The sequence below is a fragment of the Oenanthe melanoleuca genome, chromosome 1 (assembly GCF_029582105.1).
Source record: "Oenanthe melanoleuca isolate GR-GAL-2019-014 chromosome 1, OMel1.0, whole genome shotgun sequence".
Lineage (NCBI taxonomy): Eukaryota > Metazoa > Chordata > Aves > Passeriformes > Muscicapidae > Oenanthe > Oenanthe melanoleuca.
In genome coordinates, this window is record NC_079333.1 from 107,455,175 (window position 1) to 107,576,534 (window position 121,360).

Genomic DNA, 121,360 nt, shown 5'->3' on the forward strand with positions numbered 1-121,360 from the left:
TCGCCCGCCCCGCCTGCGCCCGGGCCCCGAGGGGGAGGCGCGGGGGAAGCGCGCAGGGCGCATGAGCGCGGCCGGCAGCGGTGGAAGGAAGGAAGGAAGGATGGATGGATGGAAGGAAGGAAGTGGGGGAGCGAGAAGCGGCGCGCCGACCTCCGGCTTCGCTGGGCTGCGGCGCCTCAGGAGCCCGTTACCCGCTGCAACGGGCGTGAGGGCCGCGAGGGCCCTGCCGCCTCAGGGCGTGAGGGACCGGTGCTGTGAGGGGCGCTGGGGACCGGTGCTGTGAGGGACGCCGGGCACCGGCGGTGAGAAGGACCGGCCGCCCGGGGGGTGTGAGGGACCGGCGGTCCGGCGCTTCCCCCTCCGCCGGCCGCTCCGGGCTCTTCCCCGGCTCCGATCCGAGCTGTAAAACGCGAGAGAGGCGCCGGGAGGGCCGTGACTCGGTGACACGGCTCCTCCCCGCTGTGTCTGGAAGGGAGAGCGCGTTTCGTCTCCCCCCAGCGAGGTCCCCGCGTTTAAGTGCAGGCAGGTACCAAACCTCATCAATGTCTGTCAGTACAGAAAGGGGAGGTGTCAGAGCATGGACCGGGCTCTGCTCCGCGCTGCCCGGCAATGGGCAGAACCTAACGCACAGAAATTCCACTTGAGCATAAGAACTTTCCTGTGCAGTGACCGAGCAGTGGACAGATTGTGCAGAGAGGCTGTGGAGTCTCCCTCGCTGGAGATATTCCAGAGCCATCTGGACACAATCCTGTGCCGTGTGCTCTGGGGTGACCCTGCTTCAGCAGGGAGGTGGGAGCAGATGAGCCACTGTGGTCCCTTCCAGCCTGACCCATTCTGTGGTTCTGGAAACAAAGTGTGGCTTTGCTGGTCCAAGCATTCCTGGGCTGGATCATTCATCAGCAGGATAGAGCACATTTCACAGCCAGGTGGGGAAATCTCAGTGCTGGGCTGTGCCTGTGCAGAAATTTGTGGAGGATATTTTACCTGGTCACAGCTGTCAGAGAGAACTTCACTATAATCCTCTGTAAAGTCCAAGTTGATGTTGTGCTCAGATTGGATGATGCTTGTGTAAATAAACAGGAGAAAAAGTTAAAGGAGTTACTATTAGACAGGAAATAATTGTGGAATGTGTGTGTGCCGAGTAAGCTAATCTTAATAATTAAATAGTAATTGCTTTAGTAGCTCTTCCTTTGTTTTGTAGTTGGACTCCCAGTGGAAGTAAGAGGCAGGTAGGGTGTACATGCAAGAAGAGATTGTGATAATGAATTACACAATCACAAAGCTTTTTGTGAATACACTGAATATCTTGTACTTAAATTAAAATTAATATTTTAGATAAATTAATGTAAAGCTAGATTTTTTTAAAATGTGTTTTTGTACAATAAGTCTTTTGATATTAAATCAGGAGTAGTAAGTGCACACACTGCAGGTATATCTAGTACTGTTTTATGTGTAGGTTTAGTGTTCTGTTCTGACTTTGCTCAAACTGACAAAAGTGTTCTGACTAAAATTTTCCACAAGCGTTATGCTGATCCTCTTGAGGGGAAGTTCGGAGCAAATTTAAGCGACTATTTTTATAAACCTTTATCAAAAAACCCCAAATTATGTGGCCATCTCTTGGGTGAAAGGGCATCCAACATCCCTTTCTCTCAGATGTGTAGAGTTATTCTTAGGAATATTTTTTTACCTGTGCAAAGTCCACCCATCCTGCCTGGATGGTGACCATTTCAAGAACTGTCATTTACATGTTCCCAATAGGAGCTTGCAGGGAGGTGTCACAAATTAGAACCTCTGGAGTTTTCAGCTGCAGAGCCAGACCAGGATTCCTTAGGGATTTTACCACTTGTGAGCTCTCCTGATTCTGCTTTAATGTTCAATGTAATTTATCCTTTTGGCACATATTAGTATTCTTACTGAATATAAAACAGGCAGCAGCATTTAAGAAGTTCCCAAAGTTATTTTTTGTGATGTACATTCAGTGATAAATACGAACTTTTGTGCCTCCTGCTCCTGCTGTGTAGGTTCCAAGTGCCAGGGTGATGATACTCTAACACATCCATCTCACACTGAGAACCCTCTGGATCAGTAGAAGCTGAGTATTGCTAAGAAATAAGGTTTTCTGAGCTGATGGGGTGTTTCCTTGTGTGTGATGCTAGAGAATACTTGCACACACAGAATTAAATACTCTGATTGTCTTTGTAGTGAGGGCTGATCACACTTTGCATAATTAGTTAGGGGCAGGTCAACATTTGTAGTTGAAAGGACAACCTCACAGAAAGCCTTGAGCTTTTTTACTGTATTGAAGTTGTTTTGAGCTTCAGGATGTGTGAAGCAGTTGATGTTAAAAACCAACCCTCTGTAGCTTTCATGGTTTTGAAATTGACTTTATCTGCAAAATGGTGATAACTTCAGTGTGTGACCAAGTGTGGACTCAGAGGGGAGAGGAAGTTGGGCTGTAATCAGCAGAAGGTTTGTTCTGCACTGGGAGGAGCTGTGCTCTGAGTCACATGCTGCAGTTGCAACAATTTCAGCTCTCATTAAACTTTTGAGCAACTGAGAGCCTTCATTTTGAAATCTGTGTCCACAGAAAGCAAAAAAAGTCTTTTAAAAGCAGCAAAGTCATTTGCTGCAAGTGGAAAGACTGCAATATGCACTGCTTTAAAATAGGTGTCTGTGCAGAGGGGGTTCCTTCCCAAATATTTGTTGTAGTTTAATATTACCCTTTGTACTGTAGCATTTCCATTTTTTTCCTCTACTGATAATATTAAAGACATCAGTCCTCTTGTATTTTCTTTCAATCAGCAGTGAAATAAAAATAAATCTGTTGTCTTTTCTTGTTGACTACTTTATGTATTTTGCTGTTCTGGAACAGTTTAGGCATATTTTATAAACAAGGAAGGAAAGTATTGAACAAGTCTTCAATCTTCCTAAGCTCCTTCCATCTCCACCCCCATCAGTTCATCAGTCTTGCTGTCCATCATAAGTTTAAAAATCCCCTGGTCCTGATTGTCTGAGACATCTTTCTTGTGCAAATTCTTTCCACGCAGTCTGTGATGAAAAATCCTTTGGCCAAGTACATTTTTTTTAAAATGCCACAAAACTTCTACTTTGACAGTAATTTGTATACAATTAAATTACTTTCTTTGGGAAAGGAAGAAATATTTTTCCATGTTTTGTCTAGGATCATTAATCTCTTTATCCGAGGTTTATCCTACCTCAGTGTGAATAACATTTAAGCTGCAGCTCATTCTCATCAACCCCTGACAAGCTGTGGTTACTGCAGGGACAGTTCTGGCACAGGGCACAGTGTGTGTCCAGCCCCTGACAGTCTGCTCTGGACACATTTGTGAGTCTCTTCAGAGCACTTCTACAGAACACTGTACTTGGGACAGTAAATATGCCTCACAAAGCTCCTTTTAATGTAAATTAAGAGCCATGTAAGGAAAAGCAGCAGATTTACAGTGATTTCTAAGCACTGACACAGTCTGTCATAACATAAAGGAATTTGTTTTTTTCTGTACCAAGCACTCTGAATACAGTGCTGGAGCTGTTGAGGTTAAGGGCCAAATTTCCTGGAATTCCAGTAAAAATATGACCATCTCCATTCCCATAAATACTTTTGAGGAGTAAAGAAAATACAGTGCTCTTGTTCATGGAGCTGGATTTTTAAATTTTTTTTTTTTTAAACTGTGTGAAACATAGCCTACCTTCAGTTGCTTGTGGACTTGGAGTAAACTGAACATCTTCCACATGCTATTCATGAGCTTATAAATCTCTTAAGGTAAAACTCAGGTAAAGTTGCTGTTGTCTTTCCTGTTTCCTGTATCATCTTCCCAGTATTGGTGATGGCTGAATGGCATTTTCTTTGGATCCCTTCAGTGGGAGGAAGATACCTGAATTCCCCAAATCATAACTTTCTCACTCAGCAAGTTTTTAGGCTCAGCTTTTATATTCTGCATTTTCCAGATTAAGTTTATGTCCTTTCCCTCTCATGTCTCATTTTCTTAAAGAAACCTTAGTGTAAACACTATTCTGTTGATAGAAAAGTACTGCACATGGATATGAGGCTTCTCATCCAAAATACACCATGCCTGTAAAAAGCACCATTATAGTAACAGAAATACAACCACAATTAGGGTTTGTCATTTTTACTACACCAACAAAATTAAAAGCTATATGTACAGGAGTTTTTATTGTGAATTAGGCCAGTTAATGTGTCTCATCTAGTAAAACAGATGACATTCCATTTGATAAGTATATCTCAGCATTGCCAATAAAACAATAAAGTCAACCTGTAGAAATAGTACACATAGTGTGCACATTTGGTCTACAATTCTTCAAATTTCATACATCTCTTACTAAAAAAATGACAAGTATTTCTGGGGATGAGATTTCTGTAGGTGTTTAACTTTGATGGCTGTCAAGCCTTTCAGACTTGTCCCATCAGAGTTTGTTTGCAACATTACAAAGCAAATGTTGCTTTGTATTTTGCATTACAAAACAAACATTTCAAGGGAATGAAAGATGAAGATCTCCTAGACAAAGGTGTTTTTAAACTTTTTAATGTTTTGGTTTAGTTTACAGCAATTTGGAGGCTGAGTTACACACCTTTCAGTCGAAGCAGGGAGACCAGGACAAATACCAAATTATGTTTAGTGTGGTTTAATCTTCACTGAGTGTTTCAGGAAGAACTTTGAGAGCTCCCAGCCAGCATTTCCCTGCCTGTCCCTTCCATCCTGTAGCTGGATCCGCTCCCTGCTCCGAGGCAGCCTTTCCTCGGAGGGGGAGGAGACACGGGCTGCTCCTTGCAGGAGCAATCCCTCCTTAGGCTGCTCTGAGTAAGATGAAATTGCACCCTGAGCTGCTGCTGGGCTGTAAACAAGAATGGGAATGACAAGAGGAGCTTTGTGCTCTGACATTCTGTAGTTAGCTGCACGTCAGAGGGAGCTATTTTAAGTGTCAGAACGTGAAACTGAGGGTATGATCTGAATGTGAATAGTAGCCTCTGATTTCTAAGTTAACTTCATGTCTGTGTCAGGGTAACTGCTAATTATTTGTCTATAGCATAGGGCAAAATAGACTGCAGAATATTCAAACTGAGAGTAGGCTTAGATTACATTTTAGGAAAAAATTCTTTACAGTGAGGCACTGGCACAGGTTGCCCCATCTCTGGAAGTGTTCAAGGTCTGGTGGTTGGATGGGGCTCTGAGCAGCCTGGGATAGTGGGAGGTGTCCCTGCTCATGGCAGGGGGTTAGAACTGGATGATCCTTAAGGTCCCTTCCCAAACCATTTTGTGATTCTATGATTATAAAATTTCTTCTTTTTCTGTCCTTTAATTTCTGCTTTTATATGTGTGGAGGTAGAAATTAAGTAGAAATTAGTCCATCAATTTCACACACTAGCAAGCATGTTATTTATCTGATTTTATGCCTGTCTTCTTACCAGTGAGTCTCTGTGCTGCTGATCTTTTGGAAATGAGAAAGGTTTTTCTTCATGGAGAAAGTTCACAGTGCTGTCTGCAGTGGAAAATAGCAATAGCAGTGAGATCTCATTTCATTAAACCCAGGAAGACAGAATCCCCAAACTTGCAGCTAGAGATTATTTAAGTATTTAGATAGAAAATAGAAATTATAGAAATGCAAACAATATTCCTGTGTGGGTTTGTAGCTTTTTCTTAAGGTTTTGGGGGTATATATAGGGGGATTTGTAAATCTGTATGTGCTGTGGGAGAGTATCTGTGTTGCAAAGGCTGTTGATGGGAGAAGAGACATTTTATAAACTGTAGTCAAACTCAATCATAAAATCCAGCATAGGGTCCTTGAGTAGAAGCTGAAGCAGTGTAGGTTCCTTTTTCATCTGGATGTGTGACAAGTAAGGGAAGTTTCTACTCTTCTGGTGTTTGAAAAAGCACCTGAATTGTCAGAGCCATCAGATCCTCAGGAAAGCACTCAAATGCAACATTCCTGCATTTTCCAGGGGATGCTCCAGGAGGTCACTTATATTTTTTTGCTGAGTCTTATAATCCACATTTCTTAGCTTTCTTCAGAGGATTTGTCCCTGCCATGCTTCTTGTGTGTTTTCCCTGTTTAAACCCCTGTTCAGTCTCTGTCTCCTCTGTGTTTCCTCCTCCATCATCATGTTCTCTGCTTCCACCTGCACTTTCTCACATCCCTGGCACCTCCTTGCTGCAATACTGCATCTCATTGAGGGTTTCAGAACATCATCTTCCCACTGTCCCCCAGCATGCTGTTAATGGAGCTTTAGCTGACAATGATTTCCTTATCATGGAAATCAGAAGGCAACATCAACATCTCTTTGTTCTCATGTATTTGAGGGTGTAGCTGTTACAGTGAAACCACACATAATAGAATCTGCTTGATTATGTCTGTAAAGTTTCATCTGTAAAGTCGGTGGCTCTGTTGTTTCTAAAAGTGAAATTTCAGATGGAGGAAGCTGATGGAGCAACTTCCTGACAAAGAATAGGCAGGTGCATGGCTTCTCTTGCTAGAACTCTGATGCTCATTTGACTTCTCAGTGAGCTGATTAAGCTCCCCGTACTAGAAAATAGCAAATAGATCTAAAAATCTGGAATTATTTTGTTAATCTGTTTGTTTCCTGCTTAATTTTAAGGAGTTGAATCAAGTCACTGGGAGATCAAATGAGCAGCAGAGCTGGTGAAAGGAAGGGGCACAGGGCTGGGAGGGAGAGATGTGAAAGTAAGGAGCAGAGGAAAGGAAGGGGAACTTCCACTTCAGAGGGAAGTGTTGCTGTTGAAGATCAAGAAACTGTTTGGCCTTAAGATTAAACTTTTTCACTCTTCCCTTGTGAAGAGCTTTCCTGAGATTTCTTTTATTTTACAAAAGTTATTTTGAAGTACTAGAGGCATCTTATTCTGTCCTTGTTAAAAATATAAAATAAAACCAGTCTTATACCAAATATGGTACTTTGGCTTTTGAAATCTTGTTTTCTGAGATCAGTGGAGGGCTGCTGAAGGAGAGAACTAGAGGACTGGAACATCTCTCTTAGAAGGGAAGGCTCAGGGAGCTGGGCCTGTTCAGCCTGGAGAAGAGATCACTGAGAGGGGACTCATTAATGTGTATAAATATCTAAAGGGGAGGTGTCAGGAGGATGGACCAGGTTCTGCTCCATGGTGCCCAGAAATGGGACAAGATGGACAGAAATGATGCCCAGGAATTCCACCTGAACATGAGGAAGAACTTCTTCCCTGTGTAGTGACTGAGAACTTGGACAGATTGTCCAGAGAGGGTGTGGAGTCTCCCTCGCTGGAGATATTCCAGAGCCATCTGGACACAATCCTGTGCCGTGTGCTCTGGGGTGACCCTGCTTCAGCAGGGAGATGGGAGCAGATGAGCCACTGTGGTCCCTTCCAGCCTGACCCATGCTGTGATTCTGTGAAGGCTGACACTAAAATCTCCTCTTAGCCTCCCGAAGGTTCCTGCTGCACTGGCCCTGCCTGGGTCTGCAGCCTAAATTTAGTCACTGTTCCACCTGAGGACCAGAAGCTGCTGTGGCATGAGGCACCTGCATACAACAGTGGGAGATTTTCTGATGTACTCCTGCTGTTTCCATGATGTCACCTGAACATCATGGAAGAAAAGAAGAAAACTTTGTTTCCAGTCAGTAGTGAAGGTGGCTGGAAAATAAAAATGGTTAGAGAGAGAATAAAAGCAGATTATCTGGAGGAAAGATCTTAGGTAGCTAATCACAAAACAATCTACAGCTGAGAAGTTGGAGTACCCAAACACCTGGAAGCAAATTTTGTATTGTGTACCTACACATAGTGCCAGGAAAACTTGTGTGGGGGGTTAAGCACAGGCAGCCAAGCCCTGGATTTTGGGAGCCAGTTCTTGTCCTCCTATGGCTGTTCCTACTGCTGCCTCTTCAGTTATGCCAATGCAATAGTTCCTGATGTGGTTTACTATAAAAATTGACCAGCATTTGAAAATAAATGTTGTTGAGGGCTTGTTTATTGTCTGTTCTGCTACGTCATACAGGCCTGCAAATATTTGTAGTGGCACAGCTGAAGGAGGAGTGACCTGCAGTGTGCAGGTAAGATGAACACAAGAGAGCAGGGATGACTTGGATCAACTTTGTTACTGAAAAGTGTTCATATAGTGAAATTTTAACACATTGTACTCTGCCTCAGGTATTCTTTGGGTTGATTTTTTCTTCTAAGTATTTCAGGCTGTCAAATTATTTGAGTAAATGTCTTTAAATGGCTCTGCAAAACAGTTCTGGTGTGTTTCTTGCTATTGTTTATTTAATTTCTGCCTGTTGTGTTTAAAGCTATTAAACTGAAAGTCAAGTGCTTGAATTAGGAAATACCAGGATTAAAACTGCCTTTGGAGGATTGTTTTAGTCCTTTGCCATTTGTGTACATCGCTGCCTTGGTTACTGTTAGTGACAGAGTTACATTGCACTGGAGCCTCCTTCCCTGTGCTCTGAGCCTGACAGGGAGGGATGTTTATGTCTGCAGTGATTAATGTGATGAACTGAAGTTGTTGTAGGAATGAAGAAGGAAACTGGCCAGAAGGATGGTGACTGTTGGATTCTGCTTTAGTTCTGCAGATTTTACACCACTTGCTACTGGTTATACTGCATTGCTGTGTTATGTGGGCAGAGGAACACATAGTAATTACATGCTGTTTATTCTGCTAGTTTTAAAAACATAAGAGCCAAGCAGTTTAAAATGAAAGATTTTAAAGTATTTCAAAACATTTGACTAATACACTCTATTTCCATTGTGTCACTGAAGTGTGGGTTATGCAGCAGCTTCTGTTGGGTATCTCTACACCACAGTTAAAGTTTCCTAAACTCTGTTGATCTGCTACCTCCATTTACCTTCTGCAGCTTGCATCCCAGAGGAATCGCTTGAGTTTGCAAACTCACTTTCTTCCAGGTGGAGGGAAAGATGCCCTCCTGGAGCACTTATAACTCTGTAGGTGTTAATGGGTGCTCAGACCATGAAACTGGATTAGGGCCAGTCACACTCTGCCACTTCAAATTGCAGTGGCATCCACAAAGGAGGAGGATAATGAGCCACCATTCTCACACCACCACCTCCATCCTCCCAGTATTCTTAAGTGAAACATGGAAAGCAAAACAAACCAGATTGCTTTCTCAAATTAAGATTGACTGCACTGCTTTTTATAGATGGAGGTGTGGGGGAATGATGTATTATAGCTATCTAAGGTGAATTAAGGATAAATTAGTGTTTATGAAATACTGAAAGACTCAGTAAAGACTGATCTGGTGAGGAAATAGCATTCAGGTTCTGCTGTTGCCATGTCACTATGAACTCATTTGGTATTTCTAGGTGTAGAAATGGTAGCTGAGTCCTTGATATGATCAGTGCCCTGAGACACTGCATGCAGTATCCTTTAAGTCATTTCTCAATAATACCAATTATTTTGATCACTTATTTATGCCCATTAGTTTTAATATTTACCATCCTCATTTATTAACCACGGGGTTATAGCTTCTCAGTATTGGTTTTTTTTTATTTTTATTTTAACAGACTTTACAGTTTTGCTTGTAAGCTGATGAACAGTGAAACCTTTTTGTTGTAGTTGCATATATCGTGTAAAAATGAAACTGAAAAGTGGTTCCTCAAATAAGCTGTAAAATTAAGAGAATTGCTTTTAACAGACACATCATTGACTTGTTTTATATGGAGGTAGTGTGGAGTATGTCCATGAAAAAAATAAGAGAACTTAATATAATTGATTTCTCTTGTGTGTGTTCTTGTGCACAGATATATAAATTGCAACTCCTGCTACAGAAGTTCTTTAACTTAAAACCTGGTTATCTTCTTTTGTTAAGCTCTCATCAGGAGCAGTATATTGAGTTATCAAGACATCCTGCAGTATGGAGTGGACTGTGTTTTGAAGCATATGGATCATGGAGATTTCTGCACTGCAGCTTAGTTTGTACTTATTGTACTCTTGGATGCAGCCAAGGGTAACTGTTCCTCAGATATATGGGTTGTGGGCATAAAGTGCTCTAATGCTAATGAATGAAACAGGGATTTCAGTTCTCTGATTGCTTTTTATCCTGAGCAAAGCAATGCAGGCACACTTCAGTGAAAACTGACATTTCCCAGAAGCCAGATCCTGCCAGTGCAGTTTTAAGTGACACGTACAGTTAGAAGGAGGTATTAACAGCACTTATTAAGCATAAGTAAATATGATGCATTTAGATTACAGATAATAATCCTGTTTCCTTCTCCATTCCCAGTATTAATGCCCTTTCCATCATCCTATTAAAAATGACAACAAAACCCCCTTAATTTATCTAGTCAGCAGGAGACTGTCAGGGTTGCTTAGCCTCAGAAAGGTGAGTTGCTATAACTAAGCTTTAGATACCTGATCCAAGGGTTTATCAATCCAGTTGTCAAGATAGATCTTCATAAAGCTGAAGCAGAAAAGGAGATGATCAAGAGTGAAATGATTGAACTGCTCCTCCCTGTGGAGAGCAGTATTACAGGAGGTGAACACAGCCCATCCATCCATCCATCCATCCATCCATCCATCCATCCATCCATCCATCCATCCATCCATCCCCCAGTTAGTTAGGTGTAATATTCTTGATGTAAGATTAACAATTAAAATGATATTTGAAAGTGGACAGATGAGCTGGTTCTTCCCATGCCTGTGCCTTTTTGGAGCTCCCAGTGGTGTTTTCATTCCCAAACCTTTCCTCCACACAAGCTGTTCCTTTAATCGCTGTGTGATGGTGGTTTAGCGGGTTTACAAAGTACAGGAGATGTGTTTACTTTGTCTCTAACAGTTCATGTAAGGCAACCTACAGCTTTGTTGTTGTTGTTCTTTTTCAGGGACGTCAGAATCATGGAGGGGCTCTTGCATTACATAAATCCAGCACATGCAATTTCCCTCCTGAGCACCCTGAATGAGGAGCGTCTCAAGGGACAGCTGTGTGACGTTGTGCTGATCGTAGGAGACCAGAAATTCCGAGCTCATAAGAATGTTCTGGCAGCCAGCAGTGAATACTTCCAGACTCTGTTCACAAATAAGGAGAATGAGTCTCAGTCAGTGTTTCAGCTCGACTTTTGTGAGCCAGATGCTTTTGATAATGTGTTGAACTACATTTATTCTTCATCCTTGTTCATTGAGAAAGGCAGCCTCGCAGCTGTGCAAGAACTGGGCTACAGTCTTGGAATATCTTTTCTTACAAACATTGTTTCCAAGAGTCCTCAAGCTCCTTTTCCTTCTTGCCCTATGAAAAAAATACTCTATCAAGATGAAGATGAAAGTAGTTCTCAGAAAAGAAGCGTCATCGTCTGTCAGAACAGAATTGAAGCACAAGCGAAAAGCGTAAATCAGACACAGCATGACTTAAGCCATACTCCTAAACCTTCACCCTCTGTGGCTGTCAAAGCTAGCAGCAGACCACAGGTAACAAAACCAACTGAAACCCTTCACAATTTATCACTGACTGAAAGGAGGTGGCTGAAAGAAAGCCCTGTGAGCTATACAAAGGTTCATGAAACTTGTGCAACTGTGGAGGATCAGAGCAGAGGTGCTTTAGTGAAAAGGAACATGGTGCTGCCTCAGATGTCTTTAGTAGAGAAAGAAATGGCAGGTGGTGATCCAGGAAGCAGTGCTCAGCTTCTGAGAGGAAAAGTTGCAGAGATGTCATTGAAAAGACCACGTCCACCAGTCTTGTCTCTGCGTGGGACAGCAGAATCCACGTTTTTGTTACGAGAGGCAGGAAAAGGAAATGGTCAAGGGGAAGACAGGAATTTGCTCTACTACTCCAAGTTGGGGCTGGTAATCCCATCTAGTGGGTCTGGCCCAGAAAACCAAAGTATTGACAGAAGTGGGCCCCTTGTAAAAAGCCTCCTTCGGAGGTCACTGTCCATGGACAGCCAGGTTCCTATTTACTCACCTTCTGTTGACCTAAAACCTGCACAGGTATCCTCGTGCTCCTCACCGGGAACCAACGATTCCCAGAAGACATTTAACGTTGCATCCCAGAAGTCATCCTCGAAGGAGTCATCGGAGAAGTCCGCCTCGGACGAGAAGCCGCAGGTCGCGCACCCACATCGCCTTAGGTCTTTCAGTGCCTCTCAGTCTACGGAGCGGGAGGGCGCTTCCCCTCTCGCCGAGGTGCGGATCAAAACTGAGCCCAGCAGCCCCCTCTCAGATCCTGCTGAAATCATACGGGTTACAGTGGGGGATGCTTCAGCACTGGCAAACAAAGACTTTGCTTTTAAGGCTGAGGACGGCCATAAGGAACCAAGCAGGCTTCCAGCCAAAAGGAGGTTCCAGGACGATAGGAGGCTACCGTTCAAGAAGCTGAAGGCGGATGAGCAGGGTTCTCCTGGCTCAGAAGAGAACTTTGAGGAAGGCTCGAGCCCCACGCACCTTGATGCCGATTTCCCTGACTCTGATGTCAGTAAAGATGAGTACAGCGAGATGGAAGAAGCGAGACCAAATAAAAAATTTAAATGTAAACACTGCCTTAAAATTTTCAGATCAACAGCAGGTCTTCATCGCCATGTTAACATGTATCACAATCCAGAGAAGCCCTATGCTTGTGACATATGCCACAAGAGATTCCACACCAATTTCAAAGTGTGGACGCACTGCCAGACACAACATGGAATTGTGAAGAATCCCTCACCAGCTTCCAGTTCACATGCCCTTTTGGATGAAAAATTCCAAAGAAAACTAATCGATATTGTGAGGGAGAGAGAAATCAAAAAAGCTCTGATTGTGAAACTGAGACGTGGCAAGCAGAGCTTTCAGGGCCAGTCTGCTTCACAAGCACAACAAGTCATCAAAAGGAATTTGAGGTCGAGAACCAAAGGAGCCTATATTTGTACCTACTGTGGGAAAGCTTATCGTTTCCTCTCCCAGTTCAAACAGCACATAAAAATGCACCCTGGGGAGAAACCCATTGGGGGGAATAAGGCTCCTAAGCAGAAAGATCACATTCATCTTGAAAACCCAGTGGAAAACAAGGAGGTTTATCAGTGCCGTCTGTGCAATGCCAAGCTCTCCTCACTCATTGAACAGGGAAACCATGAGAGACTCTGTCGAAACGCCACTGTCTGCCCTTACTGCAGCCTTAGGTTTTCTTCTCCAGAGCTGAAGCACGAGCATGAAAGCAAGTGTGAGTACAAGAAGCTGACTTGCCTCGAGTGTATGCGCACCTTCAAATCATCCTTCAGTATCTGGCGTCATCAGGTTGAGGTTCACAATCAGAACACAATGGCTCCGTCAGAGAACTTTTCTTTGCCTCTCATGGATCACAATGGAGAAATCACCAGTTCGTCACGGCTGCCTCCACAGTCGGAATCCAATAAAATGAACAATTTTGTTGCTGCAAAGGAGGATGGTGTGTTCAGCGATTCGTCAGAACAAATCAATTTTGATTCTGAAGACTCTTCATGCCTGCCTGAAGACTTAAGTGTTTCCAAGCAGTTTAAAATCCAGATCAAGGAAGAGCCTGCAGATGATTTAGAGGACGAGGTCACTGACACAAGCAGGGAACCTAAGGATGTAGTCTCCAAGAAAGATCCCAGTTTGTGGCCCTGTGAGAAGTGTGGGAAGATTTTCACGCTGCGCAAGCAGCTGGAGCGTCACCAGGAGCTGCTGTGCTCGGTGAAGCCGTTCATTTGCCACGTGTGCAACAAGGCCTTCCGAACGAATTTCCGCCTCTGGAGCCACTTCCAGTCTCACATGTCCCAGGCTGCCGAGGAGTCCACAAATAAGGAGCCTGAGATATGTCCACCAGCTAATTCCCCATCGCCCCCACCCTTACCCCCGCCCCCTCCACTCCCCAAAATCCAGCCTCTGGAGCCCGACAGCCCCACGGGCCTGCCGGAAAGCTCCAGTAGTGCTGAGAAGCTGTTCGTGCCGCAGGAGTCGGACACGCTCTTCTACCACGCGCCGCCGCTCTCGGCAATCACCTTCAAGAGACAGTACATGTGCAAACTCTGCCACAGGACTTTCAAGACGGCTTTCAGTCTCTGGAGCCATGAACAGACACACAATTAGCTTTAAGAGAACCCCTGCAGGGCTGGTTTGGGGGGCTGTGTTCAGGATCTCAGAGGCGTGCCACATAGACTACAAGTTTAGGAGGGTCGAAACGAGGATGGTGGAAAATCTGGAGTTTGTGATGCTGCTCAGATTTGGAGATTAGGGAAAGCTATAACTTGGTTAGTAGGTAGGAAGCAGAGTAATTTAAAGTACTGTGGTCTGGGATCTAATAGTAACAGAATAAATTTTATTTTATTTCATTTGACACTGAAATACAATTGCATCTGGATTGTATGCATGGATCTTCATCCCGTGATGTTGGTGTGTGCGTGTGTATTATATATGAAGTTATATATTAAATGAAAGAGAAACAACAATTTGGATTCTAATTGTGAGCTTATAGTAGTGAAATACTGCAACCAATGTCATAATTTGTTTTTCAAAAAGAAACCAATACACACAAGCTCCATGTAAGTGGTTGCCATGCACTGGTAGTTTGGGAGGAAGTGGATGGAGTGTCTTGCTGTATTGACTTAGGTCTTAGAAACGTTTAGCAATAACAAATAAACCTCAAGTTTGAGTAATCCTGATGTTATTGGATACGAATGTTTGCTATTTTAAGGGAACATAGAATTGTTTTGTTGTTGTATGGAACTTGTGCAAATTAAAATAGAATCTAAAGTCAGCAATATTATTACTAAGATTTTATATAAGAAGTAGCAGCAAGCCTGCTTTCAGCCATTTAATTATAACTTTCTAAGGAAAATTGAGAGAGGGGGTACTTTGCTTTATATATTGTCCCAAAGACTAATTTCCTATGGATACTTGGGTAGCTGAAGTCATTGTGTAACAGCCATCATAATGCAAATGGTACTGTTTATAACATGAACTGGGGTTGAATGATGTCAAACAAGTTTCACAGTTTTGTTTCCACTATTTGTACAACTGTTTGTAATTTTAACTACAAAGGAATGTATAACTACTAAATCAAGAGAGAGCTCGTTAAGGGACAGAAGATGAGTTGTGTTTCTAAACACAAGTAATAAGCTCAGCCATGAGTACAAAGATATGTTTTAACAAAACCTAAAAATGTAAATATTTATATAGACACCTGTATAAATAAGGAAGTATGTATTTGAGATTTGTATTAAGCGTACATATCCAGCTCAAAGCAGAGGAGAAAATCACACTACAATCACTGTTTTATGGATACAATGCATCTAGAGTAGTTCTTTCTGCCGCTTTCTATCATATGTGACTGTGTTGCAATTTTCCAATTCGCTGAAAATTGTGGTAATAATGGGCTGCAGATATTCTGTGTGGTTCCATTATTTTACCTCAAATGGCAACTGGAGCATTTAGTGTAAGTAGGATCACACATATTTACCAGGAGCTGTAGTAAGGGTCCAATTTTTTCTGTAAGTCAAGGAAATATTTACCCAGAAGTAGGAGGTGAACCAACAGAGAGAAATTCTTCTGCTAGAATTTAAACTTAGTGGAGGGGTGGTAGGTTAGAGTGAACATAAATGGTGTAAACAGTGTTTATGATCCTGACCAACTTTCCCCCTGCAGGGTTGGGAGAAGGGGGATGTAATTCCACACTGCTGAGTCAGAGCCCAGTCTGTGTCCACTGAAACCAGCACGAGTTGGGTCACCAGTTTCAGGGGGAGCAGGAGTGAGGCTGGAATTCCCTGTGAAACCATGTGTGTAACTGTTTTTTCAGTATCCTAAGTTCAGAAGGTAGAACTGCAAGCTGATGCTGAGATTCAGCAAAATCAAGCACAAATGTAACTTCTAAGAATCTGAGGATGGGCACCCTTAGGCACACACCAGATTTTTCTCAGTGAAAGCCAAGTGTGCCACCATTTTTTTTTTTCTCCCAACAGATATTTAATTATTTTTCCTGTAAATTAAGTTTGAAAGAATCAGCTCAGGATGGACCCCTGATTTTTTTCAGCTACCAAAAAAATTGCAATGTTAGTTTCAGGCCTCTTCTGCTTAGTTTTTACTGCAATCTAAAATTGCTACTAGACACCTCTAAAAGTAACATATTGTTCTTTTTTGTCCTCTTTCAGGCAAACTGTGGCTGAGTATGATTTAGGCTAATTTGCTTGAGTATCAGTTAAACTCTTTCAGTGGCATTGCAGTTAAAACAAGGTACTTGCTTAATAGTGACATTTCCAGTTACTGACTTTTTTATTCCACCTAATAAGATTATAAATTTCTTTCTTACCAGAAACAATTTCAGAATAAAATGGTTATTGCACTTAAACCTGGTTTTAACAATCAGAAAAACATAAAGCCTTGCTAAGTACCCTTTATATATATTTAAGAAATGTGTGTGTATAAAATACAAATGTGTTTTTGTAGAATGGTTCCTAAGTTTTCCCCAGTGATTTGTCTGCACAACAACCTGAAAGTTGAGCTATAGCCTTCTAAAATTCAGTGTGCTTTCTGAAGGAAGGTGGCAACCAGCTCATCTGGGTCACAGTCTTCTCACTTCCAGCTGGGATTCTGCTCTGTGCTATGATGATAAATTCTACACATTTTAAATCAAAACCTTGGGCAACATCTTTGAAGAAACCCTGACCTTTTTCCTATTGTACTAGGTATTATAAAGAATCCATAAAATATTTTTGGTCTGAGTAGCCTCCTAAGTTTTTCTTCAGTTGCTTTGGGTTTTGGGGGGTTTTTTAAGTTTTGTTTTCCACTTTGAGCATGTTCTGTGTGATTTTTTTTTTGTTTGTTTTTTACATTTGGTTCCTGTTGTTTAGTAAAGGAATTCAGGATCTCTAAAATTTAAATATGAGATGTTTATATAGCAGTTCTGGTTTTCTATTAGCTTTTATACAGTATCTTAAAAAGCCCTTGATAGAAGTGTTTATTTTGGAGGATACGGAATAAATATGCTTCCACTTATATAACTTTAATATATGTCTTAAAATTTAAATTATGAGAAAAAAATGTTAGTTGCTTGTTTATAAATAAAGGTCTTTTGAAGAGTGTCTAGTTTGGCCACAGCCAAAATAAAAGGCAAATTTATTGATACAAAAGCCTGTCTTCATCATATTTTGTTTAATTTTATAGCTGTGTATTGAAGTGACACAAAGTTAGAGGTCTTGTTAAATATAAAAAAAGTGTTTTGCTTTTTTTTCTAAAATTTGTGACAGAAATGTGCAGATGTTTTAATATATAGATTAGAATCTATAATTCTGTCCTTTTTTTGCTATTTTTATAACCTATCAGATAAATCTCAGAGAACTATCCTGCTTCAGTGGGAGTGGAGACTAGTGTTGCATTTCAGGGGAGCAGTGTTGAGCCATGAAATGTATTTTGGTTTGGGACTTTTTTTTTTTCCTTTCAGGCACTGTGTTGGCAAAGCCTCTAAGCCTATCTTATTTTTTTTTTAATTATTCTGTGCAAGTTCTTTGCTGAATTGGGACCATGACCAGCCTTGAGAGTGAGCAATGGCAGCAAAACACACAATCCAGTAATGAAGTTGTCTCAGTTTTGGGTTATTTTGGGAGAGTGAAACACCCCGTGGCAAGTGATGGAGGAGATAACCTGGTGAAGTGGTGGCCCCAGAGTTTGTCTGGGCTGTTTCAAAAATGGGATTTTGTGTTATCTGTGACCCCAAGCAGCTCTAAGAGGCCTGGCCTGTGTTTCCTGTTTAGGCAGGAACATCCAGGAGGGTTTTTTGCCTGATGTTTGTTTTCCCCAAGCGGGACGTGTGAGTTTGCTCCAAAGCTCTGCCCGTTCTCTGTTGCTGTTTCAAGCTTCCAGTGTTAAAATGAGTTCCTCCCATGGGATAAGGACAGACTATGCCTAATTTTTTGGCTCTAAGAGTGAGGGTGCAAATATGTGGCATGAGCCTGTAATCTGGCATGTGCCTATACTGTTCAATAAAATTGTTTACATTTTCCTACCAGAAGATTTAGATAAAAATCAAAACAAGCTTAGGGGGTTGTTTTTTGTTGGAGGTTTTTTTTGTTTGTTTGTTTTGGTTGGGGTTTTTTAGTGTTGCTGTTATTGAATCAGTGTTAAAATCTTTTTTTTTTTTTTTTTTTCTGTTGTTGCTGAACACAGCCTGATAGTATTTTTAATGTTATTGATTCTTGTTTATTTAAAATGACTTGTGAAAAACTGTACTGTAACTGCTCTATGAAAAGGGACACTATCAAGAGAAAGGCTGGATATGGAAAAATGGACATACTTTATATTAATAATATTGAAGAATTTAAAACCAAATTGAGTCATAACACTTGAGCTGCTTGGGCATGGAAATCCTATTATGGGCAGCCTCAGTTATTGCGAGCATGTCTGAAAAGTGTAACTGAATTCTGTGGGTTGAGCTGATTTTTCATGTTGCTTTTCCTCTCACTATTCCAGAATAAAGGACTCGATCCTCTTTTTCCATTTCCAGTCTCTCAGTGGTACACATTACCTTTTAAAGACTTCCCACTATTGCAGCAGCAGCTTTAATTCAAATATGTACAGAAAACCAGAACAAACCCTCTTTTGCAGCGTTAAGTACAAAATACACAGAAAGTTCATCTTTTAAGGCTTATTCTTGACAGTGTCCCCTTTTTAAAAAGCAGGAAAATGGGATCACTTTAAGTACTTGGGTACAGGGGAATAGTTTCCTACTAGAAATTGGAGTTATCCAATATATTTTCTAGAGAGTTTTCTGGTTAGTCACACAAAATCACTTGTCATTTTAAAGGATTATAGAGGTAAGACAAGCAACTCTGGGTTTATAATCCTGTATACCTTATACATTCTATATCTGTTCAATACACCAGGATGGGTTTTTACTTTTTTTAGGACTGAGACTTAATAGCTTAAGGCAACTTTTTCTTTAATGTAATGTAAATCCATTGCTGCTTTGTACAACTTTTTCTACTGTGTGTTTTCTTTACTTAGATCTTGACTAAGAAATGTTGACGTCCAATAAACTTACACTTTGTTCCTTTTGAGTCACTGTGTCTTCTACTGGAATCACTTGGCAGAGGGTGGTGTTATTGTACAAACCATCGTGTCTGCTGGGTAGGAAGTGAGTTTGTAAAAGAGCATCTTTTGTTCTGTTTGTTGGATGTAAGTGCTACTTGTACATGACTAAAATAATGGGGGTTTGTTTGTTTTAGTGAATGCCTCACTAGTGGAACCTTTTGCTGGAAAATACAGGAAAACCAACTGCTCTCCAGACAATCTCTTAAAAACTTGAGCACAGCCCAAATCCTGCTTCATGTGCAATCAGTGATTTGTGGAAGGAAGTGTCTCCATCTAAAATTGGACTGAGACAGATGTTTGAAAGGACACAGAAATGTTCCTGGTATTTTGCAGTGCTCTCATCCAAAGCAGTTTTGCTGCATGAATTTCCCTCTTCCAAACCTTCTGTGTGGGAATGTAGTGTGTGGATTCCTGTAAAGCAGAGAATGATCCTTTTATCTTTTGGGAATGGGGCTTACTCAGTTCCTCTCTTCACATTAGATGTGGCCTGTCTTTGAGAACACTTGGGCCAGTTTTCTCAATTTCTTGGACTCCACATTTGCCATTTTTGCCTTGTGCAGTGTGGTTGGCCCCAGTGACCAGTTTCACCCACATTTAACAGAGGAGACAAGGTCTCAATGTCCCATAAGTTTCATGCAAATCCCTGCCTGGGTGTCAAGGAATGGTGTCAGTGGGACACCACATATCCAGTGGGAAGGATAAGATGTGCACAGAGGATATGCTGAGCACTCACCTGCACTTTTTACCCCATCACTTGTCACTGTGTGTGTCACTGTGTGTGTGCACAGGGAGCAGGGCAGTGGCTCAGGTGGAACAAATGGTTGGATCAGGGTTAAAAGGGCACTCTGAGCTCAGGAAGATTTAATGGGGATAAAGGGCTCGTGGCCTGTCCCTCTGTGGGGTATCCCTGCCCCTCACAGGTTAGGGGAGTTGTGGAAAAGGCAAAGAGGGGGTGGAGAGCTGCTCTCTGACCAGTTAAATCCCCAAAGATTTAGTTCTCTCAGATCAGAACTCCTCCAGCTCTTCCTGCATCCAGTTAATATTGGCACACAGTCCTCTGTCCATCACTGTTTCAGCACAGACTGACCTCTGCTAGAAGGGTTCACAGAAGAAAGCCTCTGTTTGACATAAAACTCAAGAAACAAATCAGAATTATTAAAAGTTACTGATAAAGCCTTGAGTATTGCACCTGGTTTTCTGGTTATTTTTGTTCTAATTCCAGCTGTCCCCTTCTAAGACAGTTGGTCTGCAAACAAATCCAGTGATGTTTACTTTTCCATTCATAGGGTATTTTCATCTATCATTCAATATACAAACACAGGAGCATCATAACTATTAGACCAACAGGGTTAATATTTCTGTTTCCAGTCCTGAAATACTCTGGCAATAAAATTTTTCAAGGTGCAATGAAGCAACATACACAACTTTTATTTCACTTTCATTTTGCATATGTTGAAAGAGTACATTGAAAGTCAGTTTCTGCTGACAAAGAATTTGCTTTAAATTGCCTCTGCAGTTTTGATAAACCCTTAACAATTTATTATTGTCTTGTCAGTCCAGGATCTGGGATGGATTCAGCTCTGCAGTGTCATGGAGCCCTGGTTGTAGTCATCAGCTTGAGCTGATATTGAGGACTCAGGCTCTCACCCAGGCATGTGCATCTCTCCAGTGAAGTCCACTGGTGCTAAAAACCTGCTGGAATTACTGACATCCAGGGATGCTTCTGCTGGAAGGAAGAGCCCATGCTGGGGTTTGCAGGCTCTGCAGGCAGGTGGCTGAAGGAACAAAGGGCAATGAGCCAGAAGAAGAGGTCAGAGAAAGTACAATGACAACAGCAGGAGAATGTAAGATACAGAAGAGAGCATGCTGCGACCCTGCCAAAAAGAACAGCAAGGAAAAAAAAACAGCCTCTATTTTAAGGTGTCATTTGTGATTAATATGGCTCTTTCTGGTTCCCACTTACTCCTTTCTTCCCTAATGAATGAGGTGTTCCTGGGGTGTGACATCTCTAACCCTTTTTGGCTGACAGAAACTGCATCCATTACTCTTGTCATCCATTAATTTATGCTGTTAAGTCTACCAAACAGTTTATGGGGGAAAAAAAACTACCCAGAAAATATTTAATAATATTTCCTCTACCGTCTTGTACCAGGGGAAGTTTTGGTGCTCTTGGAACAGACTTTAAAGACTGCACATCCTGTGGGCTTCCCCAGGTGTGACAACTACAGCTGTGCAATGTTTGCTGCTGCTGCTTCTTTACTCGTCAATCATCTCAGCAGCCAAATGCCACAAGAAGAAAACTTTGCCTTGTTAGCTCACATTCAGGCTATTTGTTTCAGGAGAAATTTGACAGAGGTCTGTAAAGGCATGTAAGTGCATTTTTTTAAAAGCATGAGGAAAAAAAACTGTAAAAATACCAAATGCTAAGTCCAGAGGAGATTCACAGATACTAAAATGAGATTTGAAATTGGATGTATTTTACCAAGTATTTACTACAAAGCTTAAAAGAGGGAGAAACACATAGAATCTGTTCTATGGAGATGATCCTATAATCTATTGTGTGCCTCTAATGCTGTGTACAGGCATCAAGGAGGAGACATAAACAAAAGACTGCACCATCACAGCCATCTCAGAAGCTGCACTCAAAAGCACCACACTGAAGGTGAAGCTCTCTTTCTATAATATGTGCACAAGTCCTTGGATTTTCTTATCCAGCTGAACTGGAGGATTTTCACTATTCCTCTGGAGGAAGGCATTTTTCAAAGCCTGCTGGTTTCCTACAAAATTCCTTGAAGTGCTGCTATTCTCAGCCTAAAACGTGAAGGTGTCTTTTGCTACTCACCAAGTCCTTTCTTCTTTCTGATGTCCCACATTCCCAAAGTCTGGGTGTCCTCAAGCATTTGTCTGGGAGCACACGGGTGTTTGTATTGCCTGGGAGAAGTGCACATCCCCGGGAAGTCCCAGCATCAGCAGCTCTGGGGATCCTGGCGCTCTCTGGTGGAGAGAAAAGAATCGGATCCAGCAGTGAAAATAAAGGAGGGGGAAAAAAAAAAAAAAAAGAAAAAAAAAAGGCAGCTTGGAGTGTTTTCGTTTCTAAAATCTCAGGGTATTTCACTAAAGTTTTGGTCAATGTATTTTTAAGGAGTCATCATCATAGAAAAATAATAGTCCCAAAAATAATTTTCCTTTTTTCCATTGCATTGCCAGGTACACTCCAAATAAAATGTCTGTTGTTAGCCTTTGTCGCTTTTGCAAAATTGTGACCACTTGGAATAAATATGGAATCACAGAATGGTTTGTGTTGGAAGGGACCTTAAAGCCCATCCAGTTCCACCCCTGCCATGGCAGGGACACCTCCCACTGTCCCAGGCTGCTCCAGCCCCAGTGTCCAGCCTGGCCTTGGGCACTGCCAGGGATCCAGGGGCAGCCACAGCTGCTCTGGGCACCCTGTGCCAGGGCCTGCCCACCCCCAGAGGGAAGAATCTATTCCTAAAATCTAATCTAAACCTGCTGTCTTTCAGTTTGAAGTCAAGTTTGGAGAAAGGGAAAGGTGTGATCCTACAGGAAAAAGCAAAATTATTATATTTTAATAATGACACTTATAAAATTAGTGGGTGGTATATGAGTGGGCTATGGTTAATACAAACACCATGGTGCCATTATTTGTCTGTTGTATTTTCTTGTGTTCTGGTTTTGGGTTGAACTCTGACTCCTTGACAGGCTGTACTATTAGTGCATGAAGGGCTTCAAAAGTGAGTACAAATATCCAGGGTGAACCAACTTGGGTCAATTCAAATAGAACTGAAACATGGCTCTGCAGCTTTGCTTTGTATCTAAATACATAATTCAAAATTATGATTGGTCAAAATAAAACATTGTGACCCATCTGCTCTGAAACTTAGCCAATTTGTCAACAATTACATTCATAGGGCATGTTGCTTTTTCAAGACATTTTTATGACCAGACCTGTATTTTAATAACAAAGCTAATTTCTGATCTAGTGAAACATTCAGCTCCTGGCAATGTGTCTTCTTAAGCAATTAAGAGATTGTAGGCATTTGGGCAAAGAAGAACTAAATGACCTTAAAGGAATTGCAGTTTTTCTGTTATGAGGTCATGGTGGACACATTACTTTTTCTTCTACAAAGATTGATGTTTGGATAGATCAGATGTCTCCTGATTTTGCAAATGAACAGAAAACAAGAGCAGGTAGTTGAAGTGGAGGTCTAATGATGTCATCACCTCTGAGCTTTTTTTGTATGGAGCAAGACTCCTTCATTAGGAAGAGGATGTTCTCTGGAAGACACGAGTCTGGGGGGTTATTCCAGATCAAGAGCCAGATGTGTGCTAGCCTCCATCTCCACACCAGCTCCAAGTTATGGAAGCTTGCTTGGTGGCACATCCCTGGTGCCAGGCTGCTGAACACCTTCCAAAGAGACTTCTGGGCATCCCACCTGGCCCTTGCTCCACACCCATCACCCTCCTCCTCAGACAGCTGCCACAAGGACTCACAAGGTTGACTCAGACAGGATGGGATGTGTCACATGTGCTGTGTCTCACCTAGAAAGGGGCTCCAGCAAACAGACTGGAGAGTGCACATGAGGGCAGGACAGCATGAGGGAGCAGTGTTCTGGCTTTGGCTTTGTGCCTCTCCTGGCCCCACAACTCCTGCCACAGCCAGCAGGCAGAAGGACAGCAGGGCTGTTACCTGTGTCTGGGAGAAAGGCTGAAATGCTCATGTGAAAAGGGAAGTGGTCCCCTCTTCTATGAGTAACATTCTGAGGAATCACATTTCAGGAATGAGGATTTCCAGGTCTGCTTCTGCCAGCAGAGCTGTCAGTGAGGAGTGTGCAGTGGTTCCACCACAGGCTGAGGCTCTAAAATCTCAATAAAGACATGGTTATAGCCACCTCACAGGTAAAGGTGGCATCACACAGAGTCCTGGAATGCTGCAAAAAGCTCTGCTGGCCAAAGTGTAGTTTTGACAAACCAAGCACATTTTACACTCTCTGGACAAAGCACTTGTTTCAAACCCCATGTTAGACTTTTATGAACCTTCTCTTCCTTTCATGTGTAGAAAACAGACTCTGGAGCACAAAGGCAGAGAATCAGTGGGAAAAGTTTGTATTGATTTCATCTTTTTGCAATGCATTTGCTTTTGTATTTGTTATTTTAATTGCAGTGACTGAACATACTCCTTTCTTTTTTGTAAATTGTTGTTTTCACAGCTTTAAAATGAAATTTATAAAATAACTATGACTAAATTAATTAACTATGAATAACTATAAGCTATGATGCTTATTTCTGTAACATGGGACTTGGGGTGATCCCAGATCTAACACTTTCCAGTGCTGGGAGTGGCTGGGGAGGCAGCATTAATTTGAAGGGATCTTCTGACCTCAATGAACCCAGGACTCAAGGATTGCCCCAGGCCAGGTGCAGCACCTGGGCCTTGGCCTTGTGGGACCTCGTGATGTTCTCATGGTCCCACTTGTGAAGCTTGTCCAGGTCTCTGTGTATTGCCCAGTCTTTCAGTGGTTCTCCTGCCCTGCTCAGCTTCCCATCCTCTGCAAATGTGCTGAGGCTGAGCTGGATCCAGTGTCTGTGTCACTGGGGAAGCCATGCAAGAGCCCCAGGGCCAAGGCAGAGCCTGAGGGACACCCTCATCCCCAGCCCCCAGCAGGTCGGAAGAGTGAGCACTTGGTGGGGACGATGGGTGTGGCAGAGACTGAGGAGGAAGAGTGGGAATCTGACCTGGATCATGAGCTTTCCTAGTGAGGAGATGTTAGGAGCTACCAAGAGGTCTCTGACTGGGAAGAGTCTCTTAGCAAGAGCTCTCCCAAGGAGGTGTCAGTAGCTGTGGAGAACTCTCCAGCTGGGATGAGGAGAGCAGGAGCTGTCCCAGGGAGAAGCCCTTCTCTAACAAGAGTTTTCTGACTGGGAGGAATGCATGGAGCAAGGGCTGCCCAAGGAGCAGTCTGTAGCTTCCAGAATCATCTGACTAGGATGACTCTGTTGGCCAAGAGCTTTCTGAAGAGGAAGACTCTGTTGGCCAGGAGTTGTCCCAAGGCAATGGCAGCAGAGCCTCCCTGCAGTCCAGTTGGGAAGATGACAGTGACCAAGAGCTTGCTCAGGACAATTGGGAACACGTGGGTGTTCACAGCAATGGGTCAAGCCCTTGCTGCAGCAGAAGGACGTGGGACAAACCGAGCTGCTTTGAGCTGAGTGAAGCAGGGAGCAAAGACTGGGAGTTTTTGCAGCAGAGGAGCTCCCAGTGCCCATCCCTCGGGAGGCCTGGGTTGGGCACGGGGCAGCTGAGCCGGGGCCGCTCTGGGCCTCGCCTCCCCAGCTGGCAGCCCAGGGCTCCTCAGAGCACCACAGCTTCTCCTGCCTTGGGGAGCAGGGACAGAGAGCCCAGAGCCTGCCCTGCCCAGCTGCTCTTTGTGCTGTTCCCAGGCAGGAGCCCAGGCCCCAGGGAGCCCATGCCATGGCTGCCCCGTGTCTCAGAGCTGCCCCGGCCTGCACGTGTCCCTCAGGCTCAGCCATCCCCGTCTGCTTTGCTTCCTCCCAAGGGAATCTCCCCAAGGCCAGAAGTTACCGCTGTGACCGGCCCCAGAGCAGCAGCTGTGGGGGACAATTGGTGCCAGGTGGCTCAGGGGTGAATCCCAGAGAATCATCAGGGTGGGAAGAGACCTTGATGGTCGCACAGTCCCACAGCACCCCAGCACAGCCATCATCACCTCAAAACCATGTCCCTGGGTGCCACATCTGGATGACTCTTCAACATTTCCAGAGACAGTGACTCCATCACTCCCCTGTGCAAATTCTTCCAGTACCTGACCAATGTGTCAGGGAAAACTTGTTCAAAGATTTAATCTGAACCTCCCTGGGCATCTTCTTCTACTACCTGACCACTGTGTCAGAGAAAATTTGTTCAAAGATTTCATCTGAATCTCCTCTGGTGGAATGGAAGGGCCATATTCTCTCATCCTGAAAAGATTGCATGCTTTGGGATTGTGTCTATCCCAAAGGAATGGGCACACATCATCCTGAAAGGATTGCATGCTGGTCCTTTGGGATTGTGCCCTTGAGGAATGGGCACACATGGGAGGTGTTTCTACAGGGATGTCACTGCAGAATTGCGACACAAATGAGTCTTTCAAAACAGTGAAGGCTGAATTTAAGAAACAGCACTAGTAAGAAAAAAAGACCACAACCTTCCCATTCACAAAAAACCCCAAAAATAAAAATAAAAATAAAAATAAAAATAAAAATAAAAATAAAAATAAAAATTAACAATAGGAATAAGGCTAAGATGAAGAAGATTAAGAAATAATAGTAGTAAACAAGATCAAGAAATGGAATAAGAATAGTAAGTTGAATGAGAATTATGAGGAGAAGATAAGGAGAAATAGTAGTTGTGGTAATGAAAATAAGAATAGTAAGAACAAGAAGAAGAAAAATAGTAATAGTAGTAAATAATAACAATAATAATAATAATAACAATAAACAGTTGTAGAAGTAAAAAAAAAAAAAAAATTATAAAATTAAAACAAACATCCACACATCTTCTAGAGCCACAAAATGAAGGGAAGGACCTTAAGGTCCTCTAGGTCCAGCTAGTTATCTTCTGCTCTGAGACATCTTTCCTATTTCTTTTGACCACTCTACTTCCCTTTTCTTGTTAAACAAAATCCATGTTAAATAAAATCTGCATGTTGTCCTCACATGTTCTCCTTTGCACCTTATTGGGGCTGATGCATCTCTCCCTCATGGGCTCTTACACCTGAGCAAGTCCCTTCCAGCTGCAATTCTGGGATTCTGTCAGCTCCTCACTTCCCTTTTCTTCTTGCCTCTGCTTTGAGCTGGGAACGATCTTGAAAATGTCCAACAAACAAACATTTGCTATCTGTTCTGGGAACCCACATGGCTTCAGGACCTTGTCACCTGCACCTACACAGCTCCCTTGAGAGGCATGGCTGAACCAGCACCCCGAGAGCCTTGGGAACTCCCCTCTGTGGTCCACTGCAATGGAATTCTAGTTTCCAGCAAGGAAGAGCTTCCTTTAAGGCGGAGCTCTGAAAGGGCTGAAAGCCAAGTGGAGCAAGATCTTACAATGACATTACATGATCAGCTTTCATAACTTAATCAAGGATTGTTCTAGCATGTGGACTGGGAAAAATAATCAGGCGAGGATCTTCAGCTGGGAGCTGGGAAACTGGGTGCTCCCTCCGTGTCCCCTCTACCCTCTGAGGTACCAGACACCCACTCCAAGCCCAAGGGCACTGGGTACCCACCTTCAATTCCTCTCCCTTCGGGAGCACAAGGAGCTCACCCCAGGCCCCTTAACTCCAGAGTACCAGGTGCCCATCCCAAGCCTCTCCATCTTCTTAAGCCCAGAGTACCAGGTGTTCATCTCGAGCCTCTCCATCCCCTTTACCCCAGAGTACCAGGGGCCCATCCAGAGCCTCTCCATCCCCTTTACTCCAGAGTACCAGGGGCCCATCCAGAGCCTCTCCATCCCCTTTACTCCAGAGTACCAGGTGCACATCGCGAACCTCTCCATGCCCTTTACCCCAAGGTACCATCATGAACAGATCATGACCTTGTCATAATCCCCGGGGACACCAGTCGCTCATCCCAAGCCCCTCTTACCGCCGGCATCACCAGGCGCCCACCCCAAGCCCATCTACCCCCATCTGTCCCCGGGGCCACCAGGCGCCCATCACCGCCACGCTGCAGGACACGGCGGCCTGACGGACACCGCCAGCCCCGTTCCCCGCCGGGCAACCACCCCCGCTCGGGCAGCGCTGGGCAGCAGCCAGAGCCGGGGCCGGGCCCCTTCTCCGCCGCCCCGGGGCGGGGACTGCGGGGCGGGCGGGGCGGCGCGGCGCGGCCCGGGGCAGCCGGCTGGGCTCGGCTCCGGGAGCGAGCGCTGCGCGGGGCTGCGGCCGCCGCTGCCGCCGGGCGCGCCTGCACGGTCCGCGGTGGCGGCCGCATTATGCTCAGCCATGGCGTGGCTGCCGGGCGGGCTGGCCGAGCTGCGCTGGGGCGCGCTGGTCGTCCTCTTCGTGGCGGCGCTGGCCACGCTGGCCGTGTACCTGGTGCAGTACGCGCTGCTGGCGCTGCGGAGGGTTCGCCCGGCTCCGCCGCCGGCCGCGGCTCCGGCGCTGCAGCGGGACGAGCTGCGGGAGGAGGGCGGCTCGGTGCTGGCCTGGGCGCTGTCGCGGGGCAGCTGGAGGCGGCAGTGGCGAAGGGCCTGGGTGGCGGCGCTGCGAGCCCAGGCGGCGGAGCGGGAGGTGAGTGCCGGCATGCAGGTGATGGATGGGCGGCGGGAGGTTATCAGTTATCACGAAGGGAAGGGAAGGGACGGGGGATGCCCGGCGGCGGCTCCGCCGCGCCCGCCGGGATGGGGCCGGCGCCTCCCGGCGGTGGGGCACCGCTCCGGGCGCTCCCCGCTGAAGTACTCGCTGCAGGGATGTACCGTGTGTATTGCTGACCCTCCGTGTGTGTGCTGGTGTATTTACACGTGTGCTCGGCAGGGATCGCAGCAGGGAGCCGGCCGGAGGCACGGAGCAGGGAGGGATGCGGAGGAAGGAAAGCCCCGACCCCCGCAGCCCCTGGCTGGGGTTCGCCCCGCCGATAACATTGTTCGGGCGTGGGGAGGAGGAAACAATGGAAACTTCCTGGCCTGGGCCTGCGGCCCGTCCTTCGGCAAATAATTCCCAGAGCTGGGCTTCCCCCGTCGAGCCTCAGGCCCTGCTGAGCCCGTGTGTGTGCGGTGGAGCTCCAGGGCTGCTCCGAGCCCTTGGCATGGTACATGGGATGCTGAGGGCTTGGTCTGTGACCCGGCTCTGGGAGGATGCACTAAACCTGGCGTTTCTTCCCGTGCCAAGCTGCCCTTCCTGGAAAAGGCACCGTGTGGCATCCCGCGCGTTGCTGTAAGGGCATGCCCGGTGAGGTGCAGGTTAGGTGAGCCTGTGGCAAGCTGGTTTCCTTGTCCTCGGGACTGAACTCTTGTCACGTCACTGCAAAATGCTGAGGATAAACTCTAGGAAGTGGCATGTCCCCAGGTCTCTGAATTTGCGTGTCTTAGACCGAGAGGTTCCTTCTGTACGTGACAGGGAGCAGGCTGGGGAAGAAGGAAGAGTGGGGCAGCATGTGTGTGTGAAAGATAAGGAGTAAAAATTAACACTTTCCAAATATCACTGTAAGTTGGGCAAGCAGAAAGAAAATATTTTGTCTGCCCTTTCAAATTGCGTGGTGCAGTTGAGAAAAGAGAGAAAAGGTTGGGTTGTGGAAGAGAAGGGTCCAGGCAGCTTGAGCACAGGTGCTGGGAGCTGGAAGTAACCAGGCACAAGGGGCAGCTTCCCATCCCTGAGCAGGGGCACAGCCCTCGGACAGGGACATGCACACCCGGTGAGCAGGGAGCAGCAGTGCAGTGCCTGGCACTGCAGCGTGGCATTGCTCCACTGTCAGCCTCCCTAAACCGTGTCAGCAGCACGGAGCTAATGAAATTCCTGCCTGCAAAACAGCCTGGGGTGGTGAGGGAAGCGGGGCTGAGCAGGGTAGCAGGTGAAGAATGCAGTGCTGGTGCTTCTGGAGGTATGACCTCAGTGCCCAGGGGCTGCCTTCACCTCCTGTCTGTGTGAAGGCTGAGTGGCTGTCAGCACTGTCTGCCTTCACTGATGAGGAGGGCTGGGCAGGGGAAGGCTTCTTTCCTCACCTCTGCAAGATGATGTTTGGGGTTTCTTAGTTTTGGCATAGCCTGCTGCAGTTGTATTACTGGGCCAAGCCAAACACGCCTTTTCAAACTACAGCACTGATAAATCTTTGCTGAAGAACAGCAGTTTCACTGAACCCTGCTGCTGTTCATGGACTTGGCTCTGCACTGTGTACCTTGATATTCTACTGGAGGGAAAGATGAGTTATGATTAGGTCCATAGTTATTTCCTAAGTATATGTTTTCAGGCTCTACCCTGTATTATGTAGTGAGGTGTCATGCAATTAATACATGGAAGTTTTGACATACATTTGCAATTCCAGGGACTTGACTAGCAGTGCATTTTTATCACTTGTTTTCTACTGATGTGTTCGTCACCTAACGATGCTTCTTTCTCTTGTTTCTTAGGATTCTCAGTTGCTCACATTTGAGGAAGATGACCCAGCAGAACCACTTGAGCTAGCAGTTAAAGAAGTTAACAGTGTTGTAAAGTCAGCTGGAGAGAAGGTAAACTTTGGATTTGTTGCCTTTCAGTGTACTTTGGGTCAGGAAATGTTTTATTAGTGTCAGTGGAAGTTTTATTTGTCAATAGATCTGTACCCTTGACCTGTGTTTGTCGAGGCAGGTAAGAGGCTGCCTCTCTAAAGAACCTGTGCAAACTCTGCATTGATTCACTTCTTTTGCATGTTGTGAGCAGAATGTGCCCCAGGGCTTCCACCAAATGCACAATAACCAGGGTTATGCCAAGTTTATAGTTACACCCTCAATGAGCTCATGGAGCAGCCCTCTCCCCCACCTCCACAGTCCTGATGATGGTTCCCCATCCTGTTGCTGAGCTGTGCAGTGGGAACTTCATTGGGAAGAAAGAAATTTGTCTCCTGGGACAGGCAAACATCTCTGTCTGCCTCTGTCTGTTTGTGTGGCTGATGACAGGTTTGCTGCCTACCTGGGAGCTGAGTAAGGATCAGTGGAACAGGTGCAGAGTCCTGGAGGTGAAGTCTTGACTCTGCTGGATCCTGTGTTCAGTGGGGAGCAAGTGACTTCTTTCCTCCTCTCCCACTGCAAATACTGGGAGGTGATTCAGTGCCTGTGAAATTAAAGTAAGGCAGAACTGTGTGGCTCTTGGAACAGAAAAAATGTATTAAAAAGGGAAAAAAAATCTATATATGTTTACTAGCAATGATAGCTCCTGCATTTTTGTCCCAGTGACTGTAAGTTCTGGTTACATTAGGCACCTGCATCAAATTAACCTAATGCTTTTCTTTTAGTTTTGCTTTCTTATTTTGCTTTGCTCATCTGATTTAGATGCTAAGCAGTTCTACTATGATTCCTTTGAAAACTATGCATGCTTATCTGTCTGATACACAACTTAGAGGCACACCCTGACTGGTGGCAGCTGGGGATTATTAACATGTAAAGCTGTTTGTGTACTTATTTTCTCCCTTTTTTAAAGCATTTATTTCAGTACCAGTGATCCCTTTCCCCAGCAGTGGGCTGGAGATACTGGACTTGGTAGGACTGGCACAAGTGTTACTCTGTGCCACTGGAAGATGACAGAGAATTTATAAGGAGAGGGCACTGCTAGGTCTGAAAGTGATGTGCTGTGTCATGTGTGAAGTCAGGACCCAAGGGAGAGCTGCTGCAAATAAAAGCTGGCAAATAGCAGCACAAAAAAACTGGTGTCTTGCAGTGCAGTGTCTAAAATGTTGCTGGAAGGGACAGGCAGGGCTGGGTTGAGCCATTCCAGCATCTTAATGGAGGTGTCACACTGCAGACAGAAATCTGGTTTCAAAACAGCTTAGACCAATAGAAGCACATTTTAAAATTTACTGGAATAAAACTTGGATTTATTTCGTACACTGGGTTCTTCTGAACTCAGCCAAAACCCATTTCAATAATCTTGTGCACACTTGCTGGAAAAAGTTCCCTGAATCATTCTTACTCCTTCATTAAGGTACAACCTGAACACTTACTTGAATTACAGGATATAATAACCTTAGAATGGCAGTCTGGTAGCTACTTTTCCTTCTTCTTTAGATGCATACCTTTCTCTAAACACCTCAGGAGTTCTCTTATATGATAATTGTGTTGTATTTCCTGAGGTCATACCAAGATTGCTTGGGTTTTGGTTTTTTTCTTTTTTTGTTTGTTTGGTTGGTTTTTGTTTTGTTTTTGTTTGTTTGTTTTGGGTTTTGTTTTGTTTTGTTTTTTTGTTTGTTTGTTTGTTTGGTTGGGTTTTTTTTGTTTTGTTTTGGGATTTTTTTGGTGTTTGCTTTTTTCCCCATCCTCTTAATGTTTGCATGTGAAATTGAAAGCTCTCTCTGCAGCTTGCCCAAACTCAGAGTTCTGGCAGAAATTGGTGTGTGCTGCACAGTGCAGTGCTGCAGACATGGAATGCTGCTGCTTCTCAGCTTGGCCCAAACTGTGGTGATAGGAACAGAGCTTCTCTGTGGCTGAAGGTTACACCACACTGCCCCTTGATAAAGCCTCCATTTATGTGTTGCCTTCACTCCAATTTTGGGCTAGAGCCTAAATATATAGAATGAAATGGCCTGTTTTCATTGTGTGGTATTGGTTGTTTTGGTTTAATAAAATAAACATTAGAAATATTCTCAGTCTTAGCTTTTTTCTGCCAGCCTTTCCATTAGTGCAGTCTGTTTCCAGAGGACTTGAATTTCACAATAGAGACAGCAACAAAAAAGGCAACAAAAAAGAGGATTCTCTTGCTGGGGTCTTGGCACACAGAGTTTGGATGGAGCAGGCTGTGACAGAAGTCTCCCTTCTTTTTCTGCTTCACACTCAAATGGAAAGGGCTAAAATTCCTTCAGTGCCATTCCTTTAATGTCACTGCTGCACTCCTAACTGGGACCATTCCTGGTTATGTGTGTTTGTTTCTGATTCTTTTTGGTGGGGTGAACCACCCTGACCATGATGTACAATTCCTGTTGTCTTTTAACTCCCCATTTGGCTTTGAAAGCCATTCCATATCTTTCTTTCTTTAATGACTGGGTTTTTTTACAAGCCTAGGTGGAATTATGACCCACGGAGATTTTTTTCCTTGGCTTTTTTTAGTTTTTGCACTAATATAATCCTTTCTTCTTAATATGTTAACTCTTCATCTGTGGTGCTTGCTGTCAGTAAATGTATTATGAAGGGATTATATTTCCTTGCAGCTTTTGTTTAGCTTGCCTACATAAGTTGCTCCTTAAATCTCCCTTTACTGTCCTGGCTCCTGACTCTCCTGTGCACCCATTCTCAGCAGCAGCTCCAATTAAATCCATGGTTTTGAACCTGATGGCTGAAGGGCCACACTGCCCTACAGGTAAGGTCTCACAAAGCAAGGAGGCAGCTTCTTTTAGTCTCTGGAAGTACTTTCCTGAGGGGTTCTGGGCTCCAGTGTGCCTCTCCTGTGGCTGCTTCATGCTGTGAGTGCCTTGTTGCATCAAGGTCTCTCTCCCTGTGGTGCTCTGTGGTGATAAGCTGTCCTTTGTGTGAGCAGCAGTTGTTAATTCTTACACACACACACACACACACACAGAGTGTATTTTGTATTGCATTCCCCTCCTACGTTTCAAGGTCTTGCAGCTTTCCTGTGTGATGACCTAATCTTCCTTTATGTTGCTGCTTCCCAGCTTGCTTTCCTGAGCATCACATTTTCTTTCAGGTTTCTCCTGGGGTGTTTTGGACTTTAACTGTGTGATGGGTTTGGTGCCTGAAAGAATCCTTGGTAACCTGTTTTCAGCTCACTGTGCTGTCCTCTCCCTTTCAAACATCCCAGTCTACCTTAACAGGGGAGTGATGGAGTACAGGATTAATTATTAGTGGGGTGAGGCTACAGAAGTAAACAAGACAACATTATGATCTAACCTTCAGAGCTGAGTGCCTTGTCAGAGGGAGAGGGTGGGGGTTTGTTTGCTTCACTGGAGGTGATCCTGGGTTTGGCACTGTGTATTCCAGCTGCTCCTGCAGATGTGTGTGGCTTGGCACAGGGGTCAGGGAAGCCTTAGCACCCAACACAGGGGAACTGTCTCTGCAAGTGAGTTATTCTCCAAGCTACCACAGCACAAACTGACAAACCTCTCCTGGGGTTTTTTCTGTCTCCTCTTGATCTCTGTGTCTCATATGGTTTGGAAGGCTTGCATGCTAGTGAGGCCAAACTAGCAATTCTAGTTCTGGTATTGATTTGTATTCCCCTTTCTGAAATGTAAGTACTGCTTCCTGTCTTTGCAATGTTTGATGTTCATTTGAACTTACTAGGTGGATTGAAAATTCTTCCTGTCCTGTCTCCTTGTACTCCCTGTTTGTTTATTTTATTCCCTCACTCCCCATTTTTTCCACCTATTTGAATTTGAATGTGTTGGTCTCAAAGGAGTGGATAAATTCACATGTTCCATCAACTTCTGCTTTGTTTTTGTTGCTGACTTGGCAACTCACTCTCCTGCACTGAGTCCATCCCTCACCCTGCCTTCACCATGGTGTTTACCACCATTTGGGAAACTGCTCTGAGGTTTTAACTGTATTTACAGGCAAATTCAGTTTGGTGCTGGCTCCTAAAAATCCACACCTGCCTGTGCCTGGGTTAGACATTGCATTTGTCATCTCCCCTTCATTTGCTCTGGTCACTTGGTCAGTTGTTTGGGTAAGGAAGGAGTGGAGAAGAAGCTGGAGAAACCCCCTCAAAAAATGAAGGAATTGGCTCTGGTAACCAAGAATATAATGTAATTCTTCTGAACAGCTGAGTGCTAATGACTGTCAAAAGGCAGAAGTTTTTGACTTGAAAAATTTTCTTGTGGTGAGGTTTTCAGCCAAGCACACAAACTGTCTGTGTGGCATTGACAAGATAAGTTTTCCATGCCAAAAATAAGAGCCTGCTCACAATAGTACCCTGTGAGACATATGGGAAATTGTGAGGGTCCTAAATCTTACATTGAGAGCAAGGCAACTTTCACTCTGTGGCTGCCTCATGGTTAATTCTGATTCTCTTGTGAAAATGTTAAATATTTGTATTACTTCCATACTACTGAGTAACCTCAAGTAACCTGCTTTTTCTGGAAGTAAATACCAAGTGCAGTAAAACTAATTTCCTTCTAGAAAACAAACAAAAAAGGCAATCAAGGCCCCTGCTGCTGGGGGTTTTACAAACACATGTGGTGTGGTCAGGGCCTGGGGAAGGTGAGGGAAATAAATGTTCCCCATCAGAACTTCCCCTGAAGTCACAGCCCTTCAGCTCAGGGAGGGAACCTGCTGCTGCACTTGGGGAGGGAAGAGTAAAGAAAAGGGAATGTGAAATGCACAAATTAATGGGATGCCAGTGCCAAAACTGAAACCTCCAGGCAAGAGGACTCAGTGTTTGAGGAGCAGGGGCAGCATGGTGCTGCTTGAGATGAAGCAGCTTCTGCTGCTACTTCAGGAGGGAAGAAACTGAGATTTTGGAGCCTTTCCAGAGGAACTGCAAAGGGAAAAAGTCTGGATATAGAGGGGGAGGGCAAAGCAGGGGAAGGGTTTTCATAGCTGTGAGTACACAAGTTTGGACACTTGACTTTCTCAGGAAAAGAGTCTTGCTCAAACCACAGTGCTCTTTCAGTCTCCTTTGTTCCTGCAGTTGTTTATCTGGAAGAGAATTGTTTCTAGGATAATTGTGCTCAGAGTTTTAGATGTGTGAGAGCATCTGCAGCTCAGAGGAGCTGGGGGCCAGCATTCCCAGGTGAGAGCTGAGCCCAGCCAGGTCTGGGAGCTGTGGCCACTGCAGCTCATCCCATCATGAGGATGTCAGGTCAGGGATGAAGAGGAGAGGCTGGAAACAGCAGGAGTAACCCTGGCAGGGGGATGATTGCCTGCTGTGTGTGGGGAGGGATGGCAGAGCATAAAAAGGCACCTGAGGAAGGGCTGGGAACCCCTTCCATGGGAGATCCCCAAAGCACATGGAGAGAAGGATGTTTGTGCTAAGGGAGCTGCTGGAGGGAGAAAATACCTTGGGCTTGGTTTCTTTGTGCTGCTACTTCACCTCCCCCTCTTTCTGCTGATTTAGGAGATGTGTCTTGTCCAAACCTAGGATCACAAGAGGGAGATGGGGGTGACCCCTCTGGGAATTCAGAACCAGCTGGTCCCAGCTGCTGTACAGGGCTTGATTTTTGAAGAGCAGTTTGTTCTAAAAGTGACAGGTTTTCTAGACTCTAAAACACAAAGGGTTGCTAACTGGGGATGTCTCTGGTAGAGGGAGGAATAGAAATGAAATTTCAGGAGAATTCTCTTCCTGTGATTCAGGTTCCTCTGTTTTCTTGTGGACACCCATCTTTCCTTTTTTTCCCTCTGCCAACCAGAAATGGGTGCTTTGCCTGGCCCTGCCTTCTGCAGCTCTTCACCTGTGCAGAAAAAATGAATTTGAGGAAGCAGGTTGGAGTGAGGCAGGGGGAGAAGGAACAGAGCATGGGAAGCTTCAGTGTTTTTCTTTGTGTGCCTGCCATGGGGGAAATGGCCTACATATTTCTGCTTGGGTCTATCAAAATCACCTGCCACACTTCTAAAGATGTGTCACTCAGCAAGGGAAGCAGCAGTTGCAGTCTCTTTAATCACTCTTTCACCACTTGTGGCAGCATCATAGATGAAAACAAAGCTGCTTTCTCTCTAAATTCCAGTCCAGAATTCTGCTTCTCTCAGTATTCTGACTCCATCATCCATCCTGCTCCCAGAACAAATTCACCTGACATAAATACGTATTTACAAATGTGGAACCACTCCTTTTGATGATTGGATTAAAAATTGACAGGTGGCTGTATCTGAATACCACAGTTTATCAGTAAAAGTGAGGGCAGAAGGGGAGTAGGGCTTAGTTAGACGTCATTGGCAGAAAAGAAATTAATCAAGGAGACTAAAAGTCCAGTCTCCACTGGTCTGGGCTTTGAAATGAAAGGTAAAAATACATTTTAAAAACTGATTTAACATTTCTTGACAAAATGCAGAAAGAAAAATGAAAGTTCCACCACCTGCAGTGTCTGTTTCCATCCTTTACTTGGAATTAAACATGATTAAGAAACGAGTGGCACATGAACTCATCTGCCAACTCTCTGGCCACACTTTTATTTCTTTTAAAAACATTAATCAACCACATACCTGGCAACCTTGGCTTTTGGACATCCAGAAATTCCAGATGAATGGCTCTGCATTGCATGTACAGCAAGTCCAACTTGTTCTGAATGCATTCAGCTTCCTGTGGATGTGTGGAAAAAACACATGTGGATGATAAAACACTGCATTTAGGATCTGGAAGTGTCAGTTTTTGCATCAGACCTGTTCTTTTTCCTCCTCTTCCCTCAAAAAAAGAGGGAAGAACCTTTTCCTTTTCAGTGTCTTTAAAGAGACATTGTGTCAATTACTTTGAATGAAAGGAGTGATTTTGTGTTTCATTTCAGCTACAAGTAAAGCAAGCAGCTGGAAGCAGCTGGGCTCTTTGTTCTTGTTAGCCATTAAAAATCCTTTATATTTTACCATAATTCTGGGTGTTAGTGTTGTTTGTGTGGGGTTGAGGTCAGAAATCGCTTCTGAAGGGATCTGGACTTTGGGAAAGGGGAGAGGTGAGGAAAACTCATTTGTCCACTTCTAAACTGTAATTTGCAAAGACAACCTGAAAAGGCAAATCTTATTGCTTGTGGGTGTGGCTGGGATTTTTATTTGTCATATCCACCTCCCCACCCCCTGCTCCTTTGTAATTAAGTCTCTGCTTTAATGGATGTACTCAGGCCCTTGATAAAGCCCTGGCCATCCTTAAAATGTACCCCAGAGAGCCCAGGCAGATGAAATGTATTTAAGGAGAGCCTGATAAGGGTCTTCCAAGAGGTCCATGATTCCTTTCAAGGCTTTCAGCTTCAATTCCAGTGCCCAGAAGTGGAGCAGTAAGTGCACAAACACAATTTAATAGCAGTGTGCAGAGTTTTTGTCAGACAAACCTTGCAGGGAGTTATTTGTCTGTGCATTGCATTGACCTGGTTCCTCTGCCTGAGTCAGTGTCAGGAGAGCCCAGCTGTCCTTGCCACGGTGGGGACAGTAACCACAGAGGGATGCTGACAAGCAGCTCTCCTCAACCTGCACATCTGTTTGCAAAACAAACATGCCTCTGTGGTGTGATGAATAATTTCTGACTCCCACCCCATGGGCTTTCCTGTGCTGCCAGGAGCCCTCCAGGAATTTCTGCACACTCCAGGAATTCTGCATGGCAGCTCCAGCAGCTCAGTCAGTTTGCAGAGGGGAGGGAGCAAAAACTCTCCACTGTTTACAAACCCAGTGTGATAACAAGTTAAATTACTGCTCTTAAAAGTGTATTGCAGTCAAGTGGCACTCAGATTTTTCCCAGACATTTAGCTTTGTCACCACATTTCAGGGCCTTTCTTGGGTTTGGTCAAAGGCTTGAATAAATTCTTAAAGGCTCCTGCTTCTTTCTGTCCCACTGAGAACTGGAATTAGACAGAATCCTCTGCTGTAGCAGCAGGTTTATACCAAAGTTTCACATTTGTAGGATGCTGTAAGCTAAAGATTGTGTGGTAAATCAGCTGTCCTGTTTTAGGCTATTTACCTCAGAGCAGAAGAGGAAGAACAAACATCTTTGCCCTCTTGGAGCTTTTAGTACATAGATCTGTGGAATGGAAAGGAGTCCTTGTCCTTAGGTAACAATACTAAAAAAATTTTGGGAAATGCCATAATTTGCAGGTGTTAAATTTCATGTCCAGATTTGAACACTTGAACTATGTGCCTTTAGAAGAATGTGCAGAAGGAGGTGGGAACATGAATGAAATTGCTTAGAAATTTCCCACCTGTGCAACTCAGCACAATTCTGCTAGCCTAAATTCCTTTCTTACTTTCTTTCTTGCCTTTGCCAGACCTTCTGAAGAATAATTTGTTTTTCCCTTCATTTCCCCTCATCCTTTTCCTTTCTGCAGGTGGTTTCTTGCAATGTTGTGGGAGATTCTGTGAAATTCCTTGTTGCTGTCTCAGCCCCTCTGCCCTCAGCTGCTGAACCTCAGTCATATTTTGTGAAGCTGTCCCCAGTCCACCTGCAGGTAAAGTCTTAAGTGTTGTTTTCTCTTCCCTTCCTTTTGTTTCCCCTCTGGGGCAAGTGGTAAATACAGAAATTAAGCTGCCTCTTCAGGAGACTGGGGTTAAATAACATGTTGGGTAGACTACTTGGATATCTAAATTCCCTTTTTAACTGGCATGCACTCTCAAGGCTTAAGCAACTTCTGCCTCCTTAGAGTGTCACTTTGAAGTTACCCACTCAGAAAATGTTCTTCCTGAGCTGAGGTTGACCTACAGTTTCCTTACAGGACACCACAACACTCTACAATAACTCTTTTCCTGTCCACAGCTTCAGCTCTATGTGAAAGACAAAGGAGACGATGTCAAAGTTGAGTGGTTCCTCATTAACACCAATGAAATCAACTTTGAAATCCAGCCAGCAGTGCAGGAGGTCAGTCAGTAAGTTTTATTTGTTGTAATGGTAGAGCAGGTGGGTCTCCATCCCCTTGGTCCAAAGTGCATCTGCCATGGATAATCTGTCAAACCCCTACACCTCTGAAATCCAGCAGCACCTCCAAGATTACTGAAACAAGTCTGGATTGACAGACACATGACTTTGCAAACATCTTTTACCCAAATTCAAGCTGTGAAAAATGTCTGTTCCTAAATATCTTCTCTCAGAACACTTCTAAAATAATTTTAAAAAGCCCCTGATGTAATGATATTTCCATCAAAGCAATTAAAACGTTGCTCCTTCCCTAATTTTAGTCAATTTTGAAATCTGGCAGCAATAGATCAGAAACAGCTGTAAAAAATACAATTATTTAAGGAAATTATGGATGATCTAAAAATATTTTGATGCTTTTGGACTTGCACCTGATCTTTGTATAAGAGCACTGATTCATCTTGAAGAGTTTCATCTTGACTGGGATTCTCTTCTGCCTTTGACCCTTCACAATTTCTTATTTTTGGCACAAATGTGGTGATTTAACTGTTTCTTACAACTGTGGGGGAAGACTTATTTGTATTTTGTGAAGTTGTTTTCTTGAGTGAAGGCCTTGTTAAAAATTAAGTTAATTGTAGAGCTGCTTCTAAAGACCTGTACTGAGAGACCTACAATCATAATAATTTATTAGCACAGCTTTTGTCCATAAAAATGTGAAACTCAGAGCTAAAGACAGACCAGCCTTTTGAAGTGTATTTTAATGTAGGTTTTACCATGCACACATAGCATGTAAATGACCTTCACATGCTGGGGTGGCATGTTGATTATCCACATTTGAACAGTCATTAAGTATTAAATCCTTCCTGACAAACACAGATGACTCTGGTGCAGTCACTGGGCTTCACAATCAGCTTTTTGAGAGGTGCCCAAGTCCAGCTTTGCAGAGTTGCACCTGTTCTGCTTTGCCTGCATTTTTAGAATGAGCCTGTTAAGTTCTTTATTTGTTAGAGGGCTTTATTTTCACTTTGAAGTTTGTATTAGCACTTATTGAAGAGGAGAGGCAATAAACAAGGGGGTAAAACCTGTGAGCAAGCTACACCTTAGAAATTGCTTCAGCTCCTAGACTTCAATGTCAGCTTTTGTGTCTTGTTTTTTTCCTCTTTGGGAAGCAATACTGTGTGTACAAATAAATACCTTTAATTACTTGTGATTATCTCCACAGTGGTTTTGACATCACACCAGCTGGGTATAATAACCCATTTTCTCTTGGTAATGGCTGGGTGAACCTGAGCTGCGTTGGGCAACCTGGCAGGGTTTGGATTTACACAAGGTGACTTCATGTGCTGATGTGGTGTACACCCCTAGCCCAGGTCAAACCCAAAGTGAAACCTGTTTTCTTTATCATTTTGGGGTGGCAGTTAAGCCACTGTGGCTTGTCTTGTCAAGGGAGTCGTGGTGGAGAGTTACTTTCCCAAAAAAGCATGGCTAAAAATGAGGCAGAGCTGACAGGAGGCTCTTTAATCAATGTCCTTTCCAAATAACTATGGAAACAGCAGCAAATACCTACAAACAGAAGTCCAGTGGCTGGAGGTTGCTGTTGTTAAATAACAAATGTCACATTAGGCTGATGGCAAAGCAGGAGAGGCAACTGGGATTTACAATTTAGGTAAGAGCAGGGGAGGGAAATTACCTCCAAAACAATGAAGACTAACCACAATTCATCTGCTTATTTAAGCAACTTAAGTAATGAAATTGCTGTTACTGAGGCTTTTAAAAGCGTAATTTACTGTGATCTTTATTGAAGTGAATGAGTACTATCTGTTTCCTTGGTGGTGCTTTGAGGGCACATGGTGTAAGTGCAGCAGATTTTTGTGGGACTGGCCAATGCTGTTTTATGTTTTGAGCATGTCATCAAAGGCCAGTTAGGTAAGAAGGCAGTACAACAGGATTTCTGTTCACAGCATTCCCAGGATTTTTTTGTGAAACACCCTAAATGTTCTGTAACACCTGGGTAACTGGGAAAGGGCTGTAACTCCCAATCTGTGTGACCTGTTGTGCAAGGTGCATGTCAGTGGTGTGGTATCAGATGAGAAAAGATGGATGGGTCCTCTGTTTTTAGGTCAGATCTTTGTCTCCTACTTGAGTCTTTCCTTTAGAAAAGAAACCTCGCTGAGATTTCAGAGCTGTTGTGTTTCAGCCTGTCCTTTCTGGGACATCTTGATTTAAAAATCCATGCCCTATAGGTAACTGAGCAGAAGAAAACTCCTGAGGAGCATGCTGTGAGTAGCAGGCATTCTCCAGGAGCACAGGGAGGGCAGTTCACTCTCTTGATACACCTTAGAATTAGTCATGTGAAGCTACAATGTGTGCACACAAAATCTGTGGTGCCCTCTGAGCTTGTGGTGCTAAGCACAGATGGCTGTGAGATTTTTTTATGGGCAAACTACATCTCAGTGCCCCAGAGCAGCATGACTGTGTCCACACACTGCACTTTCCAGCAAGGTTCAAGACCTCCAGGAGATGCTGTAATATTTTTTTCAGTGCAGCCCAGGATTAGTTTCTTCTCAGCTGTTGCAGGCTGGCAGAGCTCCCATTAAATCAGTGGAACGGAGCCGATCTGCTTATCTGCTGACCTGATCTGCTCTCTCAGGGGAGGACAGAGCACTGCAGAATCTTTAAAACACCATCATGAGATAAAAACTGTCACAGAAACTTCTGCTTTTATGGATAGCATCTGTGCCTTCCTAACTCTCAGAACAGCACGGGTTTTTCAGTGTTTAATTCTAGCTTTCCTTTAACACATAATGGAGAAATTTAAGTAATTCTTTGCATGATCTGGTGTTAAATTCTGTTGTTGGCAACAGAACCCACGTGTCCCTTTCTGACAAAACTAATGTTTGATGGCTTTGGTGGTTTAGACATGTACAAAATTAATTTTTTCCTTACTTTCTTCTGAGTTTTGAGAAGCCTGGCTGTTTGTTTCCTCATAGGAAGAGACAGCAGGGACATGTGCAATATCTGAAACGCTCAGAGATGTCTTGAAGAACCTCTTCAGCTCAGCTTCTCCATCTGTAGTGTTGAGTGTCAGGCCTGCAGATACAAAGGAGATTCAGGTAAGGCTCATTCCTTCCAAAATCTTTTGAGAAGTGTCCTCCCTCTTTGTGCTTTTATGACCTATTCATGGCTCACAGATGAGTGAGTTACCAGTGTCCAGTGGCAGGAACCAGCTGGGACACACAGTTAGAACAGCACAGCCCATGGCATTGGGGGCTTTGTGGTCACACCTCCTGGGTGGCTCCTTGCTGGTGTTCCAGCCCAGCTCAGCTCTGCTTCCCTAGACTGGCACAAGGGTTTGGTGCTGGCTGTGCACAGTGCCCCTTGTCCTGGTTGCCTCTTGCAGAATGTACAGAACACAAGCCTTCTCCCTCAGGGCACAAGTCCTCCCAAACCTCCGAGGGCTCACGAGCTCAAGCTGCTGGTGAGGAACATCGAGGTGAAGCTGAGTGATCTCCGTGCTGCAGGTAAAGCCCAGGCTGGGTTGGGGTTTTCCCTTTTCAGGTGAGATAGTGTGGGAGTTCTGGGTTACAGCCTGCTCTCAAAAGAAGGTTTAAGAAATTGCTGTATTCTGAGAAATAGACTTCATAGAATGACAGAGTAGCTTGGGTTGGAGGGGACCTTAAAGCCCATTCCATTCCATTCCATTCCATTCCATTCCATTCCATTCCATTCCATTCCATTCCATTCCATTCCATTCCATTCCATTCCATTCCATTCCATTCTCACCTTCCACTATCCCAGGCTGCTCCCAACCCCATCCAGCCTGGTCTTGAGCATTCCCAGGGATGGGCCAGCCACAGCTTCTCTGGGCAACCTGTACCAGTGCTGACTTAATGTGTTTTTTAATTTATCTGAGTATTTTAACATCTTGTTCTTCTTGTACAGAAATCCATCATTGCTGAAAACAGATTGAAATGACCACATGTATAAAGCTGGCTGATTATTTTCTGGCTTTTAGTTTTAATTTCTAAAAGTTCTCATTTTGGCTGTACCCAAGATGAGGGGCTCAAATCCAGCTCTCCATTAGCTGCTGGCAATGACATTGGCTTGATTCAATGTTACCTTATTTTTCTTGACTTTAGAGTGATTTGCAGATGTATCTCAGATTCTCCTCCTGTATTAGAAACTCCTGAAAGGTGTTTTTTTGTTGTCAGGGACATTTTCCCCTGATACCTCTGCAGGTAAAGGAAGAAGGTGCCTCTTAGTGGAGAATGAAGCCAAGAAAGAGGTCACTGCCTAGTGGAGTTAGTGCTGGGTTTGGAAAGCAGCACCAGGCCTGTCATGCAAACACTCAGACTTCTCCAAGGGCAGGCACATCCCTGACTGAGGCATGAGCAGCACAGCTCAGATTCTGTCAGCAGAAATACAGATTTGGAGGCTCTGGTGTTTATGGCCACTAAACAATTCCCTGACACTATTTTTAATGGAAGCTACTAAATTGGGCAAGGCAGTAGTTTTGGATAAATGTATCCTACTTGCTGTTCTCCCTTTTTTCAGCTAGAGGTAATAGGGTTTCTGCCCTAGAGTCTTGCATAATGCTGCTTTGCTCATCCTGGTTGGAAGTGATCCCCCTAGAAATCTCTGCAGAGGTGTTTTTTTTTGGTTTTTTTGGTGTTTTTTTTTTTTTAAAGAAAACCAAATTATTTTTAAAGCAATTCTGGAACTCTTGGCTGTGAAATATCCTATATTAATAAAACTCTGTTGGCAACTGCAACCCAGTCTAGGGGAAAGTGTCTCAGCCCAGCAAGGGGTTTGGAATGAAATGATCTCTAAGGTCCCTTCCAACCCAAACCATTCTGTGATTTATTACTCTACAATTTTGTAGTGCAAGCTAAACTTTCCAAAAGATTGGGTCATTTTGCCTCACTTTAAAAGTCATGAGATGAGATAGCTCTGTGTGTATATGCTGCACAGAAGATTCCCCTTCTGAGAATTGCTGCACCTTCCCTAAAAATGAGAGGAAAAAGACAATTCACGTGCTCTGCTCTGGGAACACAGATGTTGGGAGGTAAAATCCCTGTTTGCTGTTCTAACAGGAGATGGAGGGAATTTTGCTGGTTCTTCAGCAGCTCCTGGAGTGTAAATATTTGGAACTGAGTATGAGAAATAAAGCTTTATGATAGGGTTTAACTAGTGCACTTGAAATCCAGCAGGAATCCTGCACAGCTGGAAAGCTGCTGGCTTCTGGACATAACTTGCTGACTTTTAATTAATATTCCCTTCCCTTTTCCTGGCCTTCCCTTGCAATAATGAATTATCCTGTTGGAACTCAAGGACTGTGCAGGATTTCAGGGTAACCTGCACAGGTTCACAGGGGGCTGGTGTGTGCTGATGAAACCATGATTGATGGATGCTGACAGGGTTTATAGGAGCTCTGGCTCTCCTGCAGATATCTTAGTTCAGCTGGTGAATCCCCAGTAGCAGAACTGGTCTCTGCTTATGGGCTGTGCCTGTTTTTATTCCCTTACTTTGTGCATGTAAACAAAGATCACCCTAGATTTTGTATTACATGCTCTACAGGGAATCATTGAGGGTAAAAGTAATTTCTGCTGGTAAGGAAAGAGTAGTTAACTGTTTGCAGCAGGGTGTCCAGGGCAGAAAAGCTGCAATGCCCTGTGGTACAGTTGGTTTGTGGCTCAGGTGTGGTTCTGTGCAGGGTCCCTGCCCTGGCTGGGGATGTGGCAGCAGGACCAGGCTCAGGCACACTCGGCTGGGGGAGCAGAAACCAGCCCAGGTCCATGAGCTCAGCTCAGCCCCTTGAAAGCAGCTCAGCTGCTTACTCTGGGGTCAGCTTGGATCCCAAATAAGCTGTGTGTACTCAGTGCTTTGTCTCCTCTAATCACCTTGCCAGGCCAGGCTGCCTCTGTGCCTGAGACATCCCCAGAGAACAACTGAGAGCTGCTCAGAGCAAATACAAACCCAGATTCTTCGGGAGACCTGGGGGCAGCATCTTTTGTTTGCTCTGCACACAGTCAGTACTGAGCTTTTTGTTGCTCTCCTTGATGTGTTGGAAGTCTGGGTTTAAATTATTTCTGGTGCTGTGAAAGGCATATTAAAGGAACAGTTTTAAGAGGAGAACATCTGGCAAACTATTTCCCCTTGGAGCAGCAGTATAACTACTCTTAATATGCCAATTTGCAACACTATCGAATTCCAAGATCAAGGCAGAGATAAGTCTGCAGCAGTGCTTTAAAACTTGTTAAAAACCACAGTGAACAAACCATTGTGAATTAGCACTGCTGTCATCAGTCACTTGCCAGCAGAAAAAGCTTATTTTCACATCCAAATAAATCACTGTGACTGTGGCCAGGAGGAACTTAGAAAATTTCTGGTTTTTTAAAGCAGCTGAAAGCAGCTTTACTCCCTCCCTGCTTCACACCCACAACATCACCTGCTCGCTCTTTGTCTCCCCATCTTTTTGGATCGTTTTATTATTGCTCCATGGGAGGATTGAAATTGGGCTGTCATGTTTCACAGCATGTAGGGGAGCTCATAAGACAGCAGTGATGCAACAGTGACCTTTGCCATGAATGTCCTGGGTGTGCAAACCAAGGGAAGGCATTTATTCCGTGGGAGGGTGAGAAAGTGCCTGCAGAAATCTGCTCAAAAGTGCAATGTGCAAGCAAGGGGGTTTCTTTTCAGCAAGTGGCCTCTTGGTGACAGAGCATTATAACTTCTGTTGATTTTTCTTGCCCTTACAGGCAGCACAGACCTTGTGTGTATAGTTCAGTTGAATGACCCTATGCAGAAGTTTTCCAGCTCTGTAGCCAAAAATGCTGCACATCCCTTTTGGAAGGAAGAGTTTATCTTGTAAGTAATTTACCTACTGAGAATATTTTTACACTAAAACACTTTTTTTTTTTTTTTTTTTTTTAATTGAACTGTGTGAGAGAAGAATGACAATTTTGTCCATTCTTGGCCTTTCTCTGTGTGGCCTCAGAGAAATCTGGAGCTGGTAGGAACTTCAGAATAACTAATTACCCTCTGCATGGATATGAGGTACAGGTCTCTAGGTTCCATGGTAGATACATGATTCCAGTAGATGACAGCAGTCACAGTCAGGCTTTCCTGCAGTACCAGAAAAGAAGTGCTAGCAAGGTTTTGAAGTCACTTTACTGTCAAAACTGTATTTGAGGGAATCTAATGTTTCCCCATTCCCTCCCCTGAGTGGAAAAAGCACATGTGCAAAAACAATTGACCATCTAAAAGAATGGTGACCATGACTAAAAAGAGAGTGTAAAACTAGATTTTCTCTCTCCTGTAGAACAATAAACGGGACTTTCATGCAGCCTGCACAGTATTCAGTGATTCACACAGCTGCTGTAAATAAGGTCAAAAGTGAGCAGTTGTAAAACTATTTTTATTTTCACTTTCTAACAGCAGAGCAAAAATGGCTTCTGAGGTGCATGAGTTTAGGAAAGGGAGGAGTCACTGATGAACTTTGTTTTCTGAAGTATCACAAAGTGCTTCAGCCTGTGGGTCTGTGATCCCCTTCAGCCATCTGTTGGTGGAACAGCACCGTGCTCAGTGTTGCAGAGCAGACAAGTTCCCAGCAGTTTGGGACAGGAAGTTTGTAAGAATAATACCCTTTTCCAACTGAAAGGGCTGAGAGAGGGCAGGCAGGATGTGATTAACTTGGCTGGAATTTGGCCTTGACACTAGGAATAATGCTGGGGTTTCCACACTGCTTTTCAGAAGTGCATGAGGTAAGCTTGGGGGCTTTTACAGATAAATGATGAGGATTTTGGCAGGGGTTTTGAACTTCTGTCAAGTTTCCATGCACGAACCTCTGCCCTTTTCTTTCTTCAGAGCCAAAAATATCCTTCACTCTGAGCACCACTGTGCTGACCACCATGTCAGCCTCTGCTTTAGCTTCATGGCAAAGCAGCAGTAGTGCCATCAAGGTGCTCCTTTCCAAATTTTGGGGTGCAGGAAGGGTGGGAGTGGCAGGGAAAAACTAAAAATCTTCTGCACAGATGATGTATCACAGCATCTAGTGGAGGTGGGGTGTCTGCAGCCAGGATCACACCAGCCTGAAACTGAGATGTAGCAAAATGAAATGTATGTTTGCAATCCCTTAGGGTTTTTGGCAGAATGCTTGCTTGAGAAGGGTGTAAAATTAAATTTTACCTGAGGGTTCCTCAGTAGGTGCCCAGTTTGCTTCACTGTCTCAGAGAAAAGGTTTTGTACTGTTGTCTAGTCCATCTTAGGAAGTACCACATGTGCAATTCTGAGAGTAGTTCACCTGGGTTTGGTCACTCAGAAACTTGTTCTTGTTGGCTTGCAGCATCCTTGAGTCTTGTTTTGGAGAAGTGATCCTGACTCTTCTCATTTAAAGCTGTAACTTGTTTCATTTTCTTGCATCTGCCCTGTTTTTGCAGGACACTTTCCTGCTTTGATAGGGATGTAGATTGAGCCTGTTCCAGCATCTTGACTTACAAATTTGATCCTGCCAGGAGAAACCAAGCTTTTTGGTGCTGTGGTGTAGCAGTCAGGCTAGGAACCATCTTCAGCTTGGAGGACAGCTTTTCTCAGCTCCTGGGTAAAAGAAAATTCTCTGAAATTCAACAAATTGAACCTGTGCAAAAGTGGTGGAGGGACCCAGGCCATGGTTTTCTGACTGTGATCCCTTCAGTCACTCTTACCCACCTGCAAGGTGCAGTGTTTGGCTTGGAGAGGGCTGAGAAAAGCTGGGGAAAGGGGAAAACCTGTGTGGGAAGGAAAATCTGCTTGGCCTGCAGAGACCTAATGTGGTTTTGTTTCCTTCACAGTGAACTAAGTGCCAAATCAAAAGCATTGCAACTGCAAGTAGTAGAAGATGGGAAGTTGGATAGTAAGTATTAAGACTGAGTTATTTTGCATGGTCAGTGTGTGAGCTTTGCTGGGTGTTGACAGAAGTCCCCTTTTATTTCTGGATGGCCTCAGAAACTGTGAGATCCATCAGTAAATTTGGGTGGAAGGAGAATACACTGACCAGGTGCCTCTCTTGTGGCCTGGGTTAAGGTTATAGAGAATCATTGGGTTTCTTTCTAGATTGTCAAGATACTGAGTCTTCCAGCTGCTGTTATCATATATTTCTCCATCTCCTAAACATCTAACAGATCCACTGTGAACCTTTTTGGTTTCAAGTTAAGTTTTTGAGTTGTTTCTGTGGCTGAAGGGGAATCATGGAGGTTAATTGTAAATCCTTCCTTTTCAAGTCCCAGACAATTCAGATATGAAAATCACAATCAGGTGTAAAACACTCCAATTCTGCTTATGTTGGATTAAATATAAAACATGGGGGCTCAAACATTTTTACAGCTAGATTCTGTTATTTTAGAATTATTTTTAATAATCTATATATAAAATGTTGTGCAATACCTTGCTTATGATCCATGATTATTGGAGGGATTGGAAAGTCAAAAGCTTTAAAAAATTCCTCTGATATGGATCCTATTTTTATTTTTTAAAAAAATATATATATGGAGTCTGCAAAGTTACATTTTTCTTGGACAAAATGTGTCTTGACTGTACCTAAGCATCTTTAGTCTTTCAAACAACACCAGGAGTATTCTACATCCTAACTTTCATCCTGGTTCCTGAAGAAAAAGCTCCCAGTGGATTGCACTGACAACTCTCTTCCTTCCCCTCTGCCCCTCCATCCCTGCTGAGTTGTTCTTCTCTAAAAGACTTTAATAGAAGACTCAAAAATAGAATCACATTAATGAGGAGAGAGCTGAGTTATGTGACTGTAATGCAGATCCCTCCTTGTATAACACAGGTATAAACAAGAGTTTATTATGCCTGTTATGTCAGTTCAAATTGGAAGTATTTGAGAAAATCATTTAACACAAATTCTCAGCACATGTTCTGTGGTAACCTGACCCCAAAAGGCCACTGAAGTGTAGGAATTTATTGTTTTTAAACATTCTGCTTTGCACAGAAATCTAGGATTTCATTTCTTAAATCATGCAGTACCTTTGCTAATAATTTGTTCTGGTCTAGTGGAGCTGATAAAGTCAGGGGAGGAACAAGAGAATTGCTGAACTTTTACTAAAGTTCAGATTAAGAAACATCATTGTTGTGATGCACCAGTTGACCAGGAATCCAGATTGTCCTCTGAAATGAAAGATGCAGGAACTGGTTGTGGAGCTTGTCCAAGAACCTAATAGTTATTTCCTTTTTTCTTCATATAAAGAGAAAAATAATGGCCAGAAACAACAGTAAATAAGTAATATTTCATGGTTCCATTCATTCCTGTTGCACAGTATTAGGCCAGGCTGAGGAATAGTCATAAAATAGGAAAAAAAAGCTATAAAATGCCACTTCTCTGCCTCGTGGTGTAGACCCAGTTACTGCAATTGTTTGCCTGAATTTTTCTCCTCCCTTCCTGTATTCTCTCCCTTACACATCCTGGCAGCTTAGATCTGGGCTGACCTTGCTGATTTTATTCTTGCAGGTCCTTTATCTGGGAAGGTGACTGTGCCTCTGGACCTGTTCAGGAAACAACCCTCTGGCCAGCACAGCTTTGCACTGAGCGGGGCCAGGGAGAGCAGCTCGGAGCCAGGGCTGGGATCCATCAGTGCAGAGGTACTGCTGGCCCTGGGGGGACTGGGGTGCATCTTTCAGCTTCAGGAAGTGCTTGGGAATGCTCATCTCATGCTTGGACTTGTGGCTGAGTCAGAGCAGCGTGTTCTGATGGCAGGGGATTTGTGACTTACTGAAAGAATTAACACTTGAGTCTGGCTCAGCAAAAGCCTTAAAGGAATACCAGCCAGAAGTAATGTCCTTCTTACTGACTGTGCTTCTGAGGTGGTGTTTTCCTGTCTCCTTAGTTCTCTTTTATAGAGCCCAGTGAGCTGAAGGCCAGGCAGGTCTCCTCTCCAGTGCTGGCCACCAAGATCGAGAAGGATCGCACAGTGATGCCCTGCGGGACCGTGGTCACCACTGTCACTGCTGTGAGAACCAAACCTCGCCTGGAAGGGAGAGCATCCCCCCTGAGCACAGGTCAGACTCCCTCCATGGGCACCACCAGAGGCACTGGGGACTGGGCTCTCAGGAAAGCATTTTCCAGACTTCTCTGATGTGCTGGAGTGGGCTTGTTGTTTGTATGCTCCAGAATCAGGTTTTTAATTTTAATGAAAACTGTTTCTTGCAAGAAGAACAGTTAATGTCTCTTTTAATACATCTTCACCATGATGTGATAATGTAGAAGGGCTGGATTTTGGTGGATAGTTTGTTTTTTCTTCACAATGACAAATACATCAGACTCTCAGAGGTTTGCTGATAACAAACCATCCTATGCCCTCTAATCCTGATCTGTATTCTCATCTCTGATGAGGGCTGGTGCTACTTGGTGACAAAATACTTCTCAGTACTCTCCAGGAGCAGATTTTCCAATTTTTCTTGGAAAATTACAAAAGAATGTACCTGTGAACAGTCTTGGTGTGAAGCATCACAAAGATCTGTGTTCTTTTAAGTTGTTAAAACAGATCTTTTATTTAAGTGGGTGTTGTCTAATGTATTACAGTAGAATTTTTTAATTCTTTAATTCTTTAATATTTTAAACATTTAAAAATGTTTAAAAAAATTCTCACACTTCACTGGCCTTTTGAGGATCAGGTTTACCCAGAGCATGTGTTGAGAATTTCTGTTAAACAATTTACTCAAACATTTATGATTTGGGCAGGCATGACTGGTGTAATAAACTCTTATTAACATAATAAAAAATGTCTTGACCATTTCAAATAACCAAAAAACTTGGTCCTCAGATTCTCCTGTGAAAACTCCAGTTAAAGTCAAGGTGACTGAAAAGGATTTCACTGTTGAAGCCCTCCAGTCTCATGGTGCTCCAGTCAGCAAAACATTGTCATCTTCAGATACAGGTAATAAAAATGTTTGAAGCTGCTAAGGAGAACATTTCTCTGTTCTGCACGTGGGGTTCATGTGATCCTGTTAAAGTGACAGCCAGCCCATGTGGCTGCTGCCTGTCAGCAGTGCTGGGGTGCTTATGTTACAAAGCACTGTGCTTTGGAGTATGGCAGCCTTGCAGTAAAAGTCTGGTTTTAATTGGCAATTTAAATTACTGGTTTTGAATAAATAACAATGAGCTGTGGTTTGGAAAAGGGGAGGAGACTGCAGAAAAGCCAAAAGTAAGATTTTTCTCTTACTTTTGAATGAAAGAATGCCTCCTTTCTTAAAGGTGCACTAAATTAAAACCCTGTGACAGGTACCTCTAAGTCCCCTGTGTCTGAAGAGAAGGCAGAGGCTGGACTGATGTAAGGAGGACTCAGTTCTCTCCCTAGCCCTGCCACTGGGCTTTTTGGGCTTGCTGTGCCCATTTGTCCACCTTCCTAAGTCACCTGAATACAGCTAAAGTTCCTTCAGTGTCAGGTGGCAATTGACAATAATTATAAATTCACTTTGAATTGTATGTAAACCTGATTTTATCTCTGGAGAATTTACCTTTTCAAGTTGCAGCTCTAAATCTTCAGCACATTTTTCAGTCCTGTGTGTGGTCACCACTGAACCTTTCAGTGGCTCTGTGGGCAAGAGTGGTGACAGATGTGACCCAGTGTACAGGTCTGAGTGGGGAATGGACAGCCTGGAGATGATCTGGGCTGCTCCTGGAGGTTTCTGAGAGACAGAAATGTGTTGGCCAACAAATATGGGGAAGGGCAAGAAGCAGTAACCATGAATAGCTGTAACAGCACTTTGATCTTTTCCTGTCTCCAGGATAAGAAATACTCTGATACCATGAGGCAGTGTGGTATCACTACATCAATTTGAGAAATGTTACGACAGTGCAAGACTTCTGAGCTGACTCTCTGAAGTGTTTATGGTATTAATGACACAAAATACTTACTGGAAAATTCACCTGGAGGCTGCTTACTCCATATTGTTATGGACAGTGTTTTATTGGGAGTGCAGGGGGATTTCTGTGGAGTGTTTGTACAGTACTGCAGGAAGAATTACTCATTAGAACAAAAGCCAAAGGAAAGAAATACAAAGGAGCTTTTGGTATGGCAGTAACTTAGGTAAAAGTTATTAAAAACATCGTGGCAAGATATCAGGAAGCCCTCTGGAAAAGATGCTGTGTCTGTGCCATAGGTCTGAGTGATGACAACAATAAGAATTAATGCAGGGGTGGGGAGATGGAAAAAGTCAAGGTTTGAAATGACTGTGCAGACATGCACACATTCTTAATTCTAGGCCTCATCTTTTATGATATTACTGTTCCAGTAACAAATGGCACTGTTTAATTTAGTTAACTCTGGTGCTATTCCTGCCTCTCTTCTTTTTGTTGTTGTTCAAACTCTTGCCAGAGAAGTCCACCTCAGGCAATTAAACATGGGGATTTTTTTTTGTTGACTTCCTTTGCCGTGTTTGTTCCTGAGCTTGATGAATTTGATTAATGTCTATTTGTGTCCTAGATGCTAGAAAGGGCCATCCTTAAAAATAAACTTGTGTTTGTCACTAAAGAGCATTTTATACAGAAGATTTTATATTCCTGTGCAGTGGTTGGAGGGGAAAAGGGGGTGGACTTTACAGAATTTGGAGGCAGCTACTTTGCCTTCCCCACCCTATTAGAATGCCATAGCAAAACTGGAAATGCTGAGCTGGGAGGGCTGGAAAAGGAGCAAGATAACAAAAAAGCTGCCTGAGGAAGCAGCCTTATATGTACACATGTTAGAACTGAGGTTCTTCATGACTGGTGATAACTCATGATGTCCTCACTGTCACTACAGGGTAGCAATGAATTGAAATAATGGGATGTTTTGTCCAGGCTTCCAGAACCTCCTTTGTTCACATGGAAAGGGTTTGTCAGTGGCATTTTGGTACCTTTTCTCCAAAAATGGGTGACAGGAGAAAAAGACAGGACCTGATGGCTGGGTGGTGAATTGACAAGTTTGTGGTGTTGATGCCATTTCTGTGAATTTTAAGTCAAGGACAAACTCTGCCTGTCTCTGCTCTGTTTTTCCTTCTCCCCTCTGAAATGATCCTTTCTTTCCAGAGCTGCTGGTACTGAATGGCACTGACCCTGTGGCAGAAGCAGCCATCAGGCAGCTGAGTGAGTCTGCAAAGCAGAAGCTGAAGTCTCCTCGGAAGAAAAGCACCATTATCATATCAGGGGTGTCCAAGGTAGAGCAGAAATCAGCACTTAGAGTTAATGCTTGGTTCTGTAAAGCCTTTTCTGCACTGACTCTTCTGTTCCTGCTGTCCCTGCAGAATCCACTTTTGTGTGCCAGGTTTTTTCTGTGACTGTTTCAAGTTAAGCCAAATCAGAGTGTTGGGTTCTGATTGTTAGATTTGACAGCCTGACTAAAAATGTACTGTGTCCTTGTTGTTAGGGATTTTGGAAAATCAGTTTAGGTGAGAAGAAAGGATAATCCTTCTGTGTTTCACCCATGTAGGGAAGATGCTCTGAAAAAGTATGAAAGATTGTTCTACTTTTTTCCAAAGCTGCTAAAACCCTCTGAAAAAAACCCTCTGGTTCTCTGGTCTCTGTTGCAGAGAAACAATGAGACAAGGTGAAATGCTTTGATGTTAATTTTCTTTAAAGGACCAAAAGATTCTCTGTGTATGCTGACACTTCATTACAGCAGCACATGTAGGGGAGTTCTGTTACTTGTTGTGGAGCTAGAGATGGGTGGAAGGCATTTACTTAATTACTTTTTTTACTCATTTGGCCTTTGCAACATGATTAAACTTTGCTAAATGCTCCTCTCCTTTAGTAGAGCTAAGGAAGCTTCAGGTGGCTTGCTGGTTGTCCTGAGCAATACAAGTGTAAAGAGTTATTTTAACCCTTGCAGGGAGGTTTGTTTTTCTCCAGCAGGATGACTTGTGTCAGTGTTGTCTCTTATTTCCACTGGGCAGACCTCTTTATCTCAGGACAGTGAAGCTTCACTGATGATGGACTATGCTGCAGCCATGGACAGCTCCTGCAGGGAGGCAGATCCACCCACTGTGGAGGAAGCTGTTGCAAAAATCAGCTCTGATGAAAAGCAGCCATTGAGTGCTTCAGAAACAGCCCCTGGTACTGAGCCACAGCAAAGCACCCACAAGGCCTGGGGTTTGGAGAATGGCAGCCAGCAGTGGGACACCAGCACACTCTTAGACCAGAACTCTGAAGAAATATCTGGGAGCTCATTAAGTGTTTCAGAAACTGGGAGCATTAAAAAATCTAAAGGTATGTGATCCTCACTTCCACTTCAGTGACTGCTTTCTCTATGTAATTGGCTGCAGTAGTTCACTCTTTCTTATTGTTTTTTTTTTTTTTTGTCCTTCAAACTCTTTTTGACTGTGGTGTTGGTTGAAGCTGTTTTACTTGCAGCTCTCTGAGCCAGCTCAGGCTTTCTTACCCTTCCCTCCATGAGGAAACAGCTCACCCTTAGAAGCTGGCAGCTTATTATGCCCAACTCAGTTATTTGGGAGAGAAATCACTAACCACATTATCAGTTCCTCAAGGAAAACTGTGTCCTTGTAGCCCAGGACTTGCCCTATATTGGCAGCCCCATTACCAGGGTGAAGATGGCAGGGATCCACAGTTACTTCCCAATAGATCCCTCTTCCTCCTTCACATCTCTGAGCACAAGGCTCCCCTGCCCTCACTAAACTGTGTTCAGGGAAGCATCACAGCTGTAGCAGGAACTGCCTGGTGAACAGATGCCCCCTTTTCACTCATTTCATTCATGCAAAATTTGCTAAAGAAAACAGAATAAAAGTTATTTTAATAAGTAAAAATAAGGCATCCCATCATTTTCCTTAGGTAGTTATACACCTGAATAGCTTCAGTTTGAAAATGTCTTAGTGTTCTTTGTGTTTCCTTGGTAAATCCAGTAACCTCTGAGCACTGGTTTGTGGTAAACAGTTAAGTGGGGCTATTAGGAAGTCTTACAAAAGGGCCAGTGCAGTGCCCCAAACAGGCATACAGGTTCCACCTTAATAATACTTGTCACTCCTATCCATCCCTCTCTGGTTTATTATTTCCTATCCTTTCCTCACCCTGAGATCCTGGGAAGTGGCTCCCTACAAAACCTCCCTATTTTACTGGATTATCACCCCCCCACCCACGGGGCAGACACTGGAGCTCTTTGTCAGGACCCTCCCTTAGAGCCTGGAGTTCTCTGGCTTCCCACAGCTGGACTGCTTCACATCAGAGATCAGGAGGCTGCAGCAACAATCCCTGTCACACACATGCTCAGGCACTGGAAAGTCCTGGGTGTGTTTGGGGTGAGGGGAGTGAGTTAGTTGTCCAGGGATTTGGCTCATTTTGGAGCCTGGAAAAGTTTAGGAAGCTTGTGAGAAACTGCAAAACCTCTGGACTCTTCCTCAGCATGTTACTCTGAAACAAGCAGGTGGAAGTTTGTGTGTGAGTTGGGTTTCCCTGTGCAAAGAGATGAGGCTTCTAGAGATCCTTTTCACACAATTCAGTATAAGACTGCTAAAAACTTTTCTCTGAGACTGCAAAATATCTCTGAGAGAGTTGTGTCATCTTGAAAAAATACTTGAAAAAAACTGGCTCAAATCCCTTTCATTATACACAGATGTCTTTGTGGAAGTCTTGAATCTCTGCTTTGTCACAGCTGAGCAGCTTTTATGGAGTAAGATAGGAAAACATTTCAACCCCTCTGCTTTCAGTGAGCTGTGAATAGTTGAAGGCTTCTGTTTGTCAAATGCTTTCCCTTAAAAAAATAACAAACAACAAAAAAACCCACCACAAATAAAACTGCAAATGCAACAAGAAAACCCAAACAAAACCCCTTCTGCTTAGAAAAGCCTTTTGTGTATGTTAATGTCTTAAAGTTAGCATTTTTTTTTATTCTTGCATATTTTTGTTTTTTCACCTTTCTGACTTCCTCTTTCTTACCCATTCCCTTTTATAAACTTAAGATGACTACTATGCCAGCCAGAATTAATTACCTACACAGTAAGTTGTTATTCTTGTCTCTTTTTTTTTTTATCCCTAAGAAAATGTAGCTTTACAATGAGACACTCATTGTAAAAAATGAAGCAAAAATTAGTTTGACACCCATTTTCTTCTTCCCCCATCCATTCCTTTTCTCCTTCCAAAATTACCTTACTGTGCTCAGGAGTCTTAGCAGAGCAGTCTGCTGTGACAAATCATCCTTCTGGTGGTTGTGCTGTCCAGGAGGGTCACAAAGAGAGGGCAGCAAGGAAAGAGGGATGCTCTACATTCCTGATCTCTCTCCATCATGCCCATTGCTGTAGTACCTGGTAATCAACCAAAACCTGCTCATGCAAACTATGTGTTACCTCATAACTGGATATACATACAAACAAAACTTATTTAAACCCTGCTGCTTATAGATTTTTAGATAAAGCTTTTCTAGCCTAACTTACAGAGCTCCCACAACCTCAGCAGGCATTTACAAAATCAGCAGCTTTTTACAAAACCACCTGTATGAAAACTGTTTTGGAAGCTGGGAAGGAATGGAAAGCAATTGTAGATATGGAAGGAAATCTTCCTCCTTTAGCACAAATGAGATTCAGAAATGATCCCACCCCCCCAAGCATTTTCAGACAACCCTACATTAGTGCAGGGAGTTTGTATTTGTACAGTGCTCTCTGCTCATCTCCTGCTGCTGGGGGCAGGGCTGCACATGGATCCTGATGAACTGGAGGCATAAGCATGCAGACAGCACATGAACCAGCACATAAACCATCGTGAGCACTGCCCTGCCCTGCCCTGTCCTGCCCTGCCCCGCCTCCTCCCAGGGCTGCATGTCTCTGCAGCAGGCAGAGCACTCCAGACTGGCTGTGCAAGCTTCCAGAGACTGAGCACCAGGGAGCTCCTGTGCTGGGGGCTGCTGCTTGTGCTGCTCTCAGGAAAGTGCTGCCCATGGTTATTCAGCTGCAGGGACTTGTCCCAGGCCACTGGCACCGTTTTTGGAGCATTCTTAGCCAGTGCTGTTTCCTGGTCTAGAAAATCAGTCTGAACAACTGAATGGATGGGAGTAAAAATCTGCTTAGGGATAAACCCTGGTGTCCCAGTGCTGCTGGCACAGCTTCAGCTGCAGCTGCCAGGGCTGCTGGGCAGAACAGCTGCCTGCTCAAACAGGAGCTGCACAGCAGAGGAGCCTCTGCAGCCCCCCAGCCTCTGCACATCAACACTGCCAGCGTCCTGGGGGGAACACTGCTGCTTTTGTGCTGCTGACAGCAGCCTGAAGTGGTACTGCCTTGCCAAAGAGATCAATCAGAGGCTGATGGGAGAGCAGTCAAGATTCAAATCCACAAGTGCTGGTTGCTTGCAGCTGATTTCTGCTTCCCATCCCATTGTGCCCTGTGAGGAGAGTCTCAACAGCTGCCAGAAAAAACATGCTTGAATATCCTCCCAGGTGCTGAGTGCTTAGCCCTTAAAGTACACAGTAATAAACCCAAGTGCATGTTTGTGACTGCTTTGGTGTGTACAAAGCAGCATCTGGCTGCCATGAAATACCTGTTCTGCAGCTGTCACTGTGTGCAGAGTGACACACAGGCCTTGTCAGGTCCTCAGGGGACAAACATTTAATTGTAGCTGTGGCAGTGTCCATGAAAGGGCTGCACTGTGTGTTGCTTTTTGTGTCCATTTGCAGTGGGAGGAAAAGCAGACTCAAGACCATGCCATGACAATTAATAGCTGAACTGAGAAAGGATCAGGAAACCTGATAGTGGTGCAGGGAGGAGGTGTGGAAGCTTTGCCAGGGAGGTGACTGTCTCCACATCCAAGTCTGACTGCCAGAAGTTCTGCTGGCTTGTCACCTGGGTCTTCTTCTGTTCAAACTGGCTCCTGCCACCTGGGACAACAGCCCTACCAATTCTATAGAAAACTGATGCTATTTTCACACAGAGCTGATGTCCCAGCCAGGCTGAGTGTTGCTGGTAGCCTGGAGCAGTGTCCCTGCCAGCTGCACACCAGGCACACGGGCACACATGGAGAGGGAGGGTGGAATTTGGCAGAATGGCTGCAAAAACAACTCAAGCTTGCAAAGAGAGGAGTAGTGATAGCTGCTGTTGGCAGCATGAGTCCCTGGTGAGATGACAGCTGCAATTGCCTTGGCTGCATGCTGGGTTTGACATGGGGTCAAGGGAAGGAACACAGCAAAATAAAGCAACTTAATTTACCGTGGGAGGGATTTGGGCAGACTTCTGAACCTGTTGGAAGCAGATGTAATATTATTTTTAATCTGCTTGAAGTGCATTGCTATTCCTAACAGGGTTTTAGAATAGCAAATGCTTTGTGAGTGTTACTCTGGGTGGTTCTGCTGAATTTGTATAGAACACCTGCTGCCTGGCGTGTACTGAACCACTGCACACACGTTTGCTGCCAGGTGCTGTTGTCCTGCACCTCAAATTAAAATTTGCTTCAGGTGGTGCCTCACAGGCTGATCTTCAACTCTTTTGATCTCTGAAACAACAAAGGGAAACATTATTTCCTCTCTTTACAAAATCCTTTCTATTTTACTGGTTGGAAAGATTGGATGTGAGAGCCCAGGGTACAACCCACACCAGCTGCTGTGCATGTGTGTATGACCACAGAAGAGCATTTGGAACTAAGTGTAGGGAAGGAGACTACAATCAGGGGGTCAGCTTTTCCCACTCTTGCTGCAGTTGAAGCTGAGTTTCAAGAGGACAGCAGCCTGTTCTGTCTAAAGCCTCCTGCACCTCTTTCCTTCCACAGGTGGGATTCTGAAGAAAAGCGCCAAGCTGTTTTTCCGCCGGCAGCATCACCAGAAGGACCCGGGAATGAGCCAGTCCCACAATGACCTGGTGTTCCTGCAGCAGCCCCTGGCAGAGGAGGGCCGCAGGAAGGGGGGGACACTCTCACGGATTCTGAGCAAGAAGCTCCTTTCCAGGAACAAGAGCAGGAACAAACTGAACGGTGCTTCGGGAGAGCCGTACCTATAAACCCAAACCTGCTCGGTGGGAAACCTGCTCACCAGCTGAGCACTTGTTTACAGAGCAGTACTAGAGCATACAAATATGGCTGATGACTTGCATAAAAGGATGTTCACTATTAACAGTGGTCTTTTTGGTTTATTTTTCCAAAATGCTTTTTTTCTCTGCTGAAGTCACTCCTGCAAACACAAGCAGTGCTGAATGTGTCCTGATGGCTTTTGGAGGAGCGTGTGGTTTCTGTGGAACAGGAGGGAGGACGGGGACTGGAGCAGGTGGGGACCAAGAAGGCACCTGATGTCCTGGGGTGCACTGGGAAGACCATTTCCATCAGGTAATGCCCCTGTGCCCAGCCCTGGAGGCTCCTCTGGGCTGCTGAGCCCAGCTCTGGCTGCTCAGCACAGCAGGGACAGGAGCTCCTGGGGCTGAGCAAGGGCCTGGAGCATCTCCGTGCCCAGGAAAGGCTGAGGGAGCTGGGGCTGCTCAGCTGGAGAGGAGCCAGAGAGAGGGGCTCAGCCCTGGCTGTGTCTGGATGTCTCTCTATCTCTGTCTGTCTGTCCCTGTGTTTCCCTGTCTGTCCCTGTGTGCAGGGAGGGCAGAGCAGTCCCAGGCTCTGCTCCAGGCCCCAGCAATGGCCCCAGAGCCAGGGGCAGGGGCTGAGCCCAGCAATTCCCCCTGCACAGGAGGCACAACTTCTTTATTGTGCACAGACCATGCACTGGGGCAGACTGCCCATAGAGGCTGTGGATTCTCCTTCCCTGGAGATACTCCAGAACTGTTTGGACACTGCTCTGTACCCTGTGCTCTGGGATGGCCCTGCTGGAGCAGGGAGGTGGCACCAGGTGATCCCACAGTGACTTCCAGCCTCACTGATCCTGTAGGGAGGAACCAAACGTGATCATCTGGATTTACATCAACGGGGAGCTCAGAACTGAAACATCACACCCAGTCTATGTGACAGAACCTCTACAGAGAGAAGACACCACTGTGCTCCCTCACTGCAGCCTGCAACAGGAGCAACTGATTTTTCTAGTCAGACTGAAAGGGGGGGAAGAAAAGAGGCCCAGATCCAGTTTGTGTTGTAATTTGGAAGCGGGTGAGTGTTCAGAAGCAGGAGGAGAACGCTGACTCAGATACCCCACTGTAATAACTGTAGCCTGCTATAATCACTGCTCAGCCCATGGAGGTGGAGAGATGCCTTTAACATTAGCCATAAATCAATAAATTATGCAAATACCAATACTAGCATATTGTTTAATATTCTGCTTTAAAAAAGTTATGCTTAAAAAATCCAGAACTTGGATTGTTTTGTTTTTTTTTAATTTACTTGAAGCTACTTGCAAAGTATTTTCAAAATCTTACATGTAGCTTTTCCCTGTGTGAGAAGTTGTACTGCTGATGCAAAAACTCATCTTAGGGGCTCTAATTCCTTCTCCCAAGTGCTTGGTAGACAAGTACATAAACCATCATATCAAATGCAAAGCTAGGAGCAGTAAATGGTGAATAGAGCATAGTTAACCCTACAGTGCTTTTCATTGGAAAGCTTGTCCTACCTGCCAAACTCTTACTGAGATCTTAAAATACACAGTTGTGAAGAAAGCTTTTGAAAAAATATTAAATTCCTTAGTTCAGTTTCTAGATCTACCAGTGTTGTCACGTGCTGAGTGGTTGGTCAGATGAGTTTATTTCCTTGCTAAATATTGCATCTGGCTTCTTTAGTCTAAAATGAAAAACTGATGAAAGGCATAGTTCTCATTTTGGCTATGAAAAAGAATAAAATGTCAGTATTTCACAGGTACCATCTTTCATGCTTTACCTGTACTTTTCCATCATCTACATTCCTGCTGAGGACAAAGGACCAAGCCTGTTCTCTTCAGCCAAGAAAAACATCCATTCATTCCAGCTAAATTACTGATGTGAATGGATGATAGACCTTGTGCCTACTTTGCCAACAGTGATTTTTTCCCCTTGCCCCTTTCCCCCCTTTAAGCTATCCAACACTTTGGCAGATATTTGGGCTTTCAACTTAAAGCATTCATCAAAAATAGAAAGTTACTGAAGAATAGAAACACATTTCAAATTTCTGACAGATTCAAGGTTGCCTGATAAATCAATTCCAAAGTAGAGGGAGTTTTTGGTTTCTTTTTTACCAAGAAAGTATTAGAACTGAACTGTCAAAATCTTTTAACTGTTTAAAAATACTGTTTATGTGCAACCTCCTAAGATCACTGTGGCAGCACTATAGACCAGACTATCAAATAGTTGTACCTTTAAGCATGTTGTTTGTTATGAGAACACTTGAAGGCATTTTAATGTTCTATATTTTAAAAATTGTGTACAAATGAATCTTCTGGAGCTGTATTGTGCTTAGAAATCCCAGTTCAGTAATACAGGGTTTTGTTTATTCCTAATTTAATACAAAGTAGATATTTTGTTTCTTCATTTGTTCTAGAGTGGTTCATGATGTGAGCATTAAAACTCTGATGTCATGTTCCCTCAACAGACACTTTTTCTCTTGATTTTACCAGGAATTCTCTGTGTTATGGGGCAGGGTGGGAGTCAAGTCCATGCCATTTTTAAATGCTCTTTGTTGCTGAAGGATAAAACCACAACTGGTCCCTAAATTCAAGAAATCCAGATGAATCTGAGCTCCATGGTTAGCACATCCATGCACTTAAAGAGCTGTGGAATTGGGAATGTAGAGGCAGCACATAACATTACTTGAAGTCTTCTTAAATTACTGAGCTGGGATTTTAATTTACAGAAGCTTTAGCACATACTGTAGAAACACTGAGTAACTTGCAGGATACAGGACTGGAATATGCTTGTACCTTACCTCAGAGAATGGATACACATGAAAAAATGGTTATCTTAAGGTCTTGATGATCACTTGAATGCTTGTCATGATGGTGGGAATGAAGAACATCCTTTACTGCAAACTGCGTGAAGGTTTGGGCCCACATGTGTTAAGAGAGAATGAATTCTTCAGATGAGGAGAGCAAGGCATTTGGTGTAAAAAGGGAATCTGATTTTTTATTTGCCTTTACTCCTCAGGAAAATAAACATCATTTGGTTTGATGTTGGATCTCTGTATCTGGTGTGTTCCTCACCTCTTCTTACTCCTCTGCAAATCATTTATGTCCTGCTGTAAAAACAAGCTAAGGCACCAAACACAAGGGGACAGTTGAGTTGCTCAGTTGTGACAACCCCAAAGACTCACCAAAATTAATTCCATCCCCTCCTTAGGTTGTCATTTAAGATCAGGACATCTGAGCATGTACATTTTTTGTGTATCTGGGTCAGTGTGAGCTGGATCCTCACAACCTGCAGGATCCACACTGAAGTTTTGGGTCAGAAAGACTGGATTTATCAACTGGCACAAATAACACAGCAATGTGTCCTGTGCAGGTTTTGTGAAGGATGCCAGAGGAAATTACCTTCTGTGTTTTGTCATTTGATCCATTGTTCAAATGTCTGGTAATTAAAATTACAAAGAATTTTAATAACTATCACTTGAACAGTAGATAAAATCTTTACATTATATTATTACACTGAAAACTTCTTGTTTACTGCCTTGCAATTTAGTGACCTCAGAACAGTACATTGGAAACAACCTTTGAAATATTAATTCCTGTTGTTCCTTTTCTCATACTTTTGTGTGTCTGGGTGTTCTGTACAGCAAAGAAAGCATGGTATTTATTTCATGAGGACTGAGAGATGAAGGCTTGCTTTTCTTTTCTAAAGAATTTTTCTGCTCATACCTGCAACTTCTTAATTTGTTTGTAATTTGTTTTGCTTTATGATGTTTAAACTTTAAATTTGCCTCGATGGAGACAAGCCCTATCCTCACCAAGATTTGTCTTAGCTTTAGTGTGAATTTTAACTGAGTAAATAGTACAAGAATTAAATTGCTCTTTTTAGATGAAAGCAATAGAACTACCTAATATCTCCAATGGGAATACAAGCTAAGTATGTTTCTTAAAGTGATTGAGATCCCTTTCAAAGTCACTTTAAAGAGGAGGGGTAGACTTTATCACTAAGTCATTGGTATTTCATATCCTACTTGCCCCAGGAAGAAATGAGAGTCATTTCACTCCTAACAATATATGAAACTTGGGAATCTGAGGCAGAAGGAGTGCCAGGGTAGAAAAAAAATCATTTTGAAAGCAAAATACCTTTGCCAAACTTCTTCAGCTTAATGGACAGATCATACACTGTGCAGGCATAAATACTGGGTTTTATTCTTATGCTTTCTGACAGATTTCTTTGTCCTTGCTCTCTCTTTGGGAGACAGGTTGGGGCTTCAGGCCATACAGACCTTGTACTGTCTTGTTCTTGAGAGGACTGGATTTATAGTGCTGCTTTTTTGATGAAATTGGCTGGCAATTACCCCAGTTTTGGGGATCAGTTGGAATTTTACAGCATTTCCTGGTACTGCATGTCCTTGCTGGTTCTAGGTGTTTTTCAAGTGAAAACTTTCTGCTGTGTATTTCCTGCAGAGCTCTGTGTTCTTGATGTGCAAAACATCATAGGAAAAAACAAAGCTGAAAGCATAAAATGCTACCAATGTGGATGGGGGAGAAAAATAAAAATCTTGCTCTTGTTTTAACGTGTTTTTTAGGTCTGGGAACTCTGGGTGTTACACAGAGTAAGGTGAGAGCTGCCTGGATTTTTCAGTTGAGTTTATTGCAGGCTTTGATTTGGAGAGCTGAGGTTTGAGAGAAGTGCTTATAGAATTAACTGTGCCATAGCTCCAGGCTAAGACATTCCTGTTGTGAGTGGGAACAGCTGACCTCATGCTCTGACCTCCACAGGACCTAAGTGGATTTATTCATGTGTTTAAAGTCAGCATATGCTTCTGCACATTGCTAAGCCTCAGCCTTGGTGACAAACAACTCCAGATTAATTATATAACAAGGTGATTACTTTATGTTAAGGGTGAATGAATAGCACTTCACTCAGGATATCCAAACTGCCACTATGCAAGGTGCTGGCATGGTGTGAAAATAGCTGGGGAGGATGCTCTGAGGTCTTTCCAGTACTATAACTCTATTTCCCAACGATGTATTATGCTCTGTATTATTCCTCATGGGGTAAAGCATTTTTTTTTCTAGCATCACCTGTCATAGTCACTTCTGTGGTGTGTTTTTCTTTCTGTGCATACATAAACCTCAAGTTGGTGCAATTATGAAATCTATGATGTACAGATTTATTATATCACTACAAAAACCTAAGAGGATTTTTTTAAAGAAGTAACTCCTGCTGTACATACAATAAAAGCCAATTGTCTCTGTGTGGTGTGCTGTCCTACTTACCCAGGTGTAACAGATGGTTTTCTACTCTCCTTCGCTAATTTGACCTGTTGCTTAACACAGACCATTTACCTGTTTGTTCAGGAGCAGAGTTCTTTCCTGATAACCTCAGCCTATCAGGCAGCCCCTTGTTGCTTGAGAAATCACCTGGAATACAGATTGGGTAGGGAATCTAATGGCAGAAGGAATTGTGGAGCTCATTGTGGTTACTCAGTATTTTTTTTCTCTTGGTTGTGTTGTAATATCCTGAATTAGGGGGCTAAGGGGGAGGAGTGTTAAAGGCTGGATCCTGTGGGGAAGACATCAATACTGGAATAAGCACAGCCTGGGAATTAGGTTCTCTTGTGATGATTTTATTGAAAAAGTTACGTTATAAATCAGAGCTGCCACAAAGCCTTACCAGACTAAGGGGGAAAAACAACCCCAACATTAAAACCACCACAACAGAAAACTCAATGAAACAAATAAAATTCATGTGAAAATAGCCACAATAATGTTTATTTCCCTTCCAAAGCTGAGGGCTTTACCATCTCTTACAAGGAAATTGTAAATTACATTCCCTTACTGGGAGTTACTGCTCACATTTACACGTCTGTTTATTTCATATTATTTAAGTGCTTAGCTCAAATTTCCTGATAGTCTCCTATTTACAAACCTTCATCCTTTTCCTCCCTGCTCTAATCTGTGGTGAGTTTTTTTACCAATGTGATGCCATTCCTGTACATTAACAAAAGTGACAAGATCAAGCAAGAATGGATGTAGCTCCAAGTGTGGCTCCATACTCTTCCCTCCCGTTCATTCTTAAACAATAAATATAAAGGATCTTCAGTTTTTCACCTCTCTACCCAGGTGAGCCTGGCATAAGGTGCAATTGCACAGTCTGAGATTAATGTTGAAAAAACTAATTTTGGAGCTGCAGGATCCAGACTCACATGCATTGTAAATGCATAGATAGCTATACTGAATTAATTTATACTTATTTTGGCAAAGTGAATCCACTGCAAGTAGGATAAACCACTCTGGTGTGCTGGATACTGGAGAAAACCGGGCAGAATTCCATGTGAGTATGCACTGAGATATACAGGGACAATAAGTAAAAGCAGACTATACAAAAACTACCAGCCAGCTTCAGTCCTTGAAAAAGCAAATTATTTGTACATGCAGTTAGATCCTTTAAAAAACTCCCCTTACTACTCCTGTAGTCATTTAAAACTGCTGGTGAGTCATTTTGAAAGAAGAAATGGTCTCCCATCCTGAAATTAATGCTGTTTTGCCAAGTACAATATTTTGAAAGTCCAAGTGCTGCATTGTTTCAGGTTCCCCAAGCACCTGACAAGACAGTCACAGTATGGCCATGGTGCCCTGGGGTACATCAGGAAGAGAATTCCCAGCAGGTCAGGGGTGATCCTGCCTCTCTGCTCAGCCCTGGGCACCTCTGGGCTGCTGTGTCCAGCTCTGGCTCCTCAGCACAGCAGGGACAGGAGCTCCTGGAGCAGGGCTGGCAGAGGGTGACAAAATAAGGGGAGCATCTCTGCTATGAGGAAAGGCTGAGAGTTGAAGAGACACCTGAGAGGGGATCTCATTAATCTATAAGTAGCTAAAGGGGGGATGCCCAGAGGATGGATCCAGGCTCTGCCACAGGATGAGAGGAATGGGCAGAAACTGATGCACAGGAGTTCCACCTGAACATGAGGCAGAACTTCCCTGTGCAGTGACCAAGCCCTGAACAGATTGTCCAGAGAGGGTGCAGAGTCTCCCTCGCTGGAGTCACTCCAGAACCATCTGGACACAACTCTGTGCCATGTGCTCTGGGATGGATGTGACCCACTGTGGTCCCTTCATGCCTGACCCATTCTCAGAATACTCTCTACACTTCTCTTGTGAAACTGGTACTTGGGTTTTGTGGGATGGATGATGACTGAGAAAGGCCCTGGCCATTGCCAGCTGTTAAAGACACAGCCAGATGTGAGAAGAGCACATTCCCTGGAGAAAACAGAGCTGGTGCCAGCTTCCCACTCCCTTTTGATCAGTGGTGTTCTGCCAGTGAAGGCTGACCAGTCACACCATGGTGGCAGAGAGCATTGCATAAGGCTTTGGGGGGACTCCACTGCAGGCAACACTTCTCAGCAGAGCAAGAAATTGAGGCATCTTGCTTGAATACAAAAAGCCTGAGTGCTTCTTGCCCTGGCCACTGCCTGGAGTGGTGGCAACACCTGAGGGTTTAAACCCCCCTAAATGATTTGTGCTGGCAGGTACAGCAGGGCTGGGTGCTGATAGATCCTGGTAATGCCAGAACGTGAGATTTAGGAATCACAGAATCAGGATGGAAAAGGCCTCCAAGGTGATTGAGTTCAACCTGTGACCCATTCCCACCTTGTCCCCAGCCCAGAGCACTGAGTGCCACGTCCAGGCATTGGACACCTCCAGGGATGGGCACTCCAGACCTCCCTGAGCTGCCCCTGCCAATGTCTAATTGTGCTTTATGGGAAGAAATTCCTCCTAATGTCCTGAACCTCCCCTGGTGCAACTGGAGACGATGTCCTCTGATCCTGGAGCACTGAACCTCAGTGAGGCTTGGATAAGGAGGCACAGGCACTCGTGTCCATGGCCAGGGCTTGGCCAACAGCCCAGTGAGTGCCTGATGTGGCTTTTGTCCAGAGAAAGACAACAAAGCTGAAGAGTGGCTGAGTGTCACAGCTTATTTTCTTTTTGCCAGGGTTGGGATTAAATGGTATGGTATCTCTTTTTCAGACCCAGATGTTTATTAGTTCTTATTTATATTGCAGCCTCACAAACTGTGAGTTCTACAGCACTTCAAGCTCAAACTGAAAACGGAGCTCTCTCTCTACAAGGCCTTTTAAGCATAAACTGTCCAATTAAGAAATGCCACCTAAATTATTTTTATTTTGAGGACTTTTCTATCCAATCATACAATATAACCCAAACCCATGAAGAAGGTGAAGAACAAACCTCCACCCTAAAACCTCCATCTTGCTTTCAATATAACACTGTATTATAAAACCTTAAACTCTAGGTCTTCCACCATGTGATATCACACACTGCTATTCAAACTGCACACCCATGATCCCAGTTCTATCATTAAATTTTGGAAGCCTTTTCCACAGCCTCAGGTCAAAAGCAGTGCTCTCCTGGGGGCCAGTGCCTGTCAGCACAGAAAGTCTGAAATTCTCAGTGACCAGGGCTCCAAGAGCTGAGGGAGCTGGGGGTGCTGAGCCTGCAGAACAGGAGGCTCGGGGGTGATGATATTGCTCCCTGCAACTCCCTGGCAGGAGGGTGCAGCCAGGTGGGAATCGGGCTCTGTTCCCAGGAAACAGGGCAAGGGGAAATGACCTAAGCAGCACCAGGGGAGGCTCAGGTCGGACATCAGAACGAATTCTTCACTGATGTGATTAAACATTGGAACTGTTCAGGGACGTGGTGGAGGCCCCATGCCTGGATGTGTGTATGGAAACACTGGACCTCAGTGCCGTGGTGTGATGGACAAGGTGCTGTTGGGTCACAGCTTGGACTGGATGATCCTGGAGGTCTTTTCCAACCTTACCGAACCCGTGATTCTGTTTCTAACAGGCCTTCCACCAGCGCGCTCTGGGCCGCCTCACCTGCGGCCGGCACTGCCCGGCAGGAACCAGGAGAGCGGCGAGAGCTCCGTCCGCCAGCTCCAGCGCGGCCGGGGGAGCCGCGGCCAAGGGCTGCGGAGGCCGAGGCGTGGGGTCCGCCGCGCGTGGGGCGGCCCGGGCGGTGAGGGGACACGGCCCGGGCGGTGAGGGAACACGCCCCGGGCGGTGAGGGAACACGGCCGGGAACACGGCCCGGGCGGTGAGGGGACACGGCCGGGGACACACTCGGGGCCAGGCCCGCGGCCGCCCCGCCGCACTACACTTCCCGCCCTGCTCCGCGCCCGCCCCGCCGGCTTCCGCTGGCGCGTGGTTTCCGGAGCGGATCGGAACCCGGAGCGCGGATCCGATCCGGGTCTGGCCATTCCCGGGGCAGGTAACGCCGGCTCCCCGCGCTCCTCCCGCCGCACCCCGCGCCCTCCCCGCTCCCCCGCCCGGGACCCCCCGCGCCCGCCCCGCCGCGCCTCCTCCCGCCGCTCCCCGCGACGCGCGGCGGGGCCGGGGCGGGCGCGGCGGCCGCTCCGAGCGCTCCCGGGGCGGCGGCGGCGGCTGCGGCCCCACCGCCTCCTCCTCCGCCGCCGCCGCCTCCTCCAGGCCGCCTGTTCTTTGTTACAGCGGCCGGGAGGGCGGTAGCGAAGGGGGCGAGGCGGGTCCGAGGCAAAACCCGGCGGAGCCGCTCCCGGATCCCGGGCCCCGGCGGGCTGCGGGCGGCGGCGGCGGCGCGGTCCCTGAGGGGCGGGCGCGGGGCGATGATCCCGCGGGCTCGGCCGCGCTGGGCTCGGAGCCGCGGCGGCCACGGGGATGCGGGGCCGGGAGCGGGAGCGCTCGGCTTGGCCGCAGGGGGCTGGGGATGGAGGGGGAGCTCCCAGGTGCGAGGGAGCGTGAGCGAGGAGGAGGAGGGAGGTGTGGGGATGCTGCCCTGCCCCGGCCTGTGCCCTGGGAGAGGGTGCGGTGGGATTGAGGAGACAAAAGGAGAGAGCCGCGGTCTGCGGGGCTTCGCACACGTGAAATTTTCTGCAGTACGCTGGTTTTCTGCTCGGGGCCATTAAACTTTGCATGTAGTTTATTCACGCGATCGCGGGAAGGGCAGGTGGCACAGACCCCGCCAGCTGCTGCTGTGTTTCTCCGTATCCCCCTGACTGGCCTAGAAATCGTCTCCCTCCTCAACAATAATTAATAGAATGGCCTAATTTTTATTTTTTTTTTTTTTAAGAAATACAAGGCCTTACTGTAGTTTACCAGATGTTCTGCAATTCCTTTGAGCCATAGCATGAACAAGTTCTACTACATCATAAGAAAAAATGCGTTTTTAAGTGCATCTTCCACATACCTCAGTGCAGCACCCATCTGCTTGTGTTCTCAAGTTATTCACACTCGTAGAAGCCCATTCTCAGACTGAGGAAAGGGTGACTTTAATTCTACCTTGTTGATCATTAAGTTCAAACACAAATTTTATTGCATTTTTCTGACCTACTTTTTTTTTTTAAAAAAAATACATTAATAAGATCAGAATGGCTCAACTTAGCACTTGATCCTGATTTCTTTCTTCAGCATAAGGGGAAAGTGTGATTTTAGATCTGTTCTTGAATTTTTACAGCTCAGGTGGTTCCCTGACAGTATCTTGGGCTGCAAGCAGGTCCCTGTGGTGCTGCAGCCCCTCAGTGTTTTCATTTGGGTTCCCTCAAGTTCCAGATGTGCTCAGAGGCCTGTGTTGCAGCTGGAATTTTTGTGCATAGCTCTGTGCCTCTACTTTCGGGCATAAAATCACACATCTAATTATACAAACCAAAAAATGTGGTTTTCTGCTCTTTCACTGCCATCAGAATTAGGCTTTGTACCTGGTTTGATTTCCTCTGTGTGGCTTTTCCTCCTGATTATTGACTGCTAATGATTGCTATGTAAAAATTACCTGAAACTCCCAGAAGCTTTGATTATCCGTTGCAAGACAAGAACAGAATTAGGAGCAGTGGGATGAGTGACTCCATGGAGTATTTTTCTGTTACAAATGTTCGGAAAAAAAAAAAAAAAAATCAGACGTGGCCCATAGCAACAGCAGAGAAGGGCAAAACCATTTCTGAAGCCTGTCTTCAGTGCCATCATGTGAGTGGCACATCGTGACTCTGTTTACCAGCTGGAGCGGGTGGCGTCGTGTGGTTTGTTTCAAAAACTCCTGGGAGATACAGAGATCAGGGAGGAGGAGGAGTGTGTAAATCAGAATTGTAAAGCCGGTAGCGGTGTTTGTTTGGGAGCAGGAGGTTGTGATGTGCAAAGCCCTTGCTGCAGAGAGGGGAATGCGCTAATGCAGATCGCCGAGACTGCCTGAGGCACCTGTGAGGGCCCTTCAGCTTCCTCCCCATCACCTTCAACAGCGCTGGTGCTTTCTCCGCCCCTTCCTTGCTGTTCTCATCTGACGGCCCCTGGAACGAGACGGAGCTGCTGCTCCTGTAATGTCACTTGTCCCCAGTCTGCTCCTTGCCAAGGATGTGACACCTTTGGTGGTGTGGCTGTACTGTGCCTCTGAACCATTGTCCAAGGCCATTATTTGTTAATTCAGCCATATTTGGGATTAAAATCTTGTCAAGTCACAAAACTCCCTAAAAACAGCTGGGCATACCCTTCTTGAAATAGTCCAAAAAGTGTTGGTTAAAAAGCAAACCAAACCATTTTTGACATCAGCTTACATCACTTGTGCAGTATTGTGCTTAGGCTCCCCTAAGTACTTGTTGCATGCTTTCAGGATAAGAGCTTTTGGGGAAATTTCCTGAATTGCTATTTGTACTCAGCATTTGGCTTTTATATAAAAGATTGTTCTGTTATTTGAGCTTAATCCCCAAAAGCTGCAGCCAAGAAAGTTCTGCTGTGCCACTGATGGGGAGTGTTGTGAGTGTTAGGGAAGGATCCTGCTGCTGACAGGTGGAATTGGGGAGGGCAGTGCTTGGAGAGTCCTGATCCTTGATAGTGGCTGTGCTCCCACATTTCTGCCTTGGCTTTTGTTGTTGTAGTAGCAAATGTTTTATCTATTTTCAGACAGGGCTCTGTGAGTTTGGTGTGTCATGTTTCCTCTCCCTCTCACAGATTCAGGCTCTTACTCCTTCCTGTCCTCTTCTTGGCCAATACACTTGGTGTTTTGCAGCCTCACGTCTCTCACACTTGGGTCATGATCTTTGTGTTGCTTTGCCTCTTTTCTGGGGCATTGGGAAAATTGCTTATTTGAGGAGGAGAGCTTATTTTAGGTAGAAAAGGAAAAAAATCTCTTCTAGGTCCTGCTTGTGTTGTGTTCTTAGCCATACAATCAAACTTTTTGCCCACCATAATTTAATTGTTGAGGGGCAATAGTGTTCATGCAAGTTTTTAATACAGACTGACACTAATGAAGTGGATATAGATCAACATTATTTAACTGAGGAGTCAAATTGGTCAGTTCCCATTTCGTGGAAGGCCAGTGACAGAGGCAGGATTTTATATCCCCAGGTTTTCTGGTTTCTCAGTACCACAATATACCTTTGCCTCTGGAAGAGATCTGTGTTTGTATTTTCAGTTTTTAAATTTTTTAGATTACTGTGATTATTAAATAAGTAATCTGCCTTTCAGAGGTTTTTTTTTAAGCTGTGGTTCAATAAAATGTTGCACTGGGCCTTATTCCTGCAGTGTTGCTGCTTACCTGGATTATCTTCTGGCCCTGAATGTTCTGAGGCTCCACAGGAGCTTTTTAGAAGGGATGCAGGAGTGTCTGGAAGTTTGTCAGAGATGGGGAACAACAGGAGACAGCATTTCCTCACAGAGAAGTGCCTGAGAACTCACAGACATTAAGGCTTCCCTGGTAGTGATGTCTGCAGCACATGTCATGATATAGCAGTCTGTGGAGCTTTTTAACAGCTTTAATTTTTTAAGATTTTCCATTGATACTTCTGCAGGGACATTAGTGTGTTTGGGTGGGCTCTGGGGTCAGTCAGTATCATTACTTCACAATGGGATGTTTATATGATATGGAAAGTAAAAGTCAATTCAGAACTAACTTCATCTTTTGTATTTTGGCAGGTTTTAAAAAATGGCTGAAGATGGCAGTGAGGAGATTATATTTATTTGTAAGTATTAGAAAAAGGATCTAATTCTCACAGTGTGTGACTTGTCTACTCAGAATGCTTGAAATGAAAGACTAATCCAGACTTAAGATTTTATTTAGAAACATTGCTTTATGTAAAGGAGGCTCAAACAGCTAATGGATGAATAGAGAGGAGATTGTGTAATTTAAGCATACACATTCTGACTTGGCAAACACACAATGAAACCTCTGAATGTGAGTTAGCAGCACAGCTTTTTCATGGCTGAAGTGAGTGAGATTGAAGGTCTAACACTCATGTAAGCCCTTTGTTTATACAACCAGCTCTAGCAGCCAGGGGTGTCTGGGGATAGCTCTGACCTCTGGCCTCATTTGGGGATCTGCACCTCCCCAGCAGGGGCAGGCAGACTCGTAATTCTTTCAGAACAAGCCCAGTCTGAGATGCACCAGCTGCCCTGGCTGGTGTCACTCGTGGCATTCACTGCCTGTGCTTCTGCTGTGCCCTCTGTGTAACCCTGAGTGCCAGGCTGGGCTGGCACTGGGATCTGGGCTCCTGGGGTGGTGGTGGTGAGGAAAAGCTGCAGCAGTGTTGTGCCCAGGCTGGGCAGTGTCCCACACTTGCTGGAGCTTGGCTGGCAGGCTTGGGTCCCACGTCAATCCTCTCCTTCATCACCAGCCTGGACATGCAGGACCTGGTGTCAGGAGGAAAAGAGTTAAGGGGTGTAGAGTCCTTGTGTGAGCAGATACTGTGGATCCAGTCAAGGCTGAGCAGAATGGAGCACATCCTTGTTTTTGGATCCATAGCATTTTACCTCTGATGGTTCCACAGCTGCATTTATGGCAACTGTCAGAAAGTTCAATTTTCTCCCTCTACCAGATTCCTTCAAAAATAGTGTTGACTGTTTGCATTTTTACTGAGATGCAGATACCAATAGTGGTTGCCTTATCTTCCCCTTCATGAAAAGATTCTGGTGGACAGCAGAAAGAATGGGGAAGATATGATGCCACTCCTAATTAGATAGAAGGTGTCATGCAACATGATTTTCTCACTTCCAGTGGGGGTTGTGGTCATTGAATATCTTGAGCTTTTTCTCTCTGCAATTAGTTTTTCCCATGGGACATGGGGACTACTTATGTTTTGAAAAAGTGAGCTGCTATAAATGATACTCTGCACTCCCATTAATAAACATCCTTGAATATGTATTTCATAGACAGGAGAATTTTGGAATTTTTTTTTATTGTGTGAATATAGTCTCCCTGGGATATTTAACGATCATTCCCATGCTTGTTTTTGTGTTTCTCCTGGGGCTGTAGTCTCTTGAAAGTGTCACATATGGCAAGTGTAACAGCTTTGGGGAATGGCTGCTGTAGGGCATGCCTTGGATACTGAGCTGTGCCACGCAATGTCATTGTCATATTCCCCTGGCTTTGGTCATTCCTCTGCAAAGGAGTGAGAGGAATGTGTTGCTTATTCCTGCTTGTAGTTGTGGGCAGTGCTGTCTGCACCTTTCAGAGGCTTGTCTTTGCAGAAGTGAGGAGTGCCCTGATGCAGTCAGGAGATAAGGAAAATGACAAAGTGCTTTTTTCTTTGGACAGCAAAGCCTGTTGGAGAAGCTGTTACTCAGGCTATTCCTTCCTGTCCTCTTGATTATGACAACCCTTTGTGGATGACAGTCCATTTCTTTTCAGCAGTCTGGTTTGCACATTCCTGTGTGGCTCCCCCACCCTCTCTGGTTTGGGAAATCTGCTTTTAGCTCAGATTATTTCAGTGGGGGCTGCCTGGGATACAGGCAGACCTGGAGCAGGGGAATGGTGGAACAGTAAACAGGACAGCTGTAGGCTGAGCTTTAGTAGCTGTAGGCTGAGCTTTGGTGCTGGTGCTCTGTGAGTAGCACTTGCTATGGATCCTTTCCTCTGGTACAGTAACTGTGGTGCTGTATAGCAAGCCAGGCTGGGAAATTCCTTCTGCTGAAAAATACTGTGAAGAGCTGGTTGTTTCATTCCTTGGCTCACCAGAAGGCAGCACAAACAGCTCAACTGGAGGCAGTGACCAGGCTTGGGGATTGCACCAGCCAAAAATGCTGTTTGTCAAATGTATGTATTTTTTCACTGCTAGGCTGGTATTGTTGCCAGAAGAAATGTGAAGCAGTTTGGAATCCCTTGTTTTAGAAATCCTTTTGTTCACTGGGACAAATACCTGGGGTGGGGCAGAAGCTTCCAGTTAGGAGCACAGAGTGGCTTTGCCAGAGGGGATATACCTTGGAATGAGTTGGCTTTTGTCATGTCTTCCCAAAAAACCGATGTAATGACCCTCTACTTTACACCTTTTGTGGGGTTTCCTGACTTATCCTTGTAAGCCTGGAGCTCAGATGCAAAAGGCACCACAGCAATATAACTCCTGTGTGATGATCTCTCCTGAAGCTGTGTCAGCAGCTGACCAGGCAGGGCAGTTTGACAGCTATTTTTTTCACAGTGAAGCAGTGTATAAGCATTTGGAATCCTGTTAAGTTAGCTTATTTTAGAAAGCCCCAAATTATCCTGGTCTGGAAATTGTTTCTTAGGAACCACTCAGTTCTGGGTAATTTACAGCCATTCAAACTGAAAGTTAATTTAGCTAAGCTGACAGTGAATTAGGTGGCCAGAGAGTGTTGTGCAGCCAGCTGACTTGTCTGGAAAGGCACCAGGAGGTACCTTGGAGGTGTCTGTCCTGCCCTGTGGGTGAGAAGTGTGTGTGGCCAGGCAGAGCTGGGCTCCCAGGATGTGCTGGTGCCCTGCTGAGCCCTGTGCCAGTTCTCTGCTGGTTCTGGGTTTGTGCCTCCTGTCACTGGAAGCACCGTGATACTGAAGCTGTTCACAACAGCCCAGCTCCTGGGCAAGGCAGTGATGTGGTTTTCTTTGGCTGCTACATATTGCAGCACATTATCTGAAGAATAATGCCATCTTTAAGCAGAATATTTACTGTGGCTATAAGGCATTTATTCTCCTATGAGAGAGAATTTAAACAATTGTCTTTTGATAGTACTGATCACAGTAACACAGTGTGTGCTATCTCACCTACACAGCTGCCAGCTATCATCTTGGTGTTCAATTATTTATGTTCTTTTAAGCAACAGAAATAAACATCTGCCTCTCTACATATGTATTTTGCTTGGTGCTGTGTTTCTCTTGAAAGAGAGAGGAAACTGTCTTACAAAAGTGTTTTCCACCAATCTTTTCTGTCTGGTTCCTTGCAGGGTGTGAGGACTGTGGGCAGTACCATGATTCAGAGTGTCCTGAGCTGGGCCCAGTGGTGACAGTCAAAGACTCCTTTGTATTGAGCAGGGCAAGGTAAGAAATGTTTGTGTTGCTCTTGACTAACCCAATGCCCATGTTAGTCCTTTCAAACATATTTGCTGTTCAGTGGATGTCATGCTGACAGCTGGAAACTGAAGTCCCAGAGGATGATAAAAATCTATGGAAAGCACATGGCCTTGATTAAATAGAAAAATTAATGCACACACTTAAGTGCTGCACTGAATTGAAGCCAAAAAAAAATAACTTGCTGCTCATCAGGATTCAGTTTCTTTGCTGAGGTTTCTGGCAAAAAGTCAGGTGGTGCCAGATGGGGTGATGACTTCTGTCATGGTTGAGTACCTGCCACTTTTATCCCCCTTAGATACACTGGGTTCATTTCAGAGAAGTGTGTGAGCATTTCTCATTCATGTGTATGAACTCTGTCGTTCCTCCAATTAGAAGCAAAACAAGTTGTTCTCATTATTGTGGGTCTTTGCAAACAATTAGGGGTAATAGTTCTGTCAGCAAATCTGTGACAGCACAGCAGAAACACTCGTGTTTGCCAAAAGAAACAAATAGAATCAATCTAGTTGGGAGAGAACAACACTGAGTAGTGATTTTTACAGGGAAAGACAATCAGGCACTGTCAGCAAAATTCATATCAGGGTGTAGAATGTAAAGCTAAGGAAAAGAACCAACCATTGTGAAGGTGCAGTACAGATCCAAAAAGGGAAGTGTTCAGATGGCTTGATGTGTTTATATAATGTGTGCAGGGCTTCCATATTTCTTCTTGGGAAGTCACAGGCAGAAAACAGCCCCGTGGGCAGCAAGTCTGGCACATCCTGCCTGTGTAGGCTGTGCTGTGTATTCCCAGCATTATTTTGTAACAAATACTGATGTGCTGGAGCTGCCACGTGGGTGCCACCACCCCTTGGCCAGGGCAGGATGCTGAGTACAGTGGCTGCACCTGTGCAAGAGCTGTCCCTGCTTTTCTGGGCCTTCCCAGAAGAGGAATTTCCCTGCTCTTCCTGCTAGGCACTGCCTGGAAACCTGCCCTGGATGATTCCCTCCAGCAGCTGTTAATGGTTAACAGCCCTGACACTACAGGTGCTTGAGGGTAATGTAAAAATACCCTTTGGAATAACAGAAGCTGGTGAGGGAGGTGCTTTTATTATCTACAAAAAATAGACAGTGCAGTTAAGTCTCTAGCCTGTACTACACACATTCAATGACAAACTATTTCCTACCTTTTTTCTGTTTTTTAACTTGCACTTTAATGTCCAGGTGTTCCAACTGGGAATGTTTGCAAATGTGGTGCATGCACTGGTTTTCAATCTCACCTTGACGTGCAAATGCTAAGTTTTCCCTAGTGGAAGTATGGGCTGCTGGACCATAGACTTGAAAGTAGAATTAAAATTGACTTCTTTACAAATAAATGTATTTATTTTCCTGAAGAGTTTTCAGCTGAAATCAGTTTAGATAAGAAAAGGAAAGGAGAAATTTAATTGCAGCCTCTGTGTCTGGGGAACAGTAGCTGAAAGTGAGTTATCTGAGGTTGAGGGCAAGTTTAACCACAAACTGGATATGAATCTTTTAAAAGCAGTCTGCTTGCTTAACCATGTTTTGTTGTTCCCTCTGTCTTACTGAAAAGATAAAATGGATGGTTTATGGTTAGAAAAGAAGTGTTGAGAAACATCTCCTGAACTTCTCTAACATTGCTTATTGTATGTTTCAAACTAAGAGTTTGGGGTTTTTTTCAATTCATTTGCTTATCACTGTGATTGCAGTCTTTTTGTGTTTCTCTTTATCTAGTCAGTAAAGCAGTTCTGCCAGTGTTAACCTCTGCAGGGCAGTCAGTAGCCTGCCTGATTATTTTTAGTTTTTCATCTGTTAGCACAGACCTGAAGAAACAGAATTGCATTTGGTGTGTAAAACCAATACAGTGGGGCCAGTCATGTGAATTTTTGGGAAGATACTCTCTGTGTATTATATGTAGTAACAGTATTTACTACATGTAGTTCTTCTCAGAAGCTTGTTTGGGAAAAGAGAGAGGCTGGGAGCACAGAAACACTTGTGTTTAATGCTGACTTCTTCCTTCCATGGGTTCCTGCAATGCATAACTATTACTGGATGAAGTGGTGTTCAGGCAAAGGTTCAACTTGATGATCTCAGAAGTCTTTTCCAACCTAATCAGTTCAGTGATTTTTTTTTTTTCTCAATTCTCTCTTAAATTTTTAGATCATCTCTGCCTTCTAATTTGGAGATAAGACAGCTGGAGGATGGGACTGAGGGAGTGTTTGCTCTGACTCAGCTGGTGAAACGTACCCAGTTTGGCCCCTTTGAATCCAAGAGAGTTCTCAAGCTGGAGGAAGAATCAGTTTTTCCCCTGAAGGTAAGACACAGAATTTGTAAAGCAGTAAATAGCAAGGAGTCAGTTTTACCTGTGATGAATTAATGTTGTCTGATACTATGGAAACAAGGATATGTGAAGGGGGATTATTTGGAACATCTTTTAGGTGTGCCCTGTAAGAGATGAGCTAAACAAACATTCTCTGGGTAGGGAAGAGAAGAACCAAACTAGGAGCTCAGTTCTTTTAATGAGTCTCTTCAATTTGATTGAATTTGCCTTATGAGCCACATATGCATTAAGTTTATGGAACATGCAAGGGTGATTGTGGGGTTTTTTTCTGTCTTGCATTTGTTTTATTCCTCTCTTGACAAGTTTTGGTAGGAAAAATGCTACAGTAAAAATGGCATTCAGTCTTAGTTTCCACTAATAACTAACTCAGAAGTAAAGACTTAGAAATGTGCCTTGGGCTGATGGCTGTTTGGATACCCTTCCCCTCATGTATGCAGTAATTTCTTGGGAACCTGGTGGCTATAGCAAGAATTCTTGGGATGATTTTGTTCAGTCTCTTCCCATCTTGCTCCTGATTGTCTGTCTCATCTGAAACTATGACCAAGTGAAAGATGCCTGATGTAAGACTTGAGGTTTGCTTCATCCCTGATGTCCATTGAAAAGAAACCACTGCAAAAACAGAAAATAATTTATTTTTCCCCCTTAACTTTGTATCACTTCTCAGAGTTTTTATTCTGTGCCCATTTTGCTTGGCAGGTGTTCCAGAAGGAAGGGCCCCTGGTGTATTTTGACACCACAAACGAAGATGATTGCAACTGGATGATGATGGTGCGCCCAGCCACCGAGTATGAGCATCAAAACTTAACTGCCTTCCAGCATGACAATGACATTTACTTCACCACCTGCCAGGACATCCCCCCGGGAACTGAGCTGCGAGTGTGGTATGCAGCTTTTTACGCCAAAAAAATGGAAAAGCCAGTGCTGAAGCAGGTCACTAGTGTTGCCAATGGTATGTGTGGGGGCCTTTCTTCCTTCCTAAGGGCCCAGTGCTGGCAGGGACTGATAGTCCCTGGCTGTTGGAGTTGACAGTGCTGTTTATCCACTAGGCTCTTATCCTGCACAGTCAGGCCAGCCTGCACACGTGGGTGCCCTGCAAGAGGAAACTGTAGATTCTTCACCGTGATACAACCAGGTTTTTTAAAACAGGTGTTCTAGTTAATGGTACAGCCTCTTCAGAGTGGACAAACTGGATGAATGGTCCTTAACTAAAGATTTGGTGGTTGTATCAAAAGCGTTTCTGGGTACAACAGCAAAGGAGCTCAATTATCAGAGAAATCTGTATGCAGATTTGCTAAAGAAGCTGTTCTTCACTTGCAGTGAAAATGGTTTGGTTTTACACAGAACTGTTACACAGTTCTAATGAACTAGATTTGTCTTATGCAGCCTTACATGGGACCCACTAGTGTAAGATCCATGTGGCTGTGCTTTGGAAAGAAAGGCAGCAGATAGTTTAGAATCTGAATTAGAATTGCCTCAAGTTCCAGTCTTTTCTCCTACTTTTCCATTTCTACAGCTGAAAGGCAATATCCTTTAGCATTGCATGGTCGTTTTCTTCCTGCTCTTGAGCTGGGAGTACTCCCTGGATGTTATTACTGCTCTGCTGGGTATAATTTGGGGTGACAGATTTGGGGAGAGGCCATTGCCACCAGTGTTTTTATGGCTGCCCTTGATCCTAAGCAGAGTCTCAAGTGCTACTACAGCTGAATCGATGCACTTGACATGTTTCTGAACTCTCACATGTTCCCAGTTGGTGTTAACTGAGAGGTTTCATCTTTTCCCTCTTTATTTTAACCTGTTCATGTGTTTTTGTGGGGTTAGGGGTACTTAAAATTACTGTTGAATTATGTATGCCCTGCTCTCTCTGTTCAGAATTTCGCAGGACACTCTAGAATATTTAAGGCACAGTGGGTGAGATTCAGGTTTAAGAATGCCCTGGTTAAAATTTTACATGAGAATGTTATTTGCAGGCCTGTTACAGAATAAAACTTTCTTTCTGTGGTTGCTCCCCTCACCACAGAGCAAGAGTCAAAGGGTCTGGACAGTAAAGAAGATGAACTCTTTTTCCTCTTCACAGATACGTCCTTGGCAGCAATGGAATCTGATAAAGAGGGGAATAATAAGGGCTCTTCAAAACCATCATCTGCTGTCTTACCCCATAAAAAAACCAAGAAATCCAGCTTACTAGCAGCTGATCCAGCAGGTATGCAAAATCACAGTGCTCTTAAGGGAGATAGAGGACAGATACAGGTCTGCAGAGCTGTTAGCTGTAACACTCCTACACAGGGATACATATGGATATATAACTTCTGGCAAATACTAATTTAGAGAGAATTTGAAAGCCTGATTTTTTCTTTTTTCATTTTCATGGGCATGATTCTTGAAGTACATACACAGATTAAAAAGTGACAGAGGGGCCAATAAACTTTTAGGCAGATTATTGTCATGAAAACCACAAGTGCTCCTGACTTTGGAGATGGTTGGTCTTGGGGTGGGGGCAGTCCCCAAGAAAATCTTCATTCTGCCTGTGCAAAGTGTAGTAATTCAAATGATCAGGCCAAGTTCTAGAAGAAAACATTTAAATGTTTGGAAATGACAAGAACACTGGCCATCCCCAGATTACAATAGTACCACAGGACATGCCACTATTAGAGTTCAGACTGTTCTCAATTACAGAAATTCAAATTTAAATAAACTTACAAGCAATACATATCCTCTTGGCAAAGAACATATGGCTGAGGAAATATCTGGTAGTGTCACAGGAACTCTGTCCCAAGGTTTCATTATGAAGCAGTATTCCCCCCACCCAGCCTCTTGCTAAGTGGAGCAGGGAAATTAAGAACCCACTTAACACAAATTTCAGAAAGTACACTGGGAGTACACAAGATCAAAAGAAAACAATTCCAGGTCTGCTCTTTGAGAGGTTATTTTCCTAAACTTTGTTTATTAATAGTAAAAATAGCCAGGGGGAAAGGAGGGGAGTTGTTGAGAGCAGTTGATCAGAGGATCCATTTGTCAGCTTAGGTTCTCTCACAGCTAAACTGAAGTTGACTGAGGAGTTGTCTTTCAGTTTGGCACTATTGATTTTTCCAGAGTTAAAATAAAGAATTGGAACAGCCCCTTCTACATCTTCACCCTACTGCCTGAAAGTCCAACTTCAGCAGAAACAAAATGCTGCCTATTAGATTTTGGCAACTCTGAGGTGTTCCCACTGATGTAGTGTTTTGGTGCTTCCAGAACAAAATTTTCTTCTTTTGATTCTGTTTGTCTCAAGCCATACCAAGCAGTTGCCAGCTGTCAAATCTGTGGTTCCAAGTCAGTCAGGTTGCCCTGCAGCTGCCCTGGAAGGCTGAGGAAGTGGGAACTTAAAAAAGGACTTGACTCTTCCTGACAAACCAGTGCAAAGAGCAACTAAGGAGCAAGGGAAATGCAGAGTCAGGCACAATTAACTTACACAGAATCTTGGTTTGCTGCTTTGGTCCTCCTGGACAGAGCCCTCAAGAAGTTCTTTATGTAGCCTGTGAAGAAGGAATTTTTGTTGCCGTATTGCCAAGTCATTTCTTATTAATTTATTTATTGCAGCATGGATGAGATCACACCTCTCTAGTGCAGAGTGTTGAATGTATCTTGTAGCAGGGAACTGCCTCTGCCTCAGAGGATCCTTTATTTTGGTTTGAGAGCCAACACTAAATAGAAGGAAGAACTTTACTGTCCCCTTACAGATGGGGTCCTCAGGCAGAGAGAGATGAGTTGACATGTAGTGATCATCCAGGAAATCTGTGGCACAATTCAAATTCCCTGTGCTGCCATTCACTTACCCTGACTTCAGTGTCATCCTCCTCCTCTGCAGCAGGAGTCTTGCACACTGTGGGATATTCAGCTTTTTGTGTGCCAAGAAAATCTCTGAATTGGTCCAGATTTATCAGATCCTCTTGACAAATTCAATGTGTCATCTAAGGACTGAAATACAAAGGACTGTGAACAGAGTAACTCTTCCTATTTTATTTTTTTATTCCAGTTTCATTTTTGCCCTAATTTCTTCATTTTCTTTACCTTTCTTCAGCTGATATGTTAATTGAAGTATTAGTATGGTGATTTCCTACATCTAATTAATGAAACTGCTGAAACACAGGTTTTCATTGTCCTCACCCTTACTTCCATTAATCCAAATGTTCTTACTCTGCAATGCCCTTCACAGAGAGCAAGGAGGTTTCTCCTGCCTCTGTCCTCAGCTGACCTAGAAAAAGACTGGTAACTCTGGTTTTAAAGGTGCTAAAAATTGGTTTATGTCACACCTTTTATGAATACAATTCTTTAGAAAGTGATAAAGGAGCCCTCAGGATTTTACAAGGGCACTGTTGCTCTCTCTCCTGGCATCATTTTTATCTTCTGATAGTTAAACTTCTCATGTTTGGAGAATCCTGAAAAGGTCTTGGCTTCCCCCAGGGGCCTCTTGCTGCCTGAATTGTCCCTTGTGATACTCAGGGAGTTGCAGCAAGATAAACAAAGCTACAGGGGGTTGCCACCTTCCCATTTCAAAGCCTTTCAGTATTTCTTGTTGTGATTTAGTGAACACTCCAGAAGGCAGTGGAACAGCAGAAGCAAAGCCCAACCAGTGGACGTGTAAAGTGTGTTCATCTGCTTTCCAAGAGCCCCAGCTGCTGACAGGTAGGAAGTGCTAGAAATTCATGGGAGAGCACTGAGAACCATCAGCAGAATTCTGCTCTTCCATGGCTGTGAAGCCATGCACCATCCATGGTGCAGTAAGAGAAAAGTTTTAAATTCTGTGTTCCTTTAAGGAAAGCAGTAGTAGGGAGGGTAGAACAAGGATATTTTAAATGTTTTGACCATGGCAGTGTCCAGTCTCTGGAGAAACAACTCTAGAGGAAATAAAACTGTGATCTAGAAGATGATGTGACTGTCAGGAAATCAAGGATAGGGAGCTGCATGAGCAGTGTAAAGGTCAGTGATGCCAGGTTATACTTTGTGGTATTGTCCATCTGGTATTTATGGCACAGATTTAATAAGGGCAATGAGGTACATTTTTTTTCTGCATTTCATTTGCAACTATTTTATGCACTTTTCAGAAGAACTTAAAATTATTTAGAAGCTTTGGCCATTTGATGGATCATTTTTGAAAGGGGGACTTAGGTCAGTAAATAACTTGGGCATTTGGAAAAACATACCCATTATTAGAAACTCGAACTTTTTACTGTGATATCAACAAGTCTTCTTAAAAATTCAGTTCTTGTGACTGTTGAACAAACTGTAAGCTTTGATTTATGAAGGTATTGTGACTGCTTTTGAAATAATTTGAATTAAGTCTCTGCAAAGTGAAATGGACCTGATAGATGGGCTTCAGCTAGTTTCATTTGAGTATTTTAAGGATAATTTCTTCCTCACTCTCCTGTTCTTTTCTATCCACTCAGAGCACTTGCTGAGTCACCTGGAACAAACCAAAGGTGCCCCCCCAAGCAGCCAAAATGATGCTGAGAAAGGAGAGAAAGCAGCAGAGGCTGTGCCAGCAGATCAGCCAGTGGCAAGTGATGCAGCCAGTGCCAGCACAGACTCAAGGAGAAAGGCCAGGAGGGGAAGAAAAGCCAAAACAGCAAAAGTAGAAACACCTCTTGTCATTGATGAAGAGAAAGATTCTGCAGGTAAAACAGATCTGGGACATGCTAAGGAATGTATCTACTTATACATCTGTGACAATGCCTTTGCAGAAAGGCCTAGAAAGCAGCAGAGGGATAAGATAGAGGCTTTTAGTTAGATCACTAAAGCTACCAGTTTATAAGTTTTGTTAGTTATTTCTGAGGGCCTTGAAGGCAGCACCTACACATCAGTCACCTGCATTCTTCTGTGATAGTTTGTAGAGAGCCCCAGGGGTAGTGGTTATGAGAACTGCAAGAAGGAGCAGGAGAGGAAGCATCCTTCCTCTCAAGAGGACAAATCTTTCTACCTCTAGTTTAGAAAGGGCTTTACCTTCCTTGAAGGGATTTCTAATAGGAAATTTCATAGTGCTTGGTCAACTGACCCTTCAGTAATAGCTTGGAAAGGTAAAAAGTTAGAAAAACTTGAGATGTCCCTGCCCATGGGTACAGGGGTTTGGATTAGATTTTTTAGAGCCTCTTCCAAACCACACTGTTCTATGTTGTTTTTAGTGAGTTTGTGGACAATTGATTTGTCCAGTGCCACATCTTATTACAAGTTCTGCTTTTGAGGTTTTACTTCCAGCTGTCCACTTTACTGCTGTATTTATTTCTTTGTTCTGTGTGCAGTGGAACGTGTGGCTGACACTGTCACTGAGGTCCCTCCAGAGGAGGTGGCCCTGCCTTCAGCTCCAGAGGAGAGGATTATGGATCTGGTTTTAGGAAAGATGCCCAGCACCACAAACAGCATCAGCACTGTGACAAAGTAAGTGTTCTAAGATGCAGAATTTCCTCTTAGTTGTAGCTAAGATGATGTAGCATGCAACACTTCTGCTCAACTTCTGGGCCCACAGGTGCTCTTTTTTATTAGCATGAAATTGTGTGATGCTGCTGCTGCTCCAAGAGTTGATTTTGAGTGCCACTTGTACACTGGTAGAATTTTGGAACATAACATAAATGAAAATTTCTTTTTTCCTCGTGTTACTGCTTTTATTCAGGATGTTTCCAAAACCTCCTGCAGCTGCAAGGTGAAATTTACTCCCATTGAATGTAGTGATAAGACAGGCAAAGAGATTTTTTTCTTTCAGAATATGTTAATCATTATTATTATTATTCAGTCTTTCTTGTCATCTTAGCTCATGAATGACTTCATGTTGATTTTACATATGATGTGGAGCAGTAGGAGGGGAAAACTTCATTATAACAGAACCTCAGGGAGACTCTTAAGTGTCATGTGATTAATTCAGATTCTTTTATGTCTTTTTGTCCTGGTAAAATTGGCCTTTTGAATTTTTTTTTTTTTTTTTTTTTTTTTTTTTTTTTGTATAATACAGCACTCAATTTTTATGAATTAGCTAGTAATGGGCTATGCTGAAGTCCTTAGCAGACACAGGGCCATCAAAAAGGCATTTCAGCAGGTGGTTGTGCTGGGAAATGGCACAGTGCTGCTTGGCACCATGCTGCCCTCTGTCCAAATATACTTTTTACATGGAGGCTGCCAGGCTTCCTAAGCTGAGATAGTGCTGATGTTTTCAGAGCAGAACAGATCCTTTCTGTTCCTCTGAGGGGCCTGCAAAGAGAATCTCTGCTGCTGCTTTTTGCCTCGTTGGTTCTGGGTGAAGAAAATTCGGGGTGAGTGACATCTGCAGCTTCCAGGAGGTGGCCAGGGAGAAGCTCCATCCAGGCCCCCTCCCTCCTGCCAGGAGCTGAATTTAACCCTCCTCTAGCTTTTGCCAGCTGGTAGAACTCTGTTGCAACCTGTGGGATAGCTTTCAGTCCCTGCCTTTCTCTCTAATCCAGTAGGTTTGCTCATCACCAAAACACCATGTCCCTCAAAAGAAGTTTAATTCTCTCCAGTAGACACGGGATTCGGAGGAAGCTGATAAAGCAGCTGGGGGAGCACAAGAGGGTCTATCAGTGCAGCATCTGCAGCAAGATCTTCCAGAACAGCAGCAACCTCAGCAGGCACATCCGTTCTCATGGTGGGTTGGCTCTTCCCTTGCCTGGGCTTTGATTTTGTGTCTGAGTTAAACAGCAGGGCCCGTTGGAGGTATTGGGATATGTATTACAAGAGAGCTGGTTTTGCTTTTTTCTTTCTTTTAACTCTCTCTAGGAAACTATTTTGATTTTTCAGACCAAAGCATGAGAAGATAATAGTGCAAAATTGAAGTTAAAAGTATTTAAAATTTGAATTAGGTACATCTTTTAAATGAAGGCAAGGATGTGATGTTTTTTCCAAAGCTCTTATTGCCTTTAAATATATATATCAATATCACCCTCACCTTCACAGGCACATGGGTAACATAGCTGTGTAAATGTCAGGTGAGTGTTTTTCCACCTGTGATCTGCAGTTCCAGGGGTCTGTGTCCTATTCCAAGGGTTCCATGAAAAAATAATCACTGAAAAAGGGTACGGGAACTAAACCAAAATTATTGAAAATGCTTAAAATCCACTGGTTGAATCTCCCAAATTACTAAATTTTTTCTCACTAGCCTGTTTGTTTGCAGTTGTATGTGCTTTGGTTTCCCCTGTCTTGCCTGGAGTTGGTTAATTATCAATCACTGACTACTTCCCTTTCATCTTGATTGATCCCCTCAGGTGACAAACTCTTTAAATGTGAGGAATGTGCAAAGCTGTTCAGCAGGAAGGAGAGCTTGAAGCAGCACGTTTCATACAAGCACAGCAGGAATGAAGTGAGTGGAAGGGGTTCTCAGGCTCTTGCAGGGCTTATGTGGAAAGGCACAGTGGGATTCCAGGTGTGAGCTGGGCAGCTCCATGTGAGCAGGTATCCCATGTGAGTGAGAAAGGACAGAGAGGGGATGCTAACATCTTATCTTGGAATAACTGATGAATTTGGAAAGTGCTTTTGAGCATGTGCAAGCTCTTTTCCTATAGAAAATTGCTTTCAGACATCACTTCCAGCAAGCTGGAATTAGCTGGACCTGCATGAGACAGAAGTGAGATCTGACTTGAGTTATGCTGCTTAATAGGATTGTTCCATTCTTCTTTGCTTGTCCTGTTTCATTTCTCCCCACTTACCACACCTTTAATGTGTGAACTCTGCCTTTTGATGCTGCTGCCATAGAAATATTAAACACACCTGTAGTGGCACCTTATTAGTGAAAATTTCCTTTGTTGCTTGGCACCAGAGTCCTTAACTCTCAGGTTGCTGCCACCTCTTCTGGAAGATGAGTCAGATCACATCTTGCTTCTCAAACATTCTGTGTGTGTGTTGGACCAGGAGAATATCAGGGAGACTGCTACATCCACTCAGGAGCATGGTCTTTGGGGTTTTTTTATAGCTCAGATGGCAGGACGATGCAGCATCAGAATTTTGCACCAATGTGTAGTTAAGTGCCCTCTTGAAGGAATAAAAAATGGAAAGAACAGAAAACAAGAGGTATTTGAGGTTTAGAATTTTTCTGTCAGATGTGACTTGGCTTTTCCTGTTTGTGATCCTCAGGTGGACAGTGAGTACAGATACAAGTGCACCACGTGTGAAAAGGCCTTTCGGATAGAGAGTGCACTGGAATTCCACAACTGCAGGACAGGTGAGAATGGATAATTGATCTGCTCCATCTCTGCTCCATTCTGGGAAGATGTCCCCAAATCCATCTCAGCAGAGAAACTACAGAAGGGGAGTAGGGATTTAGGTTTTTGTCATCATCACAAGAAGCAAACTGGTTTTTTGATAAGAAAACTGTAACCAATAATCTGTAGAGCAGCCATCCACTTAGGAACTGAGTTTTCTTAGTATGTCCTGCTTACCTGTGTAATATCTTCACTGGTATTTCCTTTGTTCACAGATAATCTGTCATCATCTCTGTTTAACTTTTTTCCCTGAAACTAAATTCCACCTCACTCCTCTAAAACAGAGGAATTGGAAACAGGACCAGTATTAGTGATAATTTGCAGTTTTCTAGGATTACAATTTTCTTCAGCTTTATACTTGCAGTAGTCTCTAAATGCTTTTTTTTTTCTTAGTATCACTCCAAACTGTCCTTTTCTCCCATAGCCATCCCTTTTGGTTACTCATTTATGCTGTGATCTTATGTTCCAAAAATGACATCCTGGTTACTTTTGTGGCCCCACAATAATGTTCAGTCCAGAGTCACCCAGGTAATTGCCTTTAGAGCACAGTGATGGTTTACATGTTTAAAACCCAGATCCAATAGAAGAACCACCTGTCTCACAAACACACAAAACCTATTTTCAGCTGTAAAGAGTTGCATGGTTTCTCTTGCTTACAGATGACAAGACATTCCAGTGTGAGATGTGTTTCAGATTCTTCTCTACAAACAGCAACCTTTCAAAACATAAGAAAAAGCATGGGGATAAAAAGTTTGCATGTGAGATCTGCAATAAGATGTTCTACAGGAAGGATGTCATGCTGGACCATCAAAGGCGGCACTTGGAAGGTAAATTTACTGCAGATCAACCTAATTATTTCTCTTGAGACAGCAGTGGAGGTGGGCAGGTTAAGGAAATGATAGTGTGCATTAGATTCTTCTGCATGGTGCCTGTCATTTTTTTTTAAAGTATCAGTTACCTGGTCCAGAGTTTCAAGTTAAAGCAAAATGCGGCATTTATGAAAAATAACAGTAGCGGGACCAGAGCTATTGACAGTCATGTGGAGCCTGCTTGGCTTATTGTGCAACAGTTTAGACAGGCTGATTTTAATGATACATTTTTCTTTCTTTGCATCCTGTTCTTCCTTTTTGAAAATTAATGTGGTAACTTGAAAATCTGAAGGCAGAGAGTTAACTTATCACGTACAGCTGAGAGTGACTACTATATAAATACAGTGTCAGTAGCATGTTGTCTTTGAAACACTTGAGGATATATGAAAATGAGATTGTGAGAGTTTACTGTTCAAAATCTCAAGCATCTAATGATATTGCAGGTACTCAAAGACTGGGAAAAGTTGGTGCATTGCTCAACATGTATTAGAATGTGGTTAGTGACTTAGATGATAAAACCAAAAGTGATTTTTTGAAAAGAGCAGCCAGATTGTCTATTTTGTGTCATGAGCCAGAGGACAAGGGGCTATATGGCACTGGCAGTGTCTCATTTTTAGCTGTCACAGGAGAGCAGGAGCCCTCTGCCCTCCTGAAAGTAGCAGAGAAGGAGATCTGAAATTCTCTCTGAGCATTACAGCTGATGCTGGATGGTTGCATCTCTCCTTGGAGACTTCCCCTCCTCTCTCAGTGAGGGTGAATTCTGGGCCAGACACCAGATTGAGGTGCCAAGGCCTTCTAGGTCTGCCTGTTTCCTGGTGTTGACAAAAATGTTTTTGACAAAAAAATGTTTTGACATTTTACAGTTGATTTATTAACCAATAAGCCATAATGCATCACTTTGGCAGACTGCTTCTGTATTGTTAAAACACACTTTTAATTTAGAAATCCCTCTTTTGTTAGCAATTAAACCCTGCATTGAGGCCCTTCCCAGTGTTTCACTCTTCTTCCCAGTCTCCTGAAAAGGCCTGCAGGCTGGAGTGGAAAGCCATGGTTTATTTCTTGTTTTGTTTTTTTGATGGGGACTGTTGTGTTAAGGGGTGAGGCGTGTGAAGAGAGAAGACTTTGAGCACAGCACGGAGAACATGGTTCGCTACAAGAAGGAGCCCTCGGGGTGCCCCGTGTGTGGGAAGGTAGGAACCTGTGCCAGCTGTGCCATGAGAGGCTCTGCATTGTGGCTCCAGGGGTGCTGCAGCTCAGTCTAGACAGGAGAAAGCTGAGGGGATCCATCCATACATTGAAGTATCTCCAAGGGGTGTCAGAGGATGGTGCCACACTCTTTTTGGTATGCTCAGCAACAGCACAAGGAGCAGGGCCATAAAATCAAACACCAGAACTTCCACCTCAACATGGGGAAGAAATTCCTCACACTGGGGATGGCAGAGCTCTGGAGCAGCTGCCCAGGGAGGGTGTGGAGTCCAGTCAGGATATTCCTCTTCAAAGACCTGCAGCTCTATTATTTATCCAAGCCCATTGTGGCCATTGATGGTGGGAGCTGTGAGCACAAAGATAAGAGCAAAAGTGCATTTCAGGCCTGAACTTTCCTGGATGTGCAGCACAATGTAGAGTGTCACATGGCCACTGTGTGTGTATGTGTGTCAGTGGAATCTCATGGCTTATGTTATTTAAAATAGAGTTTTTCTGGCTGGTTATAAACAGCTGGAGTTGACTGTGTGCATTGGGAATCCTCTTCCCTGGGGAATAAAAGTGAATTCATGGCATAGTCATGGCATGGTTGCATTTGAATGTTCAACACTCATGATCTTAAGTCACTGTTGTCACAAGGAGTGTGGGTTTAACTTGTGATTTTATAAATGTTTAATGATTCATGGTGCAAAAGGTGCTGAAGAACTCTGAAGATGCTGTGTAGACCTCTGGTTTTGATGCTTTGGACATGTTTCATATCAGTCAAGGTAGATTTTGTGGCTATATCTTTTTAGAGATAGATGGAACATTTGTGATTCAAAAGACACTGTCTAAATATTTCAAAATCTGCTCTATGTAATTCTATTGCAGCTTTTTTTGGAAGTCCACCCCTGACAAGTAGCTAGTTTCAGTCAGTTCCTTGGAACTGTGTCCCTGGATTTTGCCATGCCAGCAGTTTTGAGGCAGACTGCTGGCTGGCTAACAGGAGCTCCTGCATGTTTCTGGCCAAAATGAATAAAAAAAGACAGTAAATATGTTCTGTGCTCTCCATTGGATATGTTGCAAAGAACTGTAGCCCAGCTGGATGTGATCCAAAAATCCTTCCTTCCTCTCTTTTCCTTGTAGGTGTTTTCATGTAGGAGCAATATGAACAAACACCTTCTAACACATGGAGACAAGAAATACACATGCGAGATCTGTGGACGGAAATTTTTCAGGGTGGATGTGTTGAGAGATCATATTCATGTCCATTTTAAGGTATTGTAATCAATTAATAATACAGTTTTAATGTATTAATAATCAATTAGAAAAGGCAGATTGTTTTGTCAACACTGATTTGTAAGGAATTAAATGAAATGAAAAGGGAATTGTATCACTCAGTGGTGCTCCTAAAGATGCATTTATTGATGTAATATTGTACCAGCTGAGTCTCTTTACATTAAGATTCCTTTTATATGCAGAAAAATTAGTATTAGTTGTTTGAATAAGTTATTCCTTATGTGGTCCTGGACAGAGAAATTCTGGATTGAATGAGGCAGTTAATGCCTCAGTTAATGCAAAGCAGTCTGCATGGCAGCAAAAGGTGACTAAGCCTTACTTTTTTAATCTAGTAAAACAAATATTCTTTCCCACTCTACACAGGACATAGCCCTAATGGATGATCACCAGAGGGAAGAGTTCATTGGGAAAATTGGAATCTCATCAGAGGAAAACGATGACAACTCTGATGAGAGTGCAGATTCAGAGCCTCACAAGTATAGCTGCAAAAGGTGCCAGGTAGCTTTAAATACTTTCAAATTAACTTGTTTGGGGATGGGGGAGGGAGTGGAGGTGTCTATAAATCATTCAGAATTTTAAATAGCATTAAGGGCTCTCACAGAGAAGGCCAGTTCTCAGGTCTGCTGTCTTCTGCATTGCTGTTACTTCTAATCTGTGAACTGAGGCTGTTGCATAAGAATTGAGGTGGTGTCCAGTAAGGGGGATGATAAACACTTAAAAAGGGATAGACAGATATATTCACTTTTTCCTGTAGGAAGAAAACAAGCAAAGCTAGAGGAATGATCAATAAAGGGACACTCACATCTCTAACTACCTTTTAATTATGTGCAGCTTAAAATGGTTACAGCATTTCTGATTATAGAGTCCACAAATTGATTATTTTTATGAGCTCAGAAGGTTCTTTAGTGGATATCCAGTTTGGAGGAGTCAGACTGCTGCTTATGTTCAGTGTGACTGTTTATTCTTGCCCTACTCCATGACTAACAGGATGGTGTTGGAGGTGCTGCTACGTAGTTCACTCAGTTGTCAGCTGAGAGAGGAAAGATTTTTAAACCTCTCATTGTGTGGCTTTTGATATTTCTAAAAAAACAGCAGATCCTTAAGGATTCTGTGCCTCTCCTGGGTGAGCACACGTGCTGGGGCAGGTGAGGTGCAAAACCAGTCAGTGAAAACAGCAAAACTGGCACAGGGACAGAGGATTTTTGGTTGTTCAGTCACTGAATTGACCCCTGGAAATCAGAGCTTGTTTCACAGCCCACACTTAAGCTGGTAAAAGTTCTTACTTTATCTTCATTTTAAGACCTGGAGATAATATATTTCAATTTTCTTATCTGGGGGCTGGTTTTAGTGCAAACTGATTTTAAGTTTGTGTGAGTAAACATGTGGAGGTGTGGTGTCACAGCACTTCATCATGTGCTTGTTTTCACTGTGCTGATTTTCCTGCCTGACCCTTCATAGGTACATAAACTATATAAAATTGTGTGATTTCAAGTGAGGACAGTTGGACCATTCAAATCAGAAAGATCTTTTTGGAAATTGAGGCATTTTTTAGTGCTCTTACAGGTGTTTGTGAAGTAAGCAGTTGTGTAAAGGCACAGCTGTGGGAAATGGGATTTGATGTGAGGAAATGGGGACACTGAACAGCCAAAGGGAGAACAAATACAGACAACTCTTGGAGAAATCTCTCTTCTGAGCTCTTAAAAAAATCTATTTTTTCTGGTCTCAAAGTACATCTTCACCAAGCTGTGCAGTGCTGTTAGAAATGCCCTGGCTAGTTCCAGAATTGGACCAAAAGACCATGTCATTCTGGCACTTCACCTTGGCATGCTGGAGCATATATGGATATCCTGGAGCACATCTGGATGTGCACATCTGGAGCTCAGTAGTGCAGCACCCATCTGTTGTAGCTGCAGCACTTCCAGGAGCTGAGCCAGAGTCACTGCCCTGCAGTGCCTGGAAATTCCAACCCTTCAGGAGCTGCTGCCAAAGCTGACAGTGCAGGCAGGAGCTCACCATGCCCTAGAGCCCAGCAAGCATTTTCTCCATCTGTGATGTCCTCACTCTTGCAGAATCACAGAATAAGCTGAGTTGGAAGGGACCCTCAGGGCTCACTGAGTCCCACTCCTGGCTCTGTGCAGCCCCAAGAATCCTGCCATGTGTCTGAGAGCACTGGCCAAGCACTCCTTGAGCTCTGTCCTGCTGTGACCAGAACCTGGGAAGCCTGTTCAGTGCCCAGCCACCTTCTGGGGGAAGAATCTTTTGCTTATAACCAACCTAAACCTGCCCTGACACAGCTTCAGGCCATTCCCTCAGTTCTGTCACTGTCACCACAGAGCAGAGATCAGTGCCTGCCCTGTTCTTGTAATGTCCAACCAGTTCCAGGCCTAAATCCAGCTGTCACAGGTTTTCCATCCAGTGGCACACAGGAATTTTAGTGGTACAGGGGATATTTATGTCTGCAGGTTGTTACCTGGTCATTGCTGTGCCCGAGGACTTTTTCCCCCTTGCATTCACTATTGGTTCCCTCCCCAGCTGACCTTTGGCAGAGGGAAGGAGTACCTGAAGCACATCATGGACGTGCACAAGGAGAAGGGTTACGGCTGCAGCATCTGCAACCGGCGCTTCGCCCTGAAGGCCACGTACCACGCACACATGGTCATCCACAGGGAGAACCTGCCCGACCCCAACGTGCAGAAGTAAGGCTTGTTCCACTGAGCAGAGCTGGCTGCTTGCAGTTCTAATGGTTCTGCCACCTGGGCTGCTCCTAGAGAATTTGGCTGGGCTAAAATAACTGTGTAATGGGGGTTTAAATGTTTATTAGGAGCTTGAAACGTGTGTCGCTAGTGATTGATGAGTCAGCAGGCCCCCCAGTCTGGGCTTTGAAAAGTATAAATCAGTGGTTTTAATAAATGTTTCTGAAAAAAAATTGAGTGTATAGCCATGCCAGACTGCTCCAAGCTTGCAGTCAACTTGGGGGTTTCTTAAGGCTCGTTTAGAAAAACTTGTGCTTCAAGGAACTTTTTTAGTAATTAGTATTAGCAGATGAAATACACTTAGTGACAGATGCCTGAGAATCACCTCTCAAGAGAAGAATCACAGTTTTTGGTTTCTTTGGTTTCAGATACATTCATCCATGTGAGATCTGTGGGAGGATTTTTAACAGTATAGGAAATTTGGAAAGACATAAGCTTATACATACAGGTAAAAATGTTGTGTTTCTTTATAATTATCAATACTACAGAGACATTTCTGTTGCCAGTGCCTGCCTTTTCTTTTCTTTTTTTTTTTTTTTTTTTTTTTTTTTTTTTGCTAGAGGATTTTCACTCTATATTACACTAAGACAAATATAATATTTATTCTTTTAGATAAACCAGTTTTCTAAAGCAGGTAATATTAATGAAGATATTTGATCTGGACACACAATCCAAATTCTTAGCCAATATGTTTGCAGGATTCACTTAATTCTGTGTTCTGTTCTTCCCCAAATTCTTATCCATGCCACCTTCTTGCCATTACACAGGCTGAAACCTGCTATTGCAAAATCATTTTTAACAGCTCATTACTATTTCATGCTATTCAGTCTTCTCTTACTTCAGGCTTTATCTTCTTTTTCTCACACAAAAAAAGCCAGCTTTTCTCTCTCTTCAAAAGTCTTCTAATTTAATTTGGGCTACAATATCCATGAACGGTGTGGTTGTCAGCATAGCTGGGCTGTTGCCCTCTAATTCACCACTTTAATCAATTTTTAGGAGATGCACATTACTCATTAACATCTTTTTTTGTTTACGTTGTCTTTTAAATTTATTTTCAAGGTGTAAAAAGTCATGCTTGTGAGCAATGTGGCAAATCATTTGCTAGAAAAGACATGTTAAAAGAACATATGCGAGTCCATGATAATATCCGAGAATACTTGTGTGCAGAGTGTGGCAAAGGTATGTCTGATGCCTTGTTTTCCATTCATTGTGACACTGAGTAGCAGGTGAATAGCTGAATTAAAACAGCTGCCATGCTGAGAGTAGTGGTGTAAATCCTGCATTTTTGAGAGGTAGAGAATGTATTAATCAGAAGCATTGTGGTAGCATGAGCTGCCCTAATTTTGTACAGTTTGGTTTCATGGCCTGTAAGACAACACTGATTTTAGTAGCATTTGTTTCTGTCAGCTTGGGGAATGCCTGATTTGCAGCACAAAAGTGAATACAAGTTGATTTTTTCATTCTGGGCTCTTTACAGGCTTAAAAATAAAGTAATTTTTCTCTGTAAAAGCCTTAAGTCAAACTCACTTTGACTTTTTTAATTTCTCGTGTTGTAACGTGATCAAATCTGAGCTGATATTTTAGTGAAAGGCAGTAGTAAGTCTTGACACCTCTAAGGATGTTTTATCTTTGCTTGTCCCTGCTGTTTTGTTTCTCTATCAGTGATTACTCAGATGTTTTCCAGAGCTTTTTCCTGTAAATAAAATAATAATGATGAAGTGCAACATAAACAATTAAAAACATGGAACTATGGACTCGCAGCAAATATAAAATAGAGCTGTTGCTTATCAACATGAGCCTGAGTTCTCCCCTGAAGGTGGGAGTGATGGACTAAGTGTGCTGTGCCTTCTGTCTCCCAGGAATGAAGACAAAACATGCCCTTCGTCACCACATGAAGCTTCACAAGGGGATTAAGGAGTACGAGTGCAAGGAATGTCACCGGAAATTTGCACAGAAAGTCAACATGCTGAAACACTACAAGAGACACACAGGTGAGGACTCCAGAGGTGGGCAGAAGTTGCATTGAATCAGTTAAATGTTTCCCAAGAGAACTCTTACCTACTCAGTCAGACAGTATGACAAGAACTAATAAAATATGCATCCTCTGCTCTTTGAAAAGTGAGATTTTTGTCCTGTCCTCAGCCAGGACTGCTTGTTCTGCAGATAAATGTTTAGTTGGTTTCAGGTTTTGGGGTTTTTTTAAGGTTCTTGGTCAAGAATAGCTCTATGGTGCTGGGTTTATTTTAAGTTAGTGTTCAGGTTGTGATTTCCCAAACCAAAATTTTACTTCCCACATCTGTTTCTCTGGGATTTCTTTTCTGCTGGATATAGTGGAATGGTTTAGATTAAAAATAGCTGGTGAAACTGGGCATCTGCCTTTTTTCATCTGTGATTTTTATTTTTTTAGAGTTACTGCTACAAAACTCAGAATTGTCCCAGATACCTTTAGGCTGCTTTCACAAGTGCCAAATGTGCTTTTCATGCAGGAATCAAAGATTTCATGTGTGAGCTCTGTGGCAAGACGTTCAGTGAGAGAAATACAATGGAGACTCACAAGCTGATTCATACAGGTAAACCCTCTAAAGAATAGTATCAGCAAAAATATCTTAATTTTGCTCCTTAATTTTGATTTAGACTGGCCAGTCTTGGGACTAATGTTGCACATCCTGTTACCAAACATAAATTTTTGCTCTCATTGAGGCGTTGGTGATCTGATACTCATCCATTGGGTTTCCTTCCTTCCCTCTGCCACCAGTAGGAAAACAGTGGACGTGTTCAGTGTGTGATAAGAAGTATGTGACTGATTACATGCTGCAGAAGCACATCCAGCTCACCCATGACAAGGTGGAAGCCCAGAGCTGTCAGCTGTGTGGGACAAAGGTTTCTACCAGGGCATCCATGAGTCGACACATGAGGCGTAAACACCCAGAGGTGAGTAAGTTTGAGTAGTGGATTGTAGATTTTTTTTATTTTTTTTTATTTTTTTAAAAGAATGTTTATGGCCCTCAGTGACTTGAACTGAATTACTTTCTTTCCCTCTCTCTCTTTTTTCCTTTATTCTTTTGGGCCCAATTTTAAGTAGTATTTGAATATCTTAAGTGAATCAGCCATTTCACTATCTGATTCTCAGTCCCTAAAAATGAAATTCTTCTGATTATTTAAATATCTTTTCTTTTTCTGCCCGGGCTTAAATATATGTTTTTTCATGTTTTGTCTCCATCCATTAGTGAGTATAATGAATTTCTTTTTCCCCATTGTGTTCTCTGTATTCAGAAATGATCTGAAAGAAGTGGTGAATAGAGAGGTGATGGTAGCATCTGCTGATGATACAAAATTATTTTCAGTATTAAAGATGAATGCTGACTGGAGAGAATCTGGATTAGAGGGATGTTTTGTCTGACCCCAACGGGGTTTTATCTGTGTTCTAAATATTGTGTTTCTCCTCAACATTTCTTTTTTAGGTTTGACTAAGGCTTTTCTGCTCCCTTTGAGGCCTTAAAAAAATTTTAACTATCAATTATTCATTAGCATTGCTTTGCTGTTTTATCATGATGACTGTGAAGGAAGTCAACCAAATGCTTTGTTTATTGATTCGGGGATTTAAAATGCAGCTACACATCTGAAATCCAGAGGGCAGTTTGTTTCTATTCTTTGATGAGCTGAGATGTGTAGATTCATTTGAAAAAAATGAAGTAGGACACAGTTGATAGTTTATAAATTGAAATGCTAACATACTTTTTTCTTTCCCCAAACATATTGTTTTCTGTAGAGTTCATCACTTATGTTCTGTCTACAATATGAAAATGGACACATTCTTTTACTGTGTTTAAATTTTGCTGGGTTTCAGCAAGAGGGAAAATATGATATGCCAAAAGGTTGTTTTAAAAAGCCACAGTTAAAACTCCCTGCATTAAATACCATGTGTAAAATGTTAGATTACATCACTTTGGCTTGGTGATGGGGTTTATTAGGGAAATGCTGTGCTGTTTGACTGTGGTTTGCACTGCTGCAGTTCTGCAGCTGACACCTCTTTGTGTTCAGATTCTTTCAGTGAGGATTGATGATTTAGAGCCACTGCCAGAGACCACGACCATTGATGCCTCTTCAATTGGGATTGTTCAGGTGAGTTCCAGACCTGCTGCAGGGTGAGGTGGGACATCACATTTTGGGTACATAACATAGCTGGGCGTGGGCTGATGCGTGGGAAATGTGCTTTTTTGGAGAGTCAGCCCCAGTGGAACATGTCCAAGCAGCCACAAGCTGCTGATCTGCTTGGTTGTATAACAGGCAGAATGTAATTACAGGGTAAGGTCTCAATCCCTGCAGTCAGGATTTTGCTAAAGTTTGTTTCTTTGCTCGAGAACTGACAGTAAACCAGCTTCAGGTGAATGTCTCTTACTTGGAACCTCACTAAGCAAAAGGACTTGATGTTTTCTTTGGAAATGTGTTGCTCCAGCCGGAATTAGCCTTGGAACAGGGTGAGCTGCCAGAAGGGAAGCAGCCAATAAAAGCTCCTAAACGTGGCCAGAAACAAAAACAAAAGTCAGGTGAGGAGGAGGAAGCTCAAGTGCCTGAGGACCCTGCCTTCAGTGAATACACAGAGAAGGAAGGCGAATTCACAGGGAATGTTGGAGATGAGACTAATTCAGCTGTACAGAGCATCCAACAGGTGAGCTGCAGGAGGAGGGTGATGGGTGGCATTGCTTAGAGGGATAACTCTTCTTTTGGTTAAATAGGATCACTAAAGAGGGGTTGGAATATTTGGAGCTGATTGGATAAATTGTGGTAATACAAAGATGGGTTTAAAAACCCAAGAAGTCAGACCAGTAAGATCCTTATGTTTGTTTTCGTTTCCCCGGGTGTTAGCATCAACTTGTTTGCTAGATGTCATTAACTGGCTGGAGCTGTGATTAAAAGAGTGAAAAGTTAATTTGGCTGTTTGTTCTGAACGTTGCATATCCCTCTTTCCCATCACCATCTTACTTCTACACGTGTAAGTCGGTACATTCCAAGTTTCCTACGTTCCCATCTGTGTGTGACTTCTCTCGTGGTGGCCATGTGAGCCCACCAGCACTTCCCTGGTATTTGGTGTTTGTTTGGAAGCTACAGATCTGTTGTGGTTTGAAAGAAAAGTGTCTGCTAAGAAAGGCAGGAGCCTTTCTTGAAATGGACAATGTAAACCCCCTCCCTCCAAATTATTATAATTTTGATAATTATAAGGGGCTTTCAGGCAAAGATATGGGAAAAGGAATAACAGTTCTTTACTAGAAAAAAATTAAAAAAGAAGTACATTACTACAAAAAAAACAAACCCCTCCAAAAAACCCACATCCAAAACACTGCCAGAGTCAGAATCCAAGCTGACACCCGTCAGTCAGTCAGGGTGTTGGCAGCAGTCCCATTAAATGGTGGCTGCATCCTCCTGCAGTGGCAGATGTGGTTCAGCTGGAGCAGTGCTCCTGGAGAAGGTGCAGTTTCCTCTGAAGGTCCAGGGATGATGTGGGAAGGTCCGGTTTTCCTCTGGAATCCAGTGGAAAAAGGCTCCTTTGGTGCTCCAAATCTCAGTTTTTATCTGGGTAGGAAAGGCTTGGCTCCTCCCCTGGCTGGAGCACTCCCAGTGGGATGATGGAATTTTATCAGTCATGCACTGGGACTCAATGGCCCATTAACAGGAGATATCTCCTGGAGGGAGGATGGGCTGTGGGAAAGATAAAGATGATTGCCCAGCTGGCTTTAACAGCTGGCCCATTAGCAGAGGATATCTCCCATGGAGATAAGGGTCACTTACCCACCTGGTTTCAACAGATGGTGATAGAATACATACTTTTGATCACTAAGACAAAGCCTGAGGTCACCTTTGTGCTTCTCCTCAGGTGGTGGTGACCCTCAGCGACCCGAACGTCACAGCCCCCTCCAGCTCCGTGGGGCTCACCAACATCACGGTGACCCCCATCACCACGGCAGCTGGCAGCCAGTTCACCAACCTGCAGCCCGTGGCCGTGGGCCACCTGAGCCCCCCGGAGCGGCAGCTGCAGCTGGACAGCTCCATCCTGACCGTCACCTTCGACACGGTCAGCGGCTCGGCCATGCTGCACAACCGCCAGAGTGACATTCAGCTGCCGCCGCAGCCCGAGGCGCCCAACCCCCAGTCCGTGGCCCATTTCATAAACCTGACCACCCTGGTGAACTCCATTGCTCCCCTGGGCAGCCAGATGCCAGATCAGCACCCCCTGAGCTGGAGGTCAGTGCCCCAGACTGATGTCCTGCAGCCCCCGGCGCCGGCCGCGCCCCAGCAGCCGGGCCAGCAGCCCGTCCAGACAGAGCAGCAGCAGCAGCAGATGTACAGCTACTAATTTATACTGGGGCAAGTACTGGCCTGGACACTACTCAGAGACACAAAAAAACACACAGACCTTTGGAAAATTTCTAATAGGATTGTTTGCTGGATACCAAACAGAGATGGGAAAACGTTTGTACAATGAAATTTAAGCTGAAATTGGCAGATCGCCCTGCAGCGCCCCAGTCTGAGAATCTCACGCTGTCTCTAGACCTTGCACTGTCTTAAAAAATAACAGGAAAAAAAAATATCTCACCACAAATTTAGCAGCCCCTTGCAGTTGTGCAGTAAGATTGAGATTTGACAGGTGCATCATCACACACCTTAACCAAAGCAGGGAAATCCCAGATTTTGCAGCACTTGTGATGTATAAAAACCCTTTTACTTCACTTTTCATACCATATTAATTCTTTCCATGGCTGGAAATGACATCTGAAGACCTTGTTCAGTGGGTGGAATGTCCTTGTGTGTGGTCAGCTGGTAGAGACTGAAATGTGAAGACACAAAGGGGCAAAACAAGAATTGTCTTTGTTTCTTATCTTCTTTAGGTCTTGTATCTAATAACATCAGTAAAGTAGGTGGAATTTGGGGTTTTGGGGTGGGCATGAGTGTGGTGTGGAAGAAAATATTACCAATTATTTCCATTTTAGTCATGGGAAAAACCCTGTACTCATCAGACAGTGTTAGTGCTACTTGAGCCAGAGAGCTGATCTAATGCTGAGCAAACTTTTATGGTCTTCTAGTCAAGTTTCAATCAAACCAATTACAAACTGAAAAAAGAATGTGATACAGTTTTATGTAATTTTTTAAACCTGCTCTTTCAATCTTGCTTTTAGCTAATAGGCCTGAAGAGCAATCGGTCCCCTTTGAAATTCAGGATGTGAATTTTTTTCAATTAGACTTATTTCATCGTGTAATAAACACTTGAGAAAGCATTCTTTATATATATATATATACATATACATATATATATATAGCCTTTGTATTTTACTGTGTGTTCCTGGTGAGTATTTGTGTGAAAAACACTGTTACCAACACAATTCAGTAAGTTTTTCACCCCCACATTGCCTCTTCTCACAGAAAAAACATATGAATTCCATTTCCAAAATTTATTTCCAAAGTTCACAGCCATGCACAAGGTTGTGTGAAGTGCAAGAAAAAGAAAAAGGAATGTCTGAAGCATATTCTGTGTCCTGCCACATGGAGTCAGTGTGCCCCAGTGTATAATGGGTGAGGTTTGCATGACTGCTGGGGATGCAAATTGTGGGTTGGGTCAAACAGCTTTGCAGACAGTACCTCTTCATTTAATTTCACTTCATTTCATTCTCCATCCATGGATGTGCAGTCTGGACTTTTGCATGTCAAGAAGATAATATTATTCCCACAGGGAAAATGAGCTGATAGCAAAAAGGAATAAACTAAATATATATATATATAATATACATATATATATATATATAATGTTGCTTGAAATCCTGAAGGGCAAACCCCATTGTGGCATAAAATCAAGGTCATTTGGGGCAGCAGACTGAGCCACAGAACTGTGCTGAAGGGTTTTTTTTTCCCTGAGGGTAAAGCAGCTGCTGTGTCTGACAGTGAGGATGGATTGGTGGTTGTAAAAAATCCTGTCTGTGCTTATCATATTTATGAAAAAGTTGTATGTTTTAGCAGAAATATGAGTAGGAACGACTTCAGCTTTGAAAGTCTCTACTAACATGGACTACTTGACCCCTAAAGGTTGCCTTATAATCTCTACAACAAATGCTCCCAAAGTCTAAGTGTCTGGATATTAAAATTAACCTCCAGTGTTTTTTTTGGTGCCATGGCTGTGTCCAGAGGCTTGGTGTACCAGGCTTTGTGTAAAACTGCAGGACAGGGGTAGGAAAGGAGTTTCTAGTGACATATTTTGTGTGTCAGAGGAGCAGAACTACTAGAACTACATTTTATTTAAATGTCAACTGGTCTGTAAAATACCTGCATGGAGGTATCAGTATTTGATGGGACAAGGATGCATATCAGAAAGAAAGGTACCTTTTAGTGGTGTGAGAAAGAGAATTTTTCATTCCCTGATCACTTCTTTCTTAGGTACTTTTCACAAAAATACAGTGAGATCTCATAATTGTTTAGCCTCCCAATAATCCTGAGTACAGTTCCTGGATTATTTCACCACTGGCTTGAGCTAGTTCAGTTTCTCTTCAGCTGTCCTGTCCACAAATGCTTCTGTTTCACACCAAACCACTGGGCAAGAGGAAGCCAGGTTTTATTTATGAAATATATTGTTTGTGTACTTGAAACTGTTTTTTTCCCCATGTTTGATGCCTAATTGGTAAAGGCACATTATCTTCTGGCAGGGTTCTATGAAAAAAGGGGGGAAAAGGAGAGGAAAGCAACTCCTAAGTCGAGTTGTTACGGTAAATACAGAATTTTTACACAATCAAAGTTTTATTGAGACGTGTAAATGGTGATTAGGCTTTTAATTGGGGAGGAAGAGGTTTTTTGCCTTAGCAGAATCCATCTGCTCTATGTTGTTACTACTGACAGTGGCATTTGTGCTGCATTGAATCAACTTGCATCATTTTAACACATAATTTCCTGTTTGGTAAGAGTTGCACTCAGAGGAAATCAACCTTTAGAGACCTCTGGTTTTACAAAATCTCTATTCTAATGTTTTCTGTACTCCTCTGGGGTTTGGCATCCCTCCTGTTCTACCTGGCCTCAATAACCTCATCCAGGCAATAGGATCTTGCCTTTCTGGCAGTGGGTGATTCCAGGTGATTTTAGAAGGATAAGTGCTTGAATGCTGGTTTTCACATAGAAATGTCCCTCTTCTGTCTCAGCATCCCCAAAATCACAGAACAGCCCAGGCTGGAAGGCACCTCGAAAGGTGGTTGATCTGGTCCAGCTTTTTTTCTGGGGAAAGGGAGCATAGGTGAGGTGATAGAATCACAAAATCATTGCTAACCAGCATCCTGACTAATTGCATCTTTTAAACCTCCAGTGACACAACTCTGGGAAAGGTTGTTCCAGTGGGTGATTGTTCTTCCTGTAAAAATTACCTTAAATAATGTTCAGGAGAGGAAAATAAAACCACTGGAAAGGCTTTGGTTAGGCCAGGCAATAGAAAGCTCTCTAAAAGCTAACCTTCCTTTGAGACAGGATTGTGATTTTCTCCACAGCCCTTGCTGTGGTGCCTCATCATCTCCCAGCATGATTTTATTATTGCTCCTGTTATTAACATCCCTGTGAGAAAACAACTGTATCTTGGGTGTGCTGCACCATGAGAAAAACCAAACTTCCAGAACAAATTATTCTGTTTGCTTTTTGTTTCAAATTGTTTTGTTTGGAGCTGTTGGAAATTGCTGCCTTTTCAGACAGAGCTTCCCTTGGACAAGCAGCGACTGCTCTCCCAACTAAGCCTTTTCCAGGTGAATACCAAAGTTGTACTGATGCTGTTTTCAAACTGCACAAGAAATAAAACCACTCCAAAAGGGATGTGCAATCTAAATTTCCTCTGCCAATTTGTTCCCTGCCTTTTCAGCTGTAGGATGTGAAGGCTTCATTGTTTTCAGCCAAGTGTTGGAGATTTTTGCATAACAGCTGTTCAGTCACAAACTGGAATTACTTGGAGCCAAAGGAGTGATGTTGTGTGGTGTTCTGTGTATTGTCATTGTTTATTGCTAAGACTATTATTTAATTGAATGCTGTCTGTGGCACACTGGGCTCTGAAGTAAAGGAGCATCAAGGTACAGAACCCTTTCTCTGCCAGTGTTATTCTTTATTGTTCCTTAATTAAGATATCAAACTTTTTTTCCTTCAAATCTCAGATTTGAATCTCTCAGATTTGCCCCAAAAGCACTAAGATTAACCCTCATCCCATGGAACTTTGTACATCCCAAATTATAGGAACATGGGGTAGCATTCTAAAATATTTATTCTGTAGCTTGTTACTGGTAATAACAGAAGAGACTGAATCTTTCATGGTTTCTGTGCTGAGTTCTCTCAGGAGAATTGAGTATCAATCAAGTGTTACTACACTTTCTAAAACCTTTTTTTTTTTTTTTTTTTTTTTTTTTTGGTTAAACTGTGTCATTGTGAAAAGTGAGTCTTTTTGCAGAAACCCACCAGCCAGTCTCCTGCCAGTCTAACCAGCCACATTTCTGTACTCTTATTGTTCCAGAGATTGCCTGAAGTTAATATCCAGGTAACAGTTGGATTTATTTCAAGAACTGAATTCCCTGCCAGTTTGTCAGTGATTTGTTCTGCATACACAAAGATGTCTCAATTTTTCATCTGCAAAACCAGGAATGGAATAAATACCACACATCCAAGTGACAGTCACATCCAAAGTATAGGTACCCCAAATGCATGGAGTAAATACCTTTGTGAACTCCTGGCCAGTGATGAGATTTCCTTGGTGCTGTTTACAGTAATAATGTCAATCCTGATTCCTTTGGGCCTCATATTTATTATTGATTTGGGTGTACGTGTTGGAAACTCTTTAACCCTTGTGTTTTTTGGCCCTTTCACTATTGGCCTTATCTGTGAAAGGAGATGAACATGGGAGGAGGATCTGCTCATCCACACCACGATGAACAGCAAAGCTCTGCTGGAAAAGCAGTTTTGAAGACAAAAATGCAGCCAAGTGACTTGAATCTCTGAGATAGTTACCAAGGTTTGTTTCCATGTAGGGGCTTTTGCTCTACAGCAAGCCCCAAGTCTCACGGTGCAGGAGGATAAAGGAAAAAATATTTCAATCATGTTTCTCATCAGCTTGTCTTGATTGTCTTGAGTATTGATTTTGCACTGATCATGGCAGGAAGCTGCTAAAAATCAGTGCAGCCACTGTTGGAAAGTTGTTTTCTTGCCCTAGATGCTTTGAGAAAGCTCTTCTGGATTTTTTTCCCCCCCTGGATGCTGCAGGGCTGTTCTGCATCTGTACTGTTGCCATCTCAGTTCAGACAGGATTCTGCAGTAGAATCTCAAATCACAGAATGGCTCTGTTTGGAAAGGACCTTAAAAACCATCCAGTCCCACCCCTGCCATGGGCAGGGACACCTTCCACTACCCCAGCTTGCTCCAAGCCCTGTCCAGCCTGGCCTTGGACACTTGCAGGGATCCAGGGCAGCCAAAATTTCAATGGACAGCCTGTGCCACAGCCTCACCATCCTCACAGGGAAGAATTTCTATTTAATACTAAACCTAACCCTACTTTCTCTCAGTTTAGAGGCATTCCCCTTGTCCTGTCACTACATGCCCTTATAAAAAGTCCCTTTTCAGCTCTCTTGCACAGCTGATGATGGCTGAAATGTTGGATCACTCATCCATCACTGTTGCTTAATTCTCAATATCTACGCAGAAAGTGTTCTAGGGATTTCAGTGTCACCCCCAAAGTAAGAATTCAGTCAACATTTGGGGTGTAATTCCCTTGTATTCCTGTTTTATCCAGGAGTTGTGTTGGCCAGTTACAATGTCAGCTTAGTTGCTGACACTTTTGAAGAGCTGATTATTGGGTACAATGTCTGTAGAGCAGCTGATATGAAAAGCAAGAAAAAACACTGGGTTTTCATTTAAAGCCAAGTTTTTCAGCCCTAATATCTTTGCTGTCACTTGAGTGCTTTCCTGTGTTTTTCTGGATTTGATTCTAGAAGGTTTTTTAAAGGTGTTCTGGAAATATAAGGGAAAAAAAAAAAAAGAAAAAAAAAAAAAAAAAGAAAAAGAGTAATAATGTCAGAATGAGGAGGTAAAATTAGGAGAAACAAGTTTTTTTACAGATTCCCACCCTTCTGCCCACCTGAGCCTCAGGCTGCTGCTGTGATGGGTGATGGGAGCTCAGGGAAGGAGGCAGCACAAGCTCTGGCTCGCTGGCCGGAGCTGTGGCATTGGGAATGACGTGCAGGGTGTTGTTCATGAGAGCAGCTCTGGGCAGCTCTGCCAGCCTTCCCCTCAAGCCACGTGCTCTTTTATTTCAGTGCCTGGCCCAGCACAGCTTTGCACAGAGCTCAGGGGAACCTCAGAGTCGCCAGGACTCGTATCTTCCATGTTTAGTGACACAGAATCCTTTTAGGCTGGAAAAGAGATCCTTGAGTCCAAACTGTGACTGATCCCCACCTTGTCTCCAGCCCAGAGCTCTTCCAATGCCTGACCACCCTTTCTGTGAAGGAATTCTTCCTGATGTCCAACCTGAGCCTCCCCTGGCACAGCCTGAGGTCTCTTGTCCTGTTCCTGATTATCACAGAATGGTTTGGGTTGAAAGGGACCTTAAAAATCATCCTGTCCACGCCCTGCCATGGGCAGGGACACCTTCCACTATCCCAGGCTGCTCCAAACCCCAGTGTCCAACCTGGCCTTGGGATCCAGGGGCAGCCACAGCTTCTCTGGGCAATCCCAGGGCCTCCCCACTCTCCCAGGGAAGAATTAATTCCTAGTATCTAAACTAAATTTTCCTTTTTCCAGTTTGTACCCATTCCCCCTTGTCCTGTCACTCCAGCTCCTCATGAATTGTCCCTCTCTGGCTCCTCTGTAGCCCCTTCAGGCACTGGAGGCTGCTCTGAGGTCTCCACACAACCTTCTCCTCCCCAGGCTGAACAGTTCCAACATTCTCAGCATCCAGAAAGGGATTCAGAACTGGGGGGAAAGAGGGGCCTGAGGGGCAATGAGAACATTGGAAGCACAACTAAAATATACATGAGAGAATACAAGCTCAGCCTGCTGTGCTGAGCTGATGGCAGGCTGTGGCTGGCTGCAGGGCTGTGCACTAATCAGTGATTATTGCACAGGATCTGTGCTCTCTTACCTGTGCAGGGAGAAGTGTTGATGTGTGCTCAGTGTGAATTTAACCAATTAAAGGTCTGGATTCACATGCTCCCTGTGCTGTTATGTGCAGCAACATGCAGAAACCAAGCAGGGAGATGCTCAGTGATAAGAGGATGAAGAAGGCCCACGTTTCATGGCTTTTGGGAATTGTGGAAGTGAGGTTGTGAGCAGGGTTTTCTCAAGGGTGATTGTCCTTTCTCACACACAGAATAAACCTGTGATGCCTGCATGCAAGGAGAGTTGCAAAGATAGTAAAGTGGGGGCTTTACAATAAAAAAAAAAAAAAAACCTCTAAAAAATCAAATCAGCTCATTACAGGAAAGAATGGGGAAATACTAACCCTAGATGCTTGGTCTGCCAAGGGAGACACAAAAGAATGGCTCTCAGTCTGTTACCCTGGCTGGTTGATAAAAAATAATAAATAAACTGCATGCTCACACTCCTTTTGCCTTCTCTCCACAGCAATGCCCTGACCCTAAGCAGAGCTTTCAGAGGAATAAATACCTTTGTCTGACTGACATACAGAGGGCACTTGTGCCCTTGTTAGGGAGTGAAATTCAGGATTGCTGAACTGCAAGAATGGGTGCATAGGTTGGGGGTGTTTGGGCAGGAGTGGGTTCTTTTTGGGGCTGTGTGTGTCTTTAAAAGTAAAGAATAGCTGCTTTATTTCTGTCCCATGAAGTCCATGATGATGCCAACAGATATTTGCTGAAGAGACTGGAATCAGTGACAAAGCACCATTTTTAAAGACAAAAAAAAAAAAAAAAAAAAAATCTTATATTGCATAACCAAAGAGAAAAATTGGAAACTTTGTCCCGAAGGCAAATGCACCCATTTCTCATTCACTCTCCTCCCTTTTTCACTACTTTTTTTCCCATGAAATACATGCAAATCCCAACATGCACTAAGTTTTCCTCCAGGCATGATATACTTGTGTGGTTATTTAAGTAAGAAGTGGGTTGAACAGAGATATGAGGTGTTCCCAGCAGAAAGAGCTTGGAAAAGAGTAAAGAGTGCTCTGATTGCTGCTGTTGTTTTAAAGTCATGCACTCACCCCGAGAGCATTTGCAGGTAGTAAAGGGGATAGCTGTCATTCCAATTATACAAAACACACATTTCCTCCTAATTTACTTTGTCTTCTCACAGTACAGCCACTGTTTCTGAGTCTGCCTACTTGGAAAGGTGTCTAGAAATTAAGTTGTAAGCATTTTTTCAAAATGAAGAGTGGTTTAAGGAGTAATTCAAGTAGAGCAAGAACTTGCTGTTGTCAATTAATGCCTGAAAGAAATCACAAATTCTGGTTGTACAGGACACTTATCAGTCTGGAAGCAAAAAATCAATGTGTGTGGTCTGTGCTTGGCTGCAAATCCTTCCAGAATCCTTCCAGCTCTCCATTGCCTTTAAAGGTGCCTGTGTTTGGGATGTAGGATATTGAAAATTGTGGGGTTGAGCCTAAACCAACAGAAGTACAAACAGAAGGATTAGAGGGTGGGTAGGGTGTAGAGAGAAGAGGGGAGTGTTGTGGGTGTTCAGGTGGGATGGGAGACAAGGAAAGGGCAATGTGGGAGGTTCAAATAAAATATAAAAACTAGGAAGGGGATGTGGGGGTTCAGGTGGGAGGTACAGACAAGGACAGGCTGTGCCATCCTGGACAGGAGGATTTCAAAGCCTCTCCCACAGTTTTCCCTCTGGTGGTTTTTGCCTCTGGTCTTTGGGATATTGTGGATACTGGCATTGGTCAATTAGAATAATTATAACTTGAGATATTTTGTTCCAGTGGTATTAATACTGTGGCTGGAATAGCTTTAATAAAGCTCCTTGACCACGGATTATTTAATGTCCAGCATAAACACAGCTCTTCCTGCCCTTCCCTCTGTCTTTAGGGATGCCAGGAGTTCCTGTTTCAGGGAAAAGGTTGCTTGTAGAAGTTTGGATTGACCTGTTACAACCTGAGGAGAGTCCCACTTGGAATACCAGACCATCATTTCTCTGGGAAGCCTTCCAGTATTTCACCTTCTGCTAGGGGAACACTTCCAGAGGGGTATTTTTAGTAGCTGGGAGTACAAAAAGCACAAAGGCAGTCGTGTGGATGGTGCCTGTTTAACACACAGAGTTGGCACAGCCATTCCTGCACGTTTTCCCATTTCCCACTGGGTTTTTCAGCCTGGAATGATGTCAGCACCCACGTTTGTTAATCAGTGGGATCAGCACGAGCATCAGGGAAGACACAGTCAGGCTTTTGCACTGATGCTTGAGGCTACTGGGCAGAGTTTGTCTCCCAGATCTGTGTGAGAAAGTGAAGAGCCTCCTCCCAGCTGCCTGTTGCCATCCTGCTCCCAAAGTCTGCTGCTGCCTGAGATCCCTCAGCTGATCTGCTCAGAGCCTCCTGGAACCTAAAAACCAATGCAGGGAGTAAAGCAAGGCAGGGAGTGGCTCTCAGAGCAGCTGATCTGGCAGATCTTTTGAGCTAGTAACACAGGGAAGGGGAGGGAGGTGGAAAACCACAGAGAATGGGCCAGAAGAATTTTTTTAAATGAAGTTTGCTGTTGTTGTATCTGCTCAGAGTAACAAAAACCCAGTGGAACTCTTTCTCATTGGTTTTCATTCCTGTGGGTCCCTTTATACAAACAGGCATCCAATTGAGCAGAAAACTGATTTCCCTCTGTATCATTCCCCACCAAGAACCAGCTTTGAGCAGCAAATCCCTTTTTTTTTTTTTTTTTTTTTTTTTTTTTTTTTTTTTTTTTCTTTCCATCAATTTTCTCACCAATTTAGCAGCTGTGCCAATTCCAGAGCTGCATCCAGAGAACAAGAAAATGGAGCCAGCCTTGTTCAGTGGGATCCCACACTGGTGTCAGTGGCTGGAATTGCATTCCTGGTAATGGTTGCTTGGCTTTTCTGTGTGCAAAGAGGATTTACAGCCCTGCCAGGGAGTTAAATTATGAGAAAGGCACTCTCAGCACATGTTAGGATGGTGATCATAGGACTCTTACCATGTGGTTGTAATGAAAATGTTACAACTTGTGGCTTCTAGCAAGGTATGGTTTGCAAGATATAGCCTTAGATACTTAAAATAAGGTATCCAGTAATTAAAAAAACAAAAAACCAAAAAAACATTCATGTCATTGAGGAGACTGTCATCTCAACTACTATTTTTACAAGAGAAACTCAGAGAAATGTAATATAACTAAAGCTTTTAGGCAATGGCCCCAGGAAGCAAATTTAAGAACTCAGGATTGCTGCTACCAGACAATGTGTGAATGGGAAGATGCTGCTTTGTATGGAAATGCACGGGGGAATTTTGCAATCACACTGGGGAGCACCTACAGCTGGGAAGAGCAGGTCATTGCTACTCACCTTTCACACAGTTTCTGTGGGACAATATCCCCAGATCAGAAGGTAATTCTGACTTCAGTTTACCTGGAAAATAGCACTGGCTTCAGTTCACCTGAGCTTTGATAAGCCCACCTGCATGAAGCCCTTCAGCAGGGCCTTATTCCTGATTTTTTCCTTCATTCCTGGTTATCCTGGATTTTTGTTTGTATTGACAGCTATTATTAGTATGGGAAGAGAGTGAAGGGGTGATGTTATGAGAACTTCTGCTGAGGTTTTCTTTTCTAAGATCAGGGCCTCAGCAGGTGCAGATTTTAACAAAGTGTGTTTCATTTCAAGAGTTTTCTTCCCTTTCAGGGATAAGAATTTTAAGTTTAAATTAGGATTTGTATGAATCTTTAGAAAAAGGGAAACTTTTATTGCTTCCTTAATACACTGGTGTTATCATGATGGCCATTGTATTTTACAGTTTTTAAATAGTATTAAATGTACTCAAATAGAAAACAAAAAAATCAGATTCTGCAGAAAATTACAGGCAGACTCAGTGGATGTAATAGCAATAATATACCAGACTTTTTAATATAGCTGGTTTGGCTCTTGTGTATCCTGCTCTTTATTCTTAACACTGTAATCAAATGTAATTACAGGTGTAGACATTTTAATTAAAGGTGAATGAGTTTTAATTAAAGGTGAAAAAAGGAGAATTGGACCAACATTAACAATGTCTCTGTGACCTAAGCTGAAGAGTGTCATAGTATACACCTGAGGAAATCCTGATTTTTGCAGAATTTTCCTGTTGAATCTGTGAAGTACCCTTGAGTAGGAAGTTGTGCTCTAAGGTCTAAAGCACTCAGGTGTTGCTGCATTCGTGGGACAGTGGGAAATCTGCTTGCCACTGAGATCTGCAAGTTTTATTTGGTGCATTATCAGTAGATAGCAATTAACAGCTTCTCTGCTAAGGTTACCCACAGAGTGTGAATTCACTGCACTTAGGAGTTTGTTGGCAGAACTGTGATGTGAAATACTTGATATTGGCATTTTCTTTTCCATTTCCTTTCTGGATTTGGCTGCCAGTGGGGACTTTTTGCTCAGTTTTACCCCTGAACAACGTGTCCCAGTGTCTTTGTAACACGAGATTATCACAGTAGCAAAGACAAAAATGAAAACCGCTGGAACAGAGCAGCCAGAGAGGGTGTGGAGCTCCCTCCTGGGGATATTCCAGACCTGCCTGGACAAAATCCTGTGCCCTGTGCTCTGGGATGGTTCCCCTGGAGCAGGGACGTGGGACCAGATCAGCCACTGTGGTCCCTCCCTACCTGACCCACTCTGTGATATCTGCATAACATTCCTGACATTTAATTCCAATTTTCTTTCTTTTTCTTGGGACTAAAATGATCTTTTGGACAAAGGTAAACTTGTAGTGTGTAGCCAGATCTAGAGTGTTTATTGCTGGTCTGAAAAAAAAAAATACAACAAGATCTGATGTTTCCTTGGTTAGTTGGAAATGTTTGGGATCGTTTCTTTTCAAAGAGAAATCAGACATTTGCACTGAGCTGATTCTCAAACATTGCCAAGATAAGTTTCAACTAAAAATGGTTTGTAGCTTGACCACTTTTTGATGTATTGTGTTTAAAAAAATAATTTATCCATTCAGTGCTATTTCTGTACCAAGTAAACCAGGACAAGAGCAGTTGCTATATTTTATTAACAGTGTTAATGAAAAAATAAAAAAAATAAAATTTGTTAACAATTTGTTAATAAAAACAATTGATGTTAATAAAAATATGTTAGTAAAATTTGTTAATAAAAATTTGTTAATAAAAAAAAATTGTTAACACAAATACTGGTGCCTCTGTAATATTTTTTCTGCATCTTGAGGGTGTTCACTCCTGATCAGAAGTGGCTTCACACTGACATGACTTTATGGGGCAGCACCTTCTGTCCCTCCTGCCTCAGAACCTCAGCTCTTATTCATGGCCAGGGAGCATTAGCTTTGTACCATGAGTGTGATGACATTTCCTTCCCATCTCCCTTGGTGCAACTCTTGAACAAAATAGTTCTTAGAGAAAAAAATAGTGCAGGAAAGCTGTTTGTCAGGTCTACAATATTTTTTTCTAATGTTTTATGAGTTTTGCTCTTTCATTTAAGTGCTAAAGCTGAAAAAATAATGGCAAAGGAGAAACAACTGAATTGAGTTACTGAAAAACTGTGAAATTAAACAATTTTGCAAACTTCATATGGACAAATCCAATGTTGGTTTTGAAACAGTGAATGATTAATCAATACAAAAAATTAAATTTTCAGAAGTCTTTGATCATTTTTCCTTATGTCTCTCTGTGTCTTTCAAAGATTCATAGCTTATCATCCTTAAACCCATTCCCTATTATCTCTGTTTTTTTCATCTCAGAGTTTGTGATAATATTAATGACATACACTATCTTTTTGAGGTTAAGAACAAACACTAATGAGGATGAAAATACTTCCATGCAAGGTAATGTCAGACCAAAGGGTGATGCTTTACAAGGATATTTTATTTCTCATGTGTGTCATATTAGAATCAGTGTGATACTGGAGTATTTATTATCAGGATTTATTGGGTAAATATACTGCAGTGATGCAGTCCATACTTTGCTTTAATAAACTCTGCCTCACTGAGTCTATAATAATTTCCACTTTCCTCTTAACATTTCAGGTAGGATGTCTAAAAATATCCTTTTGACCCTAAATTTAGAATATCTATATCCACATAATGCTCTGACACCTCTCTTTTCATTATTTTTTCCTTAAATGAAATAAGGAATGACACCCAAATTCTATTTATAGAGAGAGGTAGTTCTGTTGTTAAATCAACCTGTGAGAACCTCTAAATACAAATTTTTATTTACAAGTGGATTACACATTTAGTACTCCACTGCCATCTTTTTAAAGCTATAAGCCTAAGCATGTAATACAGATCATTATTTATGATAATTTTATAGTTTGATTACAAACTATTGTTACAAACAAACCTCACTGCTGATATCTTACAGAAATCAGATTTCTTGCAGCAGTTATTTTTGCTACTGATGCCTTTAATGCACACCAATCAGTCTTTACTGCCATGACTGGTCTATTTATTTTTAAAAATGAGGAAGGTTCAGAAAAAGTTCAAAGCCCTCAGAATTTTGCATTGCTGCCTCTGTCTCTAAGCCCAGTCTTTGCTGGAAAAACATGCTTAAACCCCAGCTAATAGATTTAATATTCCACTTTTTGGTATTTGTAAGTGGGTAGTTTGGGCCGACGGAATCCTTGAGCCCACAGCATTCTGCAAAACCTTTTTTACACATGTTTTTTCAAGTTCCAGCTATGTAGTGAATTTTATTAATTAGAAGAATGTTTCCCAACTCCGTAGGCAGGCTCCAGCCCCAGGAGGTGGGGTAGGGCACAGTGTGAAAGAACAGAACTTGGAGGGCAGGGAAAGCTGCTTACCTTTCCCACCCGCCTGCAAATATGTTCCCACAGTAATGAACATAATTCTCTTTGAAAAGTCACCCATGCAGCTTCCCCCAGCACTTGTGGTACCTCTCACTGTGTCAGCTTCAGCTTCCCCACAGGTAAATCTTCTGGCTCAGGCAGCAGCCCCAAAAACTTCACTCCTCTCCTGTTTGCACATAAAGAACATTGAGAAAAGTTCCATTGAAACACTCAAAGTTTTGGTGCCAATTAAAATGAGTTGAAGCCCCGTGTGGCTGCTCTGATTAAGAGGTGAAGTGGTTTTCCATCTGTCTGGCTCAATATTTTCGTTGACTCACCTTTATGTGCCTCTGTGTTTCCATATACACAGGACCTTGGATTTCTCAGATCCTGTTTCAAGCCCTTCCGAGGAAATAAGGGCTTGTCTGCCTCGGGGGGCTGTTGTGAAATCCCTGGATGTGAATTTTAAATGCAGCATTAACTCCTTGTGGGAATGCTCTGTTCTGCACACAGAGTGCTCAGCAGCTTGCTTTAACCCACCCTGCTGAGGTTAGAATGACTAAAACCTAAATAAAATGGGGTTTTTTAATTGATGTATTTTTCTTTGCACAACCTGAATGATATTTAAACTTTAATCAGTTGTTATCAGCCTAAGGAGTTTCACTCATTTCCTGTCCCTGGTGTTAGATTTGGGTGAAAGCAGTTCCTTGTCCCAAAATTAATATGTGGCTTTATAAAGCTGTGCCAGCACAGCAGAGATGCTGAAGATCAAATTGTTGGGAACTGAGGGGAGCACTTTGAATTTGGAGTGCTGGCAGTGAGCAGCTAATGGCACCTGTCTCACACTGCAGAAAATGCAATGTACAGCCACTTTCACTCTCAGGTGTGGGGGTTTTGTGGACTGAGGCAGAGGATAATTAAGGTTTAGTCCCCCCTTGTAAATCCTGGCTCGTGGGGTGCTGCATCCTGACACCAAATTCAGTTTAATCACTGTTGGAATTACCTGCACTGCCCTCCCAAACCTGGAGCAGGAGCAGGGAGAAGTGAAGGGGGGGAAAGTGAAAACACACAGAGAAATAAACCAACAGAAAAGCATGAACAGACACATCCCTGCTCAAAAGAATGAGGAGCATTCACTCAATTAGTCTGGACAGACTTTTCAGCTGTGAGATGGTAGGTGAGAATTCAGGACCTGGTTTGTGTTGTGGATACTGCAGAATTTTCTGCATTTTTGTAGTAGATGTAATTGTCTCTTTGTTGGAGTGAGTTAATTAAATGTTATTGCAATATTTGCTGGTGTCTGTTTGGTTTTTAAAAACACTTAATTCTATGTTCCTGTCAGTTGATTTTCTGCCAAAACCATCTTGTCTTCTCCATGCTTCTATTTTGGTTTATGTTACCTTCAGTTACCCAGTGTGGTTTTATGAACGTTGCTCTTCATGCCTCTGATAATGAGAAAGAAACTGTTACAAATAAAAAAGAAAATTTTATTTATTGCCACTGGAAAGGTAGTTCATAAAAAAATTAAAACATACTGTCTCAAAAATTATTTCACGTATAAATGTTTCTTATAAAATTCACTTTGTGCTCTATGTGCATATTGTGAGAGATCTTTGGATATTTCTTCAGCTATCTAAAATAGTTTCAAAACCATTTCTATTTTATGTACACCATGATTTAAATAGGACAGTTCCTATCATGCATGGGCAGCTCTGAACTCAGAGTAACTGAGAGTTGAACAGGGATGGGTTTCCTCATGATTCTGCTTGTGGGTGACACATAAACCACTCCAGCAGATTTTTTACTTATTTCTACCAGCCAGGATCAGAGTTGTGTCCCTCATAATAACATTTCATAGTGAGTTTCCTCTTCCTCCTGTCCACCTGATCCTTTCAAATCAAGGGGAGCACACCTACTGCTGCCCCAGTTTTTCTCAGCTCTGTGGTAAGAAAAGGCATTTTTAATGCATTCTCTATATTGCAAGCTGCCTCTTGTGTTAGAATTATTGTCGTGGCTTCAAAGGTGATGTCCTGCCCGTGGCTGTGCTGGACCACATTCCACTGGCAGCCTTTCATAGCAGATGCCTTGATGGTTTGAGTAAGGGCTAAACTATGGGCTGTGTTTGCTGTGCATGCCATTCAGACCTGGGGAGGGGAGGGCAGGAGCAGAGCCTCTCCAGATGAAAAGCTGGAGGATAATAAAGGTAATTTGTGGGACTCTGCTCCTGGAACACATCATTCTGTGCTGGCTTTAAACTGATCAGTTTGGCTCTGCTCTGTAAAATGTGTCAACACAGTCCAAATTTGATTGGAATCCTCTTGGTGAAGCCCCAAGATCTGTGTTTCTTCAATTTATGGGCTCAAGTTGCTTTTTTGGGTTAGCTATTAATGACAAAATCCCATCAGTGGATGCAAGGCAACATAAATGTTGCCTTAAACATAAACATAAATGTGTTCATCTTCCCCCTGGAGATTAGCTGGCACATGCATTATTATTTTTGTCTGGAGAACTCAACTCACTCCAGCAACATGAGAATGTAAAATTTTTAGTCCTCAAGAGGAATAAAAATCACACATCATTGTGATCAAAGCATTAGAAACTAAAGCCCATTAGGACAGATGAAGGGACTCCTCTGGCTGTATAGCCTGAATAAGGGAATGGGGAAAAGTCAGATGTGGAAGAAAAGGGATATGGTGTGTGTTCAAAGATGTTTAGGAACAGTGAAACCATTTGTTCTCCATGTCTGTGCTAGAAAAGATGAGAAGTAATGAGCATCAGTTACAAGAGAGGTGCAAGATCTGTTGTAGGCAAGGTGAGGTTTCAGGATTTCCTGTCTTTAATAAAGATTTTAGGTTCTGACCCTTTACTAAGTACATGGATCTGCAGCTCAGAGCTCTGTGCCAGGAAATTTTCTGTATTCCATGCACTGGAGTGGATGTGGGCTGTGATCCAGGTTTTGCATTCTTGTTCTTTTTGAGAGAACATCCTGATGAAGGGCAGAAATGGACTCTCTGTGCACCTACTTGGTTAGGTGAGCTAGGCAAGTCCTTTTTGGTAAATGAATTTTATGTATTCATTTCTGAGACCTAAAGATATCCAAAGTGTCCTTTAGTTTGAGTCACCTGATTATTCTTATCATCAAGAGTGTTTTCTTTTCCTGCCTCCTGTTCTTGAATTTGCATTTAGTGCTCTTGATTCTTCAGTCTTTGGTACAGGCTATGATTTCACCTTTCTAAAAAGGGAGATTTCTGCATAGCTGTCACCTTTGTTAAGTAGATGAGAGACACTTGTGGCTGCTCCTTACATGAGATGATAAGATATTCCTTTACATATGTCTGAAGTTTTCTCCTGAAAGTAGTGTTTTAGCTCTATTTACACCTAAACATAAAACCACTTGGGATTTTCCCCTTGCCACATGTCAACAGTCAGAGCTTTCTACTTCTGCTGTTAAAACTTGTATTGTGTCCACAGTATCAGAGAGTTCCTGAGCTCAAGAGATCTGAGGACAGAGCTTTTTAAATGCAAAGATTGTCAGATGGCTTGCTGATTGCTTGTGGTTAACCACCGTGGGAATTTAAATATAAAGACAGAAAGTGGAAAGATTTAAAAACAATCAGTAAGGGGAGTTGTGGAGATGCACAGTTGACATTTATTCACTGCCCCATCCCCCTGGTGCTCCAGAGACTGTGAACACGAGATATTCCAGAGCTGTCTGGACACAGCCCTGTGCCACAGACATCTGCAGGGTTAAATGTCCTGTGGTGTTTGCAACACTGCTAACATGGTTTTTGTTTTTTTAAAAAGTGGTTTGTGTATTTCTAAAAATATAAAAGTCAGACATAAGTATGTGATTGCTTCTTCTGATTCTGCATAAGAAAGCACAGTCCTCATGTGCAGCTTTTTTTTGTCTTTTTTTTTGGTTGGTTGGTTTAGGTTATTCAGGTGTATTTAAAGGAAGGTGTAGGGCTAGCTGTAGGTGGAAGCACTTAAGAACCTCCACAAAACCAAAGATTCTAGCCTGTCCTACTTGTGGAGAGATGGTCAACAACCCAGTATTTTTATCATGCACAGAATCAAGTTTCAGGAAACAGCAAGGGGTTATGCTCTCATTTCTGTTTATATTTTTCAGATTTTCACTTAATGTGCTTGTGTAATTTAATAAATATTTCTACTTGCATAGAAGTCAATTGCATGAGAGCAGAGCTTGTTCCAGGATGATTGTTCTGTTCATGAAGCACAGAAATTCTCTTCCCTTTGTGTGTTTGGTGAGCATTTTCCTCACCAGAACTGCCCCTACCTCAACCAGCTGTGTATTACATAGGGTGTGCTCTCCTGCAAGCTAAAATGGGGGGACAGGTGGTGGTTTTGTCCTGGTTTTAAGTGCTTGGAATATATTCAATGTTTTGTTCATGGAAAGTGGGTGCATTGACAGAAGATGACAAATTTGAAACTGTTGTTTTTTAGAACAGGTTATTATTCTGTTTAGGATATTTATTGATAAACTATCCTCTTCATTTAGCCTAAACTAAATTTGTAGTGAAAAGAATATTGAAACTGTCTCGATGCTATACACCTGTATTAATGAAACTGGCATCTTAATTTATAATAAGTTATTAATTAATAAATGTTTCAAAATTTATTTGTATTGTCACTAAATAGTTCCGGTTTAAACTCAGAAAAACAGATGGAAACATTCCACCAATGAAAGGCTGCTGTGAGATCACATGAGGATGATAAGTTAGAAACGTGGTAAGTTAGAGCTTCTTAAAATAAAACATTCTTCTCTCAAGGTTAGATAAACCACAGGTCAGGTAAACAAAAGAGTTACGAGCATTGTTACATCAGGTAAGAAAAGTGATATATGAACCTAGATCAACAGTGCATGGAAATTGCATCCTCTGTGCCTCCAAACCAAAAAGTTCAAGGGGCTTTTCTCCTCTGCAGATGCTGGTTCTCCTTTTGCACCTTCCAGGACCCAGGGCTGTGTGGAAGCCCAGGTGAGTTCTGCTCACCTGGCAGCACTCAGCCATCCTCACTCAGCCCAGTCCTTCCCTGAGCCAACCACAGCCTGCCTCGGGCCCCAGAGATCCCCACAAGCCGTGACTTGCTGGGAAAGAATCCCGGAGATGCGAGCAGGAGGGGAGAGCTGTGCTCTGCTGTGGCACACAGGAAAGGCAGCGAGGCTGTGGGTGGGTCTGTGCCCGGGGAACGGGAATGTTCCAGCCCTGGGAATGCTCAGGCTGGACAAACACACCGACAGCTCTGGGCAGACCTGCTCAGTCGAGGTACATTCTGCTTTTCAGTTGCATTCTTGAGGAAACACAATTTTTCACTGGCTACAACTCCACACATGGATGCTTGGACACTGCATTTCATTAGATAAAACTCAGGGTGCTTTTGGAAAGAGATTGGAAATAAATCCACATTGAGTTTTTATTTTTGTTTTATTAACTAATGAAGCTGCTCAAATATGCTGCTTGGTTTGGGCATTGTTTGTTTGGTTTTTTTTTAATTAAAGCATAACACATCAGGATGGATCTGATACATTAAATAAAGCACATGGCTAAATGAACTATTTGTTTCTGGGTACTCTGGCTGTGATTAAAACTTTGTGAGTTGTACAGTGTGCCTGGCTGTCCTTGTCCCCTGTCCCAAGGTGGCTGGAGAAGGAACAGGCTGATGTGAACCTGTGTCATATCCCAGTGAGGGAACTTGGCTGAGGGAGCTGGGAGCCATCCCAGGGTCCCAGCTAACCTAAATCCATTCAGATACTGAAGCCAGCTACGTCCCTGGGTCATGATTCAGCTTTCTTTAGCAATTCTGGCAGCACATGTCTGCATGTTGGTGCAGGGTGCCAGTGCAGACATCACATTCCCATATTCCTGCTCTGGTGTATTGCATAACAGCTTGCTGATAAATATTGAAATTTCCTTTTAGAAGAGCTTGCTTACCTATAAGAAATGGTTCTGAAATAAGCTGTGATGTGAATGCAAACGTTGAGGATATTCTGAACTTGCTCCCTGTGTGGACACATTTACAAGGCAGACAACTAAGTAAATTTGAATACTCCCATTCCAAGAGCCTGCTAAATTCACTGACACAGTTTTGCAGATTAAGTTATTCCAGAGGGGTTTTCCACATGAAGCTCTTTATGTTAGGGAGAAAAGCAAACCAAAATTCCTGGTCTGAGACAAACTATGAGGAAAAATTCCTGTGCAGGGAGTGATTCCAGAATATTGCAATGCATTATATTTACTTTTTTTTTTTTTTTTTTGAGACAACATGACAGTTTTCCTCTGGACATCTGTAAAGCAGTGGGTTGATTATAAAACAATGCATGGTTTCAAATTCCTGTAAAACCCAGCTTTTGTCCAAATTCAAGCATTCTTTACAGACTCTCCCTGCAAACCACCACGCTGCTGATTCAGACTCACAAAGCAGTTTCTGCTCAGGGTAACTCACTCCAGCCCTGCCTGCCCATCTGCCAGAGGCTGTCCCAAACCCAGAGTCAGAGCAATCCCAAATCCCAGCCTGCAGCTGAGCCAGCCCTGGGCACGGCTGTGCCTGGGGAAATAAATCCCAGTGTGGAAGGGGGAGGTGGAGGAGGGATGCTCTTCCTCCTGCCCTGTGAGAGTGGCAATACCTCCAACCCTTAAAACAGATTTGGCAGTGCTTGTCCCTCAGGAGGCCTCCAGACAACATCCAAAACCCTTTTAAAAAACCCTCCAAAAGTGCCAAGGGCAAAACAATAATCATCCTTTCTGTGAGGGCCTAGAGGGTGAAACATGATCTCACCATCTATTTTTTGGAAGTAACCTGAAACACTGTAAACTGACATTATTTCACTGCCCTCTTTATAGGATCTGCATTTCATTTTGATCTCATTTTTTCTCTGTATATTTTATTCACAAGTGTATTCTAATATGCTAATTTTAAACTGAATTTTTTTTTTTTTTTTGGTCATGTAGGAGACAAAATCCTGGTGAAGCTGTGAAAAGGAACAGAAATCATGTTTTTCTCTCTATTACCTTTCTAGTTAACTGTGTTACCTACAGCCTTTATGGGATTGGGAGCACAGGTACCTCCTCACTGAAAGCACACATCCAATTTTGACACCGTAATTCCATTGTCACCTCTGTGACAGCAGGTGAGAAAATTTCAGGCTCATGGCACAGTGATGTGACAAACCAAACTGCACATATAAGCACTGGCAAAATTATTTTAACTTTCCTGAGAAGACAAGAGGCCTAGGCTTTGAATGCTGGTAAAATGCATCAATATTTAAGTACTTTTGAGTTCACATTGTGTGTGGATAGAAGGAAATAACTGGAATTTCTAAACCAAAGAGGATGATTGGTAATGGACAAGAATTTTCTCTACGTGAACATAAAGAAAGGGTGATAGCTGTGGAAAAATAACCTGGATTTGGGCATGGTGTGGATGTGTGGGAAGAAAGAAGGAATGGAAAAAGAAATTAAGAGCACATCAAAGAGATGTCTGTACTATCCCCTTTCCACAGGTGGAAAAACTGAGGCAGAGAAGCAATTTACACAAATTCCGCTTTCACTTGTCACTGCCAGAGCCAAAAATTTCTACCTCCCAGTCCTAAACATTAACCACAAGGCTATTCCTCTGTACTATTATATCTGTTATTTGTTTCACCTTGTTTTCAGCTTTAAAAGCTCCTGTGATCTACATAAACATGTTGGAGCACAGTGATTCAGGTGCCTACAGCTGTGATGTTGGAGGATGTGGTTTCATTTCGTGGCCTTCACCAGCTTTGAGGCAGCTCTGCAAGAATGTGAGTGTAATAAAGAGCAGGATAAAATGTATTCCTCTAAATGAGGCAAAAGTTTCAAATTTATGTGCATCTGGTTTTGTGTGAATTAAGGAAATGTTTTATTTTTGCATCGAATCCAGAATTACTTGCACACATTTCTGGGGCTCTTGCAAGTGTTGTGCAAATACCTGATTCCTCCTTTTGAGTGCCTGCTGTAGGTTCATGCAGTTGCATTCTCAGAGTCTTGAACTCTGGCCAACCTCCTCCCACCTCCCTTTTTTTTTAAGGAAAAAAACCCCACATACCAACTCTAATCTCAACAGCAAAGAATTTCAGGGATTAAAATCCAACATCACCTTTCTGGACTGGTGCTCTATACTTAGAACTAATATGTTACTTGAAAATAGAGTGAGTTTTAATCATGTGAGTGTGGTCACACATTAAAATTCAGTTTGGGCTG

At 43.4% G+C, this 121,360-nt stretch overlaps 3 protein-coding genes across 12 annotated transcripts; all 3 read left to right on the forward strand.

The window, feature by feature from the left end:
* Nucleotides 1–255: 255 nt before the first annotated feature.
* ZBTB21 (zinc finger and BTB domain containing 21) lies at nt 256–19,004 on the forward strand. The gene is made up of 2 exons (XM_056498373.1): nt 256–526; nt 10,857–19,004. The coding sequence occupies exon 2, from the start codon at nt 10,870–10,872 to the stop codon at nt 14,044–14,046; it is 3,177 nt and encodes a 1,058-aa protein (XP_056354348.1). The 5' UTR covers nt 256–526; nt 10,857–10,869; the 3' UTR covers nt 14,047–19,004.
* Nucleotides 19,005–27,935: 8,931 nt separating this feature from the next.
* C2CD2 (C2 calcium dependent domain containing 2) lies at nt 27,936–64,440 on the forward strand. 2 transcript variants are annotated; one of them, XM_056498588.1, is made up of 14 exons: nt 27,936–28,337; nt 30,170–30,268; nt 38,692–38,811; nt 39,117–39,218; nt 42,203–42,325; nt 42,643–42,733; nt 45,971–46,079; nt 48,041–48,102; nt 49,711–49,841; nt 50,087–50,258; nt 51,023–51,136; nt 53,266–53,393; nt 54,129–54,441; nt 58,933–64,440. In XM_056498588.1, the coding sequence occupies exons 1-14, from the start codon at nt 28,050–28,052 to the stop codon at nt 59,157–59,159; spliced, it is 2,079 nt and encodes a 692-aa protein (XP_056354563.1). In that variant the 5' UTR covers nt 27,936–28,049; the 3' UTR covers nt 59,160–64,440. The 2 variants fall into 2 exon arrangements, with proteins under 2 accessions (XP_056354563.1, XP_056354480.1); XM_056498505.1 differs by having other exon boundaries at nt 27,940–28,337; nt 42,613–42,733.
* Nucleotides 64,441–68,395: 3,955 nt separating this feature from the next.
* PRDM15 (PR/SET domain 15) lies at nt 68,396–100,308 on the forward strand. Of its 9 annotated transcripts, none has more exons than XM_056495189.1 (25): nt 68,396–68,470; nt 72,133–72,179; nt 75,388–75,481; nt 77,666–77,819; nt 78,543–78,795; nt 79,921–80,046; nt 82,413–82,511; nt 83,273–83,500; nt 84,122–84,257; nt 85,292–85,473; nt 86,090–86,184; nt 86,955–87,042; nt 87,742–87,909; nt 89,047–89,141; nt 90,280–90,411; nt 90,796–90,930; nt 92,965–93,128; nt 93,554–93,633; nt 94,245–94,364; nt 95,045–95,176; nt 95,672–95,755; nt 95,941–96,116; nt 97,227–97,307; nt 97,642–97,854; nt 99,058–100,308. In XM_056495189.1, the coding sequence occupies exons 2-25, from the start codon at nt 72,143–72,145 to the stop codon at nt 99,535–99,537; spliced, it is 3,552 nt and encodes a 1,183-aa protein (XP_056351164.1). In that variant the 5' UTR covers nt 68,396–68,470; nt 72,133–72,142; the 3' UTR covers nt 99,538–100,308. The 9 variants fall into 9 exon arrangements, with proteins under 9 accessions (XP_056351164.1, XP_056351191.1, XP_056351182.1 ...); XM_056495216.1 differs by having other exon boundaries at nt 68,409–68,470; nt 95,944–96,116; XM_056495207.1 differs by having other exon boundaries at nt 68,409–68,470; nt 85,295–85,473.
* Nucleotides 100,309–121,360: the final 21,052 nt, after the last annotated feature.

Coding starts and splice junctions, on each gene's coding strand:
- ZBTB21 (XM_056498373.1), top strand. CDS start 10,870: ATGGAGGGGCTCTTGCATTACATAAATCCAGCACATGCAATTTCCCTC.
- C2CD2 (XM_056498505.1), top strand. CDS start 28,050: ATGGCGTGGCTGCCGGGCGGGCTGGCCGAGCTGCGCTGGGGCGCGCTG. Junction 39,219..42,202: donor TCCAGCCAGCAGTGCAGGAG/GTCAGTCAGTAA, acceptor GTTTCCTCATAG/GAAGAGACAGCAGGGACATG. Junction 50,259..51,022: donor AGCATCCCCCCTGAGCACAG/GTCAGACTCCCT, acceptor CTTGGTCCTCAG/ATTCTCCTGTGAAAACTCCA.
- PRDM15 (XM_056495189.1), top strand. CDS start 72,143: ATGGCTGAAGATGGCAGTGAGGAGATTATATTTATTT. Junction 93,129..93,553: donor CCCGACCCCAACGTGCAGAA/GTAAGGCTTGTT, acceptor CTTTGGTTTCAG/ATACATTCATCCATGTGAGA. Junction 97,308..97,641: donor CTTCAATTGGGATTGTTCAG/GTGAGTTCCAGA, acceptor GTGTTGCTCCAG/CCGGAATTAGCCTTGGAACA.